Here is a 117,304-nt window from a genome sequence, read left to right as displayed (position 1 = left end):
GGTGGGGCGGGGTTGGGGGAGGCGTGTGAGGTTTTTGGAGGGGACGTTTGGGGGGAGAGGTGAGGTGGAGGAGGGGGTGCTGAGGGGGTATTTGGGAGGGGAGTGGTTGGGGTGGGGGGAGATGAGGTTGAGGGGGGGGTGTTGGGTATTTGGGAGGAGGGGAGTGGTGGGGGTGGTTAGGGGCGGGGGAGTGGTGAGGTTGGTGGAAGGGGTTTGGTGTGTTGGGGGAGGGGAAGGGGCAGTGGTGGGGCAGGGTTGGGGGAGGTGTGTGGTGTGTGAGGTTTTTGGAGGGGGTGTTGTGTGGGGGGGACGTTTGGGGGGAGAGGTGAGGTTGAGGAGGGGGTGTTGAGGGGTATTTGGGGGGAGTGTGAGGGTGGTTATGGGTGGGGGAGAGGTGAGGTTGAGGAGGGGGTGTTGGGGGTATTTGGGGGAATGGTGGGGGTGGTTAGGGGCGGGGGAGTGGTGAGGTTGGTGGAAGGAGTGTGGTGTGTGGGGGTGTTTGGGGGAGGGAAAGGGGCAGTGGTGGGGCAGGGTTGGGGGTTGTTTTGCTCACTGTTGGTGCCTGGTTCTGCTCCAGAGCAGCTGAGCCGGGGGGGGGGGGGGGGGGGGGGGGAGGGGCAGGACCAAGTTCAAAGGGACTGGGGGGGGGGGGCAGTCAGTTGGGTGAATGTGTGGGTCATGTCCCTGTGTGCAGGGCTCAGGGTGCAGCTGGCCAGGTGTGAATGTGGGATTGGCTGGGTGGATGCATTTGTGTGAGTCCATTTGTGCATGGCTGTTTGGGACATGCAGGGTCTCCAAGTGCTTTGGAGGATACGATTAAAATTCAAAGTGATTGGTCAAACTGGAGAAATAGTCTGAAGTAAATAGGATGAAGTTCACTAGGACAATTGCGAAGTACTCCACTTAGGAAGGAACAATCAGTTGCACACATACAAATTGGGAAATGACTGCCGAGGAAGGGGTACTGCGGAAAGGGGTCTGGGAGTCCCAGTGGATCACAAGTTGCAAAAAAACGAACATCATTCTGGGATGTACTAGCAGGAGTGTTGTAAGCAAGACACAAGAAGCAGTGCTTGGTTTTTGCTAGAGCTGAGCCTCTGGGCCTGGCAGTTCAGAGCCCCGGCACCTCTGGGCCTGCTGCATCAGTTATGAATGTAAAAAAAATTGCTTGAGTCCCTTCACCTCTTTCATTACAAATTAAGCACTGACAAGAATAAATTCTTCTGCTCTACTCCATGCTGATTAGGCCTCAGCTGGAGTATTGTGTCCAGTTCTGGGCGCCACATTTCAAAAGAGATGTGAACAAATTGGAGAACGTCCAGAGGAGAGCAGGAAACGTGACCTATGAGGGAAGATTGAAAAAATTGGGTTTGTTTAGTCTGGAGAGAAGACTGAGGGAGGACATGACCGTTTTCAAGTAAATAAAAGGTTGTTAGAATGTAAGAATGGTCATACTGGGTCAGACCAAAGGTCCATCTAGCCCAGTATCCTGTTTTCCGACAGTGGGGGAATGAACAGAACACGTAATCATCAAGTGATCCTTTCCCTGTCACTCGTTCCCAGCTTCTGGCAAACAGAGGCTAGGGACACCATCCTGGCTAATAGCCATTGATCGACCTAGCCTTCATGAATGTATCTAGTTCTTTTTGTACCTTGTTATTGTCTTGGCCTTCACATCTTCTGGCAAGGAGTTCCACAGGTTAACTGTGCATTGTGTGAAGAAATACTTCCTTTTGTTTGTTTTAAACCTGCTGCCTGTTAATTTAATTTGGTGCCCCCTCGTTCTTGTGTTAGGAGAAGGAGTAAATAACACTTCCTTATTTACTTTCTCCACACCAGTCATGATTTTATAGACCTCTATCACGTCCCCCCTTAGTCGTCTCTTTTCCAAGCTGAAAAGTCCCAGTCTTATTCATCTCTCCTCCTTTTCCAATTCCAATATATCTTTTTTGAGATGGGATGACCAGATCTTCACACAGGATTCAAGATGTGTGTGTACCATGGATTTATATAGAGAAGGAGGGAGAAAAATTGTTCTCCTTAACCTCTGAGGATAGGACAAGAAGCAATGGGCTTAAATTGCAGCAAGGAAGGTTTAGGTTGGACATTAGGAAAAACTTCTTATCTGTCAGGGTGGTTAAGCACTGGAATAAATTGCCGAGGGAGTCACAGCAGGTGACTGTCATTGGAGATTTTTAAGAGCAGGTTAGACAGACAGCTGTGAGGGATGATCTAGGTACTGTTTAGTCCTGCCTTGAGTGCAGGGGACTGGACTAGGTGACCTCTCAAGGTCCCTGCCAGTCCCATGATTCTGTGATTCCACCAGTGCCCGCTGCTGGATGGGATGTGGCAGCCCTGGCTCTCCTAGGCACAGCTGGCTGGCCTCTATACACCCTGCCAGGCACAGCTCGCTGGCAGGGATTTCCCTAAACCCCCCATTCGGGGTATAACCCCCCCTTGAATTTCCCCAACACCTCCCCAGTGGCAGGACTGGCTCTAGGCACCAGCAAATCAAGCATGGGGCGGCACAATTCCAGGGGCAGCACTCCGGACACTTTTTTTTTTTTGCTTCAGCAGTTGTGCTCTCAGAGGGGGTTTGTTTGTTTTTTTTGCTTGGGGCAGTAAAAAGCCTAGAGCCGGCCCTGTGGTCAGCTAGTTACATGCAGTGTTGCCATATTAGTCATTGGTTGGAAATTTGAATTGAAATTGAAACATTAGTTCACCCTTTAGAAGCCTATACAGAGTACAATAAAATACTTGTACCTGAAAAAGTAGAATAGGTTTGAAAAGTGTGAACAAAGACTAGATTCTTCACACAGCTGTTGTTTTTTCTGACAATGTCGGCGCATCCGTTTCGGCAATGTTGGCCAACCTTATAATATCAAATTATGATTCGCAAGCAAGGTCTGATTGAGCTCTCCCCCAACAGCTACTGCTGGGGGTGGGGTGGGGGAGTAAGGCCTCACGTGAGGGGAAAGCTTCAGAACCAGGCTGTATTTACCTGAACTCCCCTACCTTGCCTAGGTATCCAGCAGACAGAGCTGTGTTGCTCAAGTGATCAGTTTTGGCTGGGGTTGGGTTATAAATCACTTTAGCATTGAATGTGGGGGTATAACAACGCGCTGACTCATCACCACAGCACCTCCTGCTGGTCAGTCCAGGAATTAGCTCATTCCAGCCTCAGAGCGCCTCCTGCTGGCTGGTGTCTCGCCCGTTGTCGGCTCTGTTGTGTTGTCTCCACCACTAGGACACGCATCACTCTCTGGACCACAGTGTCCTCTTCAGGACACCGCCCTCCGGCAGCACCCACTACTCCATTCTCCCCCCCCCTTCCGGCAGTATATCAGCAGTCCTAATCCACACCTGCCTTTATGGCTACCCCAAAGTCTAGTCCCTTACCTCAGGGACAAGGTGCAGTTCATGGGCCACGCTCCCTCATGCAAGGTGCGGTGCAGTGTGGGGTGGGGGGGGGGCAGGCCCGGCCCACCTACTACTCTGGGCCCCAGCCCAGGGACCCTTGAGCGGCAGCTGTTTGCTGCCTTCCTCCACTCCCTGTCACTGCCCACCTTCCCTGGGCTGGGCTACTTCCCTGTATCCTAACACCCACTCAGCCCTTGTTTCAAGGCCTGCAGTCTGGCAGGGTCAGCCAGAGTTCCCACTGCCCTGCAACCCTGCCCAGCTGCTGCTCCTACCAGGAACCAGTCCTCATCCCTTGCTGGCCAGGAGAGACTCACCTCTCCTTTGCTAGGCAGCCTTTATATAAGGCCCAGCCTGGCCCTGATTGGCTCTCCACAGGCCTTTGCTGACTGGCTGCCAGTCTGCACAGCCTCTGGGGCTTGTTCCAGCCCTTTTTTTCCTGGAGTGGGGCAGCTGCTCAATGCTTAATTTTTGCCAGGGCTGAGCCCTGGCACCTCTGGGCCTGGCAATTCAGAGCCCCGGCACCTCTGGGCCTGGCATTCAGAGCCCCGGCACCTCTGAGCTTGCTGCATCAGTTATGAAAGTAAAAAAACTTGCTTGAGTCTCGGCACCTCTTTCATTACAAATTAAGTACTGGTCATCCTCAAGTGAACTGCACTGTCTAAGCGAGGGGTTTGGATGGCAGATCCCAGTGGGGGTGGGGGAAGAAAGGGGTTTTGCTTGGTGGTGTGGGCTGTGCCTAAGTGTCAGGCCCTATTTGGCCTGCTCCTCTCCCCTCTAGAAAGATAGAGCTTATTAGGCTCCATAGAGAGTCTTTTGTTAAGTGACCATTAGAGCTGAAACCACTGAGAGCCGAGTGGAACCTCAAGAGAATGACTTGCACAGGACACAGTGGTACGTGGCAGCAGAAGGTGACGGCTCCGGGCCATCAGTGATGGAGTGAACAGTGGCACAATAAACAACAGCACCAGAGTAAGCGGCCGGAGCGAGTGGCAAGCAGCTGGAGGAAGAGGCAAGGTGCCTTCTTCCCTGCATCTCCCCAGGGTGGGAGGTGAACTCATGTGAAAGCACCTCTGAGTCTCCACTGACCAAGGACAACAACTATGAGTGGGGTGTGGTGGATGGAGAAGGGAGACATTAAAGGAACATTTGTTTGTTGGATTATGTTTTAGTGACTTTGCTCCAGAATGTTAGATTTGTGATTGTGAAACGTATATAAATATACATTTCCTAGTAGGCCACGGTTTTTAAAACGCCTTATTTGCCAAGGTCATTCTCTCACATTGTTGCTATCTCAAGAAGTTGTTACCGTGGGGAGTTTCTGTACTAAACATTTTTATTATATTATAATTAATGTTTGCATAAGAACATAAAAGCGACTATATTGGGTCAGACCAGTGGGCCATCTAGCCCAATACTCTGTCTTCCGACCATGTCCAATGCCAGGTGCTTCAAAGGGAATTAACAGAACAGGGCAATTATTGAATGATCCATCCCCTGTCGTCCACTCCCAGCTTCTCGCAAACAGAGGTTCTCGCAGTATGATGTTGCATCCCTGCCCATCCTGGCTAATAGTCATTGATGGACCTACCCTCCATGAACTTATCTAGTTCTTTTTTGAACCATGTTATAGTTTTGGCCTTCACAACATCCTCTGGCAAAGAGTTCCACAAGTTGACTGTGTTGGGTGAAGAAATACTTCCTTTTGTGTGTTTTAAACCTGCTGCCTAGTGATGTCAGTGGGTGACCCCTCGTTCTTGTGTTAGGTGAAGAAGCTTATTTACTTTCTCCACACCCGTCAAGATTTTATAGACCTCTATCATATTCCCCCTTAGTCCTCTCTTTTCCAAGCTGAAACGTTCCAGTCTTTTTCAGCTTTCCTCCTATGGAAGCTGTTCCGTACCCCTAATCATTTCAGGTGCCCTTCTCTGTACCTTTTCCAACTCCAATACATCTTTTTTGAGATGGGGCGACCAGTACTGCACACAGTATTCAAGATTTATATAGTCAAAGTGGAAGAGCTTTGTTTGCCAGACTGATCAGCAAAGCCAGTGCTGACAAACTATATGAAAAGGCTGCAAAACACTATGCCTCTGGACTGCATCAACATGCAGAAAGCCTTATAAGCCAGTCACTGTCAACGCTAATTTTAGAAATACTTAATGAGGTTGTTAAAAATGCTGGAGATACAACACAGTTTATTCAAATAAACATGGCTGTCACAGCACGCACTTTCTTTAAGCAAGAGATACCACACACTACAAACTGGAGGCCAATGTTAAGTGCATTGTCATTTGTTAGTTCGGAAGTTGGACACTAGTTCCAACCAAGACCAGCCAATGCTCACTATCTTTCTGCAAGAAATTCAACTGACTGGCCAGAAGCATGCGGTGCAACAGTGAAAGACTCAGCAATTGAAAAAGTGAAGAACTCTCTCACCACATTCAAAAAACGTGCATACATGGCTGATGAATGCACCAATGCAAATGGGCGTCAAATATTAAGTCATGGTGTACGTTATCTTGATAACGTATGCCAGATGCATTTCTAGAAGACACATCGGCTGCATCTCTGACAACCCACATCTTAGAAGAGTTACATTTCTAGATGTTCTAGGTTATAGAAGACATTGCTTGTCAATTGAACCCCAAACAGATGGCTGCTTGTGCGTTTGATGGAGCTGCAAACTTCTCTGGAAGACATAGTGAAGTACCAGCTTTGTTCAGAGAAAAGCGTAACTCTAATCTCTCCAATGCACATTGCAGATGTAAGGGGACTGTTGTCCCCTTACTAACATTCAGTGGGGGTGTTTTGGTGACTAGCTCCCAGCACTAAAAGGGGAAGGGTCGATGGGAAATCAGGAGCCTGAAATTGACAGTCCCCAGGAACAATGGGGAGAGGCCAATGCTCCAGGTCAGCCTGATTGACAAGGTGGGCAGGCCAGGGCCGGCTCCAGGGTTTCTGCCACCCCGGCGGCAGCAATTGGAGAAAAAGAAAAAAAAAAAAAGCCGCGATCAGTGGCGGCAGTTCAATGGCAGGTCCTTCGCTCCTAGAGGGAGTGAGGGACCTGCCGCCCCTGAATTGCCGCACGTGCCACCCCCCTCCCTTGGCTGCCCCAAGCACCTGCTTGTTAAGCTGGTGCCTGGAGCCGGCCCTGGGGCAGGCTAATCAGGGAGTCAGGAGGCCGGGTGGGTCCCGTCCTCTGTGTGAACTGGAATTGCCTGGGTCAGACAGAGTGGGGGCCGAGCTAAGGAGAGAGCAGGGGCCCGAGCTAAGCTGCTGGGAGCAGAGCTGCAGCCCACAAGCCAGAGCACAGCCCAGAGAGAGCAGAGCTGCCCTGGGGGCAGAGCTGCAGCAACCAGAGCCAGAGGGGCCAGACAAGCAGCCCAGGGAGCTGGAGGTGGAGCAGCAGCAGCAGGGCTGAGGCAGTGTGGAGCTGGGGCTGGAGCCGTCCGGAGCTGGGTGCCGTGAGCAGCTGGGGAGAGTGAGGGGGACCCTGGGCAGTGGGCCCAGCGCAGGGAGACGCCTCAGCCAAGGGGCTCTCCAGGCCAGACTTGGACGGGGATCGTAAGCATGACGGGGCAGGGGCGACGCTGGGAAGAAGGGTCCTGCCACCTAGAGCCTGAGAGCGTGTGGCCACCACCCGAGCAAGTGTCCAACCCACAGCATCCCTGCAGCACAGCCAGGGTCTGAGAAGGAGGCACTACCAGCAATGGGGTTGCCACGTGATCAGGACAGACTAGAGAGGCTGAAGACAGAGTGCAATATCATACGACGAATGAATGAAGATTTGACTTCAACTTCTTCTTCTTTATCATCACTAGTGGCTCGACCCGATCTTTGTGCTCTGTTTCCTGGGACGAAAAAAGTAGGAATTCATCTCTTTCTGCTCCCAGCCCCAACAGCGAAGGTTGAGCGTTGTTTTTCCTCATTGAATAGAATTTTGTGTTCTGAAAGAAGTGGCCTTCTGCCTGATCAAGAGCATGTCATGAAGGGCTGGAAATACTGGACACATGAGAAATCACCAAAAAGGAATGCACTGCATGCGAGAAGTTCATTAACAGAGTTGTGCAAAATTAAAACAAGAAACCAAGAAGGATGTAGATATCGTGCTCCATAGTAGGCACATGTAGCCAACTTTAATTTGTGTGAGGATTTAAAAACGAGTTAAATCTAATAAAATGGTGGTGAAACATTTTTCAGATTTGACTATGGTGCCATAAAGCTCACTTTCACCCTAATGGTCTCACCCCTCACAACCCACCCTGTATTTCTGAACACCCCCCCACCCCCAATTTCAATTCCTGGGGAAAACACTGCTCGCTGGTCCTTCTATACCCCTCCTGTGTGCTGCTGGGAGCCTGGTACCAGGGATGGGAAATAATGGGCTCAGGGAAAGGGTTGGGATGGCTTTGTGGCCTGCATCATGCGGGAGGTCAGACTAGATGATCATAATGGTCCCTTCTGACCTTAAAGTCTATGAGTCTATCCAGCAGCCCCCCCGCCGCAGAACAGGGGGGGGATTTCTGGTTCGCAGGGCAGAACCTTGGCACCCCAGGGGGACGAGGGCTCCCCTGTGCCCAGCCCCTCTCTGCTTATCCAGGCTGGAGAAGGGGCAGTCGTGTCCCAACATCTCCCTCACATGCCACCCTGCCCTCAGGGAAAGGGCCTGGGCGAGGGAGCTGCTCTGAACACAGTAAAGTCCAACCATGACCGAGACAGCCAGGCTGCAAAGACCCCGCAGCCATCCCCACCACCCTCCTGCCTAACCCAGGCCAGAGCAACCGCCAGCCAGCACATCACACCACAGCTGCTGGAACTCCAGGCCCACAGCACCCCGCTCAGCTGTCCCTGCGATTGCCAGGGAGGATGGTGGTGCTGGGGGAGGTGGGTGAATCACCAGTTGTTTGGTGCTCCAGCATCTCCCCCCGAAAAAGTCATTTCGGGCCGGGCCAGTGCAGAGAAGTCACATGAATTCTTTGCATCCATCTTCACTGCAGAGGGCGGTGGGGGTGGGGGGGATCCCCATTTCAGAGCTATCCTTTCTGGGCCACAAACCTGAAGCACTGTCTCCCACAGATGCATCAATGGAGGAGGTTTGAGAACAGATTGATCAGTCACTGGGACCAGCTGGCATTCACCCAAGAGAGCTGAAGAAACTCAAATATGAAATTGCAGAACTACTAACTGTGCTATGCAACCTAGCGCTGAAATCAGCTTCTGGACCAGATGGCTGGTGGCTAGGCAGAGGACACTGATTTCTAAAAAGGAGTCCAGAGACAATCCTGGCAATTACAGGCCGGTAAACCTAACCTGGTCAGTAAACCAGGCAAATCGGCTGAGACTATAGCAAAGACCAGAATTAGCAGACATGGTATGTTGGGGAAGAATCAACACAGCTTTTGTAAAGGAAAATCATGCCTCACCATTCTATTAGAATTCTTTGAGGGAATCAACAAGCACGTGGATGGGGGGAATCCAGTGGATAGAATATGCTTCAACTTTCAGAAAGCCTTTGACAAGATCCCACACCAAAGCTCTTAAGCTAAGTGAGCTGCCATAGGATAAGAGGAAAGGTCCTCCCATGGATTGGAAACGATAGGGGAGGAATAAATGCTCAGTTTTCACAATGGAGAGGTGAACAGCGGGATCCCCCACGGATCCGTGCTGGGACCAGCGCTGTTCAACGTAGTCATAAATGAGCTGGAAAAAGGGGTGAACAGTGAGGTGGCAGAGTTGGCAGATGATACAAACTTATTCAAGCAAATTCAGCACAAAACTGACTGCAAAGAGTTACAGGGGAAATGACACGAAACCAGGTGACTGGGCAACAAAATGGGAGCTGATAAGTGCAAAGTACTGTAATGCACACTGGGAAAAAACAATCCCAAGTGTGCCTATGCAGTGATGGGATCTGCATTAGCTGGTCCCACCCAAGAAAGATCATGGTCTCATCATGGAGAGTTCTCTGAAAACATCCACTCAATGTGCAGCAGTAGTCAAAAAAGCAAACAATGTTAGGAACAGGGTAGAAAATAAGACAAAATATCACAGAGCCACTGTGGTGTGCCAACACCTGGAATGCGGTGTCCAGTTCTGGTTGCTCCATCTCAGAAAGGATATGGTGGAACTGGAAAAGGTTCAGGGAAGGGCAACAAAGACGGTCAAGGGTATGGAATGGCTTCCTTAGGAGAGGAAACTAAAAAGATTGGGGCAGTCCAGCTTGGAAATTAGACAACATGGCCGGCGGGGGGGTGGGGGGGAGAATATAAAATCACGAATAGTGTGGACAAGTGTTACTCCTTCACATGCTACAAAAACCAGTGGTTACCCGATGAAACAGACAGGCAGCAAGCTTCATACAAACAAGAGGAAGCACTTTTTCCACACAACGCACTGTTAACCTGGGGAACTCATTGCCAGGGGACGTCGTGAAGGCCAAAAGTATAACAGGTCTCAAAACAGGAGTAGATAAATTCCTGGAGATTAGATCTATCAATGGCTGTTAGCCAAGATAGTTAGGGACGCAACCCCATGCTCATGGTGACCCTAAGACTCTGACTGCCAAAAGCTAGGAGGGGAAGACAGGGATGGATCACCCCACAATTGCCCTGTCCTGTACACGCCCCGTGAAGCCACTGCCAGAGACAGGTCACTGGGCCAGACGGACCATTGGGCTGACCCAGGATGGCAACTCTAATGTACCAACGTTTTTGGCTAAAAAAGTCTGGTTTCGTGTCAAAGGCAACGCTTCCATTTTGATTTTTTTCTTTTTTTTGTTCAAAATTTCCTTCATTACAAAACCCCAAGGAAACATTTGGATTTTCTCTGATTCTCCCTGCATCACCATTTTTTTTTTCCAGCACAAAAAATGCAAAGGATGAAAAACGTCACAGCTCTAGTTCCGATCCTCCCCAGCACACCCTCACCATGCTGCGGTCATGGGCATGCTGAAGGCCATGAATACAGAGCAGCAGCTCGGTGCAGTTGCCTCGGCGTGACTCTGGAGTAACCAGGATAAGGATCCAGCCAGGCCCTTTGGCTTAGGCCTTGTCTGCCCTGGCATGTGGCAACCCCCAGTGCCAGGCTGGGCCCCTCAGCTCTGGGTGGGGGCTCTTCGTTGTCATTGGTGGGGCAGACGGGACAAGCTCCCCTATAGCTAGGGAGCTGCTGGATGGGCCCATACAAGACATCCTGGCCCCACCATGCACCTCCGCTCAGAGGCCATCCGGGTGTTCCCAACGGGGGGCGCTGGGCCCACTCTCCCAGCTACCCCAGAATAATAGCATCATCCATCTCTTACCTAGCGCTTCCCAGCCGTAGATCTCAAAGCACGGCACACAGGGGCCCAGTCTCATTATTCCTGTGCTGTAGATGGAGAAACTAAGGCGCAGGGAGGGGATGAGACTTGCCCAAGATCACTCAGCAGTTCAGTGGCAGAGGTGGGAATGGAGCCCAGGTCTGCAGAGTCCCCATCTAGTGCTCCATCCACTAGGCTGTGCCGCTTCAAGCCTTCTCCCCCCACGCCGCCAGACCCGCCCCCGCCCCGAGCCAGTCAGCCCAGCAGCCTTCCCGGTGCCAAGAACCAAACTTTTATTGCAAAAACACAAGCTTATAAATAAGAATTGCACTTGGGTTGGGGGAAGGGGGAGCCCCTACACAGGGCTCTGTGGAGATTGGGGGAGACGGGGCCTCCAGCTCAAATTCGGGTGGGGGAGGGGACCCCATGGTGTTCTGTGCACATTGCCGGGGGGGGGGGGAGGGGAGGGGAGGGGAAATTCTCAGTGCCCAGCAAGTTTGAGGAACCGGGGGGCGGGAGGGGGGGGCGAGATGAAACCCCGGCAGATGGGGCCTGGGGTGGGATTATGCCCACAGATCAGGGGAGCCTGTGGAGACCCCCTGTTCTCCATTAACAGCAGGGATCCAGCCCCTGGCTGGGGCTTCTTCAGGGGAGGGTTTATGGACCAGCAGCCCCAACCCTCTTCTCGTTTACCCCCACTACCCAACTGGGGCCCCACCCCTCCCAGGGCATCAACCCTCCTAGAAGCGGTGGGGTGAACTCTGCAGAGACAGGTCCCCGGCCTGCCCTCCAGCCCCAAGGGGTGGGGGTGGGAGGGGGAGTCAGGGCTGAGCCGCCTCCCCTCGCTAAGGCGAACGAGCCTCCTGGGCCTAGAATCAGAGGAGTTTTAAAAGAGCCAGTGGTCAGTTAAAATACAATGGGCCTGTTTGGGTGTCAGGCCTGCCCTGACGCCAGGATGAGGGGCCCAGCAGGAGGCAAGTAGCCAGCACTTGCCCCCTGCACCTCAGGAAGCCACACAGGGGCTGTGCTACTGTCCCTGCCCCCCCGGGCTGCCCCAGTGTACGGGCTCCCTGCTGGCGCCAGGGCAGGGGAGGGGCGTGCAGGCCGGGGAGCTCAGGATCTGCACCAGCAGGTCGGTGGCCAGGGTGTGTGAGGGCTCCTCGAAACCGATTGTCAGCAGTGGCTGGAAGTCACCCGTGGGCTGCGGGCACAGCACCCTGCAAGGAGAGCGAGGGGCACGTTACAGCCTCTGCCCAGGCCCAGGGGCGCCCAGCCCAGCCGGCGCCCAGCCAACGCGCGCCCCGCCCTGATCCAGCCGGGCCCCCACATCCTGCCAGGACCACACCCACCCACCACCAGAGGCGCCCAACCCAGTCAGAGCACCCAGCTTGTCCTTGCTCCGATCCACCCAGCCACTGCTCTCCCCGCCCCTCCCTGTCTCCTGAGCCCTCCCGGCTGCCCCTCACCCACCTGGCTGCCAGACTCCCGCCCCAACCCCGGGCCCCCTGTGTCAGCCCTGGCAGGAGGGGGCGCTACTCTCTGTTCCCTGGTCCAGGGTTACTCAAGGCTCACCCCGCGGTGCCTGCAGCTGGATGGGTTTGGGTGCTGCCTCCGTAGGGAGGGTCTCGGATGGAGACAGGGTCACAGGGATGTGGGGTCAGCTGGGCTGGACCACGTCACTGGGACTGACACCAACCCCCCCGCCCCCCATAGCAGCTCCCCACCTCTCACTGCTGCAGCCGGGAACTCCCTCCCTGCCCCACAGCCCCCTGGCCCACACCCCGGCACTCACCACTGCAGGACGTCGGAGGAGTGCTCTGCATCGGGGTCCAGGGGCACCCAGCGCCCGATGGACCAGAGCTTCTGCATCTTGACGGCATTCTCCCTGCCCGTGTCCCGGAAGCACAGGAAGTAGCTGCAACAAAATTCGGGGGCGACAGTCGGGGAGGGGTCGGACTGGGGCAATGGCCCCCCTGGGAGATGACCTGGGGCAGCAGGGCTGAGGAGGACCCTGCAGGGAGCAGGAGTAAATTGGGGATCGGGGGAGATGCCTAGCAGAGGGAAGGGGTGCCAGTTGGAGGGGCACGCAGTGCCCAATGGGAGGCCAGGTGAACCCCTCCATCTCCTCCATCTACACCTGAGCTCCCTGCTGCGCTCCCACCACAGACACCCCTAGGTCCCTGCCAACGAGGCAGGAAGGGATGGCGGGTGGGGTTGCCCCCTAACCCGGGGCTCAGTGAATCACTGCAGCTCAACATCAAATCTCCCTCGGGCCCAGGCCCCACTCCCAGGGCCCAGCAGCTCACTACTCGGTGCGGTGCCCCCGGCGCCGCCCCCCCCCGGCGCCCGCCCCTTCCTCCAGAACGTCCAGGTTCCAGCGCATCTTCTTGTAGAGGTTGCGGGGCAGGCGGGCGGCCGTGTAGGGTGCGGAGATGCAGAAGCGGAAGACAGAGAGCTGGCGCCACTCGCTGAGCCAGAAGCGGCCGCAGAAGAAACATGAGACGCTGGGGGAGGGGGAGAAAAACCAAACAGATGGGGTAAAAGCCCCCTCTCCACCGGGGGGAGCCGTGGAGGGGCTGGCATCCTCGGCCACCCTGTAGCATAGTGCCCCCTAGCACTGCATAGGGGCATTGGGGCTGACTGCGAAGGAAGAGCCCCTCCTACTGAGCCCCCCACCCTGCTCCTGCAGCACAGCGCCCCCTAGTGCCACACTGGGGCATTGGGGTCAGCACTGACTGCCAGGGGAGAGTGCCCCAAGCTGGGTCCCCACCCTGCTCCCTGCAGTACAGTGCCCCCTAATGACGTACAGGGCTCTGTGCTGACTGCGAAGGGAGAGCGCCCCCTGCTGAGCCCCCACCCTCACATACTTGAAGGGGTCGGTGTCCTCCAGGGAGACGAAGCTGAAGGAGGCGTACATCAGCACCAGCTGCTCCAGCCGTAACGCCAGCTGCTCTGAGATCTCCAGCAGCTGCAGGGGAGAGAGACCGGGAGCCTCTGGGCGTGGGCCTGGCACTGGGGCAGGACCCCGGGGGGAGGGTGTCCCCCAGCGCCAGGCAGGGAGGGACCCTAAGAGTCAGCATTCAGTCACAATCAACAGCTTGGGTGTCGGGGCTGCCCTGATGCCGGGGCGAGGGGCAGGAGGAGTCACAAGGAAGCCTTCCCGGGATGGGCAGCCCAGTCCCCTTCCTGGTCTTACCCCCAGGTGGGCTGCCACCCCTCGTCTAGTCACTGAGCCCGATGGCAGCTTCCTGGGTCCTGCCAGCCACCGGCCTCCAGGCATCCCTGCCCAGCGTGTCTAGGGCGGGCTGGTAACCTAGCTCCTTCTGCCCCCCAACAGAGCCTGGCTAGAGGACAGGTACTATTCGCTGGAGCCCCTCCCCCATTTCGTTAGTGAGGACCTTCAACGGGGCTGGACCCAGTGATCCAGTCGACACCCCAGCTGAGCCCTGCCCCATCCCTCCCCAGCCACGCCCCACACTATGCCCAGCTACCTAGCCCCCACTTGAACCCCTAGCCCCCGCCCTGCACAATGCCCCCACCACCACCACTGCCCCACACCCTCTGGCCTAGTACATCACCCTTAGCCTTCCGTTCTGCTCCTGGAGCCTGTACTCAAAGGTACATCAGTTAGCTCTGAGCTGGGGGTCCTGACTCCCCGTGCCCCTGCTCTAACCACTAGACTCTGCTCCCCTCCCAGAGCTGGGGGTAAAACCCAGGAGTTCTGACTCCCAGCCTCCTCCACCCCATCCGACACCTTTAACAGGAGAGTAGAGAAGACAGGTGACCTTTTGCTCCTGATGCGGGGCAGATGCACCCCACTCCCACCCCAAACCCTCATGCAGGCATCTGTGATCCCCCCCGACCCCCAGCCCACTCACCCTCTTGCGCACGGACGCCTGCAGGCCGCCCAGGCTGGAGTTGTAGCTGCGGGCGGTGGACTCCAGGTATTCGAAGTAGGGCTGGCACATCTGCAGGAAGGTGGGCACGGCCTTGGCAAACTGCTCCTTCTGCATCCTGTCCCTGCTGGAAAGGAAGCGGGCACCCAGTCACAAGGGACCAGAAGAGGCTTGTTGGCACCGACGGCAAGCAGAGAGCTCCCACCAGCGCCAGGCTGGGGCATGTGGGTCAGCAGTGACTGCAAGATGAGAGCGCCCCCTACTGCTCCCTGCAGGGCCTTGGCTCCTCACCATCCCCCTCCTGGCCCTGGGTATCTGAGTTCTGCATCTCCAAGGGGGTACCGCACCAACACCACTCCCCATTCTGCCCTGGGGCTCAGTGCGCCCACAAGTCCCCTGGCAGAGAGCTGGGCACTCACAGCTCCTGTTTGATACAGACCGGCCTCTTCCAGCGGGCAAAGGTGGCTCCTGGAACCTCCACTCCCAGCTGGGTCAGATCAGAGGTGACCGGCGAATTCTCCTTTTCCCCTGGAGGGCAGACCCCTGGTGGGGCACGGCCTCCCCACCATGTGGGGTACCACCCAGATGAGCCCCTGGCTTCTCAGCAGAACAGCTGGGATCCCAGCATGGCACTGCCCAGAGTGGGAGCTGTGCAGGGTAGACTGGCTGAGAGATGCTGTGAGGGGGGTGCCCGCTTGGTCGGGCATTAATCCTGCCCAGCACTGTCTGATCCAGTGCGGGCTCCGACCCATCCTAGGTCCATCCTCCCCTGCGTTCCCAGCCTCCTCGCCAGCATTGGCCGCTCTGCCCAGCTCAGCGCCACCTGGACCCCTCCCTTCAGCACACAGAGCTGCCCGGGGATGGCTGGTGAACTGGCCCGCTGCCACCACCCTGCTGCCAGGCTGCCCCCATATCCGTCCCCCCCACACCAGCCCCCTCTCTCCCCACTACCCTCCACCACTGCCCCTCTGTGCCAGGCTTCCCCTTAACACCGCCCCACGTTAGCCGCCTCACTCCCCACTGCCCCCTCTGTGCCAGGCTTCCCCTCCCACCACTTTCCCCACCTCTACCCCCATGCCAGCCCTGTCTCTTCCCACTGCCCCCCTACACTGCCCCTCTGTGCCAGGCTTCCCCTTAACACCGCCCCCCCACCTCTGCCCCCCATGTCAGCTCCTCACTCCCCACTGCCCCCTCTGTGCCAGGCTTCCCCCTCACCTCACTCCCCCCAACTCTGCCCTCATGCTAGCCCTGTCTCTCCCCACTGCCCCAACCACTGCCACCTCTGTGCCAGGCTTCCCTTTAACCCTGCCCCCCACCTCTGCCCCCCATGCCAGCTCCCTCTCTCCCCACTGCCCTCTCTGTGCCAGGCTTCCTCCTCCCCTTACTTCCCCCACCTTTATCCCCCACGCCAGTCCCTTCTCTCCCCTCTGCGCCAGGCTTCCCCCTCCCATCGCCTCTATCTCCCATGCCAGCCCCTTCTCTCCCCACTGCCCTCCACCACTGCCCCTCTGTGCCAGGCCTGTGCCTTAACATTTCCTACCACCCCTACCCCCCTGCCAGCCCCATCTCTCCCCACTGCTCCCTCTGTGCCAGGCTTCCCCCTCACCCCACTCTCCCACTTCTGCCTCCCGCTGCCAGCTCCCTCACTCCCCACTGCCCCCTCTTTGCCAGGCTTCCCCCTCCCCTCGCCTCTACCTCCCATGCCAGCCCCTTCTCTCCCCACTGCCCCACCTCTACTGCCCCCTTGGTACCAACCCCCTTACCCCGCTGTCCCCCCGTTCACTGTTGGCCCACTTCTTTGCCATACACCCTTCTCTCCCCATTGCCCCCATACTAGGTGCCCTCCCCTCTGCCAGGCATCCCCCCCACATCCCCTCATGCCAGTCCCCTCCAGTGCCAGGCGCCCCCCTTTCACCCCTGCACACCTGTAGAGCAGGTATGTCTGGAAATCTTCTGCCTTCTTCAGCAGGTACTTGAGTTTCTCCGTGACGGGGGTGAGCAGCTCTTCCAGCGTGAGGTTCTCGTGGGTCGGGGACTCGGCCTGCGGCGCTGGGCAGCTCAGCCAGCGGGCTTCAGCCGCAGGCGAAGAGAAAAGGCTACTGTCCGGGCTGCAGGGAGACAGGCTCGTCACGCTGCCAGGGCTGAAGCACTGGGCCTTGGCAGAGCCCTCTGGGCAGAAGGTGCCACCGTACCCCTGCTTGCCTGCCATCCCGGGGTCCCGTCTCGGCGTCTGCAAGAGAGGGAGCCGCTGAGGCCGGGGCAGGGGGCCGTGGGTTTTGCCCCCACAGGGGAGCAGCCGTTACCTGAAGGGATCGGCCAGGAGAGCGGGTTACTTGGCCCCCCCAGCCTGATGCCGCCAGTCCCCCATGCATCTCCCAAGGGCAGTGAAGAGCGCGCCAACTCTAGGGGGTGGAGACGAGGGGAGAAGGCCTTGTCTACACGGGGAAGCTAATCTGAATTAGCTAACAAGGCGAATTCAAACCAGATTAGCCCCCCCGTCCGGACACTCCCATTCCAGATAGAGGTGCCCTCAATCCGGATTCGCCCTGGCTATAGAAAATCCCCAAGGGAGAGGGCTCAGGCCCAGAGGTCTCAGGATCACCCAGAGGTGCTGCCAACCCCCTTGCCCCCCAACCCATCCCCGTGCCCCATCGCAGCTGCAAGGGGCCTTGGTACAAGCCCCCCAGCTGCAGGCAGGTGTGCCCAGGAGCCCCAAGGCCAGGGCCCTGCAGCGGGGGAACCCTGTTAGGGCCCATTTGGCCACCTCCTGCAGGGGGCTGGGTGGGGCTGTTCCCGATTGTGGGAGCAGCCCCAGCTCCAGGCTAGGCGCCCCAGTGAGGAACTGGGCAGGGGGAGGGGGCATCTCCCACCAGGCCCCCCAGGTAAGTGGTTGCTTGAGACATTGTTAACCTCATTGCCTCAGTTTCCCCATCGGCGTAACGGGGGCGGGGGGAGCTACCTGGGTTCACACTGCAGGGAGGGTGGGCGGGGCTATGATCTTGGGGGCGGGGCACAGGGCGGGGCTAGGTAGCTTTGGAGCGGGACAAAGCGAGAGGGGCGGGGCCGTGTGACGGTTGGTTCCCCTCCCCTTCACCTGCTCCTCCTACTGCGCCTCGCGCGCTGGCCACTTCCAACCACCGCCTCCGTGAGGGGCGGGGCCAAAGGAGGGGGCGGGGCCCCGGGCATCCCAAACAAGGGGGCGGGGCCTTGGCAGGCAGAGAGCGGGGCAGAGAAGAGCAAATCAGTGGGGGGGGGTCTGCAAAGGGGGCCAGCCCCCCCACCCCTGCAGGGCCCCATTTCCCTGCCAATGCTAGGGGCCCCAGGCCTTACAGCCTCCCCCCATCATGCCCCCTGCACCCCACTCCTCCCCCTCTGCAGAAGCTGCACTGAGGGGCCTGGATTGTCACCCCCTGTCCAGAGACCACGTGTGGGGGCAGGGACAGGGAGCAGCTCCCACAGAGGGGGCACAAAATGGGACATCCCCAAGGCTGCCCCCCCCCCTGACCCTCCTTGCGGGTGCTCAGGGCGTCCCTGACAGCCCTCCACAGGAGCCGTGGGCAGGAGACAGAACTGCCACTTCACGGAAATAAACCAGATTTGTTTTCATTCCACATGAGACCCAAAATGCAGGAAAGAACCACAAGCATCACACTCGTCCCTAAAGCACAGTTAGAATCTGTTCTAGCTGTTGCTCTGGGTCGAGCAGCACCTGCCGTTATGGTGAAAAAAATCGCCACTGGCCACGCTGATATATTTTAAGTACACAATAAATAAATAACATAAAATATTCAGCCAGACTAATTTACAAACAAGGAATCTGAGTGGTTCCTTCGGTCCCTCCCCGGCCCTTCAACATTTCAGCTGCATCAACCCAGTCCTGCCAAAGCGTCAATTTCATCCAAGGAACATTTTTCTGCCAGAGGAGCCAGCTCTGCCCTATAAAGCCCCAGGTGCTGGAGTCCTGGGATTTGTTTCTGCGGCAAAGCCTTTTACCCCCATACGTGAATGGGTGTTTCATAGAGTTGACACCAGAAGGGATTATTTCATCATCTAGGCTGGCCTCCTGTATAGCACAGCCCATTCAATCCCCCCAGATACCCCACACTGAGGCCAGAGACTTAGGTGACTCTAAACTGATATAGACCCAGGGCTGAGAGGGGTACCCCAGCCCTACAGCAGGCCAGTGGGACCAGGGCACACATAAACCCACCCCAGCAGTAGCAGGAGTTCAGCCCCATTCTTCAGCAAGGGGTTCATGCTCCAGAACAGGGCAGGAGAAATCAAAGCAAACTGATCCTTTCCCTTGCCCCAGGATCCAGCTTCTGTAGGCCCCTACCTGCTCCCTGCAGGTCTGCTGTGTCTCTCTGACCACCTGGCTTGGTGGCCTCTTATCTCAGGCTCTGTGCTGCCCCACTCTCGAACCCATCACCGAGGGGGGGGGGCAGCTAATTAACTACAGGTGGGGGTGGGCTAAACCCACCTTTTTTAAAGGGCCAGACCAGCCTGAGCCAGACACAGCTGGTCTCCTGCTTTAGCTCCAGCGGTTTAGATGTGGGTGGGAGTTTTGCTGTTGATTTCCTTGGGAGTTGGATCAGACCTGTAGCGAAAGCAGGGCAAAGACCCCGTGTGGACGCAGTTTTTCCACTAACAGAACAGCTCTAGTAGCGCCGCCTGGAGCTACGTTTTTGCCCAAGGTTTCCGTTTTCAGCTGCTTAGAACTTTGCCAAAGTTTAATTGTTTGGGACAAAACATCCCCTGCTGGGGATCCGCTTCAGGTGAACTTGGGGAGTTTAAAACCACACAACTGGGGGGAAACGCCATTTAGCCCATGTGGAAATTTCCCCCCAACCATTTGGTTCAGCAGCTCTAGCGCCCCCGTGTGGTGACACAGAGACATTTGATGGATGGGGGAGGCGGAGGTCCTGGGGTCAGGGAGATGCCGCTCCTTGGGCCAGGGACTGTCTTCCTGGCCTGTGTTTGTACAGCACCTGGCACGGTGTGCTCCTGGCCCATGATTAGGGTGCCTAGGCACTACTGTAATACACCTAATAAATAACGTACAGCACCAAGCACCAGGTCTTGGTCTGACTGGGGTGCCTAGGCATTACCGTAATACACCTACTAACTAACTAATACAATGCGATCCCAACAGGCTCTGAACTCAGAGACCAGAATAAACTGAGACCTGGGTTAGAACAAGCCAGGAAAGAATTGTTTTCCTGGGGACAAATTTAAAATATGTTTTTAAAGTTTGGGGCAAAATTTTGTTGTAGGCTTTTTCCAGGTTTTCATCAAAAAGCCAATGTGTGTCGAACAAAGTCATTTGAATGGAAAATATATTTGACACCCAACACCCCGTTTATTGTTTAAAATAATCTCATGACATTTTAGGCCAATCTTGCAATTTGACTCGGGATCTTAAAATGCCTGGGGTTGGCAATACTGGATGTCCCCTTATTCAGTGGTGTGTGGCTCAGGGTTAAGCCAGTAGGAGGTGCTATTCGGCTGCCAGCTCGTCTCTTCTCTGGCTTCTCCATTGATTTCTGCAGAATTCCAGAGTCCAGCCGTTATGGATTCATCACAATGATGAGTGAGCCGTGCTCCATCTTGGTTGGTGTTGACTCTGGTCCCTAACAATGACACCCAAAATGGCCAGTGTGTTAAGAGTTGATCATTTTATCCCAAACATCTGGCTCATATCATTTTAGCCCTGTGGGCAGGGCTTGTAGGTTGCACCTGTCCCCTAACCTTTGTTGTGTCGATTTAGATTGCAAGAGCCTTGGAGCGAGAGTCGTCTCAGCGGGGTGGCCGTGCAGCTCCAAACGAAGCCATCCCAATGTCTGCTGTTCTGTGTTTGCGCAGCACCCACAGCAGGGGTCTGATCTTGATTGTCCCTTCCCCCAGCACCATTGTAAGAAACATGATTCTCTTCTCCTCCCTCTGAGCCCTGAGCTAGCTTAGACCACGCTGCCCATCACCTCGGCATCGGGCCTTTTATCACTTGCTGCTGAGGGAAGAGCTAAGGACAAGGCCAGAAGGAGACACAAGGAGGCAGCATGTGACGGAGACAGGTGGCCGCAGCGCTGGGCCAGCACGGGTGCCATGAGACGCCCCTTCTGGGGATCACGGCATTGGGAGTTAATAGCTGAGTACAGGCGCGCTGGGCCTGTTACATGCATGAGAGGGCAAACCCCTGCCCAGCCCAGCCTGGGCCCCCAGGTGCCCCACACCAGCCCGAAACAGGTGCATGGAGAGCTCTGGGCTATGCAGGTGCCAGACTAGCTGGTCACGACGATCCCTTCTCCTCAATGGCTATGAATGAGCCTTCAGGACCAGTCCATGGCTGACCAGCTCAGCCACTACCCCCCAGCAGTAGGGGGGCTCAGGGCCTGCGTGGGCTTCCCCCAGTGGTGGGTGGGGAGGCAGGTGCACCCCACATCCTGGGCAGCTCTTCCAGGGCTCAGCTGTCTGGAGGCAAGACACTAGCGGAAGGTAAGGCCCCTCTGCCCAGCCCCCACGGGCTCTGGCCACTTGCTCCAGGAATGCGGCCATGTGGCTGGTTGCTGGCAGCGCCGGCCCAAGAGCACATCTGGGGGGCAGAGCCCCAGTGGAGGTAACTTAGCATTGTGCGAGTGGCGTCAATGATCCCCAGCTGGTGTCAGTCTAGGGCACCCCCGGAGAGCTGGCCCCGAGCGTTTGTGCCACGATGCCCCAAGTGCTGGGTGGAAGACCAGGGATGAGTGGGACACGTAGGAGGCTGCTGAAGCATTTGCTGGCGTGTGGAGCGTGTCAGCAGAGAACTGAACAGATGACAGTACAGGGAGCTCTCTCCTCGAAGTCTGTATGAACCCACTACCCCATTGCAGCACCAGGGGGCGCTGTGCTGCAGGGACAGGGAGTATCAGTAGGGGGCACTGTCCCCTTGCAGAAAGCACCAAATCCAATACCCAAGAGCAGGACTAGGGGGCGCTGTGCTCAGTAGGGAGCATTTCCCCACAGTCAGTGATGACCCTAATGCTCCAGTGGGGCAACAGGGGGCGCTGTGCTGCTGGTAGGTCTACTGCTCAGAACAGACCCCAAACCTAGCCAGGCATGATGAATAAAGATTCCCCAGACCCCATCCCAGCTCCCTCCAGGAGAATCCCCTTGCCTCCCTCAATCCCCATATAGGAGCATTGGGACTTGGGCATTTCCCCCACTTCCTGTCCTAAACTGCCATGCACAGGGCCCTGGACGAGCTAAATAAACTCCAGGCCCACTGCGGCACTGCCCTGTTCCCCAGAAGGGGGCGCTGCAGCTACCATGCCTGCCCTGGGATTCTCCTCTTCACTGAACTCACCAGGTCCATATTAACCCCTGCTGCACTGAGGCCAGGTGCCTCCGTTGGTTCCTGGGCCTTCTGCAGCAGGTTGAGGGCCCAGCCATGGTGCCCCCACATGCTGCCCAATCCCTCCGGCTTGTCCCATCTGGCAGCCTCTCACCACCATTGTGGGGAGCTTCCTCCTCAGCCTTCAATGTGCTTCTTAACCAGGGGGGAGGGGAGAGCTCAGTCTCACAAAGTTACCAGTGGGGAAACTGAGGCACGGGACGCTTGCCCAAGGTCAGTGGCAGCGGAGAGAACTGAGCTCAGGAGTCCTGGCTTCCAGAACTCCCCCTGTTCAAACCACTAGACCCCACTCTCCTCCCAGAGCTGGGCATGGAGTCCTGAGTCCCAGCTGCTGCTCCCGAAGGGTTTCCCACAGCGCTGCTCTGGTTGAGAGCTCTTCTAGCCTCCCGGAATGAGACGCCGCCGACAGCTGGGCTGCAACATTTGCTTAACTGGTCTATAATTTACAACTCACATCTCATAACACAAAGGCAGCTGATTGGCTCCCTCTTGCCCCACAGAACACAGCCCGAGGGTTTCCCTGCGGGGACAGAGGTAGTTAAAAGGCAGGCGGGCGGCGGGGTGACTGTAACCTTGAGTCTTTGCCTGGAGCCAGAGCGACCACACCCCAAAGGCTGATAGGCAGGGGCGGGAATGTTAAAGGGGAAACTGAGGCACAAGAAATGTGTCTCCACCAGGCACACACAGCAAGTCAGTGGCAGAGCCGGGAACAGAACCCAGAAGTCCTGATTCCCAGCCCCTCCTGCTCTAACCACGAGAGCCCACTCTCCTAGGTCCAGGACAGAACCCTGACTTCTGGCCATATGCCCCTCTTTAACCACTAGACCCTTCTTTCTTCCCCATCAGTAACAGAACCCAGGAGTCCTGATTCCCCAGCCCCACCTCCATCACTAGACCCCTCACCCATTCATAAGCAATGGACTCAACGCCTGCCAACCAGGATGAGAACAGCCCCTGTTGTGGTGACACTGCGGTGAGGGGCACAGCTCCGTGGGGACTGGAGCAGCAGGCAGGTGCATGAAGCCCCCATGGGGAGGTGCTGCAGGATGGGGCAGCACCCTGTGGGTGGGAACGTAGAGACAGTGGCCTCCCCCACACCCCCGGGGATGGGAGTACACAGGGAATCCCTTCCCCCAACCCCTGTGGATCTGCTGTTCCCTCAGCCCTTGTGCCTGCCTGACCACCCCATGGGGCCAGCAGCCCCCAGCTCTCACCCCAGTCATACCCAGGGAGGCCTCTGCTCCCCTTTATCAGGGGTGATGTGGCTCCAGCCCCTCTAACCTTCATGCAGTGAGCGGGGAGGCTAGGACATCATGCTGAGTGTGATCAGACTGGTGAGAGACAAGGAAAATGCAGGGAGTGGGACAGGGGCTCAGTGCCCCCATACAGCACGAGGGGGCGCTGTGCTACTGGGAGCAAGGTGGGGGAGCACAGCAGGGGCGCTCTCCCTTCACAGTGAGTGCTGACCCTAAAACACCAGCACGGCACTAGGGGGCGCTGTGCTGCAGGGATTGTGGGGGAGCACAGCAGGGGCACTCTCCCTTCACAGTGAGTGCTGACCCTAAAACACCAGCCTGGCACTAGGGGGCGCTGTGCTGCGGGGAGCAGGGGCCACTCTCCCTTTCAAGGCAATGCACAGGGCCCCCTGGTTTTGGCTTAGAATTAAAGCTGGAGCCCTGATCAGTTGTCGCAGAACCCGAGGTCAAGTCCAGCACCCTGCACCCAGGCAGGGCCATGGGTACCTAGACCATCCCCCACAGTTGTTTGGCCAACGTGTTCTTAAAAACATGGCCCAGCCCATGGCCAGTGACAGGGTGGGAGCGCCAGCTTCCTGGCCAAAGTCCCTTTGGGGCAGCCCCCTGCCGCCTGCCTACAGTCCCGATACAATCCCCCTTCCCCTCCAGTCCTAAAACTGTTGTGTTCTGTTGCTGGTGGCTGTTAAGCAGCTGGTACAGCCCACCCCAGAGGCAGCTGCATTTCAATGCCATGCCAGGGATCCCTGTATAAACAGCGCCCATGCCCTGCCCCAGCGGCAGCTGCCCCCACCAGCTCCTGTGTCACCTGCCTCCAGATGCTTCAAATGGTCCATGATATGAGGAAGAGCCCACAGGCAAAGGGCTAGGCTGACCCTCGCCTGGCCTTGGGGGAGCAGATGGGCCTACAGCCATGGGCAGAGGGCAGCTGAACCCTGGGTAGAGCTGTGGTAGGATGAGGGGCTGCGGGGCATAAAGCCCCCTAGCTCAGGGGAGGTTTCCAGGGCTTCAGAGAGGGGCAGGGGGGTGGGAGGTGGACCCTCCTGGGCATCCTTCTGGGACCTGGCCACCAGTCCTCCCCCAGGACCCAACATTGGGTGCCACTCCTCTGCCCTCAGGGTGGCCCCTACTTGCCCCGAGGGTCCAGCAGCTCCCCACCCCCATGAGCTGACTCCACCCTGGCCTGGCAGGGCCCCCACCTCCCCTCAGTGCCCATCCTCCCCCCACCCAGGATGCAGGGCACAGACCCCTCCTCTCGCTGCACCCCTACCTCTGAGAGCAGAGGGTGGGGCTCAGCCTTTCACCCTCCGCAGCGCCAGGGCCAGACCCAGGCTGGGGGTAGGAACCAGGGTAGGGCCAGCACTGAGCTCCTCCCCTTCGCTTGTTGGCAAAACTACAATGGTCCAAGAGAAAGTCACGGGCAGAGGGGGCAGATGGGGAGGGTGGGGTTGGAGGGCAGCAATCCCTGGCAGGGACTCCAAGAGATCCACCTCCCCGTCTTGCTTCTGCAGCCTTGGAGCCAAACTGCCCCCCCAGCACGGATCCGGGCTGGCTCCCCGCCCCACTGTGTCCTTCAGAGCCCCACGGGGCGCCAGTGGGAAACCCTCCGTCCGTTCCCGCGGCCCAGATCTCCCCTGGGCTAGCAGGTGTCCGCGAGGTAGTCGAAGTGGCGGAAGGCCTCCTGCTCGGCAGCGGTGAGCAGGCGCGGCTCGCGGGGCGGCGTCAGCGCAGGCGCCTCGGCCGTGAACTCCTCGTCGAAGTTGCTGATGTCCTCACGCCCCTTGATGATGGGGACGAAGGGGGGAGGGAGCCGCCGGGCCAGCAGGGCCTCCCAGTCAATGACCTGCGGGGGGAGGGGAGCCGTGAGTGAGTGGGGGAGGCTGCAGCCAGACTGGGAGTTAGCCCTGCCCTTGGGAACCTCCCACCAGGCTAGGCCGGGCTGGCCCTGGCCAAGCCTTGGGCAGCTGCAGGGTGGGAAGCACAACAGGGGGCGCTCTCCCCTGGCAGTCAGTGCTGGCTGTAATGACCCCGTGCAGCACTAGGGGGCGCTGTGCTGCAGGAAACAGCACAGAGGCCTCAGCAGGGAGCGCTCTCCTCTGGCTGTCAGTGCTGGCTGCAATGCCCCCATGCAGCACCAGGGGGCGCTGTTGTCTAACATGATCTTAGACCAAGGGGGCTGCACTTCATCCTGGATATGGAGGGAGGGGGCATCGCCTCCTGCTGGCTGAGCCAGGTGTGGCAGTGCCAGCATACACAGGGGGCATCCCAGCAGGAGCCAGGCTGTAGCCAGGGACGGGAGCTGCAGTGGAGGGTTGTTCTGTCTGGAGTGGGAGTGGGGGGGTGGCCGCAGGGCGGGATGTCAGGGGAAGAAGGAGGGGGGTTAACATGGGGGTGGGGACTGACCCTGAAGAACGGCTGCTTCTTGACGTCCTCGGCGTCCCGCTCGCTGGAGCCCAGGCGCCGCTCCGGGTTCCTGCGCAGGAGCTGGACAGAGACACAGTCACGCTCCAGCGCCTTTCCCCCACCCCTGCTCTCCAGCCCTGGAGATCTCCCCCACTCCCACTCTCCATCCCCAGGAACCCCTCCCTGCCCCTGCTCTCCATCCCTGGAGACCCCCCATCCCCGCTCTCCACCACTGGAGACCCCCCATCCCCACTCGCCACCACTGGAGACCCCCCCCACTCTCCATCCCCAGGGGAACACAGGCGCTGCACTGAGCCACCCTTCCTGATCCCCACCCAGAGCAGAGCCCTGGAGCATGAGGATAGCTTGACCAGATGAGCCATACACTGGAGGGGCAGGAGCTGCTCCACGCTGGGGGCAGGGCCCCCACCTCCCCTCAGTGCCCATCCCCCCCCCCCCGGTGTCTGGCCCCTCCCCCCAGAGCCCACCCCCTGCTCCAACAGGCCCTTCGGGAGCTGCCCTGTTCCCTGGCCCAGCCCCAGTGTGTGTGGTGGAGGGAAGACCTGGCGCACTCACCCGGCGCATGACGCCAATGGCCTCGGTGGACAGGAACCGGGGGTACCGCACCTCGTCATTCACGATGCTGTCAAACACCTCCTCCTCATCGTCACCTGGGAATGGGGACTGCGGGGGGGAGCCAGGGGGCGGGTCAACGTCCTCCCAGCTCAGAGCGACCCCCAGCACAAACCTGCCACCACTCTGCCCCGAGCACCCCCCCCAAACCCCATGGAGCTGACCCCACGCACCTCAGCCCTGACCCAGCCCCCTCACCCTGAACCAAGCGCCCCCCCACCTCCAACCTACCCAATATCTCTCCACCTTTGACCCAGCCCCCGCCCTGTCCCAAGTGCCCCCGCCCCATGCCCCCTGCCTCTGACCAGGCCCCTCCCCCCAGCCCAAGCCACACCCCCTCCCTTCATTCAGACCCATCCCCCATCCTGCTGAGAGAGCCCCTCTGAACTAGTCCTCACTCGGAGCCCCTCCCCAACCTACCTGCCCCTCCAACTGCCCTCCCCCACCCCGACCAGCCCTGGGGTGGCCATGTGAAGGCCCAGGGTAAGACCCCGCCCCCCGACTCACCTCCCCCACCAGCATCTCGTAGATCAAGACGCCCAGCCCCCACCAGTCCACGGCGCGGGTGTAGGACGTGTCTGTCAGCACCTCGGGTGCCAGGAACTCGGGGGTCCCACAGAACGTGCTGGTGCGGTCGCCGTAGCCCATCCCTGAGCGGGGAGGGGAAAGGGTTAAACCCCGGGGTCCCCCCCATGCACTGAGCAACCCCCTCCCCATCGCAGGGTGGGGGCTATGCCCGGGGCTTCCTCCCAGCTCCCTGGAGGCCACAGACCCACCAAGGCTCCTGCCCCCGCCCCCCCTTCAACTGCCCCCAAGCTAAGCAGGGTCAGTGCATGGAGAGAGCTCCCAGAGAGCAGGCTACCCCTCAGGCAGGGCTGGCCCCAATACCCCAGTGTGGCACTTGGGGGCGCAGTGCTGCAGGGGGTGGGGTGAGGGCTCAGTAGGGGGCGCTGTGCTGCAGGGGCTGCCATACCTCGGGGTGGTTATTAACAACCCCTGAGCTCCCCCCAGAGCTGCGTTTGTCCTGGTGCCCCAGCACGGCGCTTCCATCCCCCTGCGGCCAGATACACGCCTCTCCTTCACTTCCTGTCCCAAAGTGTTGCATCCCCCCCGAGTCCTACAGCTGCCACGTCTCCCCACGGAAGTGGCTGCACCCCGGCGCTGGGTGAGCCACCTCATATAAGCAGCTTCTACGTTCCACCCCAGAGGTGGCTGCACTGCAGCGGCAGGTGGAGTGGGCATAGAGACCCCCAGCTGCCTAACGGGCCCCAATGGCAAAGTATCTTGACACTCACACGTAACTGCCCCTGGTACCCCTGCCCCCCTCCCTTGCCCTGTGCCCAGCACCCACCTTCCTTGCACAGGCCAAAATCTGCGATCTTCACAAAACCCTCCTTGTCCAGTAATAAATTATCCAGCTTCAGGTCCCTGAAGGAGGAGGGTGCGAGGGTCAGTGTGTGCTGGCAGGCTAGGAGTCCAGCCTGCTGGGATCTATCCCCAGCTATGGGGGAGGACTGAGGTCTAGTGGTTAGAGCAGGGAGGGCTGGGAGTCTGGACTCCTGGATTCTATCCCCAGCTATGCACAAAGTCCCTTCCCAGCTGTGTGCCTCAGTTTCCCTACCTGTACAGCAGGGTGCAGAGCGGGGAGCCCCATGCTGGGCAAGGGAATGTTCTCCCCTCCCCCATTGAGAGTCTCTTACCTGTACACTATTTTGCGCTCATGAAGAAACTGCAATCCGAGGACGACACAGGCGGCGTAAAACCTGCAGGGGACGATGGAGGCGGGGGGGGGTTTGTCAATGCTACAGCCTGTGCTGGGGCAGCCCCTCCCTGCTGGCTCTGCCATACAGAGCAAACCCAGCCCAGTGGGGGAGCAAGAACGGGCTGGGAGCCCGGACTCCTGGGTTCCATTCTTGGCCCTGAGAGGGGAGCGGTGTCTAGTGGTTAGAGCAGGGGGCTGGGAGCCAGGACCCCTGGGTTCCAGGCCTGGCTGGGACTGCCAGCAAGGCCCTGTGGGCTGGCGCGTGGCTGCCCTGCACTCACGTGGCCCGTGGCTCGGTGAAGACGTCAGTGTGGATGTGCATCATGAGGTCGCCGCCGGCTGTGTACTCCATGACGAAGCAGACGTGCTCGGGCGTCTGGAAGCAGGCGAAGAGGTTCACCAGGAACGGGTGCCGCGAGCTATTCACCGTCTCGAAGATCCGCTTCTCGCACATCAGGCTGCAGGGGAGGGGGACATGGGGAGAGGCAGGGAAAGGCAGGGGTGGGGTGAGGGAGTCGGTTCCCCAGGCCCTCAGGAGGGATCTCCAGAGGGAACTGGCTGGGTCTCCATGGCACAGGGGGGGAGGGAGGGGTACTGGGCACTCACCTCTCCACCTCATCCCGCGCCACAATGTCCCCCTTCTTCAAGGCTTTGATGGCGTAGAGCTCCCCTGTGCGGCTGTATTCGGAGAGCAGCACCTGCAGCCACACACAGCCGGCGTTAGGGGCCGCACCATGGCTGGGGGCCAGGGCTCCTGGGAGGGGAGTGGGGTCTAGTGGTGAGAGCAGGGGCTGGGCGTCAGGACTCCTGGGTTTTCTCCCCAGCTCTGGCAAGGACTCGTGGCACGACTGGGTGCAAATCACTTCTCTGTGTCGTTTCTCTGTCCCGCTGGGAAGGGCCTAGATGGGGGGCACTTTAGACTTCCTGCCACAGCAGGGGGGCTGCAGATGAATGAGTGGGGGGGAGCCCTTGAGGAGTTACTGGGGGGAGGGGCTGGGTGAAGGGGCACGAGTGGGACTGGGTCCAAGACTCACTTTGCCAAAGTGCCCGCGTCCCAGCACAGCCAAGAACCTGAAGTCATCCAGCGTCAAGGGCGTCGTCCTGGGGGGCAGAGGCAGAGTGAGAACCAGGCATCGCTGCGGCTGGCAGCCGGCGTGTGGCGGGGAGGGACCTGCGCACCATTGGGCAGAGAGTCCCCTTACCCCTCCCCTGGCCCAAGCCTGAGCAGGGGGGGCTGCGAATGGTGCCCCCCTAATCCCCACCCCCTCTGGGGAGAGAAGAGCCCCAGGAGGGGAAGGGGCTGCTCGCTTCACCCCTGCCCCCCGCACAACCCGACCCCCTCTGTCAGCCGGCTCTGGGCAGTGAGAGTCCCTGGTGGGGGCTGTGGGGGGCAGGGTGGGACCCTGGGGATGGGGTGACTGTCCCAGCGGGGGTCCCAAGAGGAAGGCTCTGGGGTAAGAGAAGGGGTCTGTGGGGAGGAATGGGACTAACAAGTGTGTGTGTGTGTGGGGGGGGGTAAGGCTGGAAGTGGGGAAGGAGTCTGGGGGAAGGGGAGGGGGGGCCAGCAGGTGAGGCTAGGGGCAAGTGGGGGAGGAATTGGGTCAGCAGGCAGGAGAAAGGCTTGTGATGGAGGGGCAGGGCTGGCAGGTGAGGGAGGGGCCAGTGATAGAGGGGTGGGGTCAGCAGGTGGGGGAGGGGCTTCGCATGTGGCAGGTGTCAACCTGGGTGGGGCCCTGTTGCCAGCTTTCTCCCTGGAGTGGCTGGGAGGCTGGAGCAGGGCTGGGGGAAGGGGTTCCCCCCCCCCTTGTCCCAGAGGCAACCTCTAGCGAGGTTGGGGGGACAGCGGCCGGGGGTCTGGGTCAGGAGCAAATGGGGCTGGGAGGGACCCTGTGGTCTCTGGGGCTGGGCAGATACGGGGCTGGGGAGATGGGGGGCAGCATGGGGGCAGGGGTCCCTCACCTGTGCAGGGTGCTATTCCCAGGCCTTCGGGTGTCTCCTTCCAGAACCGGCTCCTCATCTCCTGCTTGCGGGCTCTGGGGGGCAGACGGGGGGGGGGGGGTCAGGCAGACAGGAGCTCACCCGGCCCCCTCACTGCCCGCTGCACCAGGTGTGGGGGGGGCAGCTGAGATGGCACCACAGTCCCATGGCAGTGCTGGGTGGTGCCAGAGGTTTGCGGGATGAGCCCCGGGGGACAGCAGGGCCTAGCCTTCCTCACTGGGGTACAGAGGGGCCCAGCCATGAGGCAGGGAATCTGCATCTACAACTCCCTGCTTCATCTCCAGGGTGCCCATCCCCACGGACTCTGGGCGCAGCCGATGGCCCTGTCAGACAGGAGGGAGCGAGAGTCGAGTCCCCAGTCGCTGGAGGCAGGGGGTCCGTTCCCTCCCCTGGGCTCTGACTGCAGGGAGCCCCTGGGTCTGGCACTGGTTCCCCGTGGGGCTGGGTGTGGGCTGCTGGGTCCCCATAGCTGGTGCTGGAGCCCAGGGTGGGCGGTTCTCTGTGCCTGGCGCCAGGGACCCGGCCCATCCCTGCCATCCCCAGGAGCTGCACTAGGCACTGGGCTGGTGCCCTGAACCCCGAGCTGCCTGGAGCTGCTCTAGTGGACAGGACCAGCCCCCCACATGGCCGGGGGAGTCTTACCAGTGCGCCCCTCTCCGGTCGCTCCCCACCATCGGCCGGCTGGCCTGGCTGCTCCTGCTGCGACTTATCCATGTCCAGGTTCAGCTTCTCGATGGAGAAGTCTCTGCGGGGCAGGGAAGGCGGGGGTCAGAGGGGAAGACCCATGGGATCCCCCCATAACCCCCTCCCCCCAGATCCCCGGAGGAGCTGGAGCTGGGGGACCCCGCCTGGGAGGCTGGAGGGTCTGACGACAGGAGGTAGCTGCCCCCTCGTGATCCCCTCCCTGTAAGCATTTGTGGGGTGGGCCGGGCAAACCTCCTGCCCCCTTCCACAGCTGGGCGGTGAGGCACCCCCAGGCTCCTGGCAGTATCTGGGCTCTTGCCCCACAGATCTGGGCCCTCCCATCACCCCACACCCCTCTGGGGGGCAGCTGGACCGGCCTGCCAGGGGTGTGGGGCCTGCCCCTCTATCCCTTCACAGCGGGGGGCTGTCCCTGGGGGCCCTGCCCAACCCCCACAGTCCCGGGCCCCAGAGCGAGGACAGAATGAGCCCCCCAGGGGGCCATGCCGGGTGCGGTGAGCTCCAGCCCCCCACTCCCCCAGGGACCCCCAGGGGCTCACCTGGCCAGGCCGAGGTGGCCCTCGGAGCCGGGCCCGGCGGGCATGTGGGCCGAGGGGCTGTAGGCGCCGGTGGAGCTGGTGGTGGGCAGGAGGCGCCGTAGCAGCCGCACCCAGGTGGCGATGTCGATGTTCATCTGACGGGCGCGCAGGAAGGCCTTGCCTGGGGAGGGTCAAAGGTCACGGTGGGACTGGTCCCCCCCCATACCTCCAGTCACCCCCCAGATCTGCTTTAGGGCTGGGAATGCAGCCGAACCCGGAGCTTCAGCAGCAAGAGGCTCCGGTGCCCAGTGCCCGTCCCCTGGGGTGGGGGATATGGGGCAGAGCCCAGCGTCAGCCCCCAAGGAAGAGGGTGGAGCATAGGTGGCAGAGCCCGTCCTGATAGGGAGGAATGAGGATATGGGGCAGCGTCAGCTCCCAATGGGGGACGGGGACACAGGCTGGCATCCGGTGCCCACACATAACTCTGGGCTGGGGAGTTCACGCAGGAGCCCCCGTGGGGCGCTGCATTTGGGTCCTGCCCCCATCCAGACGGCACCTTGCTGCTTGGAGAAAATCTTCTTCTGCCTCTGAAGCTTGGGGATGCGCTCGATGACGGGGTCGAAGAAGGTCACCTGGGGCGGCAAGAGACCGGGGTGAGGGGCTGGGCCCGGGCGCGGGGGGCCAGGACAGGTGAGGTCACTGCACCCCCCACCGCCCCCAACACTGCTCTGTTCCTGGGGGCCATGGGGAAGCTCCCACTCCCCTGTGCAGTGGGGCCAGCACAGGCCCCGCTCCAGCGAGCCCATGGGGTGACTGGCTGTGTATGGAGGAGTCCGGGGCCAAGGCACTTCCCCCTCCCCCGGTAAATTTACCTTGATGGGTGTTGGGAAAGGGACAGGGCCAGTTCCCCTCGCCCCGAGGCCTGTTCCCTGCTCCCCGCTTCCCCTTCCCAGGACTGCTCCCCACTCCTTCCCCCCAGGGCCAGCTCCTCCCTCCTCCCGCCCCCCTGGGACCTGCTCCCTGCTCCCCTCTCCCTCCCCGGGGCCTGCTCCCCCTCCCTGTTATCCCAATCCTGCCCCCCGCGGGCATCACCTCGGCCAGCAGGGTGCCCTGGGGCTCCAGGTCCAGGTGGATCTCGTGGCGTTGGTTGTCCAGGAAATCCTCTAGCTTGAGGTGCTTCAAGGCACAGAGGCTGCGGTAATCCCGCCAGTACACCGAGATCTCCAGCTCCCGCGCCTGGGGGGCAGAGCCCGGGGTGAGAGAGGCCCCAGGGACCCAGCCAGGGCTATGGGGCAGCTGGAGGTGGGGGGCAAGACAGTGCGGAAACCCCACCCACCACCTGGCAGCTCCACCCATAACCCCTGCAAAGGAGCTGGATAATTGGGCTAAAATGTCCAGCAGTAAAACTGGAGCCATGATTAGGTTCCGGTGTAAACAGTTTCCCACTGACCTGGGGCCATTTTAACCCCTTCCAGTAGCTGTTTCTGCAGTGGCTCAGCTGAGTTTTGGGCCTGGGGTGTGTGTGTGACTACAACTCGGTTAGAGCTGGAGTGCAGACGGGAGCTGGCTGTGCCCTGCTAAACACTTTGGGCTGGGGGAGGGCCAGTCCACACTACAAAGTGACAATGTTGGAAGCAGAATCAGGGCTGGGCCATGTTGGAACCAGGTGCCCCAATGCGGTTAATAAGGTCAAGGGGGGACGGGGCAGCTGAGCACTGGAAGCCCAGCTCTGTTCGGGATCGGCAGTGCGGGCCGTGCAGCAACCAGGCTGAGGGGGCTGGGGGCCAGGACTCCTGGGTTCTATCGCCAGTGCTGGGAAGGGAGTGGGGTCTAATGATTAGAGCAGGAGGGCTGAGGGCCAGGACTTCTGGGTTCTATCCCTGACTCTGTGAGGGAAGTAGGGTCTAGCAGTTAGAGCAGGGAGGAGGGGAGCTGGGGGCCAGGAATTCCTGGCTCCACCTCCCTCAGAGAGGCTCATCTGATTCCGGTGCATGGCTGCCCTTCGACCAGACCCAGCGTCCTGGAGCAGCAGGGCCCAATGGTTGCGCCTCCCCCCCACACTCACCCTCTCCAGCTCCAGGGCAAAGGTCTGGTTCCAGGCCTGCTGGCCCACAGGCTTCCAGGCCGTCTGCCCCATCACAGTGTTATCCAGCTTCAGCACGGCGCTCACCTCATCTGCGGGGAGAGGCGCGCGTCACCCCCTGTCCATCCTACCGCTGCCTCCTTGGAGCCGGGCCCTGCCAGCGGAGCATTTGGGAAGCTCCCAGCACATAGTGCAGGGGTGGGCAAACTTTTTGGCCCGAGGGCCACATTGGGGTTGCAAAACTGTATGGAGGGCTGGGTAGGGAAGCCTGTGCCTCCCCAAACAGCCTGGTCCCTGCCCCCTATCCGGCCCCTCCCACTTCCTGCCCCCTGAATGCCCTCCTCAGAACTGCCGACCCATCCAACCCCGCCTGCTCCTTGTCCCCTGACCCCTCCCTCCCGGGACCCCCCCCACCCCTAACCACCCCCCGGGACTCCACCCCCTATCCAATCCCCCCGCTCCCTGTCCTCTGGCTGCCCCAACCCCTATCCACACCCCGCCCCCTGACAGGCCCCCCCGGGACTCCCACGCCGATCCAACCACCCCCTGCTCCCCGTCCCCTGACTGCCCCCCAGAACCTCTGCCCCATCCAACCGCCCCTTGCTCCCTGTTCCCTGACTTCCCCCCTGGACCCCCCATGCCTTATCCAACCCCCTGGCCCTGACCCCCTTACCATGCCGCTCAGAGCAGCATGTCTGGCCGCCGTGCCGCCCGGCCAGAGCCAGACACGCTGCTGCGCTGCCCTGCAGGAGTGTGCGGCCCGCCACCCAGAGCGCTGCACGCGCGGCGGCGTGACTGCGAGGGAGGGGGGACAGTGGGGGAGGGGCCAGGGACTCAAGGGCCAGGCAAGACAGTCCTGCAGGCCATAGTTTGTCCACCTCTGACATAGTGGGTACCATGCTACTGTACCAGTAGCCACCAGGGGATGCTGTTACACAGCCTGATGCTCTTTGCGTGCGAGTGAGTGTTCAGCCTCGGGAGACACGCTGCGTGTTGCTGGTGGCACTGTCCCAGCCTGGGTCTCTCCAGCGAGAGTCAGTGCTTGGGGCAGAGTTGCTTCCTGGGCATCAAGAGTTGGTGCAGGGCTGTGGTCCTGGGTTGCCCTGAATGCTACTGTGCCCACCTCTGCCCCAGGACTGGGGCATTGACAATAAATTAATTCTATTGAGGGTCTCCCCAGACTCTGTGTCACGATTTCTCCCCAAGGGGAAACCGGCTCACTCACTGCTGAAGTCGTCGGATTTGAGGATGGTCCGTCCGCTCAGGCTGCCGCTGCGGCTGTAGAGCCCCCGCCCGCTGCGGTTCATGAAGGAGGGGCGCGCCTCGCCGGGGTTGTTGCAGGGCAGCGAGACGGTACCACCACGGGTCCGGCCAGGCACCGACTCCAGCAGCCCACTGCAGCCCAGCAGCTGCACCTCCAGCATCCCTGCAAGGGGTGGGGGGCGTTAGAGCAGGGGGCTGGGAGCCAGGACTCCTGGGTTCTATCCCCAGCTCTGGGAGGGGAGTGGGGGGCTAGTGGTTAGAGCAGAAAGAGGCTGGGAGCCAGGACTCCTGGGTTCTATTCCAGCTCTCTCACGGACTTCTTGTTCCCTGGGGGCTGGTACCTGTAGGGCGCTAGAGGGCACCGCCCCAGGGGGCCGGTACTTTGGTGTTTGCCCCAGTGGGACTGTTGCCAGTGGGCCCTGGGGTGCTACCCAGGCAGCGGGTACCTGTGAGGGGCGAGGGCTTGCAGAGCGTGCTGTACTGGTTGTGCTGGTAGGGGGCGTTGTTGCGGGTGCTGAAGGCGGACGAGGTGGCCATGATCAGCTCCTCCTTGATGATGCAGCCCTTGGGGTGATCCTCGGGCAGCTCCCCCACGCGCCGCTCCAGCGCCAGGCGCAGCAGGTCCAGTTTCTGGCTCGACTCGGTCAGCTTCGCCTGGGCCTGCAACGGGCACAGTGTGGGCATGGCCCCTGAGACCCTCGTGTCCCCATATGTACTCACCCTGCCCCCCATGGCCCCCCAGGTACCCTGGCCCTGCACCCACAGATAAACCCCAGTCCTGTGCACCAAACCACCCCCGATACCCCCTGCTCCCCCTGACAGCCACCTCTGCTTGCTGCCCTGGGACCTCTGTCCTCCTCGATAGCCCTGTGGAGGGGGGATTAGAGGGGGGGCAGTACCTCAGCGATGGCCCTGCGGGGGTGGTGGTGTTAGAAGAGGGTCTGGGGGGCAGTACTTCAGTGATGGCCCTGAGGGGGGGTGAGGAGAGCCCGGGGGGCAGTACCCCAGCCATGGCCCTGCAGCATGGGGGCGGGGGGGCAGTACCTCAGTGATGGCCCTGCGGGGGGGGGGGGGGGGGTTCGAGGAGAGGCTGGGAGGCGGGCAGTACCTTAGTGATGGCCCTGTGGGGGGGGGGGGTTCGAGGAGAGGCTGGGAGGCGGGCAGTACCTCAGTGATGGCCCTGCGGGGGGGGGGGGGGGTTCGAGGAGAGGCTGGGAGGCGGGCAGTACCTTAGTGATGGCCCTGTGGGGGGAGATTTGAGAAGAGGCCGGGGGGGGGGGGCAATACCTCAGCGCTGGCCTTGTGCAAGGGGGGGGAGTTCGAGGGAGGCCAGGGGGGACAGTACCTCAGCGATGGCTCGGGGGGGGGGTTCGAGGAGAGGCCGGGGGGGGACAGTACCTCAGTGATGGCTCTGTATGTGTGTGGGGGGGGTTCGAGGCGAGGCCGGGGGGGGAGGGGGACGGACAGTACCTCAGCAGTGGCCCTGTGTGTGGGGGGAGTTCGAGGAGAAGGGAGAGGACGCGGGGGGGGGGGGGGGCAGACAGTACCTCAGCGATGGCTGGGGGGGGTGTTCGAGGAGAGGCCGCGCGGGGGGGGGCAGACAGTACCTCAGCGATGGCTGGGGGGGGAGTTCGAGGAGAGGCCGCGCGGGGGGGGGGGGCAGACAGTACCTCAGCGATGGCTGGGGGGGGAGTTCGAGGAGAGGCCGCGCGGGGGGGGGGGCAGACAGTACCTCAGCGATGGCTGGGGGGGGAGTTCGAGGAGAGGCCGCGCGGGGGGGGGGGGCAGACAGTACCTCAGCGATGGCTGGGGGGGGAGTTCGAGGAGAGGCCGCACGGGGGGGGGGGCAGACAGTACCTCAGCGATGGCTGGAGGGGGAGTTCGAGGAGAGGCCGCGCGGGGGGGGGCAGACAGTACCTCAGCGATGGCTGGGGGGGGAGTTCGAGGAGAGGCCGCACGGGGGGGGGGCAGACAGTACCTCAGCGATGGCCTTGCGGTCCGGCGTCCTGGCAGAGCCCAGCAGACGCAGCACGTTCTTGGCCCCCTCGGACACAGCGTGCTCCACGCGGAAATGATGGCGCAGCTCCTCGATGCGCAGCTCCATGCAGCTCAGGTCCAGGTTCCCTGCGGGGGGACAGTGCTGGGTCAGACCCCTGTCCTGGAGGGGGAGCTCCCTGCAGGGGTGGGGGGGCAGACCCAGAGGCCCTGCCCTGCAGCCATAGAACAGTGGGCAGGACTCCTGGGTTCTATTCCAGCCCCGGAAGTGGAGAGGGAGCTGAGGTTCACAGCTGTGATGTCCCACCCCAGAAGTGGCTGCATCTCAGCACCGGGACAGGGGTCCCTGTATAACCAGCCTCCGTGCCCCACCCCAGAGGTGGCTGCACATCTAGGAGCTGGGGCGCATGGCAGTGTCCTATCCCATTAACCTCAGCCAATGCCTCTCCAGGTGTCTCAGCTCCGCGGGGCTGACCGGTGAGCACCAGGCTAGGAATTAATGACCAAAGCCGGGCTCACTACTCCTTGAGGGGCTCTGGAGAGAAGGGAGGGGTTGCCGCCTTCCCTGCGCACCCTGCATAGCAGTAGAGCTGTGCCCCCCCCCCCCCCCGCCAGCTGTGCCTGTCCCATGGGCTTGGCTGTAGCCAAAGCTGCTAGGGTTCCCTCCCACTGAGCAGCGTTGGCGGGGGGGGGGGGGGGGGGGTGGGGAAAGCCCAGCTGGACTACCTGGGTGCTGGGGGAGCCCTGACCCGGGGGATCCAGTGTTTGGGGGGGATCCCTACCCTGTGGCTGGGCCATGGGACGCCAGGGGGAGGGTTCGCTGGAAAAACACCTCCCAAGTTGACAGGGCTCCAGGATCTGCTCGCCGGGCCCCACCCCCTGACCCTTGGGAGAGCAGCCCCACAGCAGTGTAGTGAGCAGGGCTGTGGGGAGCAGAGGATTGTGGGAGTTCGGGCAGGGTGAGTATCTACAGCAGGAGCTTATGGACACCGGCCCGGCCCCCACGCTGCTGCCCATCCCTCACCGCTCCTTGTCTCCCCACCCCCCCACTGCCCTGTGCCCCACGGCTCCCCAGCCTATTTCCCCTCCCCCCACTGCCCCTCCCACCTTGCCCGTCCTCGCCATCGGGTGGTACCACGTCGGCCTGCGCGGCTCTGCGGATCTGCATGCGGATGATATTGATCTTGGTCTTGCTGTCTTGCAGCATCTGCTGGGCCGTCTGCAGCAGCTTCCGGTCCTGGGGGCAGACAGGGGATGGGGTTGGGGGGCTGCTCAGCCCAGAGCTGTCTGAAGAGCGCCCTGCCCCCCACCCCCATGAGTCTGACCCCCGCATATCAGGGGCAGCTCCATGTCCCAGCCCGGCCCTTGTGGGGCAAACCCCTTGTGCCCCTTGGGGGCTGGATGGGCCCTGGGGAGCAGGATCCTCTCTCCCCACTGGGGGGGAGCTCTGGGGCTGGGGGCATCACCAGCACCTCACCCCTCCCTGCTGCTTTCCCCAGATCTCCCCGCCAGAGCCACAACACTGTCGCTACCCCGGGGGAAACTGAGTCACGGAGCGGGGACGTGTCTGGGAATCGCGCGGCGTCCCTTTAAATAGTCTGTCAGCCCTCGAGTGGTGCTCACTGGGTTCTGTGCCAGAGCAGCGGGGTGGGGGGAGCTGGGTCCGGCCTGAGCAATGGGGGAGCAGCTGGGGCTGGGCAGGGGGAGGCTGATTATTATTGTGGGAGATACACATGAGGGGGAGAAAGAGAGAAGGGCTGGGGGCTGGCAGAGAGCAAGGGAAGGGAGCGGGCTGAGGAGGGCAGAGGGAGGGACTGGGGGCAGGCCTGAGGAGGGGGAGGGGCTGGAGAAAGGAGGGGGCTGACGAGGGTGGGCGAGGGGCTGGCTAGAGAAAAGGGGGGTGGGGCTGGGGGGGCAGGCCTGGGGCTGGCGGAGATCTGGGGAAGGAAGGGGGCTGTTGAGGGCAGGGGGAGGGGCTGGGGGGCTGGAGAAAGGAGGTGGCTGAGGAGGGCGGGGGGGCATGCTTTCACTGTAGTCAACAGGTCCCCCAGGAACCACACGCTGGCTGGGGGTTGTGGCCTGGGACGCTTGGGGGGGGGGGGTATGCTGAGGGGGAGAGGCAGGGCCATTGGTGGGGTCCCTTTGAACCAGGTCTTTTACTTGCTGCTAAAACCAGCTCCCTGCTACAGGCCGTATGACCCCCCCGGCTCCCCAGAGCAGACGGATGGGTGGGAGCTACCTAGCGGGAGTGGGGGGGGGGCTACATGTCTTCTCTCCTCCTTGTGCCAGTTTTTCCGGGCTGGAGGCCTCTTTGGGAATTCGGTCCCAGAGCCTCCAGGGCAGGGGAAGGGGGATCTAGGGGGCGGAGAGCGAAGGGGGCAGGTAGAGGTGGAGGAGGGTGTGGGGGGAGGGGAGAAGGAAGGGGACCGGGAGGTAGGTTGGAGAGGCAAAGCGACCAGGGGAATTGGGAGGCAGGGGGCCAAGGAGGGCCGGGATGAGGGAGGAGCTTGGGGGGTGAAGAGGTGGTGGAATGGAGGTTGGGGGGCAGGGTGAGGGTTGGGGCAGAGGCCAGGCAGGGGAGGGTGGGATAGGAGGCAGGTGGAGGAGGGATCGGGACCCCTCACCTTGGTGGAGCCATTGGCATACATCTGGATCATGTTCTCTGCCCCCTGCTTCACCTTCAACTCAATGTTCAGCTGCTTCTCCAGCCCGGCCAGACGGTGCTTGTTGGCGGCCGAGCGGCTCAGGCTGTTGGGTGACTGGGGGACATCTGCAAGGGGGGAGGGGGAAGGGTCAGCAGTGCCCGGCAGGGGGTGGCCCTGCCCCTCCAGGACCCAGGAGCCCAGGGCAGGGCTAGCAGGGGGCTACGGGTCAGGATTGAGGGGCATCAGCAGAGCCAAGGTGTCTAATCCCTGCTGGGGGGGTGTCGTGCCCCCTGAATTGGGGGGGCTGGATGAGGAGGGGGAGGGGCACTCTCACCGATCTGCCCCCATCTCTGCTGGCAGGTCCCTCACTGCGGCACCCCAGCTCTGCCAATGCCCCTCAATCCTGACCGGCAGCTCCCTGCCAGCCCGGGGCTCCCCACACGTAGGCTATCTGGGGGGTCTGGCTCGCTGTCCAGAGGGAGTTTGACTTAGGGCCACATTTAAACCCAGGGCCCTAAAGACAAAGAACCATCCCTGCCCCAGGTGCCTTTACCCTGCAGGCATGGGGGAGGGAAGCCCCAGTATCTGGCTCTTGGGGAAGAGTTGCTGGGAGCTGAGACAAGAGGTTTCTCTCCTTCACTTGGATCAATGCACCTAAAACATCTCATTGAGCAGAGAGGGCCAAATCCCCCTGTGCATGGGCTGAGCCCTGCCATGCCCCACCCCAGAGGCAGCTGCATTTTTTGCGCCAGGCAGGGAATCACACAAATGTCAGGCTCAAAGGGACCTTGAGAGGTCACCTAGTCCATCCCCCTGTTCTGCAGCAGGGCCAAGTAACCCTAGCCCGTACCTGACAGGGGTTGGTCTAAATTGTTCTTACAAACCTCCAATAACAGGGATTCCACAACCGCCCTCGGTCACCTATTCCAGAGCCGAACTCCCCTTGGAGTTAGAAAGTTTTGCCTAATATCCAACCGAAATCTCCCTGCTGCAGATTAAACCCATTGCCTCTCGTCCTACCCCCCAGGGACACGGAGAACAACTGATCCCTGTCTTCTTTGTAACAACCCTTAGCATATTTGAAGACTGTTCTCAGGTCCCCCTCAGTCGCCTTTTCTCAGGCTAAACATGCCCAGGTTTGAACCTTTCCTCACAGATCCGGTTTGCTAAACCTTCGATCATGTTTGGTGCTCTCCTCTGGCCTCTCTGCAACATGTCCACATCTTCCCTAAAGCGCGACACCCAGAACTGGACACGGGACTCCAGCTGAGGCCTCCCCAGTGCTGAGAAGAGTGGGACAGTCACCTCCTGTGTCTTATATACGACACTCCTGTTAATACACCCCAGAATGAGATCAGCCTTTTTCACACTGTTGACTCGTATTCGATTTGCGATCTGCTGTAACCCCAGCTCCTTTCCAGCACTTTGACTGCCTAGCCAGGTATTCCCCGTTTTCTGGTTGTGCGTTCGATTTTTCCTTCCTGAGTGAAGTACTTTGCACTTGTCTTTACTGAATTTCATCTTGTTGATTTCAGGCCAATTCTCCAATGTGTCACGGTCGTTTTGAATTCCAATCCTGGCCTCCACAATGCTAGCAGCCCCTCCCAGCCTGGTGTCAGACGCAAGTTTTATCAGCACACTCTGCACTCCGTTACCCAATTCATTAATGAGAATATTGACTAGAACTGGGCCCAGGACTGACCCCTGCGGGACCTGCTAGACACACCTTCCCGGTCTGACTGCGAACCATTGAGAGCTGCTCTTTGAGTAGGGTATTTCAATCAGTTGTGCACCCACCTTATAGTATTTGTATCTAGACCACATTTCCCTAGTTTGCGTATGAAAATGTCACGTGGGACTGTGTCAAAAGCCTCACTAAAATCAAACCGTATCACATCTACTGCTTCCCCCCATCCACTTGGCCAGTAACCCTGACAGAGAAGGAAATTAGATTAGTTTGGCATGATTTGTTCTTGACAAATCCATGCTGCCTATTCCTCTTAACCCTACTGTGCTCTACCTGCTTACAAACTGATTGGTTAATAATTTGTTCCAGTGTCTTTCCAGCTAGCGAAGTCAGGCTGATCGGGTTCTCTGTTCCCCTTTTAAAAGACAAGTTCTATGTTTGCCTTTCTCCCTCCTCTGGGACCTCATCGGCCCTCCAGGAGTTCTCAGAGATAATTGCTAATGGTGGTGCGATTGCTGCTGTTAGTTCCTGAAATAGGACGAACTGCACTGGGCCCTGCCGACTTGAACACACCTAACATCGAAATATTCTTTAACCTGATCATTCCCTAGATTGGCTTGTGTTCCTTCCCCCTGGTGGTTAATATTAATTGTGCTGAGTGTCTGCTCTCCATTAACCTTTTTAATGAAGACTGAAGCAAAACAGGCATTAAACGCCTCAGCTTTCTTGACGCCATTGGTTGTTTGCTCTCCTTCCCCGCTTTCCTTCGTCCGTCTCTCGCTCCTAATGGATTTAAAGGATCTCTTCTTACTGCTGTTTATGTCCCTTGCTGGGTGTAACTCATTTTGTGCCTTAGCCTCTCTGATATCGTCCCTATAAGCTTGTGCTGTGTTTTTGTTCTCCTGATCAATCTGTCCCTGTTCCCATTTCTTGTAGGTTTCCTTTTTGATTCTCAAGTCATTAGAGAGTCCCTGAAGGAGCCATCTTGGCCTCTCCCTATTCTTCCTCTCTTGCCTTGGCCTTGGGCTGGTTTGCAGTTGTGCCTTTAACACTGCCTCTTTGACAAACTGCTCGACTCCTTCATCCTGGAGATTTTCTCTTGATCGCCCTTATTCTGCTGTTCTCTTTCCTCAGGGTCCTGAAAGCTGTCATTTCCCGATCGCTTCCACCCAAATCGCCTTCAGACGCAAAACCAATTCGGTCAGAATCCCGGGCTGCTCACCCTCCACTCCCCTGTCACTTCCTCCGCTTCGTGGAACAGACAGCTGGCCCCAGCACATCCCAACAGTTGCCTGGAAATTCTGCGCTTTGCCGTGTGCCGGAGGTGACGTCCCCATTCCGACCAGAGCGTGTGTTTGGATAGTTCTGTTATTCCTTCTAGAAATACCTCCTCCCCCGGGTTGGGTGGTTTAGAGGAGCCCCCCCACCAGGACAGCGCCCCCCCCTCCCCCCCACTTTATCTTTACCCAGAGACTCTCAACTGGTCTGACAGCCGCCTCCTGCTGGCCCTCAGAGCCAGCCTATGTATTCTTGTGTAATGCACCAGCTTCCTTTCCCCCCCGCCTGGCCTTCCTGAACAGGCTGTACCCCCATCCCCATGTCCCAGTCACGAGACTTATCCCACCACGTCTCTCTGATGCCGATTAAGTCATAATGAAGCAGACGGACTTTCTCGGGGTGGGGGGGGCACTCGGGGCTGCTGGGCTGGGAGGGGCTGTAGCAGGCGCCGGATAATTTGTTTTTCTAGCTCAATAGAGGAAGCAGCCGTGTCGCTTCCTGCCTCGGACCCCCCAGCTCGCGCCGCGATTCGCTGCTGGGGCAGGTGGCATGTGGCGGCTTCCTGTTATGAAATCCCAGTCGTTGGTACAGCCCTGGCACCGCACAGGGGCCTGGCACTCAGGGAGCTCAGGTCAGACACCGAGGGGGGTCAATTCCCAGCTAGATGGGGAGGAGGGAGCTAGTGAAAATGCTCCTGGGGGGGGGGGGGGGAGAACTGTGGCTGTGACCCACAGGGTCTGCACTGCCCCCTAACCCTCCATGGGGCCATCTCAGCAATGCAGCCTGGATCCCCATGGCAGAGCAGTTCATTGGGCCCATCTGCTAGCTACCGTAGAGGCAGGCAAATCCCCACAGGGATGGGGGAATCCACTCCCAAGGCCGAGCCCTCCTGCCCCCGACAGCTGGAGAGCTGTACAAAGAGCGGCCCCACCCCAGAGGTGGCTGCATCTTGGCACAAGTGCTAACACTATGACACCACACCACGGGGTGGGGGTGGGGGCTCCCTGCCAATCCTGCGGGTGTTCAGAGGCCTCCATTCCAGCCCCAGACAACCCCCCCAGCCTGTTTGAATCCTGGTTAACCTAGTGCCAATAACCTAGTGTCAGGAAGCTCCACCGGCCATTGCTGCCGGGCGATGGAGACTCCCCTGGGTTCTGTTCAGCATTTGCTGCCTTGTGGTTCCCTTCCCTGCTTCTTGCGTCGCATCTCAGGAAGAAGAGCAGTGCCCAGCCCCCTGATGAACCCCGGCCACTAGTGGGGGTCCGCCTGGCACCTGCCTCCTCTCCAGGACAGCCCTGAGCTAGCTGCATCCCAAGCCCTCCTAGCACTCGGAGCACTGAGCCTTTACCCTGCAGGCGTGGGGGGGGATCCCCAGTATCTGGTTCTTGGGGGAGAGTTGCTGGGAGCTGAGACAGGAGGTTTCTCTCCTTCACTTGGCTCAATGCACCTAAACCATCTCATTGGGCCCCCTAGCATGGACCCCCGTATGACCCCCATGTCCTCCAGCAATGACCCCTGCTCCCTGCCCCCCAGGCCCGCCATGCCCCTGCCCCCTGACCTCCGCTCTCCTCGGGCTCCTTGACCATGATGTGGGCGTCCAGGTGCTGCAGCCGGCAGTGCAGCTGGCGCAGTTTGCGGTCGGAGCCGCGCAGCAGGCTCTCCACGCTGGCCAGGTTGCGGCGGTCGGTGGTGGCCCGGCGCAGGTTCTCCGCCCCCTCCTTGATCTTCAGCTCCTTGCGGATCTCGCGCCGGATCCGCTCCTTCTCCTCGTCCAGGCGCAGCTGGACGCTGCTGGCCGCCAGGTCGGGGCTGGGATCGAGCGCCAGCTGCTCCAGGACCGACCAGCTCGGCTCGCCCTGCGGGGGAGAGCGCGGGTGAAGGGCCTGCAGCGCCTGGCCCTGCCCCACCTCCATGGCTGCCCCCCGATAGCCCCCTCCCTGCCGCCACAGCTGTCCCCCAACAGCCCCCCTCCTGCCTCCCACCTCCACGGCTGCCCCGACAACCCCCTCCCTGCCACCCACCTCTATGGCTGCCCTGCAACAGCCTCCACCCCTGACAGCCCCCTACCCGCCCCCCACCTGCCCCTCTAGACTCCTGCATCTGCTGGCCCAACGGCCCCTCAATTCCCCCCAAGCTCACAGCCTCCCCCGCCCCATCCCAGCCCCCTGTCCTGAGCTCAGTCGGGGTCTGGGCAGCACCCGGCACTATGGGGGGGGGGCTGATCTTGGTTAGGGTCTGGGCAGTGACCAAGGAGGGGGGATGATCTCAGTTGGGGCCTGTAGGTCCTACTATAATATGGACAATACCAGCTCATCTCTGGGCACAGAGACGGCTGGGCGAGGGTCTCTGGGGGGGGTCAGGCGGGGGGGTCCTCTGGAAATCTGCGTCCAGGATCCTCCCAGGTAGCCCAGCTGGCTCCCGGCCCCCCTGCCAGGGCCTGGCAGCTGGTTTTCCCGTTGCCCGTGGGATTCCCACCCCTCCCGGCACTCAGTAATCAGCCCTAGCGCTGCAGCCCCCAACCCCCCGGGACCTGGCACAGCCGGGGGGGAGGCTCCTTAGTGAACAACGCGCCACCCCGGAGCCGCCACGGCCTCTCGGGGAGCAGCAGGGGGGCCGGCTAGAAGATGGCGGCGTGGGGGCCTAGGTGGGGGCGGAACCCTGTCCCTTCCTGTCCGCCCCTCCCCCCTCAGCCGTTTGCAGGCAGCTGGCGCAGTAGCAGAAAGGCACCGTGCCCCTTGCATGGTGCCCCCCAAGTACCACCTCCGCCCTGGTTCCCATCCCCCACCAGGCCCGCACGGTGCCCTGCCTTGCAGAGCCATATTTTATTTTCTGGGAGGGGGGTTGGCTGATTCCCCTCCTAGGGGGCTGCCCACAGCCCCTTTGCCAGGCGGGCCACCCTCTCCGTCTCCACTGTGCCAGGGCAGCGGGACGGGGACAATTCGTGCCCCCCTCTGGGGCTCCCACCCGGCCGAGTACCTCCAGATCGTGCTCAGAGCAGGAGTCTGACTCGGAGAGCGACATCCTGGCCCCGGGGGGATCCAGGCCGGGCCCCCCGTCCGTCCTTGGGTCCGTGCGCTGGGCCACACCCGGCCTCCTGCTGCTCAGAGTCTATCCCCCCCGCCCCCCCCGTGTCACAAAACCACTTCCCCTTCCCGCGCCTCACAGCACTGCCTCCAGCCACCCGAGCACTGAGCACCGCAGGCTGGGCCTGGATCCACCCCGCCAAGCCTGGGCCAAAAGGGTTAATGGGGGAGGGGGAGACTCCCACAAGTGCAGCCCCCCAGAGCCAGACCCAGAGCTTGAGGCTGAACCCCAAATGCCCCCAGGGAGAACCTGCTGAGCTCCCGCCCACAGAGACCAAACGGCCCTACCCCTTATCCCTCCAGAAGCTCCCCGGACCATGCCTTGAGTGGCTGAAAACTGCACCCCCCAGGCAATGCTCCCCCCCACATGCTGCCCCCAACTCTGCACACAGGGCCCCTTGACACTGGCCAAGCTCCCCCTAGAAACACCCTGGGGCAGAGCCCTCTGGGCCCCAAAACTGGGATGTTCATCCAGGGATCCCAGCTGAACAGCCCCCGTGTCCTACCCCAGAGGTGTCTGCATCTCAGCACCGGGTGAGGGATCCCTGTATAGTCAGCCCCCGTGTCCCATGCCAGAGGTGTCTGCATCTCAGCACTGGGTGAGGGAATCCCTATATAGACAGCCCCCCTGTCCCACCCCAGAGGTGGCTGCATCTCAGCACCGGATGAGGGATCCCTATATAGACAGCCCCTGTGTCCCACCCCAGAGGTGGCTGCATCTCAGCGCCGGATGAGGGATCCCTATATAGACAGCCCCCGTGTCCCACCCCAGAGGCGCCTGGGGGGTGCACTCTCCCTTCACCCTGATCAACTCTGTACCAGAGACCCACCAGCCCTTTGCAGGCCCCGGCAGTCAGATTTCTCTTGTCCACCAACTCGGAGCCGGGACAGGACCCAGATCATGGGGGGCAGCTCCTTCCCCTTTTCTGGCCCTCTGCGAGCAGCTGTCGCAGCAGCTGCCCCCCACGTGCCACCCGAGCCGTGGGGGATGTTGAACAGACGCGGGGGAGGGAGGGGGCAGATTGGGTAACTCAGCACATCATGGCAGCCAGGCTAGGCCTCGTGCCCACCCCAGCTGGCCGCACCTTGTTGCACAAGAGCCCTACTGCCCTGTCCCCACCCCGGAGCTACAGACGGGCCCCCGTGCGACACAGGACGGGCTCAGCGCTGGGCACCGAGCTGGAACACAGGACACCTGGGTTCCATCCCCGGCTCTGCTGGGTGACCCTCCCCCCTCATTCCCTGCAGCACAGCGCCCCCTAGTGCCACCCCATTGAGCTGCTCACCCCACTCCCTGCAGCACAGCACCCCCTTGTGCCACACTGAGGCACCCCCTATTAAGCCCCCCACCCCAGAGCACCCCCTAGTGCCACGTGGGGGCATTGGGGCCAGCACAGACTGGAAGGCGAGAAAGCACCCCCGGCTGAGCCCCCACCCTGCAGCACCCCAGTGTCACGGGGGCTAACACTGACTCGAGTGGAGAGCGCCTCTGACACCTCTCCCTAGCCACTGGTCTGAGGTCTCCCACCCAGCGCCGGCCCCAGCACACGGCCCAAACAGCTGCAGCAGGCCCTGTTACTGCAGAGACTCAGCACCAGTAAAGTGGGGATGGGGGCCCTTCTGCCCCGGGGACTGGCCCCAGTTGCGACCCCGGGTGCTGCCGCCCCACACACTAGCTGACAAAGCCGGGGTCTGCGCTGGGGCAAGGGTCCAGCTGCACCGGTGCAAACAGCAGCCCGGGGCCTGCACAGGGGTGTCTCCAGGAGGTGAATCCCCGCACAGACCAGGCTGCAGTGAGTCACAGGAAGAGGCCGGAGTCGCTCCCAAATCCTGGCAGTTCCCGGAAAGGCCAGCAGGCCCGGGGCCAGCAGCCTGCAAGGGGCCAGCCCACGGCTGGCCGGGGTGAGTGGGAGCAAGAGGCGACCCCTCTGTGCTGCTCCATCGCTGCGCCACGGGAAGGGTTGGGACTCCCTGGGAACGGCCCCCGTGGCCTAGCATCCAAGGGCGCTGGCTGGGCAGCTCCACCCAGCGCTGGCATGCAGCCAGATCACAGGGTCGAAGCCTGGTCGGGAGATCTCCGGCTGCAGGAAACGAGAGCGGCTGACTCACTAGAGCTCCCCGGAGACGGTGCCGGCCTGGTGCAGCGCTGGGGGGCGCTGTGCTGCAGAGAGCTGGGCTAAGCAGGGGGCGCTGTGCTGCAGGGAGTGGGCAGAGGGCTCAGCAGGGGGCGCTCTCCCCAGACAGTCAGGGCTGACCCCAGTGCCATGCTAGGGGGGACCCACATCCCTCGGCTTGCAGCAGGGAGTCCCCAAGCCCCCAAGATGAAAGCTCGCTTTGGGAGTTCAGGTGCCTGATCTCCGGGGACAGGCGGAGGCTGGCTCAGCCCGTGACCGGAGAGATGAAGCCTTTTAAAAGAAGTGAAAATACGAGCTACCGGCTAGGAGGAACCGGCCCTGCCCTTGGCTGGCCGTATTCCCAACCCCGTGCCCGGAGCGGCTGGCAGGAAACCCGGCGGCCTGGTGATCTGGTTCCCTTCAGCAGACACCTCGTCCTTCGAGGAGCCCACCCAGCACATCTTCTCCAGCCAGCAGCTGCCCAATGCACCTTCCACCCTAACTCCCCCCGATCGGCCCCTGGTCTGCGAGTCACAGCGCTGGGGGGTTTGCCAAGGGAGCTGCGAGGCCGAGGGTCTGGCAACATCCAGGGGTATGTATTCCACCATAGCAGCCAACATGGGGCCGACAGCACCGCCTGGCTTGGATTCAAAAGGAGCCAATTGCTCCTGAGAAGCAGGGTACTCAACAGGAGGACTGGCCACCTGGAGGGCCCTGGGTTCCAGTCCCAGCTCTGCCACTGACTCGCTGGGTGACCTGGAGCAAGTCACTGCCTCTCCGTGCCTCAGTTTCCCCATCAGCACAATGGTGAGGACGATACAGACCCTGCTTCCTGCCGGCGGGGTTGGTAACTGGCTCATATCTGGGCAGTGCTAACGCACTGCGGAAGGGTTAAGTGTTGTCACCCACTGCGCTGAGCGGCAGCAGGGCGCCGGGCCCCACGGGGAGGTTTCCTCTTGGGGGAGGAATCGATGGTGCGGTGCCTGGGGAGTCCCTCAGTGTAACTAGTTTATTGTCACTGCCCCAGTCCTGGGGCAGAGGTGGGCACAACAGCATGCAGGGCAACCCTGGATCTCAGCCCTGCACTGACACCCGGTGCCCAGGGAGTGACTCTGCCCCAAGCACTGACTCTCGCTGGAGAGCCCCAGGCTGGGAGCAAACTCCCCTGCCGCTTGCAGCAGCTCCCCTGCGAAGCATGGGCATGTCAACGCCACCAGCAGCAAGTCTACCGAGGCTGAACACTCGCTCGCACACGAAGAGCATGTCAGGCTTTGTAACAGCGCCCCCTGCTGATGCCCCCCCGGGAACCATGCTCCAATTGCAAACCCTCACCCATGTGCAAAGACCCTGCTTGTGCCCAGCAGCCATCCCCGGGGCAACCCGTTCGCTGTTTCAGATTTTAGAGCCTGCCCCACGAATGTGTCATCTTGACCCCGTGGCTCCTTTCCCCTCCCCCGCTGGCGCCTTTAACGTTATTTAAAGAAACAGTGCGGCTAATCTGGCCTCACTCCCAGCATCCTGGCTTGTCCAGCCCCCACCAGAACCGGCTTCTCCAAAGCCCACAAGCTCCCAGTGCCCTGTTTACTCTGGAGCTCGACTGGGAACAGAGCTGTGGGAGCCAAGCCCGCCCGGGCCGGACAGCGCCTAGCACCACGAGGCCTGATTCCAGGTGCAGCTTTCAGGCGCAATCCCAATATAAACGGTATATGAGTCTGGATCCGCAGCGCACCGCGACAACTGAGCAGCAGGGGGTGCTGGCAGGACTGGGAGGGGCACTCGGCCTCGAGGAGGGGGAAGGGCAGGAGTTTGGCTGGCCAGTTGGTTCCTTGTGTGGGACAGAGGGCGGATGCTGGGATCCAGGCTGCATTAGCTGGACTGGTTCTTTAAATAACATCAGAGGCACGGCCGGGGCTGGGGCAGGGGATCTCTGTGTTCCTGGCCTTAGAGAAATTACATTTGAATAATAACCAGCATCCCAGGCAGGCTCCCGGGAGGAGGGGCAGGCCGGGCAGCTGTATGCAAACCAGCCTCACGCACAAGCTCCTTTGCAGCAGGACGAGCCGCCCAGACCCAGCGCTGAGGTCTGGGGGCCAGATTCCCTGTGGGCATAAAGGGGCACTGCCCCACTGCAGTCAATGGGGAGATCCCCAGCTAGTGCCGACCCGCCCTGGCTGCGCTGGGGTCAGTGGGGCCAGACCCCTGGCCGGCGCCGACCTGCCCGGGCTGCGCTGGGGTCCGTGGGGCCAGACCCCCTGGCAGGTGCCAACCCATCCGGGCTGTGTTGTTGCCCACATCACTGGACCTCTCACTGCTGAAGATCCAGCCTGGAAACTGCACGTGGAAGGCCCCAGCTGGACCCGCGGAGCCCCAAGCCCAGACCCCTGCAGGGACGCTCCGCTGGTGCCACTGGCCCCTGGAGCAGCTCGCACAGGGGAGCCACGGCCTGGGGGAGCAGCGATTTCATGGAACCCCAAGAGCAAACCGGGAGTCGCTGGTGCGGCAGCACGGGCACCAGACACCCCCTTCCCTCCGCCAGCCTTTCGGAGACCCAGGCTCTGCTGTCAGCCTCCGCGCTCCCCAGAGATGCAAACCCCACTGGCCCCGCTGGTCAACATTCCCTCGGCAGCTGCGGCTCCAGGGCGATTGTCGGGGCCGAGATCTGGGTTTGAACCCCCGTCCTCACCCTGATCTCCCGGGGGGGCAGCTGTCCCTACCCCCTCCTTTGCAGCAGCTGCTGCTGCCAGGAGACCGAGCTAGATGGGCCCCCAGCTGAGGCAGGGAGAATGGAGAAAACGTGCTGTACGGCAGGGCTGAGGGGCGCAGGACTCCTGGGTTCTATCCCCGGCTCAGGGAGGGGAGTGGGGTCTAGTGGGTTGGGGGGGGTTAGGAGCCAGGATTCCTGGGTTCTATCCACTGCTGGGTGACCACAGGCAAATGCCCTCTCTGCTCTGTGCCTCAGTTTCCTCTCCCACCTTCGGTCTATTCACTCTGAGTTCTCCAGGGCAGGCACTGCCTCTCACTGGGTCTGGGCAGCGCCTGGCACAATGGAGCCCTGGTTTCAGCTGGGGCATCTAGGTGCTACCATAATACACCTAATAACATGGCCTTGGTTAACCAGGCTGAGCCGAGCAGAGAGCAGCCAACTGGCCATCTGCCAAGCCCAGCATTTCCCACCCTGGGATCCCAAGCGGGTTTGGCTCCTGCCCCAGAGCCCCGTGTCTCTCTCCAACGCTACCCCGCAGCCCCACGGCCTGTGCTGGAAGCGCCCGCAGCATCTACTTCCACCCCCCTGCCCTCGGCTCACACGCAGGGCAACGGCTTCCAAATCGCTCTGTCCTGGGCACAGGCTCCCACAGCCCTTTACAGACCTCGACTGAGTCCCACAAGCAACCCCGGGGTCTGGGCCTATGATCCCTGCACTCACGGGGGGAGGAAACTGAGGCACAGAGAAATTGGCCTGAAGTTGTACTGGGAACCAGGGACACAACAGGGATTGGAACCCAGGAATCTTGATTCCCAGGCCTCTCCTCACTAACCACTAGACCCCACTCCCCTCCCAGGGCTGGGGATGGATGGAACCCAGGTGTTCTGGCTCCCCCCTCACGCCACCACTAAAACAACTAAACCCCAGTAAAACCTGTAATGGGGGTTGGTGCCCTGAGAGAGCAGAGCGGGATCTAAGATCATTATAGATCCCCATCACCATAGCATCTGGGCTCCTCACACCCCCTGTGGGCCAGGGTGGGGCTCTTACCCCCATTGTACAGATGGGGAAACTGAAGCACAGACTGGCTGAGTGACTTGGCAGAGGTCACTCTGGGAGTCTGTGGCAGAGCCAAGACTTGAACCAGATCTCCCAGGTCCCTTGTGCTCTAACCACTGGGCCACCCTTCCTCTCATTCAGTCACCCCATTGCCCCCAGCTCTGGCAGCACCCAATGAGTGGTGGCACGCAGCGATGGGGTGGGGGCTGCCTGGTGCTATCACTGACCCCAGTGCCCGTTGGTTGGGCCATGCCAGGCAGAGAGGGCCCAGGGTGCATTGCGCCCATGAGACCTGCGTGGCACTGAAGTCAGCGAGTGCCCATTTCCAGCCAGAGCGCATGGGGCCGTGCCTGTAATTCACCCCCTCCCAGGTCCATAGTCCTGGCACATTCGGTCTCGCTGCCAGGGGGTTACTGGCCCCTGGCCACTGCTGGGCCAATCCCCTGGCCACCCGCTTCCGTCGGACCGCGTCCAGTTCCCCCGTCAGCGTCTCTGGACAGCTGAGCCTCGAGCAGCACAAAGCAGCCATTCACCCTCCCTGGCCGCTGGCACCACGGGGCTCAGTGCCAGAGCCCCGATGGCGCGGGGGTGGGTGGGTGGGGGCGCTGCCCTGGCAGAGCGGAGAGGCGGGTGGAGGGGAGGAGAGCGGGAAGGCAACTCCCCGAGCTGAGAGAGCCGGCAGTTGGCAAGCTAGGAGGGGAACTTCATCTGAATTAATGCTACTGGGTATATAGATCTGAGCGAGATCCCATCGCGCCGGGCATTGCACAGACCCCTCCCCTCCCCCCAGACTGAGATCGGGGCCCCCGTCATGCCGGGCGCTGCACAGACCCCTCCCCTCCCCTCCCCTGACTGAGAAGGGGGCTCCCTGCAGGGACCCCAGTTGGGGCGTGCGTAGCACCCAGCAGACCAGGCTGGCTCCGGTTCAGGCCGACAGGAGCGACCGTCCCTCCCACCACCCCTGGTAACGGATTCAGGCTCTGAGCTCCAGAGAGCTGCCGACTCAGCTGGGGGGTGACAAGACCTGAATGCCTCCCAGCTCCACGGCCCGGGCGACCTGCCCCAGCTCGGCGGTGTCCCGGCCTGACCGAGGGGGTCTAGCTCCAAGCACGCCTGCTCCAAGGGCCCCGCTGTGGCACAAGGCGGATGGGGTATGGCTTGGGGGATCTACATCGGGGCACTCCAGCATCCCCACCCCCAATGCCTCTGAGAGCCAGAAAACGAGTTCTAGAAATAGTGGCTCCAGCTGCAGCCCCGTTCAATTGGGCTGTGCCTCCCCCTCCCCCGCGCTGCCCGCCACCGAACCGAACCGGAGCAGGGGTTAGATCGGCCCGAACGTGGCTCTGCAGAGCCCCACGAGGGCTGGGTCGGGGTCAATCCGGAATCCCCCTCAGCAAGGTAGTGCAGAAGCCGAGGGAGCCGCGGGGTCTGTCTGCGTCCAGCAGCCCCCATGGATTCACTGCAGCCGGGCCAGCGCACTGGGATTTAACCCTTTAGGGCACCTAGCCCAGCCTTGGGAGACATCACTGCCCCCGGCGTATTTCTAGGGCGCGAGCAGATCCCCGCTCAGCCAGCGTGTCAGCACACTCTGTCCTCTCCTCCGCTCAGATCTGCTCCCCGCAGCCCTTCTCTGCAGCCGACCACCCACCCAGCTGCAGGTCGCCTTTAACAGGAGTCCCCGGGGTGGGGAGCAGCTTCCTTCCCAGGGCCCTGCCCCGGCACTGGCACGTGTGGGACACAGGACGTGATTTAAAGGGCCAGTGCCCCTTGCTCGGTGCAGGGTCTCATGGTGTGTGGCAGAGCCACACCAGGCAGCCAGCGCAAGGCGTGTGCGGAGGGCCCTTTGACAGAACGGAGGCAGTTTTCACCAGTGCAAAGGGAATTCACAAGTCCCAGCGTGGCTGAGTGGTCAGATCGCTGCCCCGGGACTCAGTTTCCGGCCCGGCCACTGGGTGACCCTGGGCAAGTCACCTTGGGCAAGTCACCCCCCGTGCCTCGATTTCCCCATCTGTAAACTGGGGGAAACAATGCTTTAGAAAGCGTCCTGAGGTCTACGGACGTTACTATTGTCACCGTGCACTGGTGCAAATGAACCACCCCAGGGACCTGCTAGTGCGACCCACAAGCCTGTTCCTGTGACACCCCCACCCTGATGCAAGAGGGGGAGGCAGAGAGGTCTTGGGAGGGGGTTTAGTACCAGCCTCTCACAGAGTCCAGGCCAGATGGGAGAGACGGGATCTCGGCTGGGAACCCCCCTGGCATGTGCCCGGAGCTGGTCGGGAATTTGGGGGGGATCGGGAGCACTGGGAGGCAGCACCAGCATGGGCGACAGCTGCAGCAATGCCGGCTCCCCTCTGCCAAAGGCTTTGGGGGAGCAGAGGGGCCGGAGCCACCACGTGACAAGGCAACAGCTGTTCCGGGCCTGACGCGACTGGGAGCAGGCTGGCGCCGCTGGAGAAAGGAGGGGCTGGCGGGTCAAGGCCAGAGGATCTGGGTGCGATTCCCGGCTCTGCCAACCTCACTGTGACCGTGGCCATGTGGTGCAGGAACCGGGGCCAAGGAGCCGGCCTTTGTCTACGAGGACTGGAAGCAATACGAGGTAGAGACTGTCTCTCATGCAGGGTCCCTGCAGCTCCCGGCCTGGTGAGGGGTGTGCGTGTGTGTCAGTAGCATTTCGATGGCAGCATAATATAAATAAAAGCAATGCCTGGCCAAAGCGTGAAGGGAGACCGACTTCCTTTCTCCTACAAGGGAGTCAGGGGGGTGCTAAGAGGGGTCGTACCCGCCCGCCCCCGGAGATCCACAAGGCAGGGGAGCCTGCAGGGCTGAGAGACCCTCTCCCCAACCCAGGATCCATCACGTCCCCTCTCCCTGCCACTCTGGTAATGCTCGCCCAGCAGATCATCCGGCCGGTCCCCGGCTCCAGCGCCCTCTCCCCGACCCAGACACCCATCATCCCCTAGCATGAGCCAGTCCCGGGAGCTGCAGGCCCTGGCGCGCACACACACACCCTGCCTGCTGCCCTCCATCAATCACCAGCGCCGGCCTAGGCTAACCTGATCATTTCTCAAGGCCCTTTTCATTAAGGGGCTGCTGCCAAGATAGGAATCGAGTCAGCGTGAGGGCTGCTGGCTGGAGCTCAATGCCGGGATGGCGCCGGAGAGATAGGGACCGGGACGCTGCCTGGGACAACACCCAGGGTGCCTCAGTGCAGCCCGAGGGGGCGCTGTACTGCAGGGAGCAGAGCTCAGTTGGGTGCGCCCTCCCATCAGTGCTGGCCCCAATGCCCCAGGGCGGCACTAAGGGGCGCTGTGCTGCAGGGAGCGGGGCTCAGGGCTCAGCAGGAGGCGCCCTCCCATCAGCGCTGGCCCCAATGCCCCAGGGCAGCACTAAGGGGCGCTGTGCTGCAGGGAGCGGGGGTCAGGGCTCAGCAGGGGGCGCCCTCCCATCAGCGCTGGCCCCAATGCCCCAAGGCGGCACTAGGGGGCGCTGTGCTGCAGGGAGCGGGGCTCAGGGCTCAGCAGGAGGCGCCCTCCCATCAGCGCTGGCCCCAATGCCCCAAGGCGGCACTAGGGGGCGCTGTGTTGCAGGGAGTGGGGGGTCAGGGCTCAGCAGGGGGCGCCCTCCCATCAGTGCTGGCCCCAGAGCCCCAGGGCGGCACTAAGGGGCGCTGTGCTGCAGGGAGTGGGGATCAGGGCTCAGCAGGGGGCGCTCTCCCTTTGTTTCCAATGGGAGCCCAGTCACATTGCAGGGACCCAAGCGGCCTCGCCAACCGCTTGTACCATAACTCAATGAGTGGTGCCACCTAGGTACTCATTGCACTCTCGTCCACCGGGCATCTGAGCGCCAGTACGGTTATAACAGCACTGGGCACTATGCCCAGCACAAGGGGGGCAAAGTGCACTGCGAAGAGCACGCCCGCAGGCCAGGCTTCAGAACCCCCATTGCACAGACGGGGAGACTGAGGCAGAGAGACAGGAGTCACCTGCTAACAGTGACAGAGCCAGGAATTGAACCCAGGAGTCTTGGCTCCCAGCCCCACCCTGCTCTAGGCCACTAATCAGCGGCAGCCCAGACAGAGAGAGCTCCCCGATGCTGGCTGCACGGCTCAGCCCCGCGGGGACCCCCTCCAGATGGAGAAAGGGAGGCTCGCTCCCCGTGAGCCATTCAGCTCCGAGGGGCCCGGTTAGCACCCATTGCCATGGTGACGGGCCTGTCCCTCTGGGAACTGGGCTGAGACCCGGCAAACTCATCTTACAGGGGGGTGGGGAAGGGCCGCGGAGCAGAGTGCAAGGGGGAGAGAGAGAGAAGAGGAGCGGGCCCAGTCCGGCCCAACCGCCTGTGCCCCCCCGTGCGACTGGGTGTGAGGGGCAGCTACAGACAGACAGCCACAGTCTGCTGCCATGACCCTGACTCCAGGGCAGGGCCTAGCTGTGCTCCACAGCGCATGGGCAGCGGCCCAGAGAAGGGCACAAGACTCCCAGTTCTTATCCCACTCCAGGCAGGTCCTGACTCCCAGGTCTTATCCCACTCCCTGCTGCTCTGTGCCTCAGTTTCCCCATCTAACACAGGAGGAAACTCAGCCCCCACCAAGCCAGGCCTGGTGCCACTCATACCAGACAAGGCGGAGGGGAAGGGGTTAAGTGGCTCCGGCTGCCGGCTCTGCACAGCGGCTCCGCCCAAGTGCCAGGCCCCAAGGCCGGTTCCCACGTTGGTCATTCAGAGGGGCTGGGTGCTGGGAACTCCCTGCCTGCTTCCCCCTCCCCCCCCCACCCCGCCACTGGGCTCCCAGTGCCATGGGAGTCACACGCCCCTGCTCCTTCCTCCCAGCTGCTCTACCCGCTCCGAGTTCTGGCTCTGCAATGCCTGGGGGGGGGGGGGCGGAACGGGGGGGGCCTGGGCCATATAGAGTCATATGGGCCCTGCAGGGTTAGAGCGCAGGCAGAGTGAAGGCGTGTTCACAGCCTCTGCTCGGGCACAGGCTGCACAGTGGGCATGCAGTGGTGTCTAGTGGTTAGAGCAGGGGGGGGGTTGGAGAGGGGACTGGTGTTGGGTGGGGGAGAGCCAGGACTCCTGGATTCTATCCCCAGCTCTGGGAAGGGAGTGGGAACTAGTGGTTAGAGTGGGAGAAGCTGGGGGCCAGGACTCCTGGGTTCTACCCCAGCTCAGGGTGGGCAGTTGTCCAGTAGTAAGCCACTTCATCTTGGTACCTCAGTTTCCTTCCCATCCTTAGGATAGATTTAGTAGCTGCCACCTCCCACTGGGATTGCAGGGGTTAACTGCGCCCATCCCCTCAGAGGTGCTTTTGGGGGGCCCCAGTGACCAGAGTCCCTGTCCCAATGCTTCAGCCCAGGGGAGGGACTTGCTGCCCAAAGCCACACAGGCAGGTGGGATGGTGCCTGGCTGATGTGGGGGCTTGAAAAGGGGGGGTCCAAGCCAGAGTGGGGGGATGGTGCTCACCTCAGTCCTACAGCAGCCCCCGAGGATGCCAAACCCCGGTATGAAAACCCCCACTAGGCTGTGCTTCCCCCAGGGTCAGGGCCAGCCGCTCCAGAAGCCAGGGGCTGTCAGCATTGGGGGGAGGGGGAATTGCTGACCCAGCACCCAGGTGGAGAGTTGCCTCCATCAGCCCCACATGTACCAAGACTCCTCACCCTGACCTCTTCCATCCCACAATCCTTTGCTCCCCGCATGCTGGCTCTACAAAGGAGGCCAACACTAGGGTTTAGCCCTTGCTGCAGTATCTGAGTGTCTCACGCTGCAGCAGATGGAGCCGCACAGCCTAGGGGAGTGGCACCCCCCTGTACAGATGCGGAAACTGAGGCACGGAGCAAGGAAGTGACTTGGCCAAAGCTGCACAGTGAGGCAGGGACTCAAACCCGGGTCGCCCTGGCCCCAGGCCAGTGCCCTCCACCAGACTTCCTCAATGCCATCCCAGAATCCTTTGCTCCATGGTTTTGTTAAGAAGCACTGAACCAGTGCTCTGGTTTAAAGAGGTTGCTCCTAGTATCCTAGTGCTTTTAGGTGTATTATGGTAGTGCATAGAGACACCCCCCCCAGAGATTGGGGCCTGTCACACTGGGCACTGCACAGGCTCCTCCCCTCCGCCCCAGACTGAGATTGGGGCCCCCATCATGCCATGCCAGGCACTGCACAGACCCCTCCCCTCCCCCCCCCCCAATGAGATACTGCTGGCCCAGATGAGCCTGCAAGAGAGAGGAGTAACCAGGGTCAGCACATCGCTATGGGGTGGGGGGACCAATTTGATTTACAATGGATATGGGGCAATCCCCTCCTATAGAGACATTGGCCCAGTGATTCAGGCACTAGCCTGGGATACAGGAGATCTGGGTTCAAGTCCCTCTGCCACAGACTCCTTGGGTGAGCCAGCTGCTCTGTGCCTCAGTTTCCCCTATCTGTACAAGGGGGATAAAAGCCCTGCCTCGGGGCGGGGGGGGGGGGCGGCGCGTTTGAGGATAAACATCACAGGTTGTGAGGCACCCAGATGCTCTGGGGTTGGGGGGCCCAGGGCAATGCCTCAGACAGACCCACATGCCCGAGTTCACCCTTTCCTGAGACAGGGAGACCCAGACAGGTCCCCAGAAACTTGACAGGGGGGGTTGCACACCCAGCCAGGACCCTGGGGTCAATTACTCCAGCCCTGGAGCCCCAGGTCTCCCCAGGTTGGAGTCTGGATTCCCATGGATCCATTCCAGCCTGTAGGTAGAGGGACCCCCCCCACACACACACATACACGGTCCCTGCCTCTGCCAGAGCGTCTCAGCACCTCTGGCAACGCAGGCTGGGAGATGAGGCTGCACTTCCAAACTCAGAATGTGAGTGTGTCTCCCCCCCCAAAGTCTGTGCCCTGGGCTGCCCCCTTAGTGCCCTGGCTAACTGCTCACCCCCATTGCCTGCCCCAGCCAGGAAAGGGCTCGCTCCTGGGGGGCCACAGGGGGGCTGCCCACCCCACCCAACCAGCCCAGGGGAGCAGAGCTCTGCACTGGCTCAGGGCCCCCAGCCCCGGAGCTCAGCGTCACACAGAGCCCCCAGCAACCCAGGTGCTCAGGAAGGAGGAGGCTGACCCCAGGCTCTGGGGAGGTGCAGCTCCCCGCCCCTGGGGATGCACCTGCCCCTGGAAGGCAGCCACTTCTGGGGTGGGGCGGCCAGGAGCAGGAAAAGGAATGGAGCCGGGTGGGAGGCAGCCAGCCGGAGTGGAAGAACCGGCCCTGCCTGCCAGCACTCCTGTCCCCACGCTCCAGGGCTGGCCGCGGGCCGCACCCACACACCTCCCAGGGACGGGTGGCACCTGAGCCTCAGGGTGTGTGTGTGGGGGGGTCCCTCTACCTACAGGCTAGAATGGGGCTGGGGCCTGCACCCCTCACTTTGATGCTGGGTGCACGAGGCCCTGTCCCCCTGCACCCCGCTCCAGCTAAGCTGCCCCGTCCCCACAGCACCCAGCTTCCCCCGCCCCCCCCAGCTAGCGCCAGTTGAATGGGAAATCCCAGGCTTGGCTGCCTTAACCCTTCGCTGCCTGGATGAAGCGCCAGCAACAGAAAGTTCCTAGCAGGAAATGAGGCAGCAGCTCTAGGAGCAGACAGCTTGGAAGGGGACAGCGCTTTGTAGCCAGGCCAGGCAGAGAGGGGTTCGAGCAGGGGGCGCTGGGAGCCAGGACTCCTGGGTTCTATCCGCAGCTCTGGGTGGGGAGACTTCCCAGCTCTGCCACTTCCCCTCTCCATGCCACAGTTTCCTGAGTGCCCAGCCCATGGCAGGCACCAAGGGACCCTTGCCCCGACGCGGAAGGGGCCCCATAGAGGCAGGGGTGGAAGTTGCCTGGCTGATTCTGGGGGTCACGCGCTGCCCTGGGGGCTGAGGGGTCAAAACCTCAGGCGGGGGAGGGGGATTTGGGGGGGCGAGGAGTTAAAGCTGCAGGCAGGGGGGACAAGGGGCTGAGGGGTTTAAAGCCACAGGCGGGGGAGAGGGACAAGGGGTTAAAGCTGCAGGTGGGGGAGGGGATTTGGGGGGCCAAGGGGTTAAAGCTGCAGGCAGGGGGGACAAGGGGAGGGGGATTTGGGGGGCCGAGGGGTTAAAGCTGCAGGTGGGGGAGGGGATTTGGGGGGCCGAGGGGTTAAAGCCGCAGGTGGGGGAGGGGATTTGGGGGAGCCGAGGGGTTAAAGCCGCAAGCAGGGGATTGGGGGGGGGGGGATTTGCTCAGGGTAAATCCAGAGTGGAAAAAACAGTCGGAAAACAGACAAATCTGGAGCCGGGGAGCTAATCCCATAATCCCCCAGAGCTAAACGGGGCGGGGGGGGGTGCATCCCACTGGGGTTCCCCCCCCAGCTAGTCGAGCACGACGGAAGGGGGGAGACCCCCAAGCTTGATCCCAGAGCAGGGAGAAGTCTGGAGAAGAACCCTCACCCCACGGGGGGCAGCCGCTCCCCGGGCCCCCAGCACCCATTATGGTGGGGGGGCAGCCAGACCCAAAGAGGCTACTGCAGAAGGCACTGGGCAGCCTGGCACAGGAGAAGACCCCTGGTCTCTTCGGGGGGGAGGGGGTTCTCTGCAGGACACTGAGCCCAGGGCTAGTGCCCCATAGCATGGGGGGGGGGGCAGGTCCAGCTGTCCACAGGCTGGGTTACATGTGCAGCCCCATGCCCCCAGCCAGCCACTCATTGGGCTGCTGCCCTGTGGGTTGGGGGCAGGCTGGGGAGATCCCCCGGTTAGCATCCAACTGGGCCCTTCAGGAGTAGGCCAGATTGTGGGCTCTGAGGGGGGCCCCCAGTGGCTCCTCCAGCCCGAAGTGTGTGGGTGTGTGTGTGTGTGTGGGGGGGCTGTTTGAGTCGCCCCCCCCCACTGCCCTTCCTCCATGTTGGTTTCTGGCTCCAGGACCTGCTCCCCCTGAGTCACGAGGGACAGATCGCACCCCGCAGGGCAGGTTGTGGGCCCCCCCCCCGGCACCTCTGCACCCGGAGTCATGGGAAGGGGCAGCAGCAGGACCTGCCGGGGGTCACAGCTCTGATCAGGCAGGATGCTGCCAGCGGCTCTGGGCAGCTAATCACCCTGCCCATGGCACCTGTGGGTGCCCCCCAGCGCGCCCAGACCAGCAGGATCATTGGGCAGAGCTGGCACCTTTCAGGGGGTGCTGATGGGGCCCCCGACAGCAACCCCCCCCTCCCCAGTCCGTACAGGGCAGTGAGATTGGCTCTTCCCGGACTGCACGGCTCCACAGCCCAGCCGGCGGGAGCTGCTGTCAGGGGGAATGGGTTGGATGGGGCTCAGCCCTGGGCCCACCCCCAGCAGAGCAAACTGCCCCTGACGGCACCTATGCTGGGCCTTTGGCCTTGGTGCCAGACCCACGGTGCAGGCCCCGCGGTGGCGCGAACTGGCACGCCTGGTGTCGGGGGTGTGGGCAGAGGGCATGGCCATGCCACACAGGTCAGGACTGAGGGGAGCCCAGGGCTGGGCTAGGGGGGGTTGTGGGTCGGGATTGAGGGGCACCGGTAGAGCTGGAGGGGCGTCCTAGCGCCAAGAGCAGGGGCTGTAGCAAGGAGGGATGGGAGCACCCAGGCCTCCTGCCAGCAGCCTGTCCGGCTCCCCAGCCAAGGCCCAGTGCTGGTAGCTTGGGGGTCTGAGAGCTGGGGGCCTGGGCTGGGGGCTCCTGGGCAGGTTTATTCGGGGGAGGGGCTGGAGCAAAACGTGTTAGTTAAAGGACAAAGCCTTGGGAGCGAGGGGGTGGGACAGGGATGGGGGGTAACTGGGGCACCAGATGGGTCAGCGCAGGAAGAAGGATCCTGCCCCTCCCCCCCATTGGCTGCACTGGGGGTGGGTGGGGGCTAAGCCAGGCCGTGACTCAGCAGATCACAGCCTGGAAGCAGGAGACCAGACTCAAAAGAGGTGCTGGAACTAGGGGGGCTGCCGCACCCCCTGGCTTGAAGCGGTGATTACAACCCAAATCCATGGCTTCCGCCTCCAGCACCCCTGCTCGGCAGGTCCAAACCCAGGAGTCCGGGACAGGAGGGAGAGAGACTGCTCTGCAGAACCCAGGAGTCCTGGTGGGGGGAGGGGAGGAGGGAGACTGCTCTGCAGAACCCAGGAGTCCTGATGGGGGGAGGGGAGGTTTGACCACTTCCTTCCAACACTCAGATTCCACAAGGACCTTACACAAGCAGGGTAGTTGGGCCCCCCAGGAGACACCCCCATTAAGATGCAGCCCCCCTCTGCCCTGCTATGCAAGAGGCTGGGGCACTGGGGGGGCACTGGGAGGAGGCCAACCTGCCCCCCTCTCCCCCGCTTTGACAGCAGGTCACCTCCACCAGGTAGGAAGGGCCCACAGCTGCAGAAGTGGCTGAACAATCAGGGGAGGCAGAGCCGGGCCAAGGAGTGAGAGGAACAGGGCTGCGGGTGCTTTCCCAGGACTGACCAGGGCGCCCCAAGCTAGGAAAGCAGGAAGTGCCAAGCACCCACCCCTTTGGGGGACCCAGGAAGTGCCAAGCAGGCCAAAAACTCTGGTGAGAATCAAATCAGTGCCAGGAAACGAGAGAGACGCCAAACTGGGGGGGGATCTTACAGAGATTCCCCACCTCCATGCTCCTCAGCCACCCCAGCGTCAGGGTCTTGGCCTGGCCTCGCTTTGCACATGCCCTGGGACTGCTAGGGGTCTCCAGTTCAATTCTCCATGTCCCCGGTGCTCCAGACGCTCTGCTGCCCCAGCCCTGCCTCAGTTTCCCTTATGAGCAGACCAAGGAGAGCAAGTGTCCGGAGGGGAGAGAGGCAGAGGCTGTAAGGACCCAATCTTGGTGGTGGGGAGCCCCTGGGCTCGATTCCCTGGTGGCTCAGGGGGCCGGTTACACTTCTGGTGTGAAACGCAACCACACCAGATCCAACCTCTGCCCTGGCGGCACCGAGGGGCACGGGAGAAGGCCCGGATGCCCCTCCACAAGGCAGGCAGAGTGGAGGGTCAGCAGGGGGCCAGTGGAGGGACTGGCAGAGGCATTGACCCCCTTTAGCACCCCCTGCGTTGCATCCCGACTGCAAGAGCCACCCCGATCTAGCCTGGCCTCACCCTGTCCCTGCCATGCTAACGCCCCCTTTAGCATGATCCTTGGTTGGCATGTTAACCACCACACCCCCACCCCCACCCAGCCCTGAGCCAGAACAGGACAGATTGGATTTTCTCACACTCCAGTGGGCTGAGAGGCAGGACACCTGGGTTCCATTCCTGGCTCTGCCACTGCCCTGCTGGCTGACTCTGGGCAAGTCGCTTCGCCCTGCATGCCTCAGTTTCCCCTCCCACCCTGGGTCTATTGAGAACGGAAGCTCCTTGAGACAGGACGTCCGTGCTTCTCTGGGTCTAAGTGCTGCCATAACCCCACCAGTTAGCAACATCTCTCCAGTTATTCCCCCCACCCCAATCACTGAGGGATTCTGGGATGACCTCCAATGTATTTATAAATAGAAATTCCCCCCCCCCCGGCCCCATTTCGCAGCCTGTCAGAGAACGAGCTGGAGTCGTTAACGACGGTGTTTTGATTTTGCTGGTCTCCAGGAAGAAGGGAAGTTTGATCGCAGCGCCGAGGGTTTATCTGCAGCCCCAATCGCTGTGGGCCCAAAGCCCCAGGCTCCTAGCGGCGAGGGGACCACCTCCCCCAATCTCCTAGGGGCGAGGGGACCACCTCCCCCAATCTCCTAGGGGCAGGCAGTTCCATGGGTTCCACCGCAGGCTGGGGCCAGTCCCATGGGATGGGGGGTTCTGAATATCAGGTCTGCGGCCTGGACCTGGCCTAGAGCTGGCATGGAGCGCGATAACAACCAAAGCCTCCCGGGTCACCGTGCCCAGCTCTGGGGCCAAGGGCCGGGGCGTGGCCTCGTGGCCACCGGGCATCCTTGCAGCCAGAGCCATCCGGGGCTCCAGGTGCCCCCAGGTGGCTGGTGCCAACACCTGGCCAGTGTGGCTTTGCAGCTGCTGCAGCTCGGCCTGGCTGGGGCTAGAAGATGGGGGGGGGGGTTAAAGGGACAGCGGCACCCACAAGGAAGTTAAAGGGCAGGGGAGGCCCCCTTGCGGGGAGAAAGATGGGCAGTGCAGTGTCCTCGGCCAGGCTGGGCCGACTACATTCCAACTCCAGGCAGGAGTTTGGGTTTCTCAGAATTCAGTTTAAAAAAAAAGGGGGGGGGAGGGGGTTGTCATATTTACATAGGACCTACCAAAAAACAAAGCACCCGATTCTGCCCTCAGTTACAATAGGTGCAGCCCTGCTGCAGCTGGCAGGGAAGCACCGTTTGACACCAGCACAGATGAGAGCAGAGCCGGGCCCTGTGCGGCTCCCTGGCTGCTGGCATGCCATGCCCCTCCTTGGCAGGAGCGGGGGACGAGGGAGTCCGCGGAGAGGCTGAGTTGGTGGCATCGTGGGCAGAGAGAGAACAAACAGCAGCGCTCAGAAGCGCCACTGCTAGCAACTGTGCTGGGCAGTGCTGGGGCCAGGGCCAGCGGGAAACAGGCCTGGCGGTGCCAGGGCCAGCGGGGAATAGAACCCAGGAGTCCTAGCCTGGTGCCACTGGAATAAGCAATTTGCTGCTCCTTGGCACACTGGGGGTTAGAACTGGCTTCCACCCCCTGCAGGTTCTGGGAGGAGCCCATGAGTGGTAGACCTGGTCTCTGGTACCTGTGGGGTCTGCTGCCCCCAGGCGACGTATACAGACCCTCCTGCCCTATGCCCGACACACGCCAGGAGCTGCCACAGCTGCTGCCTGCCCAGGGCCTGCTCCGGACGCTTCCCCGGTGCCCCAGCTGGCGTTGAAAGCACCGCACCAGGCTTCGCCCTGCGGTGCCCTTCCCCAGAGCAAGGCCCCACTCGCTCCACACGGGCACCAAGCGCCACTGAGATGTAGCCACCAATGGATTAGGGCTGGGGTTTCCCCACAGCCCAAGGGAGTTAGGCACACCCCTATCCCATGGAATCCCCTCTAGCCAGGCACCCCATAGCAATCAATGGATTATCCCCTCCCACCCGGGAGGTAAGGACCTGCTGTCACCCCCATGTATAAAGGGGGAAACTGAGGCAGAGAGGGGCAAATTAAGCAACACGCCACACAGGGAGGCAGATCAAATCAAACGGCAGCATCCCAAGCCCCAATCAGCTGCCCTGTCCCCCCTGATTCGCCCCCCACCCCCGCCGGGCTAGCAGAGCTCAGTGCTGTTTCCTGTGCTGACTGGACAGGTTCTGGGTTCCAGCAGGGGGTAGTGTTCCCCCCCAACCCCACTTTGCCAGGCACAGAGCTCCACGCTGGCTGGGAGAAGCTGGCACCTGTTCTCAGGAGCTGGAAGAGAAGCACCAGGTGGTGGTGGTGGAGGAACGGATCTGATCTAACAACCCCCCACCCACACATCTCCCCTCCCCACAGCTAGTGCTTCACAGCCCCTCTGCGGGCCATGCTGCCATAGAGGGAGCGAGGTTGGACTCGGGGGGTGGATACAGCCTCGGCACCCTGGGGTGGGGTTCGGGGACTCTGTGCTCAGGGAAGTCAGGGGGAATGTAACCGCCAACCGCCTCCCTCCCCCCCCCCGCCGTGGGGAGCAGAGAGCTGAGCTTCACGCACACCGCAGACGGGATCGTTGGATCGGCTGCATTAACTCAGCCTGTCAATTATTCATGTGCAGACAAAGACACCACGATTCCTTCCCGCCCCCTTGTATTAACCAGACACGGCCTCCCCTCTCTCTGGCCGTCCCCCGGCACTGCCTGCCTCGCCGAGAGGAAGCCCCTGTCTCGCAGCGCCAGCGCCCAGTGATCGCCGCCCCCAGCTTCCGTGCGGCGCAAGGAAATCCATCACCTAGCAGCTCCCCAAACAGGGGGAGGCTGCGCCAGCCAGCCAGGACCACTGCCCACAGAGACGCCCGCTGCTCTAGTCGGGGCCTCGCGCCATGCCCAGCGCAGCAGGGAGCAGGCACAGCGTGAACCTGAGGGGAGGGGGGCAGCTTAAAAAAATAAAGAAAATCACAGACCCTGAGCAAGGGAGGATTTGTAGATTTCAAGGCCAGATGAGAATGATCATGAAGTCTGACCCCCCCCCCACACACACACACACATAAACGCGCAAAGAGGTGGGGAGGGTGGACCCAGAACATCTGCAATCAATTCCCAGCGCTGACACAGACTCCCCATGGGACCTCACTCAATTGCCGCGTGACTCAGTTTCCCTCATGCCGTAAAATGGGGATGAGATGAATCCTTCCTTTATCTGTTTAGACCCGGAGCTCTCTGGGGCAGGGACTGCCTGTGCAAGGCCTGCACAATGCCCCCCCTGGATCTGGGCCGGGGGCCCTGCAGCACCGGGCACAGGCAGCACCACCCCGATCTGGGCCGGCGGCCGCTGCAGCTGTTTCCAGAATACAAAAGAAAGACAGGCCACAGAATTTCCCCCAGCCCTTTCTGCAGCCGGGGCGCTATTCGCCCCCCTTCCTCATTGCGCCACTAGAGCCACCTGGGTCTCTCAGGACAACGTCCTGCCTCACCTTATTGATGCCGAGTGACAGAGAATCCAACCCGGCCCAGCCTGGCTCTCAGCTCCCCGAGCTGAGTCTGGCTGGGCCCTTGGGAGTAGGGGGAGGGTGGATATGGGACTAGGGGCAATTCGAAACCTGAAACACACTGGTTGGAAAGTCACGGGACTAGGGGCAATTCGAGACCTGAAACACACTGGTTGGAAAGTCACTGGGCTCAGTCCTGGGGGACTGTAACGGCCTGGCCTCCCCAGCAGGTCGGCCTGGAGGTCCCTGCTGGCCTTGGACACCAGGACAGTCACTGCCCGCCCTGTGGAGACGTTGCATCCCAGCCTGAATTTCCCTGCACATCAGCCCCCGGACGACGGCCCCGGGTCGATCTGCAGCTGTTAGAAGGCCCCGGATCTCACCCATGCTTCGCTGGGGACTTGCAGAAGCCCTGGGCTTTGGCCTGCCGCTGCTCCAAGCCCACGGTTCATGCTGCTGCAAACCCTCCCCGCTTCAGCACGGTGGGCACAGGCTCTTTGACGTTAACAGAATTAGCCACATTATTAGGGGTATTACGGTACTACCTAGGCACCCCTGTCATGGCCAGAACCCCATTGTGCTGGGCGCTGTGCATTATTTATTAGGTGTATTACAGTAGCACCCAGGAGTCCCTGTCATTGTACAGCACCTAGCACAAGGGGTCCTTGCCAGACCCAGGACACAGCTCTTCGGGGCAAGGCCCCGCTCTGACAATCTACAAAGACAGGAGCCGGCAGACGGGGGTGAGCACAGGGAAACAATGAGACAGCGATAGCCTCCTGGGTTAAGTTCCTCACGCAGCACAGGGAACGGTGCCATTAACAAAACTCTGTCTGGCTCATTAGAAGCCCAGGAATATTTTACAAAGCTCTTTCGCTCTCTCTGCTATAGAGGCTGACTGTTTGCTTCCTGCCTCTCTCTGCCTGGACTATTAAAAACAAAACAAAACAAAAACAAAAAATACAAGGAGGTCCCTTTTCAGTTTTGCTCATGGTCAATTTCATTTTCGGGTTGTCCTTGGGTGCAAGCGGCTAATCAGGTCTTTAAATGCAGAGGGAGATCTCTCTACTTACTGCCTCTGGGTTTTGTTACAAAACCCGACACCCTGTTCGTTGCAGAATGGTGACCCTGGAACTGGCCCCACGTGGACTGACTCCCTCAGGGCTCTGGGAAGGCCCAGGAGACTGTCCGTGGTTTGGGGCCAGGCAGGAACAACCGGCTTCCCTTTAGAGAGAAGTTTAGGGTCAACACTGCAAAGGACTTGGTTTGTCTTTACATTTTACAGAAGCTGCTCAGAGAAACGCTTGCTATTTGGATTACGTTTTCAGCTCAAGGTCCCATCGTCAGGATCCAGGTTTTTGCTTCCCAAACACAACAGCGTGAGAGCCAGGTATGGAATCAAAAGTGAAACTAACTAGCGTGGGGCAGCGGACAGGAGACCCGACTAGGAAGCAGGACTCCCGGGTTCTCTTTCCAGCTCTGCTGTGTAACTTTGGGAAGAGCCTCTGTGCCTCAGTTTCCCCACCTGTACATTGGGGACTAATGAGAGCCACAGAAGAGCCGGGTAACAGATTTATTATTCCGTCCTTTAGTAAAATGCAAACGAGAGCAAAACCAGGCCAGAGCATCTCTTCCAGTCCCGTCGGCCAGGCAAGGGAAGGGGCTGCCAGTTCTGGATCAATACAACGGCTTGAATAATTGACCGGCTGCTAACAGGGCAGGGAAGGAAGGTTTTTTTAGCCTATTGATTTTTAGCCTGACAGCGATCCTTTAAACAAGCAGCCGAGGATGACCATGGCCAGGCCGGAGTCGGAGGCAGACTTAGGAGCCATCTTGGCCGACACACCTGGGGTTGAACCAGGGACCTCCCCAGCTAAAAACAGCAACTGCTGCATCTTGAGCTAGGGCACCAGGGCTCCCCTGTAGCACACCCTTGCTGGTGGGGTTTGCACACACAGCTACGGCCTGGGCCCTTCTCCCCATGGCCGGTTCCCAAGACAGAGCCGCAAACGGCAGATCCCCCAGCACGGCAGAGTTCTCACTCAGCTGGGCCCTGCGGGACAGAGTGAAACCACAACAACCGGGGATGTTCCCAGGGGACGCGGCCGGCGCTGGCCACGCCACGGAGCAACCGCTGGGGAAGTGACTGTAAGAGCGTCCGCCCCATCCCCCAACCAGTGCAGGATCAGGGCCCCTATAGGGGAGGGTGCCCTATGGGGCAACGCAGCATCTGACCCATCCCCGACCCAGCTAGCACGGAACCAGGGGCTCCCAACAGGGAAGAGAGCACATGCCCCATCTGTTGCCTAGCATGGGATGGGGGCACCCTATAGGGGAGGGTGACCCTACAGGGGATGGGGGAACTAACCCATTCCCCCAGGTAGTGCATGTAGTGATCCTATAGGGGACGGAGCAGCTAACCCATCCTCCTCCCAGCTAGTGCAGGATCCAGTCCCCTATAGGGAATTGTGACCCTATAAGGGATGGTGCATCTGACCTCCGCACCCTCCCCAGCTAGTGCAGGATCAGGGCCGCCAGAGGGGATTTCACCTCGGTCTTTATCACTCAGGTAAACACATATCCGAGCAGCACAGAGCGCTGGATTCTGTTCTCACTTACAGCAGGGCTGGCCGGGGGTAACGGAGCAGGATCTCAGCCAGGGGCCAACGCATCTAGAGATACACCTGCGGGGTCAGTGTCCTTAGGGAAAGTGAGCTGTTCGGGGGTTCGGTGAGAGGGAGAGGGAGGAGCTACACTGGGAACCTGGAAATATCTGGGGGGGAATAAAAGGAACCCCCATCTAATTCAGGGGACGGTAATGCACCCAATGCTCTCTAGGGCCAGATCTCACAGCACCCACAGTTTTGCACCTGTCTGCTTTGTGGTCATGCCTGGGGTGGGGAGGCTGCAAGAGCCGGGGGGGGGAAGTGGGGGGCGTCACACAGTCAGGTTCTGGGTCTGGATCCTCCAAACCAACCCATACCAGAATGGGGGGAGGGATGGGAAGAGAGGCAGGAGTTCCCGTGTGCGGATGGGCAAGGCCTGGCAGGGGGGCACAGGGACTGCAGAGAGAGGCGCCAAGGCAGATGGAGCTGAACTTGTAAGCAGAAATATGTGTGTGAGAGACATGGCCCAGCTGGCCAGGAAAGGCCTGTAGCTCCCTCCCCCACCCGCATCTCCCTCCCCCGGGCCAGACGCCAGCAGCGTTCCTCTGGCTTTACACAGATGGCGAGAGCAGAACCTGGCCCAGCCGGGGGCCTGCATGTGCCACCTGTATCATGGGGGTTGCCCCACACTCCCCTCCCACCATGGGGGGAGGCAGCTGTGCATGGAGCTACTTGTTTTCATCAACGGGTGCAGGGAGGTTGCATATTCCAGATGTGCAGGGGGCCCCCACAGGAATAGGCCCCACCCCCTTGCACATCTGGGACGTGCAGGGGAGATAGTAGGTTCAACACCCTCTTTTGCAGGCTCCAGATGTGCAGTGGCTCCAGGGCCCCCTTCAGTGACGCTGGAACAATTTGTCTAGCGGGGGTGCTGAGAGCCCTTGAACAAGACTGTAACCCTTGTATATAATGAAAACCACTTCAAGCCACGGGGCGCTGCTGCCCCCCACCCCAGCACCTCGTCTCCCTATGCATGTTCCACCTCCCCCCTTGCAGATCCCAGATGGGGAGGGGTCCAACCGCCCTCCCGTTATAGATCCCAAAGATGCAATGGTTCAAATCCCACCTCACCCCTCCACTGGCAGGTCCCAGACAGGCTGGGGGCTGCCCCCCTAGCGGCTGGGGACGAACTGCCCGCCGGCCGCCGCACTTACTTGAACGGAGTCGTTGGCCATCTCTGCCCCTCGCCTCCGCGGCTGCTTCCTCCTCTTCTCCCCTCTTCTCGGGAAGGCTGCTGCGGCTGTTCTCCAAGGGGGCCCCCCTCACAGCCGCCCCTCCATCCTCCTCCCCCACTCCAGGCTGCGGGGCGTGCACCGTGCGTGGAGCCCTCGCTGCAAGCCCCCAGGCTCTCGCGGCGGGACAGGCGGGGACCGAGGAAGAACGAGGCGCTCCCGGGGAACGTTCGATCCGGGGCGGCTCGCGCCGCTGCCGCTCCCGGGGAACGTTCTATCCGGGCGGCTCGCGCTGCAGCCGCCGGCCCCCTGCGCCCTGCTCTGTCCCTCCCTCCTTCTCTGGGTCCCTAACTTGCCGGGCTGGTCACATGACCAGTGTGGAGGGAGGCGGGCGGGGGGAGCTAGGAGGAGGCCGCCGGCTGCAGCAGGCGGCTCATGGGGGCGGGATCCCGAGGCCGGAGACTGCGGGGGTTGCAGCTGCCGCCCGGGGTCCCTTCCCTTCCCCTGCAGATTAAGGGATTACCGGCTCAGGCCCGGGAGAGCCCGAGCCACCCCCCGCGGTGGCGGCAGCGCCCGGGCTGCCTGCAGGAGGAGTCTGGCCGCCCCGCGCTAAGGCGTTGCACCGAGGGACGTTGCATGTCCTTATGAATGGGGGTGGTTCTTGGGGTGAGCAGGGGACGGTGTTCGGTGTATTGCATTGGCCCGCTCCTCCCCCACCGCAGCGGCTTCCATTGCCCCGTGCCCCACAGCTGCTCTTCCCAGAGCGTGATGCTGCACTGACCCCAGATCGGCCCAGCCCCCTCCCCAGAGCCCTGCCTATGACACACAAGTTGTGCAGCTCTGATTCCACCCCATAGAGGGCACCGGCGACCTATGTCCTAGTAGAGTTCAGTCAGTGATTCTCCACGTTTTTCCCCATACCCGAACTGTGTACCCCACCCATCCCCCCAGGAACTAAACCAGGAGCCCCCCCCCTTCCCCCTTTCTGATGCTCTCGACTCCCGCCCCCGAACACACACAGCAATCCAAGCCCTTGAAAGTTGAGAACCCCCGGGCTGGCTAGTTTCACTTGAACTCAAGGACAAAACTTTGCAATTCCCACCAGAGAAGCCAGGCGAACAACTCAGCAAGTGTTCGCGCACAAATACAGCGGCTGGTTCTGTTCCAGAGCGAGCGCTGCCGCTGCCAAGTTAATGTAAGTCCTTGAAATTTAGGTCAAAAAACCAGGGAGGAAGATTAACCCAATGGAAAGAGCGAGGGGATTCGGGGCGGCGTTTGAATGAAAAGAGCTTTGTTTGCGCTCCCCATGGGGCTGGTCAGAGGCAGGGGAAAGGAAAAGGAAATTGACGAGAAAGAGAAAGTGAAACTGACCCACTGCACTTCACAGCCCACAGAGGAGGTGGATTAACATAGATTCATAGACTTTAGGACTGGAAGGGACCTCGAGAGGTCATCGAGTCCAGTCCCCTGCCCGCATGGCAGGACCAAATACTGTCTAGACCATCCCTGATAGACTTTATCTAACCTACTCTTAAATATCTCCAGAGACGGAGATTCCACAACCTCCCTAGGCAATTTATTCCAGTATTTAACCACCCTGACAGTTAGGAACTTTTTCCTAATGTCCAACCTAGACCTCCCTTGCTTCAGTTTAAGTCCATTGCTTCTGGTTCTATCCTTAGAGGCTAAGGTGAACAAGTTTTCTCCCTCCTCCTTATGACACCCTTTTAAATACCTGAAAACTGCTATCACGTCACCTCTCAGTCTTCTCTTTTCCAAACTAAACAAACCCAATTCTTTCAGCCTTCCTTCATAGGTCATGTTCTCAAGACCTTGAATCATTCTTGTTGCTCTTCTCTGGACCCTCTCCAATTTCTCCACATCTTTTTTGAAATGCGGTGCCCAGAACTGGACACAATACTCCAGCTGAGGCCTAACCAGAGCAGAGTAGAGCGGAAGAATGACTTCTCGTGTCTTGCTCACAACACACCTGTTAATACATCCCAGAATCATGTTTGCTTTTTTTGCAACAGCATCACACTATTGACTCATATTTAGCTTGTGGTCCACTATAACCCCTAGATCCCTTTCTGCCGTACTCCTTCCTAGACAGTCTTTTCCCATTCTGTATGTGTGAAACTGATTTCTCCTTCCTAAGTGGAGCACTTTGCATTTGTCTTTGTTAAACTTCATCCTGTTTAACTCAGACCATTTCTCCAATTTGTCCAGATCATTTTGAATTATGACCCTGTCCTCCAAAGCAGTTGCAATCCCTCCCAGTTTGGTATCATCCGCAAACTTAATAAGCTTACTTTCTATGCCAATATCTAAGTCGTTGATGAAGATATTGAACAGAGCCGGTCCCAAAACAGACCCCTGAGGTACCCCACTCGTTATGCCTTTCCAGCAGGATTGGGAACCATTAATAACAACTCTCTGAGTACTGTTATCCAGCCAGTTATGCACCCAACTTATAGTAGCCCCATCTAAATTGTATTTGCCTAGTTTATCAATAAGAATATCATGCAAGACCGTATCAAATGCCTTACTAAAGTCTAGGTATACCACATCCACAGCTTCTCCCTTATCCACAAGGCTCGTTATCCTATCAAAGAAAGCTATCAGATTGGTTTGACATGATTTGTTCTTCACAAATCCATGCTGGCTGTTCCCCATCACCTTACCACCTTCCAAGTGTTTGCAGATGATTTCCTTAATTACTTGCTCCATTATCTTCCCTGGCACAGAAGTTAAACTAACTGGTTTGTAGTTTCCTGGGTTGTTTTTATTTCCCTTTTTATAGATGGACACTATATTTGCCCTTTTCCAGTCTTCTGGAATCTCTCCCGTCTCCCATGATTTTCCAAAGATAATAGCTAGAGGCTCAGATACCTCCTCTATTAGCTCCTTGAGTATTCTAGGATGCATTTCATCAGGCCCTGGTGACTTGCAGGCATCTAACTTTTCTAAGTGATTTTGAACTTGTTCTTTTTTTATTTTATCTGCTAAACCTACCCCCTTCCCATTAGCATTCACTATGTTAGGCATTCCTTCAGACTTCTCAGTGAAGACCGAAACAAAGAAGTCATTAAGCATCTCTGCCATTTCCAAGTTTCCTGTTACTGTTTCTCCCTCTTCACTAAGCAGTGGGCCTATGTAAAACAAGGGGGAGGGGGTGGTTTCAGAAGAACTGCCACACTGGGGCAGCCCACGAGTCTATCTAGCCAGGAGCTTGTCTCTGAGAGTCAACTGTGGAGGGGGGCAAAATTGCAGTGTGGATGTTCAGGCTGAGGCATGGAGACCCCCTGCTCTTCTGGGCACTGGGGAGGCCTCAGCTGGGGCTGAGAAGAAAGGAAGGGAGGGACTGATAACAGTCTACAAATATGTCCCAAGTTGTTATAAAGAGGGCGGTGGCCAGCTGTTCTCCATATGCACTGAATTAGGACAAGACATAATGGGTTTAATCTGCAGCAAGGGAGATTTAGGTTAGATATTAGGAAAAACTTCTTGTCTGTAAGGACGGTTCAGCACAGGACCAGGCAACTTCCGGAGGTCATGGCATCCCCATCACTGGAGATTTTGAAGAACAGGTTGGACAAACCGGTCAGGGATGGGCTAGGGTTCCATGGTCCTGTCTCAGCAGGGGGGTGAACTAGTGACCCCTCAAGGTGCTTTCCAGACCAGCATTTCTATGATTCGGTGAATGAAATGGATGAGAGAGAACAGCATAAGTGGGTCGTGGGCCTGATCCTGGCTTTCCCAAGCAGGTCAGTATCATCATCCCTGTTTTACACATGGGGAAACTGAGGCACAGAGGGGTGATGGGACTTGCCCATGGTAGCTCAGCAGGAGAGCCAGGAATAGCACCCAGGTCTCCGGAGTCCCATTCCAGTGCTCCATCTGCTAGGCCAATGGGATGCCCCAGGCAGGTGCACTGGAACAGGGAGGGCCCTCCCACGGTTGAAAGTGAACAAGCCTGGCCTGTCCACTTTTCACCATGGGCCTGGCCCCCCGCCCTCCTCCCCAAGGCCCCACCAGAAACTGGAGCCTGGCCCAGGTAATAGTGGCCTGGGCAGCTGTGGGTAGCCATGGAGCAGGGGCCCCAGGAGGCGAGGACATGGGCTGGGGACTGTTCTTGGGGCTCCCCCACCATGGGAAGGTGGGAAGAAGAAGGGCGGGGACAGGGCCATGGAGGGGGCATGGCTTCATGTGCCCCCCACCCCGACACAGACTTTTAGGAAGAATCTGTTGCCCTTGGCCCCAGGTGCCTAATTACAAATATTTGCAGGATTGGGCCTGAAAAGACTTCAATGAGCTCTGAGGAAGCAACACGGTCTAGTGGGTAGAGCACTTGACTAGGAATTAGAAGCCCAGGATTCTCTTCTCAGCTCTGCTACTAACCTGCTGGGGGCCCTGGGGCTAGCCAGTTCACTGCCCTCTGCCTCGGGTTTCCCTCCCATCCCTTGTCTATTTAGGCCGGAAACTCTCTGAGGCCCGTGCTGTCTCATGCTATGTCTCTGTGCAGCTCCTGGCACAATGAGGCTATTGTCGTTAATTATACAGCTCCCGTGACTGTCGTGTGTGAGCGCCTCACAATTTTTAACATACTCCCTGGCAAGTAACTTTGTTAATGCAGAGTTCAGCCAAACTCCACCCTCTGAAAACCCAGGAATTGAGAGTTCATCCATTCCTAGATTCCAAGGCCAGAGGGAACCGTTGTGAAGGCCAGAAAACCTCCCCAAAGCAATTCCTTTGGAACGAGAGATCTTTAAAAAAAAAGTCATCTTGATTGTCAAATTGCCAGTGATGGAGGGTCCTCCATGCCCATAGAACCTTAACTCTGCGCCCTGGAGTGGGCCAGAATTCCCTGCCTGCTCTCCAATTGCATTCACTGAGCTGGGTGAAACTGAACTGAAGAGTGGAGGGATTAGCTGGAGCCGCTTGGCAGAGCTGTGATTGTGATATGAGGAGAGCTGGGGGGTGTCTGAGCCCCACTCCCATGTGTGGGGCTGACTTATAACAACGTTTCCTCAGCTCTCGTCCCCTAACGCCCCTACTCTATTTGCGCTACATTGATGATATCATCATCTGGACCCATGGAAGAGAAGCCCTTGAGGAATTCCACCATGATTTCAACAATTTTCATCCCACCATCAACCTCAGCCTGGACCAGTCCACACAAGAGATCCACTTCCCGGACACTACAGTGCTAATAGGTGATGGTCACATAAACATCACCCTATATCGGAAACCTACTGACCGCTATACTTACCTACATGCCTCCAGCTTTCATCCAGACCACATCACACGATCCATTGTCTACAGCCAAGCTCTAAGATACAACCGCATTTGCTCCAACCCTTCAGACAGAGACAAACACCTACAAGATCTCTATCAAGTGTTCTTACAACTACAATACCCATCTGCTGAAGTGAAGAAACAGATTGACAGAGCCAGAAGGGTACCCAGAAGTCACCTACTATAGGACAGGCCCAACAAAGAAAGTAACAGAACGCCACTAGCCGTCACCTTCAGCCCCCAACTAAAACCTCTCCAGCGCATCATCAAGGATTTACAACCTCTCCTGAAGGACGATCCCTCACTCTCCCAGACCTTGGGAGACAGGCCAGTCCTCGCTTACAGACAGCCCCCCAACCTGAAGCAAATACTCACCAGCAACTACACACCACACAACAAAAACACTAACCCAGGAACTTATCCTTGCGACAAAGCCCATTGCCAACTCTGTCCACATATCTATTCAAGGGACACCATCCTAGGACCTAATCAGATCATCCACGCCATCAGGGGCTCATTCACCTGCACATCTACCAATGTGATACATGCCATCATGTGCCAGCAATGCCCCTCTGCCATGTACATTGGCCAAACCGGACAGTCTCTATGCAAAAGAATAAATGGACACAAATCAGACGTCAAGAATTATAACATTCAAAAACCAGTCGGAGAACACGTCAACCTCCCTGGACACTCAATTACAGACCTAAAAGTGACAACTTCAACAAAAAAAATTCAAAAACAGACTCCAACAAGAAACAGCAGAACTGGAATTAATCTACAAACTGGACACCATTAAATTAGGCGTGAATAAAGACTGGGAGTGGATGAGTCATTACACAAACTACACCATTAAATTAGGCTTGAATAAAGACTGGGAGTGAATGAGTCATTACACAAACTAAAAAGTATTTCCCCATGTTAATTTCCCCCTTACTGTTACTCACACCTTCTTGTCAACTGTTTGAAATAGGCCATCCTGATTATCACTACAAAAGTTTTTTTTCTTCTGCTGATAATAACCCAACTTAATCGATTAGTCTGTTAGAGTTGGTGCAACCCCCGTTTTTTCATGTTCTCTGTATATATAGCTATCTATCTTCCTACTGTATTTTCCACTGCATGCATCTGATGAAGTGGGTTGTAGCCCACGAAAGCTTATGCTCTAATAAATGTGTTAGTCTCTAAGGTGCCACAAGTACTCCTGTTCTTTTTGTGGATACAGACTAACACGGCTGCTACTCTGAAACCACCCCCATGTGTGAGATCAAAGGAAAGGGGCGCACATGCAGCATGAAGAAGCCAGAAAGCCTGGCTTTGGCCCAGAGTTCTGGAGGACACAGAGAGGCTAAGGGACTTGCAGACAGACATGCAGGGAGTCTGTAGGAAAGCAGGGAATTAAACCCATGGCCCCCACGTCCAAGGTCAGGCCCATAACCACTGGGCACAGCCAGGGTCTGTGCAGCGCCCAGCGCAGTGGGGTCCTGATCTGACGTGGGGCAGCTGCAATTCCAATGACACGCTGTAAACTGTCCAAAGCAGGGACTGGTTTTATGTCATGTCCGTACAGCCCCTGGCACGACGGGCCCAGTGAGGGCCACTGCAGGGTACAGCACAATCAGGATTAATACACGGATCCTAGCATTTCCCATTCTTCCTCTGCTCAGGTGCTATAAGCAACACAGGGGAGGGCAGTGGTGTAACCCACCTGCACAGCTTTCAAAGCATCCCGCTAGCTCCCAGCACCAAGACGTCAGAGCTGTACAAGCCATGGGGCGCTGTGCCAAGGGGAGGGGGGAGTGCCTCCACACAAAGGTGTTACAGCGACAGTCAGTGCTCGCGGGCGTGTAGCCGCCCGCCGCAGCGTGTGTCTGCCCAGCTGTGACATGTCCCCTCGCTCTGGCTCCTGCTCTCATTTGTTCCATCTTCAGGTTTGGGCCTTTTTTCAAATGTCATTTGTTAGTGTGATTGTAGCCATGTATAAACTTACAGCATTCAGTGATCATCACCCATCCATCCCCAGGCATGCACTGTTCTTCCCCCAGAGTATCTATCTGTCCATCCCCATGCACCCCCTCATCTAATCTATCTACCTATCTATCCCCATCCACCCGTTCTATCCATCCCAATCCACCCCTTCTACCTACCTACCTATCTATCTATCCCCATCCACCCCTCTTATCTATCTATCTATCCCCATCCACCCTTTCTATCTATCCATCCCAATCCACCCCTTCTACCTACCTACCTATCTATCCCCATCCACCCCTCTTATCTATCTATCTATCCCCATCCACCCGTTCTATCTATCTATCCATCCCAATCCACCCCTTCTACCTACCTATCTATCCCCATCCACCCCTCTTATCTAGCTATCCCCATCCACCCCTCTTATCTAGCTATCCCCATCCACCCCTCTTATCTATCTATCTATCCCAATCCACCCCTTCTACCTACTTACCTATCTATCCCCATCCACCCCATCTATCTATCCCCATCCACCCGTTCTATCTATCTATCCCAATCCACCCCTTCTACCTACCTACCTATCTATCCCCATCCACCCCTCTAGCTATCTATCCCATCTCCTTGGTATCTAGGCACTACCATCAGAACACAGGTCTCCTGTGCAAAGCATCCCCGTCGATACCCGAGTTGTAACCTTTCCTAGCGCCGCAGCGCCCTCTGCTGGCCAATCCCCCATACCGCGGGACCCACCATTTATGCCTTTTCCCCCCTAACCCACCGGGTTTCCTGGTTTATTTTGTTTAATTTCAGGGCAATGAGTGAGGAGCTGGGGGCTAAGGCCCTGCCCCCCTGCAGCGGCGCTGGACGGGCGTGGACATGGCTCTGGGCGAAGGTGGAACGCCCATCGGGGTGAGACCTGTGCTGTTGGGGTACGTGTACCTGTTGGGTGCACGGTGGTTGTAGCCACGTTGGTCCCAAGATATCAGAGCCAAGGTGGGTGAGGTCACAGCGCCCATCCGCCCACTACACCACTGTGGGGCATTGGGGCCAGCACTGCCAGCCAGGGGAGAGCGCCCCCTGCTGAGCCCCCACCCCATTGCCTGCAGCATAGCGCCCCCAGGTGCCGCACTGGAGACAGCACTGACAGCCCCCTCCTGATGTTGTACTTAAAGTACAGATCTGTCTCATCTTACCCTGGGGTTACGTTCCGCAGTCAGCGCCTAAAGCGAAAATCGCGTAGAGTCAAAATTACATTGAGTGTAATGGCGGGCGACATCGCCCGCGCTACAGAAACAGTATTTAAATTGTTATTTTTCTCTTTTTTGTTTTGTTCTGTTTTTGCCGACCGTGTAAAGCTGAAATCGCACATGTTAAATGTGCCTAAGATGCGACAGACCTGTACCGCACAGGATCTTTTCAGGGGGAATAAGGTAAAACGCCACATTTATTAGTAATACATGTATCAATTAACACTGTATCATATGCATATAATATATTACACTCATGCACTCACTCACACACACACACACACACTCCGTCTTGTTGTTGTTACCAATTAGTTGCTCCCCTTAACTTCACTGGCCAGGTGGGGGACGGGTGGAGCCGGGCTTCTGTTGATCCGGATCGATGCTCCCATGTTGACAAGACGAGACTCGGGGTCCTCTGCAAGACACCTCACATTTATAGCAGCTTTCCTCTCATGCAAATCTGTACCAGATTCAAAATCCGTGTCTGTGTCCGTTGGTCCTTAGTGCTGCTTCCTTCTGGGTGTTGTCCCAACGCTGCTCAGAGAGGGTGTTTCCAAACCCCCTTCTAACCCCCAAGGCCGTCAATATGTCTGCTCTTCTTTAGTGAGCCCACTTGACAGGTTTTATTTCCTTGGGTCTGGCTTCCATCCCCGCTCCAAGGGTTGCAGCTGTCTGGAGGGGCCTGTCTTCCACGCCTTCCTCAGTCACACCTCGTTCATTCAACAGGGCAATCGATTTGGGGGAGGGGAGGGGAGATCTTATTCTACTCCTAGCAAAAAAAGACATTTTTCTTCTACTTTAACTATCCTTAGGGGCTATAATATTATACCAAGGCTTAACACAAAGTTTCTACATGAGGGTTTGATACAAAGTTTCCATATACCAGGGCTCATCAGTACAAGGTTTCTATATGTGGATTTCATACAAAGTTTCATGAAAACAGAGGTCACACGTGGGTAGACCCACCACAAGGTTATATGAAGAGGCACCATGTAAAGTCATATGAAAATTATCAGAGATTTATCTACACTGAGCCCCCCACCCCACTGCCTGCAGCACATCACCCCCAGGTGCCGCACTGGGGCCAGCACTGACAGTTAGGGGAGAGCACGCCCTGCTGAGCCCCCCACCCTGCTCCCTTCAGCACAGCGCCCCCTAATGACAACATCCCTTCTCTGCAAACGTATTTAAAGCCTGATGACAGAGCCTAGTACCCCCTCACCCCACATCCAGAACGAGGCCCGCCTGGGGCCTGGTAGAGTGGTATCATTGCTTTGTTTGATAACGAATCCCCCTGTTTACACATTGCCCAGCGCTCTGCCATATGCCCAGCATTCCTGCGTGGGAGGGAGCGTATGGGCTTCTGGCCCGGAGAGTCACCAGCTGGGCTCCCACCCACGAGGCTGCAGCAAGGACACCATCCAACGCAGGCCTCTTGGGATCTACTTTGCTCACGTAACGAGGGGGCGGAGAGAATCAGGGGCTCCTCTGTCAGCTCCACCCAGCTTGGGGGACTGCGTGGGGGCAGGGGAGGCGCTTTTCACTGAGATCCTAAAACATTTTCATGCATGTTCCTATTTCTGAGTCCAGTGCCATAGTGCAGTGCTAGGGGGCGCTGTGCTGCGGGAAGCAGGGTGGAGGCTCAGTAGGGGGCGCTCTGCCCTGCAGTCGGTGCTGACCCCAAAGCCCCAGGGTGTCACTAGGGGGTGCTGCAGGGAGTGGGGAGATGGTGCTCTCCTTTGGCACCCACCAGTGACCCCATTGCCCTGGGTGATTATCCCATAAGCTGGCTGGGACTGGCTGGATGAGGTGTGCGCGGAGGTGGTCTTTGATTGTCGTAACAATCCCCAGCAAATAGCGACACTGCAGGGGCTTCTCTGCCTCTCGGGACCCAATTCTGCTGCAGAAAACCCACAGATCCTACAGCAGCGTTAATTGACCCCGGTGCCATGGGACACCTGTCACTCCCACACCCTGTCCCTGCGCAGCCTCTCACTGCCTTGCTCTGTCATTAGCTTCACTCCACCGCCGCCTGATGGTGCATCTTGTAGCCAGCTTCACTGTCTCATGTCCGTGACTGTCCCAGCTCCCCCTTCTCCCTGGCTGCAAACGGGGCTCCTGGCCAGTGCAGGGAGTGTGCCCTGTAAACCAGTTAGCACCCCACTGTGGGGAGTGCTGCAGAGCAAGGGAGCAGCTGCAGATTGGTCCTGGCAGGGCAGGGAGAGAAAACAAACAAACAGACAAAAGATAGGTGAGCAGCAGGAGGAAAATGAGGAATTCTGTGGTGGAAACGCTCTGTCCTGCGGTATTTCGGAGAACAGCCCAATACCAGAGCTGTGCAGGCCGGGGCCTGTTTGAGATGAGTATGGCAACATGCCTCACACCACTCGGCTAGAATTCTTCGAGGGGTCAGTACACATGTGGATAAGGGTGATCCAGTGGGTAAAGCGTGCTTGTGTAACGCCCACAGACCCTGGTCGTCGGTGGGCGGGATTGAACTTGGGACCTCTAGAGCCAAATGCATGAGCCTCCACTGCATGAGCTAAAAGCCACGTGGCCCTAAGCTAAGGCTGTAGAGCAGACTCATTAATCTCTCTCTCTAAGGACTTGTCTTCACTACCTGCCCGGATGGGCGGGCAGAAATCGATCTCTCGGGAATCCATTTATCGCGTCTCATCAGGACGCGATAATCAATCCCCGAATAGATGCGCGTACTCCACCAGCCCAGGTTGGAGTAACTGTCGTCGACGGGGAAGCCGCGGCGGTCGATTTGCCGCCGTCCTCACAGCAGGGTAAGTCGGATCAGATACGTCGAATTCAGCTACGCTATTCCCGTAGCTGAATTTGCGTATCTGAAATCGATCCCCCCCTGTAGTGTAGACGTAGCCTGAGTAAGGTCTCGGTGCCACTAGATGGGACAGAACCCAGGAGGTGTGTGGCTTACACCTGGACTTGCAGAAAGCCTTTGACAAGGTCCCTCAGCAAAGGTGCTTAAGCAAAGTAAGCTGTCATGTGATAAACAAGAGATCGTCTCATGAATTGGTAACTGGTTAAAAGACAGGAAACAAAGGGGAGGAATAAATGGTCAGTTTTCACAATGGAGAAGGGTAAATAGCAGGGTCCCCCAAGGGTCTGGGCCGGGACCAGCGCTGTTTAACATTTTCATTAAGGAGTTGGAAAAAGGGGTGAACAGTGAAGTGGCAGCTGGGAGATGATATAAAATTACTCAAAATGGTGAAGTCCAAGACTGACTGTGAAGAGCTACAAAAGGATCTCACAAAACTGGGTGACCGGGCAACAAAATGGCAGATGAAATTCAGTGTTGATCAGTGTAAAGTAACGCACATTGGAGAACGTAGTCCCCACTGTACATACAAAATGACGGGGTCTAAATTAGCTGTTACCATTCAAGAATGAGATCTTGGCGCCATCGTGGAGAGTTCTCTGAAAACATCCACTCAGTGTGCAGCGGCTGTCGAAAACGTGAACAGAATGTTTAGGAACCAATAGAAAAGGGATAGAAAATAAGAGAGGAAATATCACAATGCCACTCTATAAATCCATGGTACACCCACACCTTGAATACCGAGTGCAGCTCTGGTCACCCCATCTCAAAGGAGATACTTATATTAGAACTGGAAAAGGTGCAGAGAAGGGCAATGAAAATGATCAGGGGGATGGAACAGCTTCCGTAGGAGGAGAGATTAAAAAGACTGGGACTGTTCAGTGTAGAACAGAGCCGACCGGGGGGCGGGTGAGGGGAGGGGGGATCGATATAGAAGGCCATAAAATCAGGAATGGGGTGGAGAGACTGAATATTTGCCTCGTCACGTAACACAAGAACCAGGGTCACCGGATGAAATGAACAAGCAAACGGAAGGACGTGCGTCTCCGCCCAAAGCAACCTGCGGAACTCACTGCCAAGGGACTGGGCTCAGAGCAGACTCAGCTCAGCCCTTGGCCGGGTCCATCAATGGCTGCTAGCCAAGGTGGCCTGGTCAGTGCCCCTGGCTGCCAGCATCCCCAAGCAGGGCCGGATTAACCTTTAGTGGGCCCGGCGCCAAACATATTTGGAGCATGAAGCGGGAATGTCAATCCCCAGACTGAGGGGCCAGCCAGGGGCAGTGGACATGGCATGGCAGGGGCGGCCCCGCTCCGCCCAGCCCAGTGCGAGGGCACTATTTACAAACCGGCAGTTGCCAGACGCACAGCGCCTGCCCGGCCCTGTGCTGCCAGCATGCCCCTTCCCCTCGGGGGCGGGCCCAAGCCGTGCCACACAGCCCCCCCTGCCCAACACCCCCCGACTCCCTATGGCCAGAGCCCCCTCACAAATGCCCAGCACCCTGCACAACACCACCCCTGCCCAGAACCCCCCTCAGCACCTCCATTCCCTAGTGCCCCAACACACACAGATCTTCCCCGCCCCCTCACAGCCCAGCACCCCCCAGAGACCCCCTCCCCCATGTCCTGCCCCCCCGGCTGCACTCCCTGGCCCTTCTAGGAGGTGACTCTGAGCCGGCCGCGCAGCCAGCGCTGATCCCAGGGTGGGGAATCGCTCTGGCCCTTCAGGAGTGGCGCGATCAGCCAAGCCCCCAACACTGTCCCCCCAACTGGCCGAGACTGGCCGGGCTTCTGCACCCGTCCCAGGCGGCTCAGCTCCGGGGAGACAGGTGGGGCCCCACAGGTGGTGGGAAGCAGAGACTGCCCAGAGCCAGAGGTGCACTGGGGTGGGGCCAGGGGGCAGAGAGGACCAGGGGGGTGGGGCCAGGGGGCAGAGAGGAGTAGGGGGCCCTCCTGCGGCTCTGATCCTGCCCGGGAGCCCTGGCGCCTGCCAGCACTCAAGATGGCGTCCCGTGGCCTCCCAGCCCAATGGTGTCTTTCTTTGCCACCATTCAAGATGGCGTCCCACCCCGGCTTCGCGTGCCCTTCGCGCCGCCCGCACTCAAGATGGCGGAGCTATCCTCCCAGGAACCAGCGACAGAGCACGGTGACTGACAGGCGGGTCAATGCAATCAACAGGCCGCTTGCAAAGATCGACAACTCCACCGGCCAATCAACTGGAAATGCGTCGAACTGCACCGCCTTCTTCCGACGTCAGGCGACCCGCGGGCCTCGCGAAGACCAATGAGAGTGGAGGGAGCGGCCGGAGTGACGCGGAGGCGCGCCAATGGGGGCGGAAACGGAAGGAACGGGCTGTCGTCGCCGGGAGTCAGAGCCGGAGCGCGGCACCACGTGAGCGGCCTCCGGGAGCGCGAGGTGAGAGCGGCCGGGCGGGGCGGTCACGCGAGCCCGGGGCTTGGCCTGCGGCCTGGTCCGGACCCGGGATCGGGCGGGGGCCCCGGGCCGCGTCTCTCCCCGCCCGGCCCCGCGGGGCTGCTCCGTGCGGCGGGCGACGGGTCAGAGCCGGGGCCGCGCCGGAGGGGGGGGGGGCGGTTCCGGAGATGGGGGGAGGGGAGCGGGGCCTGTTGCGGGCGATGCTCTGGTGTCTCCAAGGCGTCTGCGACCCCCCCCCCGTTCCCGTTCCCGTCCCCCCCCCCGCTCTGTGCCCCGGGCGCGGGGGGCCCGGTCCCTTTAGTGCTTTGCTCCCAGGGGGGGCTGGGCTCGATCCCCGACAGGGGCAACTATGGGGGGGGGGAAGTTCCGTGTAAGAGTTACCCCCCCCCGCCCCCAGCTGTGCCAGTGCCCCTCAGTCCTCACCTGCAGCCCCTGCTAGCCCAGCCTCGGCTCCCCACCGGCTCTGTGGGTGCCCCTCCCAACCTGCAACCCCAGCCCTGGGCTTCCCCCTCCCCAGCTCTTCTAGTGCCCCTCAGTCCTCACCTGCAGCCCCCTGCTAGCCCAGCCTTGGGCTCCCCATTGGCTCTGTGGGTGCCCCTCCCAACCTGCAACCCCAGCCCTGGGATCCCCCCAGTTCTGCCAGTGCCCCTCAGTCCTCACCTGCAGCCCCCTACTAGCCCAGCCTCGCCTCCCCACCGGCTCTGTGGGTGCCCCTCCCAACCTGCAACCCCAGCCCTGGGATCCCCCCAGTTCTGCCAGTGCCCCTCAGTCCTCACCTGCAGCCCCCTGCTAGCCCAGCTTCTGCTCCCCACCGTCTCTGTGGGTGCCCCTCAATCCTCACCTGTGGCCCCCTCCCATCCCAGCCCTGGGCTTCCCCCTCCCCAGCTCTACCGGTGACCCTCAATCCTCGCCTGCAGCCCCCTGCTAGCCCAGCCTTGGACTCCCCATTGGCTCTGTGGGTGCTCCTCCCAACCTGGAGCCCCCTGCAACCCCAGTCCTGGGCTCCCCTTAGCTCTTCCAGTGCCCCTTAATCCACACCTGTGGCCCCCTGCTATCCCAGCTTTTGCTCCCCCCTGGCTCTGTGGGTGCCCCTCACTCCTGACCCGGAGCCCCCTGCTATCCCAGCCCTGGACTCTCCTCCCCCTCAGCTCTACCAGTGATTCTCAATCCTGACCTGCTGCGGTCCCTTGCTATCCTAGTCTTGTGCCCCCCCTCCCCCCCCACTAGTGCTCCTCAATCCTGACCCGCAGCCCCCTGGTTGCTCAGCTCTGTGGCTGCCCCTCAGTCTTGACCTGCAGCCCCCTGTTACCCCAGCCCCCGCTCTTCTGGTTCCCCTCAGTGCGGACCCGCAGCCGCTGAGTGCATCTCTTCCTCGCAGAATGGCTGAGCAGGACGTGGAGAACGAGCTGCTGGATTATGAGGAGGATGAGGAGCCCCAGGTGGTGGCGGATGCGGTTCCTCCTCCAGCAAAGAAGGACGTGAAAGGCTCCTACGTGTCCATCCACAGCTCGGGCTTCCGGGATTTCCTGCTCAAACCTGAGCTGCTGCGAGCCATTGTGGACTGTGGCTTTGAGCACCCGTCTGAAGGTAGGAGCGGAGCCGAGGCCCCCGGCCCCCAGGAGCGCAACCCCCTTGCCAGCCCGCCTGGGAGGAGCTGCGGGCGGGGGCCGTAGAGAGCGGCGCTGCCTGGTGAGAGCTGCGGGGGGACGGGGGCGTCGGCAAGGGAGTGAGATCCTCAAATCTGCCCTGCCAAGTGGGGAAGCAGGGGCTCAGTAGGGGGCGCTCTCTCCCGCAGTCAGTGCTGGCCCCAGTGAGGCACTAGGGGGCGCTGTGCTGCAGGGAGTGGGGTGGGACTAGGGGCCGCTCTCCCCGGCAGTCAGTGTTGGTCCCAGTGCGGCACTAGGGGGAGCTGTGCTACAGGAAGTGGGGTGGGACTCAGCAGGGGGTGCTCTCCCCTGGCAGTCAGTGCTGGTCCCAGTGCTCCAGTGTGGCACTAGCAGGCGCCGTGCTGCATGCAGTGAGATGGGACTCAGCAGGGGAGGCTCTCCCCTGGCAGTGCTGGTCCCAGTGTGGCACTAGGGGGTGCTGTGCTGCAGGGAGTGGGGTGGGATTCAGTAGGGGGCCCCCTCCCCGGCAGTCATTGCTGGTCCCAGTGCGGCACTAGGGTGCGCTGTACCCCTGGGAGTGGGGTGGGACTCACTAGATGGTGCTGACCCTAATGCCCCAGAGCAGGAGGGGCGTAGGGTTTAGTGGGTTAGAGCAGGGGGCTGGGAGTCAGGACTCCTGGGTTTTATCCCCAGCTCTGCCTCGATCTGCTGTGCCCCTTGTAACTGCCATGCGTCCGCCCTTGCTCCCACAGTGCAGCATGAGTGCATCCCACAGGCCATCCTTGGCATGGACGTGCTGTGCCAGGCCAAGTCGGGCATGGGCAAGACGGCCGTCTTCGTGCTGGCCACGCTGCAGCAGATCGAGCCGGTGGATGGACAGGTAAGGGGGGGGCGGGTGTCTGTGTGTATGTCTGGCCTGGGCTGGGGGATTTGCTGAGGGAGAGGAGCAGGCATGCCTCCCGGCCCCCTCGCCTCTCTCTGCCCCAATCCACGTGGGAAGGGACCCGGGTCACCCGCATGGCTGTGGGGTGGACTTGGCAAGGAGAACATAAGAATGGCCACACGGGTCCAGCTAGCTAGGTCCTGGGGCTGCCTCCTTGACCATCTTGGCTCATAGCCGTTGCTGGACCTCTCCTGCAGGAACTAACTCCTTCTTTTCTGAGCCCAGTTATACTTTTGTCCACCTCTTGCCTGCGCTGTTGCTCGTTAAGCAAACGAAGGCCACGCGTGTTTCACAGCGAGGGGGGTTAACCCCAGGAACGGATGCCAGGGGCAGGGTTGGATTCTCTGTCTCGATGCCTTGCATGCGAGCCGCCCTGGGGAAGGTGCCTTAGCCTGACGCGCTGTTGGGCTCAGTACAGGGGTGAGGGGGGGCTGGTCCCTGGCCGTGTTACACAGGAGGTTGGGTTAGATGGGCCCTTCTGGCCTGAAACTCCTGGGAAGCGGATCCCTGGGAGGCCGGTTCTGGGCCCGCCCCTGGGGTGATTGTGGGGTGCTGCTGACGCAGGGGGAGAATCCAGTGTGGATGGGGCCGTGTATTTCTCTAGCCTAGGGGTCCGGGACAGGCTGCTGCTGAGAACCAGCCCTTCTGCTTTCAAATCTGACTATGTGCTGGGGGCGGGGGTCCCTGGTGGGGATCACGCTGGGCTGTGGGGGTGGCACCACCCTGGGGGTGGGCGAGCGGGTTAGCCTGCCTGGGCACTGCTGCCATGTGTCTGGCTCTCCAGTGACTGCCCCGGGGGGCTGGCTCAGACACACCAGCCTGGCACTGGGCTGGTGCTGTGATACCCCCGTGGGCTGGATCCTGCCCCGGGACAGCCTCCCAGCGGGCCGTAGCCACGCGTGGATCTGGGAGGACGTCGCTCAGGCCACAAGCCCCTTGTTCTGGGGCCTGCCGGAGCTGGATGCCCATCCCCCGGGGCTGGCAGTCACCGAACTCTGCTCCGCTGAGCCCGGGCCACTGGGGACCAAGGCCTGCCCCGGAGCCATGCGCCAGAGCAATCTTGGCTAGCAATGGGGCCTGTCCCTGCTGTTGTAGGGGGCCAGCGTGCTGCACCCCAGAACTGGCCGCATTAGTGGGCAGTGGATCCTGTGGGGACAGCGCTCCTATGCCGAAAGGGGGCATGTCTGAGGCGAGGTGATGGCTGGGGGGGGCTGGGAATGGAGTAACAGACACTGCTGCTCTGGGGCTGCTGTTGGGAACCAGCCCTGTGCTGGGGGGAGATCCCCCCCATTCCTGGGCTGGGGGAGCCCTTCGGGGGCTTTGGCCCTGCCCCGTCGGGTGGCAAGACCTTGTCCGGGGCTTCAGGAGAAGGGTGGGTGGGGGTGTTTGCTGCTGCAGGGTGGGGCAGTGCTACGGGAGGGGGCATGGACCCCAATGCTCTGGATTAGTCCGGTCTCCATGGGTGTGGGGGGAGCTCTGAAAGCTCAGGGAAGGGGCAAAGATGGGGGCACCTGTTCTCTGGGATTTGGGGGAGGGAGTGGCTGTCCCTGGGTGGGGGCGTCAGGCTGTGTCCCGGGGAAGGGGAGGGCAGGGTCTCTCGTGGGGTGCTGGGGTGACCCCGTCTCTCTCCCCCTCCCAGGTTTCGGTGCTGGTGATGTGCCACACGCGGGAGCTGGCGTTCCAGATCAGCAAGGAGTACGAACGCTTCTCCAAGTACATGCCCAGCGTCAAGGTGAGCCAGGAACCCCCTCCCCCACACCCCTGGTGCCCCCCCGTGGAGCCATGAGCGTTATTCAGCCTGGCTCCAGGGGGTGAGGGGTGTGGGGAGTATCCCCCCCCTTCCAGGGGACATGGCCTTGGGGAGACAGCCCCCCTCTTCCATCCCCAGCATGAGCCCCCTAGCAGTTGCCTGCATGACAGTGTTGAGGGCCTGAAACTTGGAAGCTGCAAGGGTGGGTCTCTTTCTCCTCCGTGCTCGTGTGGGAGACCCAGAGTGTGGCTGGGGGTGGGTCAGGACTCCTGGGTTCTCTCCTTTCTGGGGGTGGGTCAGGACTCCTGGGTTCTCTCCAGGCTCTGGGTGTCAGGACTCCTGGGTTCTAGTTTACGCTCTGCCACTAAACTGCCCTTGGACGAGGCCTGTCCCCCTGTCTCAGTTTCCCCCAGCGGGGGGGGGGGGGGAGGAGGGGAGAGGGACCCAGGTGTGCCTGGTGCTGGAGGTTCGCTGACTGGCCACTGACCCTGCTGTTCCCCCGGTTGCCTGCAGGTGGGGGTGTTCTTCGGGGGCCTGTCCATCAAGAAGGACGAGGAGGTGCTGAAGAAGAACTGCCCCCACATCGTGGTGGGGACCCCGGGGCGCATCCTGGCCCTGGTGCGCAACAAGAGCCTCAACCTGCGCAGCGTCAAACACTTCGTGCTGGACGAGTGCGACAAGATGCTGGAGCAGCTTGGTGAGATGGGGGTGGTGCTGGGACATGGCGCGGGACGACCCCCAGAGGGTCCCAACCTGCCCAGGGTACCTGAGGCCTAGGGGCTGTCTGCATCATCTGTCAGGACTCCTGGGTTCTGTTCCCAGCCCTGGGAGGAGAGTGGGGCCTAGTGGTTAGAGCAGGTGGGGGTTGGGAGTCAGGACTCCTGGGTTCTGTTCCCTGGCCTGGGAGGGGAGTGGGGCCTAGTGGTTAGAGCGGGGGAGAATGGGGGGTGGGGGGGCATGGCTCCTGGGTTCTATCCCCACTCCCCTCCCAGCGCTGGGAATACATAACAGGCTATGAACCTTCTACAGCTGCCTGGGTGGAGGGCGTCTCCTTCCTCTGGGTCAGGGATGGCACCAACTAGTTCTGCCCTAGGGATCCTGCCAGCATCAGGCCCGGACCTGCCTGATGCCAGGGGCTGCCCAGTCACGGGGGCCCGGCTGTGTGTCCCTGGGTCCTGCTGGTCTGAAGCCCAGGCCGGTGTGTCGGGGGTGTGACCCCAGGCCTTGGGGGAGTGGGGGAGCTGCAGGGGAATACAGATATCCAGAGGGGTGGGGGAGGCTGATTGCAGGGGATCAAACAGTCTGGGTTTAAGCCACCTGCTGTGGGGAGCGACTTGGGGGGGGCTCAGCTGGCTCTGATGTCGGGGGTGGCTGGAGCTGTGACCCCAGGGGCTGGTTCTGGGCCCGATTCCCAGAGTTGGGCCGGGGGGTTATCGCGAGGGCCCGCCCCCCGAGCATCCCCCCAGCCGTCTCCAGTGCAGTGACCCCCTCCCTCCCCACAGACATGCGGCGGGACGTGCAGGAGATCTTCCGGCTGACGCCCCACGAGAAGCAGTGCATGATGTTCAGCGCCACCCTCAGCAAGGAGATCCGGCCTGTCTGCAGGAAGTTCATGCAGGACGTGAGTCACCTGCCGCCTGGCCCATCTCCCCCCCCCGCCCCCTCGTGGGTCTGCCCCCCCATCCCCCTCTGCTACCGGTCTACCCCCTGCCAATCGCCTCCTGCCCCCCACCCCATTCCCTCCCGTGTGGGCCGCCCGGCCTGGCCCCTCACCCCTCATGGGCCTGGTCCCTAGCCAGGAAAGTGACCCTCGATCCCTACCGCCGGCTGGGCTCAGCACTGAGCAGTCCTAAGCCTCCGGGCCTGGCTGCCAGCAACTCACCCAGCACCTGCTGGCTTGGTGGGGGCACCCAGCCAGGTCTACTGTTCTGGGCTGGTGGCAGCCTGGGAGGGGCCAGCTGCTCTGGGGTTCCTGACGCCCTCACGCAGGGTCCCTGGGACCCCAGCGCTCTCTGTGGGAGGGTCTGCTGCCGAAAGCCGTCCTGCCACGCTGGCTGCTCGGAGCCCTGCCAGGCCCTGGCACAGCGAGGGTTGGCAGCCCTATGCCCCGGCACATCCGTAGCCTGGGTGAGGCAGGCGCTGCTGTGGGGGTGTTGCTGATCCATGCTGGAGGTGGAGTTTTGACCCGTTCAGTGGCTGGGCGGTGTGGGGAGGATAAGGGTTTACTACAGCTGCTGTTGAAGGGAGCTCCTCCCCTGGCTCAAGTGGCGGAGCTCCTGCTATTAGTTCCGGGTTCAAACCGGGGGTGGGGGGGTCGGCTCACGGGGGGCTGGGTTGAAGCCCCTTTGGCAGCGAGGGGGTGTCGCTGAGCTGCCCCCTTTCTCCCCAGCCCATGGAGGTGTTCGTGGACGACGAGACCAAGCTGACGCTGCACGGCCTGCAGCAGTACTACGTCAAGCTGAAGGACAGCGAGAAGAACCGCAAGCTCTTCGACCTGCTGGACGTGCTGGAGTTCAACCAGGTGTGTGTGGGGGCAGAGGGGCTCGGGGGCGGGACGCCCGGGTGGGGAGTGGGGGGCAGGGGTAAGAGCGGGGGGCTGGAGCAGGACTCCTGGGTTCTGGCTGGCTGCGACACTGGGGCCAGGCTATCGATCCGAGCCACCCACAGCGCTAGGCCCCTGGGAGATCCAGGAGAGGGGGTTAGAGCGTGCTCAGTCTCCTCGGGCCACACTGTGGTGGTGGGGGGGGGGGAACACCCCCAGATGGGAGACCAGCGCAGGACAGGCCCTTTGGACTCCACTGCAGCAGAGGTGGGGTGTGTGGATGGCTGGGCAGAGGGGGCAGGTGCAGGATTGACCTGGGGGGTCTGATCCCAGGCAAGATCTGGGGGCTGGGCCGGGCTGGGGTTGAACAGCTGGTCCCCCTGTGCTGATGGGGTGGGGGCAGGGAGGGGGTGGAGCTGTCTGAGGTAGGGAGGGCTGCCTGCTAACTCTCCGCCCCTCCCCCAGGTGGTGATCTTTGTCAAATCGGTGCAGCGCTGCATGGCACTGGCCCAGCTGCTGGTGGAGCAGAACTTCCCGGCCATCGCCATCCACCGGGGCATGTCGCAGGAGGAGAGGTGGGTGCTGGGCTGGCTGGGGGGAGGGGCGGGGCCTGGCCTGGCCTGGCCTGGGAGGGATGTTGGGTCTCATTGACCTGATTCGTGCTGGCACCAGGCTCTGGGAGGGAAGCAGGGCCTAGTGGTTGGAGCAGGGCTGGGGTCTCAGGTGTGATTCTCCCCCAGGCTGTCCCGGTACCAGCAGTTCAAGGATTTCCAGCGCCGCATCCTGGTGGCCACCAACCTGTTCGGGCGGGGGATGGACATTGAGCGTGTCAACATCGTCTTCAACTACGACATGCCCGAGGACTCGGACACCTACCTGCACCGGGTGAGCTCTGCCGCTGGGGAGAGCCGGGCCTGGGTTCTGACCCTGCACCCTCCGGCCCGGGAGAGCCGGGCCCTGCCTGCCACCGGGGGGCCTGATGCTGCGGCTGCTGGCCCGGGCATTGGGGTGGAGCCTCATTGCCCCCAGGCTCTGCCCAACATTGGGAGCCCAGCACCCCAGGCCCGGCTCCTGTTACTGGAGCAAGTGGTTGAGGCTGAGGCACCCTGGCTGGCAGGCGGTGTGGCCCTGGCCACCCAGGGATGGGTTTGATCTGGGCCTGTCGGAGTGTGGGGGGTTATCAGGCAGGGAGGGTGCTTGGCAAGTGGCCCCTGCTGATGCCCCCATGGGGTTGAGGGGCCAAGCCTGGGGGTCTCAGAGCTGCCTTCCCCCCCCCTCCAGCTGCATCGCCCAGGGTGGGTCACAGAACCACCCCAGCCAGGCGCTCCGTCTTCAGGCCCCATGCCCTGCCACACCTGCGCTGGGCTCCCAGTCGGTTGCAGCTTCCTAGTGGGAGGAGCTCCCGGCAGGAACCCAGGAGTCCAGTGCCCTGCCTGTCACATGGTGCTGGTGGGCGTGGCTCCGGGAGGCCCCTCCCCACTGACAGCCCCTCCCCGCTCATTGCAGGTGGCGCGTGCCGGGCGCTTTGGCACCAAGGGCCTGGCCATCACCTTCGTGTCGGACGAGGGCGACGCCAAGATCCTCAACGAGGTGCAGGATCGCTTCGAGGTGAACGTTGCTGAGCTGCCAGAGGAGATCGACATTTCCACGTACAGTACGTACCCGCCAGGGGCAGCCCTCGGCCCTTCGCCCTCCCCCCAGGAGGCTCTTGCCCAAATCCTGTCTTTCTGGGGGATGTCCCAGCTGGGGAGTGCCATGCCCTGAGGGCACCCAGGTGCTATGGTGTTGGGCCTGTAGATTACACTCAGCATGGGGTGGGGCCTCTCCTGATCTCTATGCTTGTGGATTGGTAGCAGCCACCAACACCTCCCCCCATCACCTCTGCCCCCGTGATTGTAGAGGTGGCCGCTGTGCCAGCTGCTCTGGGGGCCACAGCTCAGTGGTGGATCCCCCTAGTGGTGGGGAGTGAGTCTGAGTCAGGTCACAGTGAAGAACTGAATGGGGTGGGGGAGCCCTCTGGTGGCAGAAGTGGGATTAACAGCATCTTTCTCTTGCAGTTGAACAGAGCCGATAACCGGATCGGACCCCCCTGCCCAGAACCAGCCCGGCTGCTCTTTTTAACCCTTTGTAAGCCAGATCACGGGTATTTCATTTTTTGTATGCAGTTTTTAAACCTGTAGATGTGTGTGTAAGAGTGTCTCAAATAAACTTTTTATTACCAAGTGCCTGTGGTGGAGTTTTAGCTTCTTGATGGGCTCAGTGAGATTGAAATTTTTGTGTGTAATGGCACTCTGCACTGGAGGGTCTAATTAATTTTAAATGCCTTGTCTGATACTGTACATCTGGACTGGAAAGTGGTTGCAGCTGTTCACAATAGCTGTGTCCCACCCCAGAGATGGCTGCATCTATCTGTGATTAAAAACTGTTTCAAAGTATTGTGTTTTGTCTCCCTGAGACACTGGGAGTCAGGACTCCTGGGTTCTATCCCAGCATTGAGGGGAAGTAGGGTGTCGTGTAGGTCATACTCGCAGGACGGGGGGACGCTATCCTAGGAAGCGGTGATGCTGGAAAAAGATTTGGGGTTGTGGTGGACAATCAGCTGACGATAAGCTCCCACTGCAATGCTGTAGCTAAAGGATGCGTGAAGAGGGGACGCTCAGGTAGGAGGAGGGAGGTTACTTTACTCTGTATCTGGTACTGGTCTGAGTGCCGCTTAACTAGTGTCCAGCTCTGGTGTCCCCACTTCCAGACAGAGGCTGATCAATTGAAGAGAGGCCAGAAGGCCCGTGAAGATTCGCAAACCTGCCCTGTAGTGACAGACTCCAGGAGCTCAGTTGGATTAGCAGAGACAGGGAAGGGGTGACTGGGTCAGTCTATAGGAACTGTGATCATGGGCTCTTCAGTCTCACAGCCAAAGGGCTGGAAGCGAGACCGTCACACTGGAAATCGGCAGGGAGGGTAAATGAACCCGGGACAGCTTCCCCGGGGGCGTGGTGGATTCTCAGCACTGGCCCTTTCCCAGTGGAGCCGGGACATTCTGCTCTCAATGCAGCAGGAGTGAATCCAGGGAGGGCGGGGGCCTGTTCTGCAGCTGGTTGGACTCAGAGGATCACCGTGGGCCCAGCTGCCCTTAGAACATGTCATCTAGAGCAGGGGTAGGCAACCTATGGCACGTGTGCCGAAGGCGGCACACGAGCTGATTTTCAGTGGCACTTGCACTGCCCAGGTCCTGGCCACCGTTCCGGGGGGCTCTGCATTTTAATTTAATTTTAAATGAAGCTTCTTAAACTTTTTAAAAACCTCATTTACTTTACATACAACAATAGTTTAGTTATATATTATAGACTTATAGAAAGAGACCTTTTAAAAACGTTAAAATGTATTACTGGCACTCGAAAACTTAAATTACAGTGAATAAATGAAGACTTGGCACACCACTTCTGAAAGGTTGCCGACCCCTGATCTAGAGGGTTAGAGCAGCGGGGGCTGGGAGTCAGGACTCCTGGGTTCTCTCCAGCCACCACACACGTGGCTCCTCGAAGCAGCTGTTTTTGTCACAAAACTTAATATTTTAATAACTTTAAAAAGATCATTTAAAAAAAAAAAGTGTCCCCAGTGAGACAGACAGCCGAGCCCTGGGGGCCGCCGCAGGCTGGGGCCGCCGCAGGCTGGGTCCGCTTGCCTCCTTCAGCTCCGGCCGTGTCGTACCGTCATCGAAGCCAAGGGCGGTGGCTGGTGCTGCAGTGCCTGGGGGGAGGGGCAGAGTCCTCTGGGCTGGGGGGGGTTCATCACTGCTGGCTGGATTCATCTCCACTACCCGCGCTCAGCCCGGCCCAGCGTCGTACCGCAGGCGGGGCCGGGGACCCGGTCATACCAAAGGGAAAGGCGCCCCCTGTGGCCAGAGGACGTCGCGTCGGAGCTGAGTGGCTGCCCTGTTGGCGTTGCTATTGCTGGCGATGCTGGCCGCGCGCAGGCCTGGGGCTGGTGAGTGCCCAGCGGGTGGGGGCAGCTGGGCAGCGTAACGGTGCCCCCCGCTGCCTGGCAGGTTCCGCTGGGCAACCGTTGAAGCATCTGCATGCGGCGAGTCCGGGTGCGTGGTGGGTCTCTGCTCACGGGCAGGGCCAGGCCGGGGGCAGGGGGCCGGGTTTTCTCATGTGCAAAGCTGCGGTGTCCGGAAATGGGCTGAGTGCAAGAGTGCTACAACCCTGACTCCTGTGACGGCTGGAGCCCCTGCTGGGAAAGGGGGGGGGGGTTAGAGCAGGACTCGACCCCCCCCACTGTCCCCTCCCCCCAGGCTGCCTCATGGTGAGTCAAAATGACAAATGGGGTCCTGGCTCTCAGCCCCTCCCAGAGCTGGGGACAGACCCCAGGGGTCCTGGCTCCTAGATCCCCCATCCCCTCCCAGAGCTGGGGACCGACCCCAGGGCTCCCAGCCCCTCTCTCTGGTTTCTAATTCCTTTTCTGCCCAGCTCTGCCTCATTTCTCTTCTAAACCCTGCCCACCCTCCAAAACATGGGCAGGAGGGCAGTGGGGGACGGGGGATGGGGAAGGGCTGCAGGGCAGAAGACTCCTGCGCTGTTGTGGAGCCCCACCCGGCCCCCCTTACCCGCGTGGCGGTTGAGGTGGAGAACTCTGAGTACTTGGCCGGTCTCTTGAGGCTGCCGCAGCTCAGCCACCTGCGGTACTCGTCCCTCACCTGGCAGGAGAGAGGAAAGGGTTGGTCACCCCACGGTGCAGGGGAGCTCGCGGGGGTGGGGCCTCAGCTGTAGGGAGACAAGGGCCCAGAACTGGCCGGGCAGGGGGGAGCTCTCAGCTACGCCAGCCCCAGCTCCTCCAAGCAGAGGGCACTGGGGGGAGCTCCCAGTGGGAGGCGCTATGGGGCAGGAGCGCTGTCTGGTGGGGGAGCCCCCAGTTGGGGGGCTGTGGGGCAGGGGTTGAGCGCTGGCTGTGGAAGGAGCCTGGGGGTGGGGTGCTGTGGGGCAGGGGATGAGTGCCGGCTGTGGTGGTGCTGGGGGGGTGGTTGAGCACTGTCTGTGGGGGTGCCCGGAAGGGTGCTGGGGGGCAGAGGTTGAGCGCTGGCTGGGGGGAGCGCTGGGGGCGGTTGAGTGCTGGCTGTGGGGGATGCTGTGGGGCGGGGGTTGAACATGGGCTGTGGGGGTGCTGTGGGGCGGGGGATGAGCGCTGGCTGTGGAAGGAGCCCGGGGGTGAGGTGCTGTGGGGCAGGGGATGAGCGCTGGCTGTGGGGGTGCCCCAAGGGGGGTTGAGTTCCGGCTCGGGGGAGACTGGCCTGTTTCTTGAGCAGACAGTGCAGCAGGAAGATGAAGAGCCCCTGCAGGCTGTTGAGGATGGTGAAGATGTAGGAGACGACCAGGCTGCGCTGGTTGAACTGGAACAGGCCGAAGATCCAGGTGGTGCCCAGGACGCAGAGCTGGGCGATGGCCGTGATGGTGAGCACCCTGCGGGGGAGGGGAACCAGTCACATGGCCCCGCCCCTCCACCGCAGCCCACCTCCCCTTGGGGCCCCGCCCCTCAGCCTCAGTTCCCCTCCCATTCCCCCTTGGGGCCCCGCCCCACAGCTTCTGTCCCCCTGGGGTCCCACCCCTCAGTCACAGCCCACCTCCCCTTCTCTCCCAGGGCCCCGCCCCTGCAACCTGAACCCCACCCCCCTGCATGTGACTGACATCTCCTGCACACAGCCCCACCTCCCCAGGCTCTGCCCCCCAGCCAGTAGGGGGTGGGGGAAAATGTCACTCATATGTGGCTCCCTCCCCCCGCACATGGGGGGGGGATGACATCACGTTATCATATGCCCCCCCCAGGTCCCCTCCCCCGACGGGGGGCAGCAGGGCAGTGCCAGGGTCTCTGCTGCCCCGGGGGCCGCGCCCGCTACCTGAGCTTCTTCAGCTGGCTCATGTCGGGGTTGATGTCAGCGAATTTCAGCGACAGCTTCCAGACGGTGACCACGAAGATCACGGCATTGACCTGCCGGGGGCAGGGGAGAGGCGGGTTGGGAGGGGGGCAACTGTGTCCCGGGGGTGGGGGCTATGGGATCTGCCAGCTGTGAAGCCCATGGGGCAGCCCCTGGCCTGGGCCAGGTGCGCCCCACCCCCCATAGTGACCCAGCTCTGCCCCTGGGGGCTGGGGGGGACGGGGGATGACAAGTGCGGGGCCCAGCTGCCCTGGCGCTGGGGCTGGGTGGCAGGGGAAAGAAGCGAGAGCAGCTGACAGCCAGGCCCTCAGGGGCCGGCCAGGGGGCCAGGCGCTGGCATGGGGCTGGGCTGGGGGAGGGGATTTACCGCGATGATGATGCAGACGGGCGCCAGGAAGCTCCAAATGAATTGCTTCTCCAGCGAGAGCCAGCAGCTGTGGGGGAGGGACAGACACGGGTCAGTCACTCACCTGCCAGCAGGGGGCACTGCAGGGTGGGGTCTGCTCCCCCTACTGGCAGAGTGGGGGATGGAGACTTGCCAGACCCCGCCCCTCCCCCCCGGTAGCTTCCTTGTGTTGTACAAATGTCCCGGGCTGGGCCCTGAGCAGAAGCTGCCCCTGGCCCAAGCGGCAGGAGGGTGCCCCCCTCCCTCACACTGGCCTCACCCGCCCCATGGGGGCCCACCCCTCCCCTCCCCCGGTAGGCCCAGATGGCAGCAGCATGCCCAGCTGAGCCGCTCCTGTCCCCATGTGCTGCCTGGGCATGGTGCCATGTTCCCCTCGAGCCCCTGGCCGAGAGCACTGGGCCTGCCCCCCCCGGGCCGGTGACTCACTGGCGCGCCGTGCCGTAGCCCTCGCTGTAGGTGGCGGCCGAGACGCCCACGATGAGGGCCGGCACGCCGTAGCCCAGCAGGAACATGTAGCGGCGCCTGAGGCCGTGGGGGGTGAAGACCTGAACCACCAGCAGGTAGAGCTCGGCGCCCTCCAGGCACATCCAGCAGAAGGCGGCCAGGAAGAAATAGTGCAGGAGCCCGGCCACCACGCCGCACACCACCTGCAGCCAACGGGACGTGGGACGTCAGGGCCGGGCTCCCGGCTCCTCCAGCCCCAGCCCCTGGCAGCAGGGGGCGCAGTGGGGAGCAGGGCAGGAGCACTGGCTGTGGGGGGAGCTCCCGGCTACTTCAGGCCCAGATACTGGGAGCACTGTGGGGAGCAAGGCAAGATTGGTGGCTCCTGGCTTCTCCTGCCCCAGCGTGTGCCAGCAGGGGGCACTGTGGGGAATGGGGCTTGAGGCTGGCAGGGGTGGGGGAGCTCCTAGTAGGGGGCACTGCAGGGAGCTGGGCCCAAGGCTGGCTGAGGGGAGCTGAGCCTGAGGCTGGCGTGGGGGGGAAGCTCCTAGCAGGGGGCGCTGTGGGGAGCTCCAAGAAGGGGGGCCGAGGCTGGCTGGTGGGTCGCTGTGGGGAGCGGGGCCCGAGGCTGGCTGGGGGAGCTCCCAGCAGGGGTCGCTGCGGGGAACTGGGCCCGAGGCTGGAGGGGAGAGCCAGGTACCCTGTTGCCGGTGCTGGAGGTGCCGGTGAGGAAGACGGTGTAGGCGATGAAGAGCGCCAGGCAGAGGTGCAGGTGGATGGTGGTGCGGGGGCCCTTGAGGGCGCGGCAGAAGAGGAAGGTGATGATGGACAGCAGCAGGCACAGCAGCGAGATCACCAGCCCCACCTTGGTGATGAGGTCCAGGGTCCAGTCCTGTGCCGGGGGTGGGGTGGGGTGAGGGGGTTAGTCAGGGTCCCCCCCCCCAAGGCAGCAGCCAGGCCGGGCTTTAGGGTATAGCCAGACTAGCCTGTTGGCCTCGCTCTGCGAAACGGCTGGGAGAGCCCCCTAGTGGCGACACCGGGCAGCCTGCGGGAACCACTGACTGGCTGGGTCCAGCCGCCCAGATGGATTCGATGCTGCCCAGCCTTCCCCTCCCCCCCGAGGGGCTGACCCACAGCCCCAGGGCCATGGGAAGCCGAGGGGGCTCTAGGGTCACCACCACCCAAGGGGGAATCCCTGGCACCGATCCCTGCAGGACGGGGGCGCCAGAAAGTAGGAGGAGCCGGGGCTGTTCCCCGGAGCAGAGAGCAGAGCGCCCCCGCCTGGCGGGAGGAAGCCCCTGCCCAGGAGGGAGCTGCTTTTAGACCAGACGGACGCGCTTGTGGCTAAGGTGCTGCAGCTCAGGACTCCTGGGTTCTACGAGCTCTGGGAGGGGAGCAGGGTCTGGGGGTCAGAGCAAGGGGGCTGGGGGTCAGGACTCCTGGGTTCAATTCCCAGCTCTGATGTCAACCTCCCTGAGTCTCCTTGAGTGAGGCATTTAACCCCTCCCTGCCTCCATGCGATGGGGATGGGGAGGGCTCCCTGCAATGGGGTGAGCCTCCTGCCCCCCAGCTTCCTGGGCAGGCACGTCAGTTGTGGCTACCTGGGGAGTCTCCCTGTGCCCTGGGGGTGGGGCTGCTTGTGCCCCATATCAGATGCAGGGCCCCGCCTGCCGGTGGGGAATGGGTTTACTGCGGGGGGAATCTGGAGTGACTCCTGGGGGGGATTGAGGGGAAGAACAGAACCAGACCAGCCCCGAGGTCCCAGCGAGGGCCGCGCCTACCTCCAGCTCGTAGAAGGCCATGAGCACGGCGAAGCTGGTCAGGTGGTTGCACTGGCAGCGGGTGATGGTGGTGGTCAAGTTCTGCAGGGTGCAGCCATCGGTGGCCCAGCGCCTGCTGTCAGGCTTCCAGTAGGCGCAGAGGAGGCGCAGGTCAGTCTTGGACTCCTGGGGACAGAGAGACGCTTGGTGCATGGGGGTCAGGAGGCAGATGGGGGGCTGGTTGGGGCCGCACCGGGGGCAGGACTCCCCAGGCCATGAGAGGGCAGGTCGGGGGGGTACAAGGGACTGGGCTGGGGGCACAGAGCATCAGTTTGTTCCTGTGTGGGAGGCGGATTCACCTGCTGCCCAGGGTGGGGGGTGTTACTAGAGATGGGCCCAGCTCTCCCCCAAGCGCCCCAGGCTCTCCTCCCCCCATGCCCGGCCCAGGGGCTCACCGGCACCGGGTGGCTGAAGCGGATGCTGACGGAGAGGCCGCGTGCCTGGGGGTTCGGGTCACTGATGAAGGCCGACACCACTGGAGACAGCACACGGTAGCTGGGCCGCCCGGGATCCTGCGCCCGCTTCCTGGTCTGGCTGATCTCGTTCCACTCGGGCCCCTCCACCCACCCAGCACCTTCCAGGATGGGGCTCATCCCCTGGTATGTCAGCAGCCCGGCCAGCGTGAAGCCTGCGAGAGACAGAGGAGATGGATGAAATGGGGGGCAGGAGGGGCCCTGGGGCAGACTGGTGCCAGGGGGCGCTTTGCTGCTGGGGGTGCTGCCCCCAATGCCCTGGCCATGCCCCATCCCCCTACACACCCCAGCCTGGCGCTAGGGGGTGCTCTGCTGCTACTCCCAATGCCCTGGCCGTGCCCATTGCTATACAGACCCCAGCACAGGCGATGATCACATACCTTCATTTTTCTGCCCTGGGACTCCGGCCCAGTTTAATTCCATCTGTGTCTTGCTCTGCTGCAGCGTCACGGTCTCCTGGCTCTGGTTCCCAGCCTGCCTGACCGCCAGCCCCAGCTCTGCAACCACAATGCCAGCCAGGACTCACAACAGAGACATGGAGAGGAAGCCGGTAGCTAGGCAAGGTGCTTTCCTGGCTGTGGGGGGAGCTCCCAGCTACTCCAGTCCCAGCCTCTCCCAGCAGGGGGCGCTGTGGGGAGTGGGGCGGGAGCACTGGCTGTAGGGGGGAGCGCCCATCTCCCAGCAGAGGGCGCTATGGGGAGTGGGGCGGGAGCGTAGGCTGCGGGTGATGAAAGCCCAACTGGGGCCACGTGGCCAAGTGCTGACCTGTGCCGTTGGTGGATGCGATACTGATCGTGCTGTCACGCAGGGTCAGGGCCAGCGTTCTTAACTGCTTCTCCACTATGGCCATCAGCTCCGTCGCGATCCGGTGTCTCTGCTCCACACTCTCGCTCTGCTGCCCGACCAGATTTATCTGCTTCTCCAGAATGTCCAAGAAGCCCTGGCCAAGCAAACGTGGGGGGTGTTGGTGTCACAGTGCCTGAGCCCCTGCCGTGCCCCCCCTTCCCAGATTGCTAGTCCTCCACTGCCTTCCCACAATCCCCCTCAAAGGAAAGACAAGTTCTCCTGTAATTGACATCGCTGCCTGGGAGGTCAGACTAGATGATCACAATGGTCCCGTCTAGCCTAGGAACCTAGGAGAGCAGCTTGTTGGGCACAGAGCCCCCTGGAGAGGCAGGCATGGGAATTTCTGGGCAGTGCTGCTGTTTATTTATCTCCTGTTCCAGGCGCTGCATCCCTATAGATCGCCCTGAGACTAGATCCGAGTAGGAGCAGCGATTCCTCCCCCTAATGGGAACAAACCCAGCAAGGCCCCGAATTTTAGCTTGGCACCTGCAGCTTCTCTTTGGCGTTCTGAGAGTTCATCTGCTTCAGCTCCTCCAGCACATTCTTGCAGAGACGTCCCACCTGTGCCGGGAAGCTGCCCTGGAGGTTCTGCAAAACAAGGCCCAGGCCTGGCTCAGGAAAAGAGATCACAGAATCGCAGCCCACCTCCCCCAATCCAGAGAGGCTCCCTCGGCTCAGAAGCCAGGCGCCAGAGGGAGCGCGGGCAATGCCCTGTCTGGCCCTTAGGGGGTGCACGGCGTTTGCCAGGGATGGGGGGGGACGGCGGTTGCAAGCTGAAGCGAGTTGCAGCAGCCTGGTGCTGCCGATCCTGGAGGGTGAGAATCACCCCGGGGCAAAGGCCTAGGGCTCCAGGGACTGGCCACTGGCTCTTTGCCCAGGGGTGAGTTTGGCCCCAGAATCCTCGTGGGGCGAGATCAGTGAAAAGCAACGTGGCACTAAAGGGGAATCGGGGTCTGTCCCACCCCCGGGGTCTGTGCCCCACTCACCTTGGCTTCAGCAGAGTTGTCATCATCCAGCAGCTGGGGGCAGGTGAGCTCTGGGGATGGAAAGGGAGGAGGAGTGAGAGATGGGCGGCGGGGGGGAAATGTGGGGTCTGGCTGGGTAGGTGCATGCACCAGAGACAGGCACACAGAGCAGGACTCCCTCCCTCCAGCAGCGGAGCAGTGACACTCCCCACCCCCCCACACACACACTCAGCCCCACACATGTGCCCAGCCCCTTCTCCGCATCCTCTGCCCACAAGCTGGTCTCTGTGAAAGGATTCCTCCCCCTCCCCGTCCTAGGGGAACTGAGCCGCAGTGGGGTGGGGCGGGGGCTGTGGAGTCATCCCAGCCGTATCTCCCCTCAACCCTCTCCCCCCAGCTGTGCGTGATTCTGGTGTGTGTTGGTGGGGGAGTGAATCCAGCAGGGAGCCCCGGCTGGCCCCACAGTGGCCTCTAGGTACAGACTGTGCACCCTGCTGCCATCGTCCCAGGGCAGAGAATCCAGCCGTGCAGCAGGAATGCAGGCACTGCTGCAGGGGGGAGAGATGCCCGGCCCCTGGCATCCCTGGAGTGACCCCTGCTCCGCTCCCAGAGCCAGACCTGGGCACGCTGGTGGTTGTGGCTCTGAGACAACCGGAAACACCCCAGTGGACGGACAGGCTGGGCTGGGGGGAGGTGAGGGCCTGGAGGCTGAGCCGCTCCGGGCCAGGGCTGAGACCCAGAGGGACCCCGTCCATGGGGGGCAGGGGGGCTGGCGCACCGTCCCAGACCAGTTCCCAGCTCGCTGCCCCCTCGGGCAAGACCTCTGCCTGTGTAACCCCAGGCCCTGCTCAGCTCCCCAGGTGCCTCCTCCATGCCCCCAGAAGCAGGACCCACCTTGGCACAGGGTCGTGTTTCTGTTGGAGGGGACGTATCCGGCCCGGCACTCACACCAGTAGCTTCCGTGGGTGTTGACACACGTGGCGTTGGGGCTGCAGATATCTGGGGTCTTCTTGCACTCGTCGATGTCTGAGAGGGGAAAGCGGGGGGAGGGCGGGGGGTGTCACACACAGCACGGCTGGGGGCGCACGGGAGGCGAATGACCATGGAGGTACCCCCCATCGATTGCAGGGGGTGTGGTCTGTTGGTCAGTCTATCTGCTCCATCTACACCCCTATTCTATTCTCCTTTCTTCCCTGCTACGTGCAGTGCCCCAATCCCTGCGGAGCAACCCCTCCCCCACCCACCAGATCGGGGGGCCCAACCTTTTCCAGACCAGGACCCTGCGATCCCCTCCCTGCACCAGCCCTGACAGAGCAGGGTTAAGGCGGGGGGGCGATCAGCTAGTTAAGCTGCAAAGGGGAAGTGACTTAGGCTGCGTGCAGGGCGCTAGCTAGAAGGAAGCTCGCCTGGGAGGGGACAGGTGGGGCTTCTATACAGCCCGAGGGCTGGGCCCAGTGGTGGGGGCCTAAGGCAAGGGGGCTAGGAAACCCAGAAGGGGGGCTAGGAGCCCCAGAGGAAGGGTTTCGCTAGCAGGCATAGGAGAGAGGGGTCTGAATTTGAAAGGCTCCCCCAGAATGGGAATCACAGCGTGACCTGGCCGGACGGCCGAGACATGGGGCAGCCGCGATGCCGGGAGCTGCAATCATAGAATCATAGAATATCAGGGTTGGAAGGGACCTCAGGAGGTTCTAGTCCAACCCCCTGCTCAAAGCAGGACCAATTCCCAACTAAATCATCCCAGCCAGGGCTTTGTCAAGCCGGGCCTTAAAAACCTCTAAGGATGGAGATTCCCTAGATAACCTCCCTAGGTAACCCATTCCAGTGCTTCACCACCCTCCCAGTGAAAAAGTTTTTCCTAATATCCAACTTAAACCTCCCCCACTGCAACTTGAGACCATTACTCCTTGTTCTGTCATCTGCTACCACTGAGAACAGTCTAGATCCATCCTCTTTGGAACCCGCTTTCAGGTAGTTGAAAGCAGCTATCAAATCCCCCCTCATTCTTCTCTTCTGCAGACTAAACGATCCCAGTTCCCTCAGCCTCTCCTCCTAAGTCATGTGCTCCAGCCCCCTAATAATTTTTGTTGCCCTCTGCTGGACTCATTCCAATTTTTCCACATCCTTCTTGTAGTGTGGGGCCCAAAACTGGGCACAGTACTCCAGATGAGGACTCACCAATGTCGAATAGAGGGGAACGATCACGTTCCTCGATCTGCTGGCAATGCCCCTACTTATACAGCCCAAAATGCCGTTAGCCTTCTTGGCAACAAGGGCACACTGTTGACTCATATCCAGCTTCTCGTCCACTGTGACCCCTAGGTCCTTTTCTGCAGAACACAGCCATTTGGTCCCTAGTCTATAACAGTGCATTGGATTCTTCCGTCCTAAGTCCAGGACTCTGCACTTGTCCTTGTTGAACCTCATCAGATTTCTTTTGGCCCAATCCTCTAATTTATCTAGGTCCTTCTATATCCTATCCCTAACCTCCAGCGTATCTACCACTCCTCCCAGTTTAGTGGCATCCGCAAACTTGCTGAGAGTGCAATCCACGCCATCCTCCCGATCATTAATGAATAGAAGAGAAGCAAGGGGGCGCCGAACTGGAGCTAGTTGCCAGAAGAGGGCGCCATGCTCAGCATTACAGACCCCAGCCCGATGGGTTCCCTCCCCATTCAGGATACACCCAGCCCCGACCCTCTCATGGAGCACTAGGAGAAGGTGGGTGGGCTGTGCCCAGGAGAGTGCAGGGGAATTGGATGGTGTCCCTTTTAACTAGTTTCTTTGCTCTCTGGTGGTGCTCATGGGGGTCTATGGGAGAAGCCTGCAGACCCCAGACATGCAGCCAGACCCTGCACGGCTGGTAAACGGGTTTTTTGAAGGCAGCTGGATCCAGGGGATCCCCCTATTCCTAACACTGCGCAGTGAGCAGCAGCCCGACAACGTCCATTCCCGGACCCTGCTGTGACCCCCAGGCCCAGGGCCCCGCGGGGCGAATCCACCGAGCCCTCGGACGGATGACGCCAGCTTGACGCTGGCTGCCGATCCGGACTGTGGAAGCCGAAGCTGGAAGAGACCCGCCCAGCCTGACCCCCAGCATAGCCCCAGCCGGAGTCACCACCCAACGGTTCACTAATCTGGCCCCAAACAGAGGGGACTTCACTGCCCTCGCTGCCTCCTGGGGCCTTTCACTGCTGTGGAGAGTCTGATCTGACAGACGGGCCCCGCCCTGCCCGGGCACAGAGAGCCCTGCTGTGATCTAGCCAAATGCTGGAGGGCCGTGCACCTGCCAGGCTGCCAATGCGGGTAGCGCCAGCTGCCGGGCAAGGGGGGATACACGGGGGATGTCGGGGCTCCATGGTGCAGCGAGGTCACTCACCCCGTGCAGGGAGTGGGGTTTTCTACCTAGAGACCCGACCTGTACGTGCAGAGACGCACTCGTTCCGGCCAGCCCCTGAGGAGCCTGCAGTCCTGTCTGGGGCAATGAGAGCTGGAGAAGCAGAGCTGGGACGAAAACCCCTTGAAGTCAGTGGTGCTGCACCAATTGACACCACTGGGGCTCTGGCCCCGCTTTGTGACCATTTCACATACAGCAGCACTGAGTTGGTGGCGACGCATGGGGGACGGGCGCATCGTCCGTCATTCCCGCGGGTTGGGGGAAGTGGTTCAGCTGCTGCAGAAATGGCCATGACCGATTCTCCCGGAAATCCCAGCCAAGAAGAAGTGCTGAAATTCAGCATTCACCTGCTTATTAACCCAACATTTCAGCCGTCCAATCAGGAAGCAGAGAAGGACCATGGGACTCAGGCCACCAATTGTACGACATCAGTGTCAAGTTTTCGGAGCCAACAGTTTGCCAATAAAATCACAGACATTTATCCACCCAAACAGTCGAAGGGTCGGCCGGTGAACGAGCAGGCTTGGATCAGCATGCAGAGCTGTTGCTGACTCCCCCTGGCGTTCAGATCAGCGTGGCGGTCGCTCCTGGGCATACAGTGGTGACAGGAGTCGCACGACCTGAAGCCTGAAGCGCGGGGCATGCCCTGGGTCCAAGCTAATATTGAGAAAACGATCCGACGAACGGTACCGCTAGAGAAGAGAGGGCTGCAGCGACGCTGGAGCACAAGTTCCGACCACCTTAACTGGCGGCAAGAAGGAACTGAGGGTGGGGGAAGAGCGCAGCTCTCCTTATAGTGCGCTATAGCGGTGCCACTCTAGGGGTCGCAGCGGTGCTCCCCCACTACGGGTACTGCTAAGGGAAAAACTTCCAGCACCGGTGCACGTGGCGAGCACGCACACCTACTATGGAATACACAGGAGCAATCACTCGAAGAAGAAGGGGACTGGACTCGATGACCTCTCGAGGTCCCTTCCAGTCCTACAATCTATGAATACGAACAGCCTGCTACAATGACTAGCTAATGGAGTTACTCCCTTAGTTCCAGCAGCGGAGCTGTGCGCTTTCAGCAGACAGGTCCTGGGTTTGATTCCTACTAATGATCCAAGCTGGTTCCTTTGTGATGCCAGCTCCTTCCCCTGCCTTAGCAGCTGCTGAGGGTTCGGTTAATGGGGTTCCAGAAACTAATGGGCTTGTTGTGCCCAAGCTGTATTAAAGGTTGATCCAACACAGAGTCCTCGGCTCCATCTCAGCCCAGTTTGCTTTGCAAAGACCTGACCTGCCCCCACCTCAAAGCTCTGCTACGAAAGAGCATCTTGGGCTCTGATTGCAGCTGCAGGTTTGGGGGGGATGTTGCAGCTTCTAATGACATCCCCAACGCCCTACGCTCCTGCCTCAGTGGAATTAAGCAGCATGTCAAGAGACAGGGCGACCTTCAGTCCCCGGGCTCAGTTTCCAATTCGTAAGACAGGCTGGGAGTCAGAACAGACACTGCCCGGGTGTGGCGCAGAGAAAGAGTGAGACCTCAGGGCAACCTGGTTAGTTTCCCCATCCATGCATGCAGGTTAGTTTCAGAGATCCTGGGTAAGATCAGTGGCCGTGCATTAATAGCATCGCCAACGCCAACCAATCAATTAAAGCCCCAAACCGTGAGCCAGGCTGAAAAAAAGTCATGAAATTGGTTTAAAAATCACGAGATTTTTTTTTTAAATCCATTTTGGCTTTGTTTTGTTTGACTCTGGTGTGGGAGCTGTCTGTCACCCCAGTGTAACGTTTAGCAGTTTTTCCTCTGCCACGTGGGCCAAGCCCTAATTTTGATTTTAGCCAAAAGTGGAATCACGTGACTCCGGGAGGTGGGGCTTTAAGGCAACGCCACACGTTAGCAACACTGCAGACAAGCCAGAAACATCATGCCTTTGTCATGACTCTTTCCAGCTCCCGTTGTACCTGTGCAGATCTTAGATGTATCCTTATGACTCTTCCCAAATCCCCAACTGCATTTACACATGTAACTCCCTGGCATGTTGATGCAGTTCCCGTGGGGCTCACAGATTGTGGTGTTTCGCTGGCACTCGTCAATGTCTGCAAGGAGAGAGAAAGCGCTAGGTCAGGCTGATCTAGGAGCTGTACCTTGGGCACTGGGGTGACGCTGCTGGGGGATAATCCAGGCGTCCGACATGCACCGTGCTCTGGGGAACGGGGCTGGTTAGAGCCAGGAGTTCAGTGACTGGGTCAGCGACTGGGAGCGAGTTGGCTATTGTCCGGAATGAGCCGCTCCAGCTGGGAAGGGAAAAGCAGCCCTGCCAGACACGCGCCGGCTGCTTGCTAAAGCTACCAAGCGGATCTGGCGATGCCCAGTGCCGCAATATCAGTGCAGACGGCAATGCCTGAATGAGCCGTCTGCCCCGGAAGGGACAAATGGGGAGCTGCTTTGGAGGAAGGGGCTAGAGAATAACATGAGGGCTAGTCTAATGCCTGGATATCAGTCAATGGGGTGACCTCCTCTGCAACCCATGAGCTGCCCAGGGCACCCCCTTGCACACAGGACAGTGCAGAACCAGAGGGGTTCAGAGACAGGCAATGAGAATGATCAGGGGCCTGGAAAAACCCTCTACAGAGAGAGACTGAAAAGACTGGGACTGTCACCTTAGAGTGAACGTGGGAGGGGACATGTTAAGAGTCTATAAATGACTGACGGGGACAGAGAAGGGAGATGGGGAGCTTCTGTTCTCCCCACCTCATAACACAAGAGCAAGGGCCAGTCAGGGAAGTGAGAAGAGGGGAAATTCGAAACTGAGCCAAGGAATGTTGTTTCACACAATGTGCGATTAGCCTGTGGAACTCCCCAACACAGGAATCCCTGAGGCCAAGAATTTAGCAAGATTCAAGGAGCGACTGGACATTCCTATGGATGATGAGAACAGCCGGAGTGATCATAGTTAAAGGGCACAAACGTTTGGGAAGAGAGAAAACCTCCTGCTGTGGGGCTTCAGCCCAGCTGAGTATTAGAGACCAGGAAGTGAGGGCAGATTATCCCCCGGCTGCCACTGCAGGGCTCTTCCACCGTCCTCTGCAGCATCTGGCTCTGGCCCGTTGGAGCCGGGATACCAGGCTAGATGGGCCCCAGCTCTGATCCCGTCTGAGCTGTGCAAGTGCCAGCGTGACTTGTGTCTCAGCCTGGCCGGGGCCACGGTTTTGCCTCTTCCGAGGCTGAGCTGCTCCCGGGGCCAACTGACCCTGTAAGAACCGACCGGCTGCATCCTGCCAAGTGCTGCCTCCTCCGCCCCTCGACCCTGCGACACTCGCGGGTTCTCCTGACAGCACCAAGGCGGCTCCACATTTCCAGAACCTGCTTTATTCTGGAAACGACGTACAATCGGGTTCCGCACCCAAAGGCTTCCAAGAGTCCACGTGGGATGGGAACGGAGCTTCCTGCGTCCTTATCCACCCCGTCCTGGTGCGATTGGGATGTTTATAGCGGGTAGCTATGGGCGGGCTCTCTGCCAGGGGAAGCGTTTGAACCAATGGGCTCCTGAGTTCTCCCAGTTTGACGGGCCCGGTGCTCTGTGCCCCCCAAACGGGGGTGTAAAGGGCGGTTTCCATGGGAACGGCCGGCTAGGACTTGATACAAGCTCTAACTACCGGCTGAACATCGCAAACAAGGGCCTGGAACGCCCCGGCCCCTTCTCCGGTCAGGCCGCCCTGGCTGCTTAAGGGGGCATAATGGCCCCCATGGGAAACACCCTCCCATCCAGGGGGCTCCTGTCAGTGTGGGCTCTGCTTCCAGCCCTGAGGGAGGGGGCAGATTGGGGGCATGGCCGGGGTGCCTTGGGCTGGGGCTATTCCCTGCTCCCCAGGGCCCATAGGGGGCAGAGTGCACTGTGCTGTATGTGGACCATCCACGAGGCCCCTTCCCAGGCTCAGGGGCACTAAGCCTCTGGTGCAGCGCCAGACCTGGAATGAGCATTTCTGTGTGCGAGGGGGGGTCTCAGCAAGTGGGGGCCAGGGGAGAGCTCACCCTGGCAGGTGTTCTCACTCGCGTGCATGAAGTTGGCTTTCCCAGAGCTGGGCTCGTAGCCATCGATGCAGGTGCAGTAGTAACTCCCAGCCACGTTGGTGCAGTTTGCGTGGGGTCCGCAGTCTGCTGGGCTCGGGCCCTGACACTCGTCAATATCTGCAGCACAAGAGGGGACGCTCTGTACAGGGAGATGTTCCCCGTATCATTCCCCCCTCCCCCGCGCACTGAGCTGGGTGACGGGACCCAGGCGACCGGGCCCCTGGCAGTTTAACAATCACAGGCCTGATTCCCAGCTACACTCAGGCGGCACTAGGCTGCTCTGGCAGCGGAACGGCCACTCGAGAATCCCCCACCCGGCAAAAGGGAGCTGCTGTCGGGGTCCTGCCCCCACCCTGCTCCTAGCCCCTGATGTAGAGGCTGAGGCCGCGGTGCCCAGCACTGCAGCTATTCCCTGCCCCCCAGGGCCCATGGGGGAGGATCGGGGATGTGGCTGGGACACACTGTGCTGTGGCTATTCCCTGCCCCCCAGGGCCCATGGGGGAGGATCGGGGATGTGGCTGGGACACACTGTGCTGTGGCTATTCTCTCCTCCCCAGGGCCCAAAGGGGGCAGAGCGCACTGTGCTATTTCCATGGCCCAGACACGAGGCCCCTTCCCAACTCAGGGGGACACTAGCAGCCTGGATGCTGTGTGCTGTGGCCACCGAGGGTCCCCTCCCCTCTCCCCAGCCCGGAATTTGCTCCATTGGTCTGTTTCTAACCCTGAGGGTTTATTCCCCATCCAAGCGCCGGGCACAGGGGTGAGCCCGGCCCCATGCTCTGCAGGAGCAGGCGAGCATCACATCTCATCACAGCCTGGCTGACGGCCTCACGCCACTGCCAAAGCCGGCAGCAGCCCCGGTGCAGCACCAGGCCTGGAACAAGCATTTATGTTTGGGAGGGGGGATCTCAGCAGGTGGAACCAGGGGAGAGCTCACCCTGGCAGGTGTTCTCACTCGCGTGGGTGAAGTTGGCTTTCCCAGAGCTGGGCTCGTAGCCATCGATGCAGGTGCAGTGGTAACTCCCAGGCACATTGGTGCAGTTCGCGTGGGGTCCGCAGTCTGCCGGGCTCGGGCCCTGACACTCGTCAATATCTGTAGCACAAGAGGGGATGTTCTGTACAGTCCTGGCAGGGAGACGTTCCTGTGTCACCCACCTGTGCTGAGCTGGGTGACGGGACCCAGGTGACCGGGCCCCTGGGAGCTTAACAATCACAGGCCTGAGTCTCAGCTACACTCAGGCCACACTAGGCTGCTCTGGCAGCGGAACGGCCACTCGAGAATATGGTGTATTGAAAACTGTGTTAGCATCACAAGCTCTCACTTTACATCTGCCAGGGGCTTTCCTGGACCTCCTTGTGGGCTCGGGTGACAAGCATGTGATCTGGGTTTTCGGCCATGTATCTGCCAAAGGGCCAGTATAGAGCAAAGTGGGGTTAGTTGTGCCCGTCTGCATTCAGGAGCAGCCTGCTTTGTCTCTCTCTGTTCGGGGTCCTCGTGTGCTGGGGTTCTGGAGTCTAAGAAATAACCCTGTGTTGAGCTGCAGCCTGCCAGCGAGAGGATGTGACGCTTTGTGTCTAACTGTGTGTGTGCCGTGAACATAACAGAGGGAAGGGGACCTTCCGACCCCTGAGTGACGTTGCACTCTATATGGTTTTATAAAAATACGGTAGTGAGTGAATATAATGTAACTAGATTATGCTTCATGCAAAAGGTCTCTTGTAAGGTATCATTACAAAGCTTATAATCTACTGAGTGTGATCATCCAATTTGTATAAATGTATCATTCTTGTATCTGGGACTAGATATATGAAATATAACTCTGAGGGCCTATTGTAATTATTCAAAGTGTGGGCCATTAATGGTGGTTTGGAATCTTAATGGCTCCCATCAACCAGGACAATTGCCTGGGGCTCTGTTTGCAGGCAGCCTTCCTGTGAGTCAGGCTGGGAGGAATGAAGGCTTGGGGTCTTAGAGTGACATGTGATCATGTCACATGAACTGGAATCCATCTTTAACCTGGTGCTTTTTCAGTGACGGGGGGTTGGAAACCCAGAGAGAGACAAAGGATTCCCGCCTTATTCAAAAGATATATAAAGAGGTGGGACAGAACAAAGAGGGGAGAGCCATCATGAAGAGTCCCCTAGCTACCACCTGAGCTGGAACAAGAGCTGTACCAGGGGAAAGAATTGTGCCCAGGCCTGGAAGGTGTCCAGCCTGAGGAAAAAACTTACTGAAGCATCTCTGAGGGTGAGATTATCTGTATTCAGTTTGATTAGACATAGATTTGCGCATTTTATTTTATTTTGCTTGGTGACTTACTTTGTTCTGTCTGTTACTACTTGGAACCACTTAAATCCTACTGTCTGTATTTAATAAAATCACTTTTTACTTATCAATTAACTCAGAGTATGTATTAATATCTGGGGAAGCAAACAACTGTGCATCTCTCTCTATCAGTGTTATAGAGGGCGAACAATTTATGAGTTTACCTTGTATAAGCTTTATGCAGGGTAAAACGGATTTATTTGGGTTTAGACCCCATTGGGAGTTGGGCATCTGAGTGTTAAAGACAGGAACACTTCTGTGAGCTGCTTTCAGGTAAACCTGCAGCTTTGGGGCAAGTAATTCAGACCCTGGGTCTGTGTTGGAGCAGACAGGAGTGTCTGGCTCAGCAAGACAGGATGCTGGAGTCCTGAGCTGGCAGGGATAGCAGAGCTAGAAGTAATCTTGGCACATCAGGTGGCAACTCCCAAGGGGGTTTCTGTGATCCAACCCGTCACAGTGAACAGAATTACCCTGTCACAGAGAAGGAGTGCTATGCCATTGTGTGGGCCATCAAACAACGAAGGTCCTTACCTCTTTAATAGAAGGTTCAGAATTCTAACTGACCATTCACCTTTGGTCTGGCTTCACCGGACTAAGGGCACAAACTCCAAGCTGCTACGCTGGAGCCTGGTCCTACAGGAATTTGACATGGAGATTATGCATATTAAAGGGAAGGAGAACTGGGTAGCAGATGCCCTATCCAGAAAACAGGAATTTTAGATGTACTGCCTCTGCCGTGGATAGTGTCCAAGTCTCTGGCAGTAAGTTCAGGAGGAGGGTGTGATGCTCTACCTCATAATGCTTTATGGGACTATGACATAACTGGAATATGGTTTGTGCTGCCTGTGCCATGTAACAGATCTCTGTAAAGGTTCTGGTCTACTATAGCTATTCATCCTATTTGTACACATGTATCATTTTCTACTTGAGGGTAAGAATATGGGCTGTATGCTTGCTTGATTTCTAAGTAAGCTTTGTGAGGCATTTGGTCAGTTTCCTGGTCTCTAATAGTTGGAGGTCGGTTTAAGCCAGGGGTCTCAAACTCAATTTATCTTAGGGTCAACGCCAGTCCTCAGATCCTCCCAGCGGGCCAATGTCTCTCGTGCCGCTCAGAACCCACCCCCAAAAAACTCTGCCCCCCAAAAAACTCTGCCCCCCACCTGCCTAAGGCTCTGGGATGGAGTTTGGGTTGGGGAGGAGGTCTGGGATAGGGGATTGGGGTGCAGGCTCTGGGAGGGAGTTTGGGTGCAGAAGGGGTGAGAGGTTGGGCTCTGGGAGGGAGTTTGGGTGGGGGAGGGGATCTGGGGTGCAGGCTCTAGGATGGAGTTTGAGGCTTGGGGGTGTGTGGGGAGGGGGTGCAGGCTCAGGGAGGGCATTTGGGGGCTGGGGGTGTGTGGGGATGAGGTGCAGGCTCTGGGAGGGAGTTTGGGGGCTGGGGGTGTGGGGAGGGGAAGGAGGTGGAGGCTCTGGAATGTAGTTTGGGGGCTGGGGTGTGTGTGGGGAGGGGGTGCTGGCTCAGGGAGGGAGTTTTAGGGCTGGGGGGATGTGGGGAGGGGGTGCAGGCTCTGAGAGGGAGTTTGGGGGCGGGTGGAGGTATGTGGGGTGGAGGTGCAGGCTCTGGGAGGGGGTCAGGAGTGCAGCGCTTACCTGGGGCTCCAAGGCAGGGCGGGCTGGGGGGCATCCGTGCACTTCTGGCCCCAGGCACCGCCCCCGCAGCGTCCCATTGGCCGCAGGGGCACTTGGGGGGGGGCAGTGCGCGGAGGCTACTGGGGCCCCTGAGGGGGGAGCCCGGGGGCGGCAGGTGGGGCCAAGGGAGAGACCAGGCCCCAAAACTGCTGGAGCCCCACGGGCCACACTGGGGAGGCTTGCAGGCTGCAGATGACCCGCGGGCCAGGAGTTTGAGACCCCTGGCTTAAGCCCTGAAGTGGGAGCTTTTCCCTCCCTCACAGAATTATTGTCCATTAACTAGCACAGCTCAAGGCATTGTCGCTCCCCATAGAAACAGCCGGACCCTCTTTAAAACTCGACACATTCACAGCCTCCATTCCGCGGTAGCAGTGAGTTCCAGAGGCTACTGCTGCCCCGGGTGGAGGAGTATTTCCTTGTGTCTGCTTTGAATTTGCCCCTTTTCAATTCAATTCACTCCACACTCTGCCCCTGGCTCATTGGTCTTTCTAAAGCTCGTGATTTTCTAAACTAATCTGATTTTTTTTAGTGCCTGGGATTGTCGTCACGAGCTCAGCCATGCACTTGAGACCCACTGGAGCCGAGTTAAGTGCGTAGCTGGGCAGGGCTGGAGCCAAGCATGTGCTTTGCTGACTCAGGGGGCTCAGGGAGCACAGACAGGGACCAGCACAAAGCGATTTAGCAGCTGGAAGCTTCCAGCGTCCCCCGGTGGAGACACCCGCATGTGGGTATCCCCTGCCAGGGGACTGGCATTGGTACATGCGCCAGCTTCACCAGCGCAAAGGGGTCTTCAAATCCATTGCACTGCGAGCCCAGAGAGACCTCTCAGTCTGTGCCCTGGGCTAACTCCCTGCCCTGCGGAGCTGCAACAGAGAGAGCCTGGACCAGGGGCCTGGTACAAGGCCCGAACCAAAGTCATCAGAAGTGATGCTCTGAGTAAAAGTCCGGCCCTGTGGGACACTGAGCCAGAAAGGGTTAAGCAACTTGCAGGCAAAATGACCCAAATTCTGCCTTTAAAGCCACACTAGAAAAGGAGCCGGGCGCTGTGTTTCTGGCTTCTGGGTGAGCAGCACGGTACCAAAAGCTGCTTTGTTGCTGGCTTGGTGAATCTAAGTATCAGAAATAACCAGCAGTTTGGGGGATTGTTGGCCCCACTCTGCAGTTTGCCCGGATGGAGCAATCTCAGTGGGGACCCTCAGGCACCAGTCACACCCTGTCACAAAGCAGAGGGTTGCCTGCAAGTTCCCCGTCCGGTGCACGAACTCGGCCCCGGTATTGCCGGCATTGCCAAAACCCAGTGACTGTGTAACCACATCCCAGCGCGAGATTCCCCTGCCTAGCGCATGATAAGATGGTTTGACGGGTGGGGAATGTTTTGTCTGAAGCATCAGGAGTAAAGTACAAAGCCAGGGGGTGAATAAGGGAAGTTTAGTCTGAAGTATCAGGAGAAAGGCACAAGGGGGGTAACAAGCATGTTGTGAAACACACAAGCTGGGACGTAGGTTGTTTATCCCGGATGGTTTGTCTCTGTCTGTAACTGTCGGGGTCCATTGTCAGAGGAAGACGTGTGGCCGTGTCCCTGTGGCATCTCTGGGCGCTGGCACTGGGCTGCATTGGCGATAAACCTGGCCGAGCGCGTTCGCCACTGATCCGACTCTGTGGGCTGTCTGGGCACTTCGATGGAGGTCTGCCGGGCCGGCGACCCGCACAGAGCCGGGACAGCACACGGAGCCGACGAACGCCAACCCCATGTCCCCGCCCCCGGACTGGGGGTGCCTCAGGGAAGCCTGGGGCTGGGCTGGCAATGCCAGTCACAGCACATGCCCCCTCACAGCGCTGCCCACGCAGGGAGCTTGTGGGAGTGGGAAGGTCCCTTGAATTAGGAGCTGCACCCCCTGGAGGCCAGAGCAGAGCATGGCTGCCTGCCCTCAGCGGAAACTCAATAATAGGGGATGGGGGCGAAGTCAAGAACGCTTTAGTCCAATTCCCAGAGCCGTTCCCGGGGCCCCATCCAGGCTCAGCGGGGCACTAGCAGCTCAGATGCTGCGTGTGGGGCCAGTGAGGGTCCCCTCCCATCTCCCCTGCACATCACTGCAGCACAAGGAGTTTGCTCCGTGGTCTGTTTCTAACCCCGAGGGTTTATTCCCTGTCCAAGCGCCGGGCACAGGGGTGAGCCCGGCCCCATGCTCTGCGGGAGCAGGCGAGGGTCACGTCTCATCACAGCCTCGCTGACGCCCTCGGGCCAGTGCCAAAGCCGCAGCAGCCCCGGTGCAGCGCCAGGCCTGGAACGAGCATTTGTGTGTGCGAGGGGGGGTCTCAGCAGGTGGGGCCAGGGGAGAGCTCACCCTGGCAGGTGTTCTCACTCGCGTAGATGAACTTGGCTTTCCCAGAGCTGGGCTCGTAGCCATGGATACAAGCACAGTAGTAACTCCCAGCCACGTTGGCGCAGTTTGCGTTGGGTCCGCAGTCTGGCGGGCTCGGCCCCAGACACTCGTTAATATCTGTAATGCAAGAGGGGACGCTCTGTACAGTCCTGGCAGGGAGAGGTTCCCTGTATCACCCCCCAGCCCCCCGCACTGAGCTGGGTGACAGGACCCAGGCGACCGGGGCCCTGAGCAGTTAGTGATTACGGCCCTGATCCTCAGTTACCCATTTCTGCTGCTGGAATGTCGGAAACAGTCCCACGAGCCTCCTGTCCCAGGTACGGGGGGTTCAGCCCCTCAAACACCAGATCCCCCATGTGAGGGGAGGGGGGGAGACGTCCCCCAGGGGCTCCAGGCTCCGTGTGTGTTGTGGGGTGTGCGACAAGCTGCCTCTCCTCTGCCCCCTCCCTCCTTGGATCCTTGCATGGCTGTGGAGGGGGAAGTATAGTCAGGGCTGCCTCATTCTGCTCCCGTGGGGCCCCTGTGCCCCTGGACACCCAGGGGCTGATTAGTACCCAGGCTGGGATTCAGACGGGTCAGTGTGATGGGCCCCCCCACCCTGTGCCCAATCCACAGAGCCCAACACTCCTGGCTCCTGCTGCAGCCGCTCCTGCTGCTCACTCTGGAGGCCCCGGTTCGATCCCCAGGAGGGCGGCGCTCACCCGTGCTGCTGCCCCCCTCATTCCCCAGCCGGGCTGAGCCCCCCCAACAGGCCCTGCAGTCAGTGGAGTTGGCTGCTCCGGCCCTTAATGCCCTGCTCTGTCCCAGCCCCCCCAGGACAGCGTGGGACCCCCGTTACCGTCACAGATCTCTGTTGTGTCGGTGAAGAAGACGGGGTGATTCTCTCTTGGCCCATATCCATCCAGGCAGGTGCAGTGGGTGTTGTTCACACACTTGGCGTTTGCTGGGCACAGCAGATGGTTGTTGCAGTCCTCAGTGGTACCTGCAGGGGCGGGAACAGCTGGGCAGGGTCAGCCAGTACAGAGCGGCTTCCCCCACCCCCCCCCAACACACACACAGTGGGATCGACTCCTTTCACACGGCCCATTTGGTGATTATCATCCCTGGGCGCCTGGCAAACAGCTCTGGCGCCATCCACCGCCTGGCAACAAGCTGTCCTCGGCTGCACAGGGGCCTTGGCTCCCCGGGGAGCCCCCGGCACAGACAGGCAGAGCCGCCGGAGCCGGGCGTCACTTCAAGTGAAACGTTTTCGCTCTCACCCAATTTTTCTCCTTTTTGTTGCTGTCGTCGTTACTCTCGTTAGCGTCAATTTCAAACCCAAACCTCGCTTTGAACCGGAAAACGGGAATTGTTCATTTTGAAAATTATTTCATCCCCCCTCCCCCGCCATTTTATCCTGAGTAAAACCAAACATTCCTCTGAACTGAATCGGCATTTTCTGGCAAAAAATGGTTCCTTGGGAAGTTCCTGCCCGGCTCTGCTCTGGATTGACTGAGAGCGGAGTCGGGCGCGAGGCTAGTTTGGATCCTGAGCTGCCTCCCATGACCCAGACTGTGACCTGCCTACGGAGGCTCCTGGATCCTTTAGCTGCCTGGTGTCTGGGGCTCCGCTGGGACCCGTGCCTCTGGCCAGCGTGAGGGGAAGGATCCCAGCGCAGCTTAGCCGGCTGCAGGGCTTGGGATGGGAGCAGACGGAGGAGGGTGTGAGCAGCCCTGAGGGACCCCAGTGGGTCAATTGGAATTTGCCCAAATCCCATCTTGGGATTCGCAGCAGAGCTGGGCTCGGGGCGCAGAGTCTGGATCCCAGATACCCCCCAGCTGGGCACGTGGGTCCCAGGTTTCAGTTCAGCCCGATTTTAAAGGGAGGGACACCTACAAATGCCACTTCTAACGTCTGAGCCATCAGGGGTTTGATTTGGGCTGGTCAGTAACACGGCCCTTGGCTACAAAGGGGATCTGCCCCTCACTCCAGCCCCCAGTGTAGAGCCCTGGGCCCCAGTGTCTATTCTCTGCTGGCCACGGGGCTGGGGAGGCAAGGGGAGGGCTACACAGGGGCCTTCTCCTCTCCCCTGCACGCACCCACTGTGCTCTATAAACCCACCCCAAGACGCCCACGCCAAGGGGCTGCTCCCGGCTCGCCAGACCCTGACTCTGCTCTCCTCCCACAAGGGAAAGGGACCGGAGGGGGCGGAGGCTGGAGACCCTGGGCAGCCAGGAGCGCTGGGGAAGGTTAGCCAGGAGGAGTCAGCCTTACCTTGTGTGCCGTTATTCTGGGCCACGGTGCCCCCCAGGCACAGGGCGATGCAGAGCCCTGGAAGGCAGAGACAGGGTAAGGCACCATGGGCAGATGGTAACCGCCACTCAGCTGCACCCACCCCCAGCCGCCCCCATCCTGCCAATCCTGGGC

At 60.2% G+C, this 117,304-nt stretch overlaps 4 protein-coding genes across 7 annotated transcripts; 1 reads left to right on the top strand and 3 right to left on the bottom strand.

Moving 5' to 3' along the window:
* Positions 1–11,744: 11,744 nt before the first annotated feature.
* C23H19orf67 (chromosome 23 C19orf67 homolog) lies at positions 11,745–16,822 on the bottom strand. The gene is made up of 6 exons (XM_054012508.1): positions 16,539–16,822; positions 14,596–14,740; positions 13,585–13,685; positions 13,024–13,221; positions 12,510–12,632; positions 11,745–11,934 (listed from the first exon to the last, which is right to left on the bottom strand). The coding sequence occupies exons 1-6, from the start codon at positions 16,820–16,822 to the stop codon at positions 11,745–11,747; spliced, it is 1,041 nt and encodes a 346-aa protein (XP_053868483.1).
* A 5,545-nt stretch (positions 16,823–22,367) lies between these two features.
* PKN1 (protein kinase N1) lies at positions 22,368–69,866 on the bottom strand. Of its 2 annotated transcripts, none has more exons than XM_054012466.1 (22): positions 45,197–45,622; positions 43,779–44,076; positions 39,235–39,380; positions 37,718–37,847; positions 36,594–36,739; positions 35,062–35,275; positions 34,578–34,778; positions 33,335–33,444; positions 32,362–32,505; positions 31,826–31,901; positions 31,291–31,450; positions 30,692–30,794; positions 30,011–30,084; positions 29,086–29,152; positions 28,658–28,749; positions 28,333–28,509; positions 27,990–28,052; positions 27,641–27,717; positions 26,797–26,939; positions 26,233–26,340; positions 25,657–25,737; positions 22,368–25,096 (listed from the first exon to the last, which is right to left on the bottom strand). In XM_054012466.1, the coding sequence occupies exons 1-22, from the start codon at positions 45,239–45,241 to the stop codon at positions 24,893–24,895; spliced, it is 2,859 nt and encodes a 952-aa protein (XP_053868441.1). In that variant the 5' UTR covers positions 45,242–45,622; the 3' UTR covers positions 22,368–24,892. The 2 variants fall into 2 exon arrangements, with proteins under 2 accessions (XP_053868441.1, XP_053868442.1); XM_054012467.1 differs by lacking the exon at positions 45,197–45,622 and adding an exon at positions 69,525–69,866 and having other exon boundaries at positions 22,369–25,096.
* A 13,357-nt stretch (positions 69,867–83,223) lies between these two features.
* On the top strand, positions 83,224–92,394 carry DDX39A (DExD-box helicase 39A). 3 transcript variants are annotated; one of them, XM_054012479.1, is made up of 11 exons: positions 83,224–83,311; positions 84,708–84,916; positions 85,689–85,816; positions 87,519–87,611; positions 88,143–88,326; positions 89,132–89,250; positions 90,019–90,150; positions 90,637–90,746; positions 90,912–91,056; positions 91,678–91,825; positions 92,229–92,394. In XM_054012479.1, exons 2-11 carry the CDS (start codon positions 84,709–84,711, stop codon positions 92,243–92,245), a joined length of 1,284 nt encoding a protein of 427 aa, XP_053868454.1. In that variant the 5' UTR covers positions 83,224–83,311; position 84,708; the 3' UTR covers positions 92,246–92,394. The 3 variants fall into 3 exon arrangements, with proteins under 3 accessions (XP_053868454.1, XP_053868455.1, XP_053868456.1); XM_054012480.1 differs by having other exon boundaries at positions 83,295–83,311; positions 84,669–84,916; XM_054012481.1 differs by lacking the exon at positions 83,224–83,311 and adding an exon at positions 83,388–83,451.
* A 1,437-nt stretch (positions 92,395–93,831) lies between these two features.
* On the bottom strand, positions 93,832–116,654 carry LOC128828469 (adhesion G protein-coupled receptor E5-like). The gene is made up of 20 exons (XM_054013167.1): positions 116,465–116,654; positions 115,737–115,898; positions 114,860–115,015; positions 109,440–109,595; positions 108,464–108,619; positions 106,393–106,527; positions 101,946–102,077; positions 101,073–101,122; positions 100,573–100,674; positions 100,006–100,180; positions 99,621–99,737; positions 99,163–99,395; positions 98,729–98,893; positions 97,648–97,839; positions 96,933–97,153; positions 96,468–96,534; positions 96,062–96,153; positions 95,459–95,627; positions 94,778–94,867; positions 93,832–94,404 (listed from the first exon to the last, which is right to left on the bottom strand). Exons 1-20 carry the CDS (start codon positions 116,652–116,654, stop codon positions 94,369–94,371), a joined length of 2,796 nt encoding a protein of 931 aa, XP_053869142.1. The 3' UTR covers positions 93,832–94,368.
* Positions 116,655–117,304: the final 650 nt, after the last annotated feature.

Source organism: Malaclemys terrapin, chromosome 23, assembly GCF_027887155.1.
Source record: "Malaclemys terrapin pileata isolate rMalTer1 chromosome 23, rMalTer1.hap1, whole genome shotgun sequence".
NCBI classification, from domain to species: domain Eukaryota; kingdom Metazoa; phylum Chordata; order Testudines; family Emydidae; genus Malaclemys; species Malaclemys terrapin.
This window is presented reverse-complemented; position numbering and strand designations above follow the sequence as displayed.

Bases quoted from the DNA above. Each gene is read 5' to 3' on its own strand.
- C23H19orf67 (XM_054012508.1), bottom strand. From the start codon at position 16,822: ATGGCAGGCAAGCAGGGGTACGGTGGCACCTTCTGCCCAGAGGGCTCT. The intron at 14,741-16,538 runs GTGTGCAGGGGT...CTTCCTTTCCAG, and splicing joins CAGACATACCTGCTCTACAG to CAGGGACAGGATGCAGAAGG. The intron at 11,935-12,509 runs GTGAGTGCCGGG...CTCTCCTTGCAG, and splicing joins TCCTCCGACGTCCTGCAGTG to GGTGCTGTGCCCGCAGCCCA.
- PKN1 (XM_054012466.1), bottom strand. From the start codon at position 45,241: ATGTCGCTCTCCGAGTCAGACTCCTGCTCTGAGCACGATCTGGAG. The intron at 26,940-27,640 runs GTGGGTGCTGGG...CTCCCCGCTCAG, and splicing joins TTTTGGCCTGTGCAAGGAAG to GGATGGGCTACGGCGACCGC. The intron at 26,341-26,796 runs GTGAGTCGGGGG...TCCCCCCCGCAG, and splicing joins ACGAGATGCTGGTGGGGGAG to TCCCCATTCCCAGGTGACGA.
- DDX39A (XM_054012479.1), top strand. From the start codon at position 84,709: ATGGCTGAGCAGGACGTGGAGAACGAGCTGCTGGATTATGAGGAGGAT. The intron at 84,917-85,688 runs GTAGGAGCGGAG...TTGCTCCCACAG, and splicing joins CTTTGAGCACCCGTCTGAAG to TGCAGCATGAGTGCATCCCA. The intron at 91,057-91,677 runs GTGAGCTCTGCC...CGCTCATTGCAG, and splicing joins CGGACACCTACCTGCACCGG to GTGGCGCGTGCCGGGCGCTT.
- LOC128828469 (XM_054013167.1), bottom strand. From the start codon at position 116,654: ATGGGATTTGGGCAAATTCCAATTGACCCACTGGGGTCCCTCAGGGCT. The intron at 109,596-114,859 runs GTGAGCTCTCCC...CTTGTGCTACAG, and splicing joins GAGTGAGAACACCTGCCAGG to ATATTGACGAGTGTCAGGGC. The intron at 100,181-100,572 runs GTGCCAAGCTAA...TTGCTTGGCCAG, and splicing joins ACGCCAAAGAGAAGCTGCAG to GGCTTCTTGGACATTCTGGA.